Source organism: Phyllobates terribilis, unplaced genomic scaffold (genome assembly GCF_046119375.1).
Source record: "Phyllobates terribilis strain yellow unplaced genomic scaffold, ASM4611937v1 Scaffold_2__4_contigs__length_985480577, whole genome shotgun sequence".
In the NCBI taxonomy this organism is placed as follows: Eukaryota; Metazoa; Chordata; class Amphibia; order Anura; family Dendrobatidae; genus Phyllobates; species Phyllobates terribilis.
In genome coordinates, this window is record NW_027362762.1 from 220704687 (window position 1) to 220817104 (window position 112418).

General features: G+C 44.6%; 4 protein-coding genes across 9 annotated transcripts; 2 read left to right on the top strand and 2 right to left on the bottom strand.

The window, feature by feature from the left end:
• Window positions 1-9292: 9292 nt before the first annotated feature.
• NAA16 (N-alpha-acetyltransferase 16, NatA auxiliary subunit) lies at window positions 9293-50123 on the bottom strand. Its single transcript, XM_073663916.1, has 20 exons — window positions 49929-50123; window positions 42639-42723; window positions 40881-40985; window positions 39664-39821; window positions 39188-39322; window positions 38470-38623; window positions 37199-37318; window positions 36919-37014; window positions 33172-33278; window positions 31501-31573; window positions 30433-30602; window positions 26875-27027; window positions 26313-26441; window positions 25810-26023; window positions 17718-17911; window positions 15608-15716; window positions 12933-13031; window positions 12683-12826; window positions 12341-12438; window positions 9293-10486 (listed from the first exon to the last, which is right to left on the bottom strand). The coding sequence occupies exons 1-20, from the start codon at window positions 49980-49982 to the stop codon at window positions 10286-10288; spliced, it is 2598 nt and encodes an 865-aa protein (XP_073520017.1). The 5' UTR covers window positions 49983-50123; the 3' UTR covers window positions 9293-10285.
• Window positions 50104-83618, top strand: MTRF1 (mitochondrial translation release factor 1). 6 transcript variants are annotated; one of them, XM_073663919.1, is made up of 10 exons: window positions 50104-50402; window positions 66262-66676; window positions 70027-70109; window positions 71606-71687; window positions 72682-72789; window positions 73424-73596; window positions 73686-73803; window positions 75182-75318; window positions 76528-76626; window positions 83353-83618. In XM_073663919.1, the coding sequence occupies exons 2-10, from the start codon at window positions 66277-66279 to the stop codon at window positions 83470-83472; spliced, it is 1320 nt and encodes a 439-aa protein (XP_073520020.1). In that variant the 5' UTR covers window positions 50104-50402; window positions 66262-66276; the 3' UTR covers window positions 83473-83618. The 6 variants fall into 6 exon arrangements, with proteins under 6 accessions (XP_073520020.1, XP_073520023.1, XP_073520019.1 ...); XM_073663918.1 differs by having other exon boundaries at window positions 50105-50402; window positions 66259-66676; XM_073663920.1 differs by having other exon boundaries at window positions 50105-50402; window positions 66259-66676; window positions 71630-71687.
• On the bottom strand, window positions 78898-81670 carry LOC141204188 (uncharacterized). Its single transcript, XM_073663917.1, has 2 exons — window positions 80930-81670; window positions 78898-80718 (listed from the first exon to the last, which is right to left on the bottom strand). Exons 1-2 carry the CDS (start codon window positions 81087-81089, stop codon window positions 79091-79093), a joined length of 1788 nt encoding a protein of 595 aa, XP_073520018.1. The 5' UTR covers window positions 81090-81670; the 3' UTR covers window positions 78898-79090.
• Window positions 83619-98335: 14717 nt separating the features above from the next.
• On the top strand, window positions 98336-101441 carry LOC141204270 (kelch repeat and BTB domain-containing protein 7-like). The gene has a single exon (XM_073663924.1). It carries the CDS (start codon window positions 98426-98428, stop codon window positions 100349-100351), a length of 1926 nt encoding a protein of 641 aa, XP_073520025.1. The 5' UTR covers window positions 98336-98425; the 3' UTR covers window positions 100352-101441.
• Window positions 101442-112418: the final 10977 nt, after the last annotated feature.

Sequence of the window (112418 nt, forward strand, 5' to 3'; positions counted from 1 at the left end):
TAACTTTTTTATTACCATATTCGTTGTATTTTGCTCCTGGCACACATCTTTTTTTCGGCCATCGATTTACCCCCATGCTCTATGGGGGCCTGTAATTAATCTGGGTTATCCGAGATGTATTGGTAAATTACATTCAAAAAAAGTTAAAGGGAGTCTGTGAAATGTTTTTTGCCCCTTCAAAGCACAACCAGCACCTGTTCTTTTACCACAGTCCCCAAATACGTCCTCAGTAGGCCCAATTAAGATGTCATTTTGATATTTGGAGAAACCTATGGAAAATGCAGGAAAATAACAAAAGGAGGCAGTGGTAACACTTGTGAGAGCAAAAGCCTTATGGATATCCCATTATAGGGTAATTGTAATTAGTGGTGAGCGAGAGTGTTCTGTTAACCCTTTCAGCGAGCATGCTCAGGTGCTCACCGAGTATTTGCGGCGTGCTCGAATGTTATGTTTAAGTCACTCCGGGTGCATGATTTGCGACTGTTTGACAGCTTTAATACATGTGAGGAATGCCTAACAAAGAGGCATTCCTCACATGTATTAAAGCTGTCAAACAGTCGCAAATCATGCACACTGAGTGACTTAAACATTCGGGCACCCGAGCATGCTCGTAAATCTCAAGTACCGAGCGTGCTCGCTCATCACTAATTTTAATCTCTTTCTTGTGCAGCACTCCCTATCATCCTAATTACTGTTGGGGTAAACCTTCTCCCATACTTGAGTAACAGTGAATTCAGCATTTTTCTGCTGCTGGCCCAAAATATGCTGCTATATTGGCAGCTTTGTCTCTGCAGTATCAGAAGCACATCCGGCCAGATTTGTGCAGCACTTACAAGCGCAGCAAAAAAAAAGGTTGTAACCACTGCGTACGTTCAGTCACTGCTGATAGAAAGCATTGGTGGCCTATGCCCTTGGCAAATGGGAATAAGCCTTTTTTTTTTGTCTTTTGCATAAATCTGAAAACTTCTCTGATGACAGATATTTGAAACCTATAATGTCCATTAGCCAGATGACGGAGGGGGAGGATTTTATTATATTATTATTATATTTTTTATGACCAGTCAGTCGCCTGTTGCATGTGTAATGTCAACGGTTAACCAAGTACTATGTATATCAAGTTACTTTCCATTATTGTCCACGTTATTAGTATACAGTTATATGAAAAGTTTGGGCACCCCTATTAATCTTAAGCTTAATGTTTTATAAAAATTGGTGTTTTTGCAACAGCTATTTCAGTTTGATATCTATCTATATAATTGTCTTATCCCGTCTGTCTGTCTTTCTGTCTGTCCTGGAAATCCCGGGTCGCTGATTGGTCCGGCCGCGGCCAATCAGCGACGCGGCATTTCAGAAAAACATGGCGGCCATTAGCGGCTCATGTGTGGCATGGAGGTCAGCGGCGATGCAGCCGGGAGATGCAGCCGGCTGCTCGCAGCATAAGTCCCCCGACCGCAGGCTCCGCTGACCTACATGCGGCTATCGTCGGAAGATCAGCGGCTACGGCCGCTTATCTCCCGAGGACAAGTGTGACACCCCTCCCCTCCTCTCCCCCCGTCCCTCCCCCCGCTGGATCAGGACCCCGGCACCCGGCATCATACTTACCCCTCCCCTCCCCTCCCCTCCTCTCCCCTCCCCTCTCCTCCCATCCCTCCCCCCGCTCGATCAGGACCTCGGCACCCGGCGTCATACTTACCCCTCCCCGTGCCTCCGCAGCAGCTCCTGTCTCTTCCGCTGCAGCTCTGTGACGTCTCAGGTCAGAGGGCGCGGTGACGTCTTTACACCGTGCTCTCTCCTGACCGGTCACAGCGCACAGCGTGAAGATGCCGGCTACGCTGGAGTCCAGAGAAGCAGTGAGGTGAGGATTGGATTTTTTTTTTTTTTGTATGGGGCCATAGGGGACCTGCATGAGGCACTATGGGGGGATGGGACATCCTGCATGGGGTATTATATAGGGGGGATGTGACAGCCTGCATGGGGCATTATATGGGGGGAGAGGTGACATCCTGCATGGGCCATTATATGGGGGGAGAGGTGACATCCTACATGGGGCATTATATGGGGGAGAGGTGACATCCTGCATGGGGTATTATATAGGGGGGATGTGACATCCTGCATGGGGTACTATAGTGGGATGTGACTTCCTGCATGGGGCATTATATAGGGGGATGTGACATCCTGCATGGGGTATTATATACGGGGGATGTGACATCCTGCATGGGGTATTATATGCATGGGGTATTATATACGGGGGATGTGACTTCCTGCATGGGGCATTATATAGGGGGGATGTGACATCCTGCATGAGGTATTATATACGGGGGATGTGACATCCTGCATGGGCTATTATATGCATGGGGTATTATATACGGGGGATGTGACTTCCTGCATGGGACATTATAAAGGAGGGTCGGGAGACATATGCTAGAATACCCGATGCATTAGAATCGGGCCACCATCTAGTATGTAATAACTGTTGGACACAGTAATGTTTCTGCCTTGAAATGAGGTTTATTGTACTAACAGAAAATGGGCAATCTGGATTCAAACAAAATTTGACAGGTGCATAAGTATGGGCACCTCACCAGAAAAGTGACATTAATATTTAGTAGATCCTCCTTTTGCAAAAATAACAGCCTCCAGTCGCTTCCTGTAGCTTTTAATGATTTCCTGGATCCTGGATGAAGGTATTTTTGACCATTCCTCTTTACAAAACAATTCCAGTTCAGTTAAGTTTGATGGTCGCCGAGCATGGACAGCCCTCTTCAAATGATCCCACAGATGTTCAATGATATTCAGGTCTGGGGACTGGGATGGCCATTCCAGAACATTGTAATTGTTCCTCTGCACGAATGCCTGAGTAGATTTGGAGTGGTGTTTTGGATCATTGTCTTGCTGAAAGATCCATCCCCTGCGTAACTTCAACTTTGTCACTGACTCTTGAACATTATTGTCAAGAATCTGCTGATACTGAGTGGAATCCATGCATCCCTCAACTTTAACAAGATTCCCGGTGCCGACATTGGCCAAACAGCCCCAAAGCATGATGGAACCTCCACCAAATTTTACTGTGGGTAGCAAGTGTTTTTCTTGGAATGCTGTGTTTTTTTGCCACCATGCATAAAGCCTTTTTCTATGACCAAACCACTCAATCTTGGTTTCATCAGTCCACAGGACCTTCTTCCAAAAAGAAATTGGCTTCTCCAAATGTGCTTTTGCATACCTCAGCCGACTCTGTTTGTGGCGTGCTTGCAGAAACGGCTTCTTTCGCATCACTCTCCCATACAGCTTCTCCTTGTGCAAAGTGCGTTGTATAGTTGACCGGTGCACAGTGACACCATCTGCAGCAAGTTGATGCTGCAGCTCTCTGGAGGTGGTCTGAGGATTGTCCTTGACTGATCTCACCATTCTTCTTCTCTGCCTTTCTGATGTTTTTCTTGGCCTGCCACTTCTGGCCTTAACAAGAACTGTCCCTGTGTTCTTCCATTTCCTTACTATGTTCCTCACAGTGGAAACTGACAGGTTAAATCTCTGAGACAGCTTTTTGTATCCTTCCCCTGAACAACTATGCTGAATAATCTTTGTTTTCAGATTATTTGCCAGTTGTTTTGAGGAGCCCATGATGCCACTCTTCAGAGGAGATTCAAACAGGAGAACAACTTGCAAGTGGCCACTTTAAGTAGTTTTTCTCATGATTGCATATACCTGGCTATGAAGTTCAAAGCTCAATGAGGTTACAAAACCAAAAAAAGTGCTTTAGTAAGTCAGTAAAAAGTAGGTAGGAGTATTTAAAACAAGAAAATGATAAGGGTGCCCATACTTATGCACCTGTCAAATTTTGTTTGAATGCAGATTGCACATTTTCTGTTAGTACAATAAACCTGATTTCAAGGCAGAAACATTACTGTGTCCAACAGTTATTACATATATCAAACTGAAATAGCTGTTGCAAAAACACCAATTTTTATAAAACATTAAGCTTAAGATTAATAGGGGTGCCCAAACTTTTTCATATAACTGTACATGGCCAACCTTATTCACTGCTAAATAAACACATAAAACAGTGAAGACATCACTTTACTGTAAAAGGTATTTTAGCGGGCTCTGGAGCATATGTTGCCGATACCCACCACGGCTTGAAACAACATTCATATCCAACGTGATGACTTGTATTTGGATCCTGAAGAATAAATGGTGTTATTATTTAAAGCATTTTTGGTTCTGCGATACTGTTGACTTGTCCCTGGCAGGAGCCAATATATATTGTTCTTCAGCTCCGTTCGCTACATTTGGCCTCTGCCAGAACTGATAAGAGCTGATACGTGAAGGGGTACAAGGCGTCAGTCCTCCTCAATCTGATATTGATTACCTATTCTTTGCATAGGTCATCAATACTGTAAGGCTGAAAAACCCCTTTAAGGCCTCATGCTCCTGAGCCCATGACATGTACACATTAGTTCTCCACTTGGAAGGTTCTGAAAACTAAGCTCATATTTGTCAATCTAACTTTTTATATTAAAATATGGACATTAAATACACTGCTCAAAAAATAAAGGGAACACTTAAACAACAGAATATAACTCCAAGTAAATCAATCTTCTGTGAAATCAAACTGTCCACTTAGGAAGCAACACTGATTGACAATCAATTTCACATGCTGTTGTGCAAATAGAATAGACAATAGATGGAAATTATTGGCAATTATCAAGACACACTCAATAAAGGAGTGGTTCTGCAGGTGCGGACCACACACCACATCTCAGTACCAGTGCTTTCTGGATGATGTTTTGGTCACTTTTGAATGTTGGTTGTGCTTTCACACTCGTGGTAGCATGAGACGGACTCTACAACCCACAGAAGTTGCTCAGGTAGTTCAGCTCATTCAGGATGGCACATCAATGCGAGCTGTGGCAAGGTTTGCTGTGTCTGTCAACGTAGTGACCAGAGGCTGGAGGCGCTACCAGGAGACAGGCCAGTACACCAGGAGACATGGAGGGGGCCGTAGGAGGGCAACAACCCAGCAGCAGGACCGCTAACTCCGCCTTTGTGCGAGGAGGAACAGGAGGAGCACTGCCAGAGCCCTGCAAAATGACCTCCAGCAGGCCACAAATGTGCATGTGTCTGCACAAACGGTTAGAAACCGACTCCATGAGGGTGGTATGAGGGCCCAACATGCACAGATGGGGGTTGTGCTCACAGCCCAACACCGTGCAGGACGCTTGACATTTGCCACAGACCACCAGGATTGACAAAGTCAACACTGGCGCCGTGCTCTTCACAGATGAAAGCAGGTTCACACTGAGCACATGTGACAGACGTTACAGAGTTTGGAGATGCCATGGAGAGCGATCTGCTGCCTGCAACATCCTACAGCATGACCGGTTGGCAGTGGGTCAGTAATGGTGTGGGGTGGCATTTCTTTGGAGGGCCGAGATGAGATCCTCAGACCCCTTGTGAGACCATATGCTGGTGCGATTGGCCCTGGGTTGCTCCTAATCCAGGACAACGCCAGACCTCATGTGGCTGGAGTGTGTCAGCAGTTCCTGCAAGATGAAGGCATTGAAGCTATGGACTGGCCCTCCTGTTCCCCAGACCTGATTCCGATTGAGCACATCTGGGACACAATGTCTCGCTCCATCCACCAACGTCACATTGCACCACAGACTGTCCAGTTGGCGGATGCTTTAGTCCAGGTCTGGGAGGAGATCCCACAGGAGACCATCTGCAATCTCATCAGGAGCACGCCCAGGCGTTGTAGGGAGGTCATACAGGCATGTGAAGGCCACACACAATACTGTTTTAAGGACATTACATCAAAGTTGGATTAGCCTGTAGTGTGTTTTCCCACTTTAATATTGGGGGTGACTCTAAATCCAGGCCTCCATTGGTTAATAAATTTGATTTCCATTGATGATTTTTGTGTGATTTTGTTGTCAGCACATCCAACTTTGTACAGAAGTATTCAATGAGAATATTTCATTCATTCAGATCTAGGATGTGTTATTTGAGTGTTCCCTTTATTTTTTTGAGCAGTGTATATGAAATCATATCTTTTCAGTGTATTGAGCCATATATCTATCTATCGCTGTGGATGTCAATGGGGAATGACAGCACATCAGCAGCAGCCTTTCATTTTCATCTGTATTTGTGCCTGGGCAACGGCAGAAATCACAATAAAAAAAAATGTTGAAAAAAACCAAACACTGACAAAATGGAGTTCAAAAGGCAGTATGGACACAGGGTGGAGGTAAAGGCAAAGCCTCTGTACTTCATATTTCAGTGCGGAGCGCAGCTCTGGTAAGGAGCCACTTTATCCATTAGAGAGCTGCAGTTTCAGAAATTCTCTGCTATACCGTTTTTAGATAATTCTTCAGTGGAAATTATTCTGTTCACAAGTCTGTAGTGCAGAGGAGATACCGATTCTGCCTCCTGCTTGTAGACACACTCAGATGAATAGGTGAAGCTTATGGTATTCTCTATCCCTATGGCTGGAGTCAAACAGGTTCCAGGTTTTTTTTTGTTTTTGTTTTTTTTACTTGAATGAAGGTATTTTAGAAAATCTTTTTTGCAATAACGGGTAATTAAATATGTATTACCATTTGACTTCTCCAGCATCTACGTATAAGGCTGTGTGCCCACGTAGTGTTTTACAAGCGTTTATGCTGCGGAATTTCCGCAGCAGAAACGCTTGGTAATCCGGCCCCCATGGTCCCCAATGACAAGCTGCAATGTCAATGCCCATGCTGTGGATTTTTCCACAGCGTTTATGCTGTGCTCAAAAATCCGCAACATGTCCATTAATTTTGCGGACACGCAGCGTAATCGCCGCCATTGACTTGCATTGAAACGCATAATATCCGTGTCAGTACATATGGATATTATGCGTTTCTATGTGCGGATGGTACACAAGTCTGGAGGAGAGGAGACTCTCATCCAGAACTGGGTACCATAGAAACTGTAAAAAAAAAAAAAGAATTTAAAATAAAAAATAAAGTTTATACTTACCTTCTGATGTCCTCCCGGTGTTTTGTCTGTTCCGTCCAGTGTCTTGCACTGCTCGCGCTGTTGTGAAGGACCTGCCATGATGTCACTGAGTCATGTGACCCATCACATGGCTCAATGATGTCACCGCAGGTCCTTCACACCACCGTGAGCAGTGCAAGACACTGGACGGAACACAAAAAGTGTCAAGCACTTTTCCAAGTGATGCTAAAATCACTTGGAAAAGGGCTTGATACCCCGCACGCAGAATTGCATGCAAAGATGCTTTACAAACGCTTCTACCTGGCAGGAAAAACACATGTAAAAACCGCATGCGTTTTTCCTGCCACGGAGAAGCGTAAAAAATATCCAGCATTTCTGCATCGTGGGCACATAGCCTAACAGTACACAGCAGATTACAGGATGAGTCTCAGTCAGCTCTCTAACACTTATTTGTGCTGCTCCTGAACTATCGTCTAAGCTAATTTATGACCAAAGTTGAACTTTGATTTGGTCACAAATCATCTTACAACTCATTTAAGGGAGAATCCGTAAAGGCTGCAGACGTTAACTGTTCGACAACCTTGGGAACAGATTTCACTGTTGACTCACTCTGCGGTCTGCTATGTACTGTGATACACAGAGGCTGTAGAGCAAAACAATCCTAAATTATATAACGCTTTTTGCAATAAAATACTTGCATTTAAATAAACAAAAACACCCCAGAATGGTGTCCATGTACTTTAAACATGTAAATTGCTTCTTTGGAGAGGAAGAGGACTAGAACTCTAGCGCCATCTATTGGAAGTAGCAATCCTAAAAGTGAATCTCGACCCTTTAACAAGCCTTGTCATACGGCTTAGGAGAAAAGCAAAATCAGAATCTCAATATGCAGACACAATGTTTCAAGGAATTGCCCCTCGTCAGTGAAAAGTATGAGATCTGATTTGGCTAGGTGAGAGGCTTAAAACTGGGGGACCTAAGGGGTAACATTTCTCCTTGTGGAGAGTGACAAGCCAGGCCTGGCAAGTCAGGGTGAGGAAGCTTATACGCCATGCATGCTCCTCTGGGAAATTAAATATGCAAATTGCCTCTTCCGAGAATATGAGAACTAGAACTCTAGTGCCACCTTATGCTTTGCACTGATGAGGGGCAATACCCCGAAACACAGTGTATTCAAATTGAGATTCTGGTTGGGCTTTTATCCTAAGTCTTGTGACAAGGCTCCATAAAGGATCGCTATTGACTTTTTGGATTGCTCGTTACAATAGGTGGCAGTAGAGTTCTAGTCCTCTTCCTCTCTGAAGAGGCAATTTGCATATTTAATTTCCCAGAGGAGCATGCATGGCATATAAGTCTCCTCATTGTTACATGCCAGGCCTGGCTTGTCACTCTCCACAAGGAGAAACTTTACCCCTTAGATCCTATACTTTAAAATAGCACCTTCCTTCTCCATGAAAAAACATTCACAAAAAAAAAAAAAAAATGAGATGCCTTCAGCGGACAGCGCCTCTAAGGAAGGTTTTGTTTTCCAAGGGAGCAGCGTTGAATGCAAAGTAATGGTGCATATAAATGATCATATATTCTGTAATTTAAGAGTGTGGCTCCAGGCTATATTGAACATTCACTGTCCCAGGACAAGCTGGACGGAAACGTCCACTTTTTAACACTGCTGTTTTCAGGACCAAAATGTTGTGCTGAATAATTTCTAACTACAGGTTTGTAACGTTTGTGCTGTTTCACTGATGCAGAGTTGCAGATAATATGCCAGCCGCCTCCACTATAGGGTGCAGAGCAGATTACTGCACGCTGGTTTATTATTGAGCTCCAGAGGCAAGTCGCTGTACGCCCCCAATCTTCTTCTAGGTGGTGCGGGCAGGTTACATGGCTATACAGGGTACCTGGAGCCATGTATCAGAAAAACTGAGCTCTTATAATACTTAATGGGTTGTCCAGCCGGATAAAAACTTGCATAAATGTGATTAAAATGCTAATTTATAAAAATAATATCTCACGTGTCCTGATTTTACCGCCGGTTCTGCTGTACTTCTTGCATAGAAAAGCAGCCCTCTGTGTCGGCACATGACTAGTGATGTGATTTTCAGGCTCAGATCAATAGCTAAGCCATCCACCTTCTCCGCATCAGCAATGACAGTGCATTAGTTAAGTTCACCACTTAAAGTCAAACAGCCAAATCCTTCCACATTACTAGCTACGTGCCAACTGAAGGGAGGCTGACGGTCCCTTCTTTGTCTGAACGTACTGCGAGGTTCTGCAACACTAGCACTGCAAATAAGGACACGGGGCTCATAACAAAAGTACATTAGTACGTTTTATAAATTAGCATGTAAAACACATAGAAACAATTTTTGGAGACTGAACAATCCTGTAAGACAAATTAACACATAGAGAACTTCACCTATTTACAATAAAATCGGCGTATGATGGAGGGGTTCAGCTTTGCCGGATTATCTGAGAGGAGCTTGGACAAATATGGCTGATAAGAATTTATGATTCTCGGACAGGTGGGCGATACATTCTTGACATTTTACCATCTGTCTTATACAATGGCTCAACTCTTTTACATTTTCAATCCATTCTTAACACAGCAAAAATACGCAATTCTGAAGAAGGAAGGCAGCAGCCAGCACTCCGTGACCACGGCCGACACAACCGATTGAAAACGCATCCGTGAAACTCTTCACAACACACAAGAGGTACAGGAAAATACAGCCACTCCGGTTTGATATTGCTTCCATGGTTCTTTGCCTTGTCATCTGACATGAAACATGTGTGGTTAACATCTATGGTTGGCAAACAGATATACCATCAAGCAGCACAGTATAGCAGTGCTGCCTGTCTGGATCAATGACACATAATGCTTCACTTACAGGAGAAGTCATAGAAATTACAACTGTTTAAAATCAATCCCCCAAAATGTAAAAACCTTCAAGCTAAGAGTACATTTTTTTCTGAACTAGAAGTGCTACATGTGACACAAATATTGTCAGTATTAGTCTAGAGATGCAACATTCTAGGAAAGCAATCTGCCCTGTCATAATGTCCGTATTGCGGAGGAAGAAGCAAAAGAACGACTCCTTCCATGATCCACAGAAAAGGCTGAGAGCTGTACTGCTGTACATGTGAGAGATATTGATCTGATGTCATGTTTTGGCCTTTCTTTGGGAGGCTCAGAGAGAAAGGATGAAAGGCCATGGTCAAAAAGCGAACCACATTCTTATGTGCCATGCATGCCGATGCATGTGAACCCTGAAGATGTGTTTCCTGAAGAAGTCTTGCCATTGTGCTACATTTCGTTGCAGAGCACATCGTGGTTAAGAGCTGTATGGTTTATCTGCACGCTGTTACAGTCCTCTTCATTTGCAGACAGCATAAAGGCTGGGGTAAATGGGAAAAGTCTATGGCAGGCCGCCCGGTACTCCTCATACCTAGTATTACAGCTTCCAAAGCTTCCATCAAGGAGGGCTTCCAAAACCCGTGTCAGGCTCTGTGCGGGAGAGAAGCACAAGATGAAACCACCTGAATTACACATTCACTGCTCACTGACCCAATCAATGGCATTTTATCTTTAACACTAGGCACAAACTCTATAAGGCTGCATTCACACATCTGGTTTTCATATGTGTTCTAGCATAATTTTTCATAGAACACCTGCCCATTATAGTCTATGGGGCAGTTTATATGTTTGAGGTTTTTAGCAAAGACAACATGGAGACATATCTATTTTTGAACCGAGTCACGAATCACACAAATCACCTGTACCAGTCTAAGCGTCCATGAATATCACAGACAGTACAAAGCTTTCATCTATGTGCAATTTTGTTTATACATAGCAATATGAATTTTCCGGTCTGGATGATTACGGTGATACCAAACAATTCTATTATACTAATATTGAACTTTGTAAAAAAATATGGTTGGTGTCGCTGCTGTCCAGAACCCATAACTTTTTTTCATTCTTCCATTGATAAAGCTGTGTGAGATACTTCTCTATCCTGACTCCATTTTGATTTTTGTACGTGTATCTTCTGCTTACCAGAATGGAGTTTGAGTCAGTATGTGTGTGTGAGATAAGGAGTCTTTGGAATGTCTTTGTCTAAAGACTTAAAGAAAAAAGAAACTAGAAAGTGAGAGATTCCTAAAATCCAAAAGCTGGGTATAGACAGAGTTACCTTTAGCCAATGAGATATGTGCCGACATTAGCATACATACATGTAGAGATAAGCTGAGACAATTATATTGTTACCATGTATGACTATTAATAACCTATATAAGTGACCTATTGTGTAATAAAACCCAGATCTGCCCTGATGCTCAAATGTATCAGACGTGGTTCTTCCGTGCACATATTCAAATTTTACAATTTAATTTGGAACAGGCACAATGTCTCAGAACGGCTCACATTATGTGGCGACAATAGCTGTATCAGAACAGGTTTTTTTTTTTGCATGTAAAAACTGTACTAATTTGGGGTATACAAGACATTTCAATTGCTCTGTATTACAATTTTTTTTCCTTGTGACATTTACGTTAGGGGTTAAATAATTTTGTATTTTTATGGATTGGACTTCTACGGACACTGCGATACCAAATATAGGTTTGTTTTTTTTTGGAGGGTTGGGGATTTTTTTTTTTTTTTTTTTTTTCTTTTTCCTTTAATCACTTTATGCTTTAGTCCCCCCTAGCTGATTTGAACCTGCAATCGTTTGTTCATACTCCAGCCCATAGTACAAATAACGATCTCCTATGATGCTCCGTGTATAGCTGGGCTTAACAGGAGCATCAAGATGGCGGCTGCATTTCCACAGTCGTCCAGTTGCCCCCGACGGAGCTTATGTCTGAACCCCCTGCAAAATGGGATTTGGGTGTATGAACCGACAAGGCCATAGACTATTATGGTGCAGACAGAGAAAACGTGTGCTCTGTTATCCATCATTTTCAGGTGTATATGCCTGCTGGAGGCAGACACTCAGATGTTTTAGACTGCGTCTGGGAGTCCGCCTCCAGTAGGCATATGCATCCAAAGTTGATGCATTGCAGAGCGCACGTTCACTCTGTCAGCACCATTCTAGCCCATGGCCCCGTTGGCACATATGCCAGAATTCAGTTTTGGGGGGGGATTCCGGACGCAAGCCCTAACAGTGCCACTGAATGGATGCCTAAACGTAGTGAGACAGCACACTTTAAGAAAATATTCAGTATAACTGGTAATTCATTAAATTAAAATTACTGGTCATGTTGGACTCCAACCAGTGATTGACAGCCTTGCTTGTAAAAGTGCGCAGGCAAAGCTGTCAATCAGTGAAGACTATAAGAAAAGCGGCTGTACTACATGGCTTACCTGTACATTCCTGTCAATCAGAGTATCATCAAGTCTCGTAGCTATGGCAATCGCCTTTTCTTGTCTTGACTTGTCCAAATGATACATCATTTTTGCACCTGTAGGAAAAAATAAAAGCTCATTCCTAGTTTGATCGTTTTTCTAGAATCATGCCCTCTTTGCCCGGTGTGATGAGGAGGTCTGTTTCTGAAACAATACATGTATTCACCAAGGACCTTTTAAGTGTATTTTTACCTCCTATTCAGATCTCCAATAAGAATATGTGGATATCACAGCTGGAGATCAAATCTATTTCATTTCTTTTTGATAACAGAGGGTGAATTCATCAATTCTACATTGTACCTGAAAGCAAATGCTGAATGGAGGTAGGATTGTTTTTGAGAAACTCTTCATTGAAGCTTTCCAGATTCTTGTTGGTAAAGACGATCTTCATTTCATGTAATAGTACTTTAATCACTATGTCAGGCAGATTACTGTGATCTGAAACTGGAGACATGAAAAATAATCAGTATTGTGAAAGCAGTAGGGCCTAAGGAAGAGAATTCCAGAAACTAAGAATAAATATAGCGGAGGCCCGGATTTACAGGATTACCTGATTTTGAGAAGCGAATTAAAGACTCGTGCAACCATGGGTTATTGCCATCAATAGAAAAAGCTCTTTTGACAGACTGCAACATCAAGAGGAATTTTCCTATGGTCAAAGAAATGACAAATGTTACATTAAAAGCAATAGAAATAATAATAATAATAATAATAAAAACAAACTTATTATTACAATATAAATACACAAAAGCACACATAGGATAACCCTTTGAGGACAAAGGGACAGATTTGTCTCACAGTTTTAAACTTAAACCAATAAAATGTTATCAACTTGCAGTCCTTATAAGATTATAAGATTAGGGCTCTGTTCACATCTGGGCTTCACAAGTGTTTCATCAAGCTACAGATGTAACAAGTGGCAAATGACCATTAGTTGGCCGCTACAATACAAAGTTAATAGATTATGTGATTTGCCAAACTTGACAAACACTATACAATTGTATGTTAGCGTGAATCGGACATTAGTTTGGCGCTTGATACATCTATATCTACTAATGTTGAAAGCAAAAATGAATCTGTCAGAAATATTGGAAACTGGAAAGACCATCAAAGAAAACAGGGGCTATCACTGTGTGCTTAGATGTGTTAAACAGATCCATTAACAGAACATGGCTTTTATTCTACAACCCCTGGCAAAAATTATGGAATCACTGGGCTCGGAGGATGTTTATTCAGTTGTTTAATGTTGTTGAAAGAAAGCAGATCACAGACATGGCACAAAACTAGTCATTTCAAATGGCAACTTTAGGGCTTTAAGAAAGACTAAAAGAAATCAAGATAAAAAATGTGGTACTCAGTAAGGGTAATTTTTTTCAGACAAAGCAGAGGGAAAAAATTATGGAATCACTCAATTCAGAGGAAAAAAATATGGAATCATGAAAAATAAACACAAAAGAACACTCCAATTCATCACTAGTATTTTGTTGCACCACCTCTGGCTTTAATAACAGCTTGCAGTCTCTGAGGCATGGAATTAATGAGTGACAAACAGTACTCTTCATCAATCTGGCTCCAACTTTCTCTGATTGCTAGTGCCAGATCAGCTTTGCAGGTTGGAGCTTTGTCATGGACCATTTTCTTCAACTTCCACCAAAGATTTCAATTGGATTGAGATCCGGACTATTTGCAGCCCAGGACATTGACCTTATGTGTCTTCTTTCAAGGAATGTTTTCACAGTTTTTGCTCTATGGCGGGATGCATTATCATCTTGAAAAATGATGTCATCATCCCCAAACATCCTTTCAATTGATGGAATAAGAAAACTGTCCAAAATATCAATGTAAACTTGGGAATTTATTGAAGATGTAATGACAGCCATCTCCCAGTGCCTTTACCTGACATGCAGCCCCATATCATCAATGTGGAAATTTTCATGTTCTCTTCATGCAGTCATCTTTATAAATCTCATTAGAACGGCACCAAACAAAAGTTCCAGCATCATCACCTTGCCCAATGCAGATTCGCGATTCATCACTGAATATGACTTTCATCCAGTCATCCACAGTCCACGATTGGTTTTCCTTAGCCCATTGTAACCTTGTTTTTTTCTGTTTAGGTGTTAATGATGGCTTATGTTTAGCTTTTCTGTATGTAAATCCCATTTCCTTTAGGCAGTTTCTTACAGTTCGGTCACAGACATTGACTCCAGTTTCCTCCCAGTCATTCCTCATTAGTTTTGTTGTGCATTTCCTGTTTTAGAGACATATTGCTTTAAGTTTCCGGTCTTGACTCTTTAATGTCTTCCTTGGTCTACCAGTATGTTTGCCTTTAATAACCTTCCCATGTTGTTTGTATTTGGTCCAGATTTTAGACACAGCTGACTGTGAACAACCAACATCCTTTGTAACATTGCGTGATGATTTACCTTCTTTTAAGAGTTTGATAATCCTCTCCTTTGTTTCAATTGACATCTCTCGTGTTGGAGCCATGATTCATGTCAGTCCGCTTGGTGCAACAGCTCTCCAAGGTGTGATCACTCCTTTTTAGATGCAGACTAACAAGCAGATCTCATTTGATGCAGGTGTTAGTTTTGGAAATGAACATTTACAGGGTGATTCCATAATTTTTTCCTCAGAATTGAGTGATTCCATAATTTTTTCCCTCTGCTTGGTCTGAAAAAAAATTACCCTTACTGAGTACCACATTTTTAATCTTAATTTCTTTTAATGTTTCTTAAAGCCCTAAAGTTGCCATTTGAAATGACTTTAGTTTTGTGCCATGTCTGTGATCTGCTTTTTTTCAACAACATAAAACAACTGAATGAACATCCTCCGAGACGGGTGATTCCATAATTTTTGCCAGGGGTTGTACAAGGAAACCAAAATGGTAATGTGATAGAAAGTCAGAGTAAGTGGACTTCAAGTGCGCTGCTGATTCAGAAACGAATCATAGAACAAATAAATAAAAAGTGTCTTATTTGTCAACGCGTTTCAGAGTCAAATTCGACTCCTTCTTCAGGACAACCACAAGTGAGCAGCTTTCAAACAAATCGACAACCTTAATACCCAGATGAGACCCTATTGCGCTTTTTATCATTTTACAGAATGCTAATGTGAGTAGAGCCCAATTCTAGAAAAAAAGAGAACACTACAACAGCCTGAATCACTTCATCAACCATGATTAAATTGTGTAACTATATAAGACTCTGCTGGTTATTTCTTTACCTTTTCTAAAATAGATCTCAAATGCCAATAAATGTGTTTGGATATTGTTAGATGCAAGAGTTTTCAATGGTGTGAGGAATTTGATCGCTTCTTCTAGTGGGTTTTCCGCCTGTTTTGAAAGACAAAAATAAGTGTGAAATTTACATTTGATACATTGTATCATTGTGATCTCTTCTTAACGTATCCAAGCACATTCTTGTGATCATGAATGCATTGTGACTATTCATTATGACATTTAACTCATTAGTGAGGCTTGCAGCAAGTAAGAAGCATGTCAAGACTACAAAACTCATCATCATATAAAAATGTTTGCTATGAGACCATCTATTCGTCTCTTGTGAGCAGGAACATCTCAATAACATCACTTGGTGCTTCTTGCTCAACAAAGGAAAGCTCCGACTGGGCAGGGTGGCTTCTTGCACCTAAATATTAGCTCAATGAACGAAGTGTCTCTTTTCCAGTAAAAACAAATGCTAAATGTCAATGAAAGTGTGATGCTCATAATCACAACTGCAGAAAGTATCAAAAATTCCCACTTTGTACAATAATAGCATATCCACAGGCTATGCCATACATGTATAGTTTATACCGGACCCATCATATATCTTGAGAAAGGAGCCCATTGGTGGGACCTGTATCTACTATACATGTGTGGCATATACCGTGGCTAATACATGAGACGGGAACACACTTTTAAACAGGTTGAATCCGGACAATGTGTAATATACACGGACCACTCAGTTGCATGGTTGCAATCACGTGCAGACCATTTCCATTTCACTCAATAAGTTAGAAGAGAAAGGATTGAGCATGTTATACTCTCTACATGGTCCAGACATCCAAGTATACTTTGTATTCAGAATTATTAAGACCAGATCAATATTGTCACGCAGTCTCGGCGTTCAGGAGGTCAGGAGCCTATGCTGACCCTACACTGAGGCCCTGCCTAATCCCTCTACCTGGAGGTACTGTTGATGGTACAGAGGTCCAGGCCGCCAGCGTAAACCTACCTCCTGAGAATCCCTGAACCTCAGTAATCTAGTCCTGAGAAGGACCCCGATCACAACAATTGGGGACAGGACCGTATATGCCAAACACAGTACAAGACGAACGAGACAGTACAAGGGGCAAACCAAAAACCACCTTGCATACAAAAAACTTACACCACTACAACGGAGGGAACACCAACGGGTAAGAGGATAAAGAATAAAGCGAGGAAGGGAAAAAACCACACCGAGTACACTTCGCTCCTAACTCCACAATACCACGTATCACTCTGATAGTCTGCATGAAAAGCTTTCACCGACAACTACCCTATCAGAACGGCAGGTATTAGAAGGAGTCCCAATACTGCAGAATTAACTGCAGCTGGGCGAGGCTGGGCCTCATCTAGCACAGAGAGAGAGAATTAACTCCCTCCCTGCCGAAAAACACCAAGCACCAAAAACTCAGCTGCGAGAAGTCAGGCTGTGTAATCGCGACGATCTTCGTGGCGACACACCCGTGACAAATATGTAATGATTTTGTAGGGATATTGGATGCACTTGACCTCAGATGTAACCTAAAATTACAGTGTAAGGGTGCTTTCACATTGCGTTCTGTGTCCCCGTCGGGGTATACGTGCCAAATTCCACACAAAATGGGGTCTGGACTTATGCTCTGTCGGGGGCCATAGACTGCAATGGTGATGGCAGAGCGAATGTGAGCTCTGCCGTGCACTTTTTTCTGAGTGTACGCCCACAGGAGGCGGACACTCAGACACAGCAGCCTACGTTTGAGTGACCGCCTCCTGTGGTTGTACACTCCCGAAAAAAAGTGCACGGCAGAGCTCACATTCGCTCTGCCATCACCATTGCAGTCTATGGCCCCCGACAGAGCATAAGTCCAGACCCCATTTTGTGGGGAATTTGGCAAGTATGCCCCGACAGGGTCACAGAACGCATTGCAAAAACACCCTAAGCCTTCAGATAAGAAAATCCAAATGCAGGTAGCAAAAGTGTCATAAACATAAGTAATACTGGATTTATACTGTATACCTCCCCAAGAAGCCAGAAAAGATGTAAATGTACAGGATAGGATCATAGAACTGTAGGATCAGAGGCCAGCCTACCCTTTCCAGTTTCTCAGGGACTAGCTCTTCTTTAGGCCCGCTGGTATCTTCTTCCTCTTCATCCCTCTTCTTCTTCTGATTCTTTTGCTGGCGTTCTCTCTCAGCGTGTTTCCTCTCTTCTTCCAGTTTGGCTTTCTTCTGAGCTCTCCTTTGCTTACTTAGCACTTTCTTAAGCTCTTTTGCAGATAGGTGTTCTAAATACAAAATCAATTGATGTGCTTATTATTGCTGATGACCCCAAGAACCCATTTCAACATAGCCACACACAGACACAGCTGTTGACAGTCTAAATAAGTCTGCACTGATTCATTTCTTAACATATATCTTTATAGCAATCGGTGCTCCATTCTTCTGATACACTGCTACAAATCCCCTGCATAGCAGAGAACCGGGGGGCTTAGGCTATGTTCCCACCTTGCGTTCTTGCTACTTTTTTGTGGCAAATTATAAGCTGCGTTTTACAGTACCAGCAAACGCTATGAGATTTCAGAAATCTAATGCACATGCATTGTATTTTTTTCCTGACTGAATTGGAAAACTGCTGCGTTTTTGAAAATTGGAGCATGTCGCTTCTTTCAGACTATGTGCCGACGATCAGGTTATAGCAGCGCTTTGGAAGCAGTATATTTTCGCTGCATTCAAAGCGATGTGTCCGATCACACATTGAACAAATGCGGAGTTACCAATTTCTGTTGTCTCCGCAACAGAAACTGACATGCTGAGGCTCGTAAAGCTGTGCCGAGGGTAAGTTTACGCAACGTCAAATAGAAGCACAGTGGGTATGGGATTTCTATAAATCCCATCCACTGTGCTTCTACTGTACAACGCAGCGTTTTGGACGCAGTTCAGGTGAGCTGCGTCCAAATTGCTGCTATTACGGATTATGGGCATATAACCTCAGCATTTTTTTCACTCATAGAAAGCAATGGGTAAGTGCAAAAAAGCAGCACAAATGAAGCAAAATCGCAGGTATCAGGTTTTGCTGCATTTTCGCTGCAGATAATTCAGGAACAACAGGCATTAAACTGTATCAGCATGAAAAACACAGCAAAACCTGTTTTTTAAGCAGCTTCTTTACTGCCAAGAGAGCAGATTTTGCCTGCAGAAAAAAAGCAGCAAAAACGCAACGTGTGAACATAGCCTTACAGTGAATACAGATTCTTAGCTCAATATCAAGACTGCACCCTCTAGTGGTGAAAGCAAGCGGCCAGCCTATTATGTTCTCAATCTGTTTCTATACAGAGGATTAGAAGCTCTGCTTCAGAAAAATGGAGCCGATACCAATATAAGAACAGAATTTTGGACCTAAAATAAGAGGATTTTTGGTTACTCACCGTAAAATCCTTTTCTCGGAGCCTTCATTGGAGGACACAGGAAACCATGGGTGTATGCTGCTGTCACTAGTAGGCTGACACTAGGCAGAAAAAAAGGGCTACCTCCTCCCCAGCAGGCTACACCCACACTGGGAGTGAACTAACCAGCTTGTGAGAAAGCAGTAGGAAAGGAGGTATAAAAGATTACCCTAAGATGAACCAAAAATGGCACAAATAAGGGTGGGTGCTGTGTCCCTCAATCAAGGCTCCAAGAAAAAGGATTTTACAGTGAGTACCAAAAATCCCCTTTTCTCTATCGCTTCATTGAGGGACACAGGAAACCATGGGACGTCCTAAAGCAGTCCCTAGGGCGGGAAGAAACAAGTACTCAAAAGGTAAGTTCGGTCCACTACTGCATGAGGGACCTTCCAATACAGATTGGTGTTGCTGAGGCCGAGTGGCGATACCGTGTAGTACAAGGAGAAGGTGTGGACCGAAGACCAGGAAGGACGAACAGTCCATGGAGCGATAGGAACATTCTGGATAAACTGGAAGTGTCCCCCGTTCAGAGGAGAAACTGTGGAGGAAAAAATAGAACAATGAGTTCAGACCGAAGCACCAGAGTGTCTAATTTAGCGCTCCACCCTGTATGTAAGTCACGGCTAGAACAGATAAGACGGGCTCTAAACCTAAGCGAGTCGGAAAAAGGAGAAGGTCCTGGACTTCCTGCGACCATGAAATGGGGGGCACTAGAAGTTAGCTCCCCGGCCAGGGAACAAGTGTCCCAGAACACTTCCCACTTCCGACAGGCTCAGGGCTCAGGCTAGACGGGAGGATAGCCCCTCCTATACAGGGAAAACTTCGCTCGGAGGGGAAGAATTAAGGACCGATCTGGGGAAGGGCCCGCCTGTTCCATGTGTTACACTGTCCCCCAAATTTACTCAACACGCTTATGTGGAGATGAGAGAAGAAGGCGAAAAAAAAGAGGACAGGAAGATGGTCACCAGAGTCCAACCCTCCAAGGCAAGGATTGAGAACTCTTACCGTGAGAGTAAAGACTATGGCGCCAACGGAGGGAGGATTCCACCCACGGTAGGATTAATCATGATGACATGTCATGCAGAAGTAACGACCGCCCATCTGAAGGGAATGCTCTGTGGAGAACCTTACCTGTCTCTGGAAACGACCCACTGGTTCGTGTTACGCTGGACAGGACCAGCTTGAATAAGGGCCATCATATCCTGATAGGCGGAAGTTCTCTTCGTCGAAACAGAAGGTACGGTAAGAGACATGGCATTAATGAGGTCCTAGTCAGGTAGACGGCAGACTGGTTCAGGTTGTGGAATCAGGTGTTTCATCAAAAGGCGTCTGGAGACCGATAGTCCATCTTGATTCTAGACAAGTTTCAATCCCGAAAGGAAGGAAGAAAAGAAGAGTACCTGCATGCGAAATCCTGAATCCAAAGAGGAGTCTTCCGAGATGAGCTCCGTTACCAACCGTTCTTCCTGCAAATGTTGGGTGCTGCCAACAACTGTCCCTGGAAGTGGAAACTTCTGACTGGACACATGTTAAGCCGGATAGTGCCGGCTTGAGGAAAGGCTTCCATGTCCTGAAAGTCGGAAGTTCTCTTGTCGAAAGAGAAAATTAGGCAAGAGACACAACATTACTGAGGTACCTAACCGGTAGGAGGTAATCAGGTGCTTAGTCTCAAGGCGTCTAGAGACCCTAGGTCTGTTTTGGTCCTTGACATGTGACAGAAGAAAAGGCAAGTACCTGTATGCGGAATAGTCTTCCTAGAGGAGAGCCGCAAACAGCCGATTATAAAACTGATGAAAGGCGTTGACGACAACTGTAGGGAAAAAGAAAACTGGAACAACAACTCAACAACAACTCGTGTATAGGCATCAGACCGGTAGGTCCCACGAAGCCTGGGCGAACCGGGGCGGTCAGGATGAGCAGGACGAGAAGAATCTGTTTTCGTGACGAACTAAGACCTGCTCCCTGGTATGAACAGAGCCTGTAACAGCATCTGGTCTGTAATACCATGTCTGTAATTTGTTGAAGACTTGAAGAGGTCTGCTTCTAAGGAAACAAAAAGGTGAGTGTCGACAAACTGACAAGCTGTGGATAGTGGATCGAATACTACAGGGTTAGCAGCAAACGGATAAAAACACTGTAGCTGCTAATAAAGGGGGGGGAGGTTAGTAGGTCTGAACCGCTAGGGATAATGGACAGAGAGCCCAGATATAGATAAGTAAGTGCCTGGAGCACTACATGGATTTATGCCGTTGAAAAGAGAGACAGCTGTATAGCTGTGGCCATAGATGTTAGTGAGTCTGACCCACTGCAGAGAGTACCCGACAGTTGATGCATAAGAAACCTCTGAAACGGAGATAATGGAGATTGTTGCATGTATGTTCTTAAATATCAGTGGCAAGGTAACACTCTGTTACTGACCTGCCTTAGTCCGAAAGGACTGTTGGCGGTATAGGCAACCACATAGATCTGATGCCATTAGGAAGTGGGCAGGAGTTGGCAGTGGTTTGCCTGGGTAGTCGTGCCATAGGTATGGTCGTGGAGCTGGTGGAACACCAGGTATGTTCCATAAAGGAAGCTCTTCCTGTGGACATGGAGGATGGAGTGATCTGACACACTGCAAGAGTGGCAAAGTATCGAACAGTCAAGGTATGGGCAACTACTCCGTTATAAAAATAATAACTCTGGAGACACCTCGGTTCTGACTTACTATCGCTAGTAGGAACAGTGTGAGGGCACAACCTTGGTGAATTGTGGACCTGTCCGTAGGGAGAGGCATAACACAACTCCTGTGTGTACCATAAACAAGGTAACCTGCTACAGGCAAGGCACCCTGCAGGTACCAGAATGTTAATTGACCAGAAACTGTAGGTTGCAGAAGAATTCGAGAACGATAACTGCTCTGAACACCATTTCCTGAGTATACCTCATTCGCAGGGGCACTCAATCAGATCTCTTCGTGATTGGAGGTGAGAGACACTCTCGAGAAGAGATTGGTCTTTGTGGAAGAGGTTCGTCGTCCTTGACTCAGGCCTGCTTGACAGCTGATACCGGGCTGTTCATCATGTCCTGTGACATGGAGGGGCCGGTTGGAGTCTAGATCGGAATTCGACTCGGGTAGCAGGGTGGAGAGGTCCAACTCTAAAACTATCTCTGGGAAAGAGAAGCGAGACATGGGAGTAGTCCTAGATTATGTAGGAACAAGGGGAGTCCAGACGTAAAGCTGGAGGGCACCCGCTCCCTGGAACTCTGCGCGATCTGCTGTAAAAGCATGCATCTGATACATCTTGGGAAATAATCAGAGCAGCTGAGGCGGATGGTTTGTTTGAGGTCGCAAAGGGACCTCTACCAAAGGTTGGTGAGGTCGGTTACCGGATGCAATAAGGCAGCAACCATTGGAATACCGCTTTCGATCCTGGTGGCGGGGAGCTCCGGAGAGAACTGTGTGCTTGGGGTTGTTGCGGTCGATGCACGGAGATTCCTGCTGACCTATGGATATTGGTACCCTCATACCATAAGTCTTAGCATGGTCTGCCCCACAATCTGTACAGTTTTGGGATTTCCCATGAAATGTCCCACAAACTCTGTGCCATGACGGAGACCGCTGCTGGCGCCGCAACGGAGGCCGCTGCTGGCGCCGTGACGGCGGCCGCTGCTGGCGCGGCGAGGGGGCTGCGGCAGTCACTGAAGGGGACGCGGCTAGCGCCATGATGTAGGCCGTAGCTAGCATTGGATAGGAGGCCGCAGCTGGCGAGGAGATGCGGCAGGGCTAGCGCTGTGACAGGGGTCGCAGTTGGCGCTGATGGAGGCCGCGGCTGGCGCTGTGGCGCGGGCAGCATCTGTAGCTGTGACCCCGGCTGCGGCAGGCGCCAAGATGGAGGCCGCGCGAGTAATGGCGCCGGCGGGAGGAGGGGGCGGAGTCGAAAAGGGCGCACAGAGAGCCCGCGCTGAGGAAATGAAAAAACAGCAGGGATTTGATAGAAAAAAAGGGAGTTAGGAAGAGTCCGTGGCTCTGAGGGGCTAATGGTGCGCTGGGGGGCGTGTGGAATGGAACTAGGCCGAAGCCAGTGCCTAAATTTTGAAAGAGGGCTGGAAATGAGGGAGAACGACCGGGAACAGTATCCAGCTAGCTGTCCTGTGGGGCTCCCACCACCTGAAGAAAGGACTGTAGAAAGGAGGGTACCTGTCTCTGGAGAGGCCCCGACTCCTTCTTCACAGTCCTGAGGACGGCATCAGCAGCCCCCGGTTGAGGGGTGGGGGTCGCTGGAATAGGAACGTCTTTCTTCCCGGACCGGCGGTGCAAAAGAAGGTGTCGACCCTGGATGAGGGGAGGATCACTGACTAGTGATTACCGTCTTCCTCCCGGCCCGCTCCGAGGAGGGGGCTGGGGTGGGGAAAGGCAGGACCATCCGCCACGAGTCACCCCATAACGCTTCAGAAGAGTTAGGGGGAAAAAAGGGTCCTGCCTGTTAGATAAGAGAGTGGACGATGTGGGCGACACCACATTGTTCTCTCTGTCCCAAAAGTTGGGAAATCAGGGTGAACTGTTACACCCTGTTGCCCGAAGTCACAAGCTGTATCTGAAAAAGAAAGGAAAAACATTAATAAAACACAACAAAATGATAGGCTGTGTGCCCACGATGCGTATTTCATGCGTTTTTGGTGCGGAAATTTCCGCAGCGTAAACGCATGATAAACGCATGGTAAGCCTTCTGCCATGGTCCCCTATGCAATTCCGCACTTTCAATGCCCATGCTGCGGATTTTTCCGCAGAGTTTATGCTGCGCTCAAAAATCCGCAGCATGTCCATTAATTTTGCGGAAGCGCTGCGCTTTTGCCGCCATTGACTTGCATTAGAAAGCGCCAATTCCACAAGACTGCATTTGTACTTGCGTTATTGGCGCGTTCTAATGTGCGGATGGTCCCCGAGTGTGGAGAAGATGAGACTCTCCTCCACACCCAGGTACCATAAAAAGCTGTAAAAACAAGAATAAAATAAAAAATAAAGATTATATTCACTTTCCGACGGCCCCCGGTCTCCTTCCCTCTGCTTGCGTGCAAGACTGAAGGACCTGAGGTGACGTCACAGTCATGTGACCGCAGGCCCTTCAGCGCAGTGTCTCGCGATATACCGGCGGCCAGGAACGAACGCGGCAGCACACGCCGGGCCATCGGAGGGTAAGTATAGCTTTATTTTTTTATTTTTAAACATTCACACTATATTAATCCATGCTGGTTGCATGGATTTATATAGTGTGACCTAGTTGTCAAGCACTTTCCAGGTGATGCTAAAATCGCCTGGAAAGCGCTTGTCAATCCGCATGTGAATCCGCATGTATTACACAGGAAAATCGCATGTACAATCCGCATGCGTTTTTTCTGCCAGGGAGATGCAGAAAGGATGCAGAAATTTTCTGCTTCCTTTCTGCATCGTGGGCACATAGCCATAGAGACAGGTCTGAACGAAGACCCATGTCTTGCCTCCTTGGACACTAAGCAAAAACTGGTTAGTTCACTCCCAGTGTGGGTGTAGCCTGCTGGGGAGGAGGTAGCCCTTTTCTTCTGCCTAGTGTCAGCCTCCTGGTGACAGCAGCATACACCCATGGTTTCCTGTGTCCCCCAATGAAGCGATAAAGAAAATAGCGTGTGAACAGTGATGATTCACTTTAAAACAAAGTTTACCTTCTCTTACTACAGCGTTGATTTATCTGTTGTAGTGTATTCTGTCGCAGTACTGTTGTTTTATACAAATTTATACATTAAACTTATTATTATCCACAGATAATCTACCATTCAGGGTAAGTCGTAAGCTGGGTAACAGCCCTTATAGGCACTCTGTTCAGCAAGCATCTGCTACACATGAAATGGCCAAATACAATTTGAGAATACTAAAAGGAAGAGGAATTATATTATATCTTTATTTAAAGAGGACCCGTCACTGGCTTGAGCATGTTAAACTGGTCATATGATGAAATACTGGTTGCCGAGCTGAGTAAAACTAACTTTTGTTTCTTTTTTTTAATTTCTCCTCTGCATTGAAGAGATATTAGCTTGTAAAGTTTAGGTTATAAATTTATATTATAGTTTAACTGGTTGTTACCAAAGATTTGTCTCTGAGGAAGTGTACTTCTTTCCTTTCATGAGGTTGACCAGTTATAAACAGGCAGAGTCATGCAGGTAAAAAAAGAAAGCAGCCTCCTCTCCTCACTGATCTCTGCGGCTACTGTGTAGAGATACACCAGCGCGGAGCTATGCATCATTACAAGCACTTCCAGATCTCAACTCAGTGTGGTCAGCACTCACCCTCCTCCTACACTGACTGCCGTGAGATGAGATGTGGAAAAATTTGTAATGATACATAACTCAGCTCTGCTGTATCTCTACACAGTAGCTGAAGAGATCCAAGAGGAGGGTGTGTTCTTTTCTCCCTTGCATGATGCTGCCTGCTTATGATTTGTCAACCTTATGCAGGAGAAGAAGTACACACCTCTGGTAATGCCAAGTTAAACCATAATATAATTTATACTATAAACTTAACAAGCTAATATCTCTGCAACAAACAGGAGAAATGAAAAAAAAACAAGACTACGTTTTACTCAACTCTGCAGCTGCTATTCCACAATGTGACCAGTTTAACATGCTCAATCTGGTGAAAGGTTCTTTTTAAAGAGGATATGTTTTGCCATTTCACAGGTTGCCAGTAAATATACCCTCTCGGTCACTAATCCAATCACTGCACATACCCGAGTTGACTTCCTGCTCTTTGCTCTCATTCATTAGGGGACTTTCGTGCAGCTTTAGGTAGATTCCTATGGCAGTCTGCGCTGCTTTGAAATAAAAAGCATGCTTTCGCAATACATCTTCCAAACGTAGCAGATCCACATAGGCCCGCAATGTCATTTTTCTCATACAATAAGTGTGGAAGTCAAACTGGTCATCCGTGATTTCAAAAAAATGCTAAAAGAGAAGAACATTTAGTAAAAACAAGGAAATATTGCTTATTAAAGAGATTCTTCCTAATTGTGGATGACCAGTGTTTTCTATACAAGGGACTATAATGACAAAATATTTTGTAACATTTGATTAATTCAGTATCTGATCCCAAAACTCAGACATTCCTTTTCAGCCTCTACTAGACTAGAAGCAGAAGACGATAGATAGCCAATTATGACTCTACAATTATACCAGTCCATAGTTTATTTTAGAGATTCTATAACCTTTCAAATAGTTTTATGTATAAACTTACCCTTTCGATCTCATGGCATTTCTTTAATGCTTCCCCAAACTTTCCTAGTCGCTGGTAAGCAGCGGCACATTCAGTCTGGAACCACATACATTGCATCTCATTCAAATTCTCCATTGCCGGGGTGCCTTCCTGAAAGAAGCAAGTCACAGAAGGGATTGTCTACTTATGGATCACCATACACATGAGATAACATTTGTTAGGCACACAGCTATCTCTCCTGTCTCTACCATACACATGCTCGACTCAGCCAAGCGTTCATATAAGGAGAGAGTGTGGCTCCGAGAGGGGCCATTGGCAGTAGCTTATCTGCCTTAAAAACAAGGATCAGGCAGTGGAATTCTAATTGGCAGTCCTAGCATCTCCTGACTTCATCTGTTCAGGGACATTCGAGAGGCCCCCATACACATGAGATGGTTGGCCGTTCCTGCAGAAAATTGGCATGTCCACTTTTTCATCTAATGCATATGAGGGTGTTTTTTTTTTAAAAGATAGAGGACTGAGATACATATTCTATTCAACCATATTCGCAAAAATAACTTTTTACTGTATGATCAGTGTGTACCCTTGTAAACTTGGAGCACATCTCTTCTGCCTCCTGAATCATATCGGCCCGCAGCATGTACTTTGCACATTTGGAGTTAATAAATCGGTCTGCAGTATCCAGAGACTGAGCTTCATCCATCCACTTGGCAGCTTCTTTAAGGTTTCCTATATGCTGGCGATAGACAAATCATGGTAATTATTTCCCAAGTGTTCTCCAAAGGTACATAAAGTCACAAAGGAATTTCAGAATTAGAATAACTTTAAAATCAGTGACAATGGATCACTGACAGAACTGTAATCTATTGGGCAGCACGGTGGCTCAGTGGTTAGCAGTGCAGCCTTGCAGCGCTGGGGTCCTGGGTTCAAATCCCACCAAGGACAAAATCTGCAAGGAGTTTGTATGTTCTCCCCATGTTTGCGTGGGTTTCCTCCTGGTTCTTTGGTTTCCTCCCACACTCCAAAGACATACTGATAGGGAATGTAGATTGTGAGCCCCAATGGAAACAGTACTTATAAGGTCTGTAAAGCGATGTGGAATTAATGGCGCTGTATAAATGAGTAAAATAAATATTGTAAGACTGGTTTCAAGTAAAGAAAGCGCATTTACTGAATAGACAAAAAGATATAACATTTTCTTATATACTTTATTTTTAATTTTTCACCATTTAAAAGATCTTTGTTGTCAGTGAATGAGAACATTCTCCTTTACATTTGGAAACATTGGGGGAGATTTACCATGCTCCAGAATTCGGATACAGTTTATGCCAAAACCTTTTGTACATGTAAACCTGCCCCAGCGTAACGAACAAGAGCGCAGTCTAAATTGTGGAGAAAACTGCAGTTCAGTGAAGGCGCTTTAGTTATGGTTTTTCATTAGTTTCCCATTTTGCTAAAAACACCATTCTTGGAAGTGCTCCCAGAACCACTCCTATGTGACAAATTAAATTTCACATGTCTCAATGTAGCTTTTTTTAGGCACAAAAACTACAACAGATTGGGAACACTGTAATTTTAAAAAGGTTTTCAAAGACAATATATGTACAAGGGTTTTATAATTCATATTTATTACATCTGGACTTAGGGATTTCAAGATGTGAATTGTCTCACTAAGAGACAGGAAGAAAAGTGGTGCTACTAATCTAAGTTTCCTGACCCTTGTACTCACAAACTGCAGTCTTCAGCTGTTCCTGGTGCCACTCCGGTCCCCTGGTGTCATCTTGGGACCACACACAACTTCTGACTGACCGGACGTCAGAGGTAACGGTCACAAGCTCGCAATGCAAGTCTATGAGAGCCTCATTGTTCTTCTCATAGACTCATATTAAGTTGTGACTGCCAGCTTGCCCAGCAAACACTGGAGCGATCCAGCAGGTCACAATCTGCTGGAGACCAACCGGAGCAGCGATGAGAACATAAGACGACGGCGGCTGGTGAGGATAGTACTAGGCGCAGGGAACTTAAGACTAGTGACACCACTCCAAGTGCTGCAATAAAAAAAAATATGCTGGCGCGGTGCATTAAACACAATATAACTTCTCAATTTAGATAAACTATATGAGTAACCAGGACTAAAACTCCAAAAGTATCAAAAACATGACGGAATAAAGTAAAAACAAAAAAAAGGAGTACATTGTGCCAGTAAATATTTTTTCAATAATATAAAGTAAGAGATATAGTAAAATAGACATAGTAGTAGCACTCTATATGAGATAGCCAGCACATTCCTATTTTACTATATCTCTTACTGTCTTGCAATGTATGCTACTTTGATAATACCTTAATATACTGGATTAGCTCCTATGTAAATCCATGTAATTTATGCAGCACTTTGCTATAATTAATTATACTGGCCATATCTAACAATTTTATATTATTGAGTAAAATATTTACGGGCACAATATACTCTCTTCTTGTTTTGGCTTTTCTTTATGCACTCATGTTTTTGGTGTTATTAGGACTGTATACTTTGTAGTAAATTCTCTTGTGTGAGCAGGACCAGGTCTGTACAGTTTACAGTCCATAGAGGTCAATAAGAATGTGGAACTTTATTTGGGAAGTCACAGTCAGTTCAAAGGCAGCAACTAGATAATTACAAGGGATGGAAGGATGCTCCGATGATGGGAGGATGCAAAAGTTGGGCCTGTTTAGCTTAGAAAAAATAAAGTCATTTAGATGTATAAATATATGTGTGGTAAATACAAAGCACTGGCACATGATTTATTCCTTACAAAGGACCAGGAGACTTTTTTTTACAAGTGGAGGAAAGGCAATTCCAGCAGCTAAGAAGGGAAGGATTCTCTACAGTTAGAGTAGCCAGACTGGTGAATGCCCTAGGGCAGTGATGGCGAACCCTTTACAGACCGAGTGCCCAAACAGCAACCCAAAACCCACTTATTTAAAAATCGCCAAGTGCCAACATGGCAAATTAACCTGAATACTGAGGTTTTAGTTTAGAAAAAACTCATACAGAGAGCAGGCGAAGGGGTTAAGAGATCAGACGAGGGCAGCATAGAGCAGCCACAGAAAGGAGCAGGGATATGAGACGACAGAAATAAAGAATGTGCTCACCCCCATCTTGGTATATGCCCCAATCCTTGTATATATGCCGCCCTCCCCCAATCCTTGTATGTATGCAGCCCCCAAAGTATGTATGTTGCCCCCAATCCTTGTATATATGCTACCCCAATCCCTGCATATATGTTGCCCCAATCCATGTATGTATGCTGCCACCAATCGATGTATATATGCCTGCCTCCCCCAATCCTTGCATATATGCTGCCCCAATCCATGTATATGCTCCCCCCAATCCTTGTATGTATGCTGCCCTACCCCAATCCATGTATGCATGCTGCCCCCAATCCATGCATATACGTCTACCTCCCCCAATCCTTGCATATATGTCTACCTCCCCCAATCCTTGTACATATGCCTGCCTCCCCCAATCCTTGTATATATTCTGCTCCCAATCCATGTATATGCTCCTCCCTCCCTCTTCCCCTCCGCCCCATGCCGGCACTGCTGTTCATCGCATATAGGAAAAAAAACTCCTACTCACCTTCCTTCATCTCCCGCGCCGCATCCTCTCCTGTAGCCGGCAGCTGACTTCAGCGTCCTAGCAACGGGGGCGCATGACGTCACTGCCATGCGCCCAGTCGCGTGTACGCTGACATCAGCTGGTGACCTCTGATTGGCCAGCAGCGTGTATTGCAGCGCAAGAGCCTGGCATTTTGTGCGCTGCAATACACCTTCAGCTAGATGTGTGTCAAGGACCCCACATCTAGCTGAAGTAGGGGCTGGCGTCGGCACTCAGCGGGCTCAGAGTCCTCACCCGCCGAGCCGGTCCAGGTGCGTTAGTGCTGTGGAGATGGAGCGCGTGCCCACCGGGAGGGCTCTGCGTGCCATAGGTTCGCCAGCACTGCCCTAGGGTAAGAGGCAGTAATAGCAAACACTATAACAGCATTTATAAAACGGCTGGATGCTTTTCTCACAAGAAATGGCATTTTGGGTTATAAAGCTAAAGCTGATAAATGATTACAAATGAGAAGAATTACATTAATGACATGCTTCATAACGATACCTTGTAGATTTTAGCTTTCATATAGAAGAGTTCTATTAATGTCGGAGTGCTGGCAATGGCAGCATTGATGTAGTCTAATGCCACAGACCACTGGCCAAGTTTATCAAAGTGCTGTGCTAAGAAATAACGCACCCACAAAAGGGTCGTGGGTGGTTCCCGCTCCTCATTGTCTGCAAGAGTAAAAACAAATGGGATTTTATGCACTTTTTTTCTTTATTAAAGGGGTTTTCAGAAAACACCGGATTCCATCTGCAGTCTGTTTTGAAAAAAACAAAACGTAAAACAAATTGTGCTTTATTCACCCTCCTTGGGTCCAACAACGCTGTTGATGTTAGGTCAGCACTGCTGCTGCGAACAATAACAGACACTGGGAGCCGCAGCAAAAACTCAGTGCTGGAGTAAGGGGGGCGAGTAAGGCGCAGTTTGTTCATTTAAAAAAATAAAAACAAAAAAAAAAAACCTAAAAACAAGAAAACCTCAAAAAAAATAAATAAATAAAGTCTAAAGCAGGGATTATAGAGAACAAAAACAAGGTGGATTTTAAATTCAAGTTAATGGCTACCATCATTTATAGAGTTAAATTAAACAGGTAATGACAAAAGCTCCTTTTTCTGAAAAGTTCGTAAGTAACACCAACCTTATTATAGATTTCCACACAAAATATTAGTTGATTTTAATGCTCTAAAAATCATTTAAAAAAAAAACACAACACCCGGAAACCAGGTTTACAGATTTCAGTTAGCTGGAACTAATGACAATTTATAAAACTAGAGTCCATTTTTATCTGTATGTGTATGATAAAGCCAATCTGCTGTCACGGGTTACAAAGCTCAATGGTCGTGCAAGGGATAAATATACACCGTGTATTAGTGTAGTAGCTTCAATTCCTCAAAAAGGCAAAGAAAAAGAAGCGTTGAAAGTGTCATTACTTACTGTACGTCATTAATGTCACTACAGCACAGGCTGCTTTCTGGGCATTTATTATATACTAAAATTCTCACTTTACATCGATCATCCAGTACATGATTATAATTAAATAACTGGAGCAAAGGGACAGAGAAATCTTACCGTCAGAGTTAAATAGGCCACATGTTTTCAATGAGTTTTCAAAACCAATAACAAGTTCCTCTATTATTAGCACCTGGAAGACAAAACACACGCCCAAGATAACATGTATCAATGTAGGTACTATATAGTACAACAATTCCCAAAAAGTTGGGACACTGTGTAAAATGTAAAGAAAACAAAAACGCAATGATTTGGAAATCTCTTACAGCCATATCTTATTCACCACAGAAGAGAGAACACAGACCAGAAGGTAAAAGTTAGACATTTTTACAATTCTTTGGAAAAAATTAACTCACTTAGAAATTGATGGCAGCTACGCATCTCAAAAAAGTTGGGACAGAGCCATGTCTACCATTGTGTACCATCCCCTCTTCTTTTTACAACAGGCTGTAAATGTCTGGGAAGTGGGGAATGTTGTCTCATTCTTCCCTCATGTTAGATTCTTGCTGCTCCTCCGTCCTGCGTCTTCTCTGCTGGATATTTTGTATTCATAATGTGGCAAATGTTTTCTATTGGTGAAAGGTCTGGATTGAAAAAGTTCAGTTCATTACCCAAATTCTTCTTCTGTGAAGCCATGATGTTGTGATAAATGCAGTATGTTGTTTAGCATGATCTTGCTGAAATATGCAAGGCCTTCTCTGAAATAGACATTGTCTGGATGGGAGCATATGTTGTTCTGAACCCTCCATATGATTGATAGTGCCTTTCAAGATGTTTAAGCTGTACATACCATAGGCACTAATGTAACCCCATACTATCAGAGATGCAGGCTTTTGAACTGTGCATTGATAACAAGCTGGATGGTCCCTCTCCTCTGGAGTCCATAGGGCACGACGCCTTTGGTTTCCATAAGCAATTTCCACAGAACAGTTTTCCATATTGCTTCAGTGTATTTTAAATGAGCTTTGGCGCAGAGAATAAGACAGCGCTTCTGGATTGTATATATTAATGGCGTCCTCTTTGCATGATAGAGCTTTAACATGTATTTGTGAATTGCACGGTGAATTCTGTTCACAATGACTTTTGGAAACATTTGAGCCCATACAGTGATTTGCAGTGGGTTTATCCAAAATCTCTGATTCTTTTGAGGATTTTATGTATTGTAGATGGTGGAATATTCAAAATCTTTGTAATTTTAGGTTGTGGAACATTTTTCTAAAATTGAACCACAAATTTTAGATTCAGTTGTTCAGTTTGACGAGCCTCTGACTATCTCTGCCTCTGAGAGACTCTGCCTTGCTATCATGCTATTTTGATGTACAGTCATGTGACGTTCAATATTGACCCTCCAGCTGTTTTTCATTAGTACCACCTTTACAGCTTTTTGATAACCCTGCCCCAACGTTTTTGAGAAGTGTTGCTGCCATCAATTTCAGAATGAGTAAATCTTTAAAAAAAAAAGAAGAAAAAAAAAAGGAAAAACTGCGTTCTATATTATTTTGTCAATAAAACAGAGCAATAACAGATTTGATTTCAAAATCATTGCATTCTTGTTTTTTTAACATGTTACACAATACCCCAAAGTTTTTGGAATTTGGAATATTTTATATTATATAGCTTTTCCATACATAAAATTTGGCTTGGTACATGCTATACTGTGTCTCTAAAGGATTAGCATACAGTATTTTGACAGAACCATCCTCACTATTGCAGAAATAATCACGCATTTACCTTCTCCGCAGAGGTGTACAGTGATTTCAATGTTGTAAACAATGGCGGGCAGCCCTTGCAAAAGTTCAATCGTAAGAACTTATCCATTCGTCCTCTTAACTTGCTGCCTAGAAAAAGGAAAAGCAATCATAGTCTCATAGTCCACGTGCTCTATGTACACTGTCACTTCATTGCACAGGCCACCGGTGGACTCATACCGGTAGACATGTCAGCTGAAACATTCTCCTTTTTTATTCATAAGCCAGTAAAGGGTGATATGCGTCATGTCCATGGCGAAAGTTTTCTCACAGCTACACATATATTATTTAACCCACACCTCATTGAGCGTGTTCCTATAGTTACACCGTTTAGTCCAGTGAACATCTTTAACAGCGTGACTGCTGTAAGTCCTCAATACACGGACATCTGGCAGAGGAGACACTAAGGCGTGTATGGTCGCAATATCAGATGGATATCAGGCAGTTTTGGTGGGAACTGTCTTACCCAGAGGGTGGAAGTGTCTCTCCACACCCTATGCCTGACAGGTAGGAAGAGAGTAGCTGCATAACCCTCTAAAGGGATTGTCCCATGAGCAAAGTACATTTTAATCAATAAATCTTGGAATAATAACAAGTTGCCGAATTGACTGTGTTTAAAAAAAATGATGTGTTTATAAGATTATGAGATAATCTTATAAATGAATCTCTGCTATGTACTATGTTATTTTTGTGGTCTGACCATGGAAAGCTAGTAAGGGAGTATACAAAGGACATTCCAGCTACTCTCAGTTGCTTCTAAGTGTAAGGGAATACATTTCCCTGCCTGTTTGTTTTATCACAGAAGCGAGTGTTTCTGCAGTGTCACCAGTCCTCTGAGCCCACCATAAATCAAGTCCGTGATAAGAGAGCTCAGTGGCCACTGCAGCTGCTACCTCACTGACTTGATTTATGATGAGCTCAGAGGACTGGCGACACGACAAACACCCGCTCCTGATCACAGCATTCTTTTTTTTAAACACATCCAATTGTGAAACTTATTATTCCAAGATCTATTGACTTACGGTGCTTTCACATTCTGCTTTTCTATATGTACTTGGGTCCCGTCAGGGCTTACATCCAAACTCCCTTGTAAAATGTGAGTCAGACGTATGTGCCGACGGGGCCATAAACTATAATGGTGCCGGCAGAGCGACTGTACGCCTACTGGATATGCCTACTGGAGGAAGACACTCAGACGTAGTAGACTGCGTCTGAGTGTCCACCTCCAGTAGGTGTATACGTTGGAAAATGATGCAAGAAAACAACTTGAACAAGCCCAACGTAGATACAACAATCGCAGGAACTGTGTCCCCCTAAGAAGGCTCAGAGAAAGAGATCTTACAGTAAGTACCCAAAATCCTCTTTTCTCTATCGCTTAATTGAAGGACACATTAGACCATGGAACGTCCTAAAGCAGTCCCAATGGTGGGAGAAAAAAATGGATGAGCGTCCAGAACAGCTGTACGTCCGGGCGACTGCGCTAGCAGAACCTTACTACCTAAGCTCGCATCGGCTACGGCATAGGTACAGACTCAGAGTTTTGAGAATGCATGCACGGAAGACCATGTAGCAGCCTTGCAGAGCAAAGGCCTGATGACGAATGTACCAGGAAACCCCCACTGCACGTGTAGAATGAGCCTTGACCCCAGGTGGGGGCCTTCTATCTTGTACCAGATAAGCTTCGAGGATGGCAGAGCAGATCCAATGTTTGTGGCCTTGGAGGCCGGAACACCTCTGTGGTGAACTCACAAACAAAAAGCCAAGGCGTCTAATAGATGATGTTCTGGAAAGCTAGAGACGTAGAGCTCTGACGAGTTCCAACTTGTTGAGGGACTTTTCCTGAGGGTAAGTTGGAGATAGACACAAGGATGGAAGAACAATGTCCTCGTTAAGATGGAAGGGGGAAACCACCTTCAGGAGAAACGAAGGAACAGGACAGAGCACCACCTTGTCCTGATGGAGGAGAAGCAAGGGAGAAAAGCAGGATAGGACCGCCAGCTCCGAGACACCCCTGATGGAGGTGATTTCCACAAGGAAAGCAACCTTCCAAGAAAGCCAGGAGAGAGAAACATTTCGAATTGGCTCAAAGGGGGAGCTCTGAATAGCATTCAGAACGAGATTGAGGTCCCAGGGGTCCCCAGAGAACTATAGGGAGAAACGGAATGAGCGACTCTTTGTCCTGACTTATTATTAAAGTCTCATTAAATTATAATACCATCAAAAAGTTAATTTATTTCAGTTCTTCAATACAAAAAGTGAAACTCATATTATATAGAGACATTACACACAGAGTGATCTATTTCAAGAGTTTATTTTTGTTAATGTTGATGATTATGGCAATGAAAACACAAAAGTCATTGTCTCAGTAAATTAAAATAATTAACAAAAAACACCAGCAAAGGCTTCCTAAGCATTTAAAAAGGTCCCTTAGTCTGTTTCAGTAGGCTCCACAATCATGGGTAAGACTGCTGACTTGACAGATGTCCAGAAGGCAGTCATTGACACACTCCACAAGGTCCCAGAGTTCCAATTTTCATTTGGAAATCAAGGTCCCAGAGTCTGGAGGAAGAATGGAGAGGCACACAATCCAATCTGCTTGAGGTCTAGTGTGAAGTTTCCACAATCGGTGATGGTTTGGGGAGCCATGTCATCTGCTGGCGTAGGTCCACTGTGTTTTATCAAGACCAAAGTCAGCGCAGCCGTCTACCAGGAAATTTTAGAGCACTTCATGCTTCCCTCTGCCGACAAGCTTTTTGGAGATGAAAATTTCATTCTCCAGCAGGACTTGGCACCTGTCCACACTGCCAAAAGTACCAATACCTGGTTTAAGAACAACAGTATGTATAGCTGTGCTTGAATGGCCAGCAAACTCGTCTGACTTTCACCCCATAAAGAATCTATGGGGTATTGTCAAGAGGAAGATGAGAGACACCAGACCCAACAATGCAGATGAGCTGAAGGCTGCTATCAAAGCAACCTGGGCTTCCATAACACCTCAGTAGTGCCACAGGCTGATCGCCTACATGCCAATTGATGCAAAAGAAGCCCCGACCAAGTATTGAGTGCATTTACTGAACACACATTTCAGTAGGCCAACATTTCAGATTTTAAAAACATTTTTCAAGCTGTTATGAAGTATTCTAATTTACTGAGATAATGACTTGTGTTTTCATTGGCTGTAAGCCATGATCATCAACATTAACAGAAATAAACACTTGAAATAGATCACTCTGTTAGTAAGGACTCTATATAATATACGAGTTTCACTTTTTGTATTGAAGAACTGAAATAAATAAACTTTTTGATGATATTCTAATTTAGTGTGATGCAGCTGTAGGTGCCATCTTGATTTAAAGGGTTAGTCAAAATGCATTCTCAGCAAAACAGTGTCATGATGAATGACCATCAATGGCGCTGCCTATCACGTGCAAAATGGCAAGTAAAAGTGGAGCAAAATCCAGACATTGTTCAATTTTTGTTCTACCATTGTTACTTCATCTACTGTAAGCGATATCTGTATTTTGTATGTAACACCTTCTTATGCACAGCACCATGGAATCAATGGTGCTATATAAATAAATAATAATAGTAATAATAATTTATGCAACTGATTTCTAATGTAAATTTTACCTTCTATGAAATCCAGCAGCCTCTATGTGATAGACCAATGAGGTGATTGTACTATGCATAATATCATAGGCAGACACTATTGCTGGTATTTAGTCTTTACCTGTAATGAAGTTTAAGATCAATCTTCTAGGGGAAACTGCTCTTGGATGCCGCTCACAGAATTCATCATAGATCTCAAGTCGTTCTTCAATGGTAGCTAGGAGGAGAAGATTTTCAGTTTCATTAAACTACATGGGTTTCAGGTCCAGCTTCTGAACCATTTATGACAGCTTGTTTCCCTCCCAAAAGGTGTCCTAGTCTAAGAATTAGAGAACCACTGACTCCTTATAACATGTCGTCGAAATGGGAAGAACAGAAATGATAAGCTGGGAGACATTTACCAGGATGCAAAGCTTTCTCCAGATTTTCATAGTATTTCCAGTTATCAGGATTGCGGTTAATAAGGTCTCTAAATACTTCAGTAGCTTCTTTCCATCGTCCGAGATTTAAGTAAACGTCACCTTCAAAACACAAAAACAAAGAGAGGGGTTCAAAGAATTAGATAATTAGAATATAATAGAAATTGTGCAAACCACTGGAGACCATAACTACTCATGCTTCCTAAAAAATAAAAACCTATCTCACACTGACGTAGATAACTAACTGCACTGACACTGCTGAAGTTTTAGGAGATGCTAAGTACTAAGACTGCAAGTACTGAAGTTAAGAAGGAAAAATCAGAAATGCAAGATGGGTGAATACACCTATATAATAAAAAAAAGTTGTTATGTAGGTGTATACACCTACGGGCACTAATGTCTGCCATCTGGCCAAAAAACAGAATAGAGCAGCATGGCATATAGCTGTGATCTGATCCCTTTTAAGAAAACCTGTCACCAGGTGAAAAGTGGCCAGTTTTTGCTCTTATTTTATTCCTACTTATCCCCTGTGTATTCTGTGTTTTTTTAATTCCCTTTATAGTTCCACAAATATGAGCCTTTTAATTTAGTGCTAACTTTTATGGTCTTTCCAAGGTGGTGTGACTCCGCATTATTACTAAAGACCATGACCCGTAAATTAAAAGGCACCTGCATGTTGTTTGAGATTATCTATAGCGGGATTTAACTCAGCATATATGTGACTCCTCTGGTATGGTACGGAAACACTGGAAATGATGCCATCAATGATAATATTGTCTTCTCCGGCATCATGCCTCGCATCTGATGCATTAGCTGTTGCTCTGAAGTGATCCAGTACGGATCAAAAAATGTATCATGTTGTGGTTTTCTGTCCAGGTATGGACGCCGGACAGGTGTAATAAGTGCACAGTTTTGCCAACGCTTGTGCCCGGCTCAGGTGTATACCAACTGGCGAGATACAACTGATATACGAGAACCGAGCCCGTATATACAGCCTGCGAGCATGGATGCCTGCCACTTGTCTTAACACAAGAGGAACATCATTATGTCAAATGTTGCATTTGAGGCTCTGATGTAGGTTTTAATTAATTGTTTAATAATTATAACATTTCCAACAAACTTGAAATGAATGCGGAGACTAAATTCTACTCTTAAGCCAGGCACAGCAGCACCATGGGACCCCCTACCCTAACAGAATGTATGGAGAGCCCATAAAACATTTGGCCATACATTGTACAGTCACTAGTACTTACCTTTGATTTCTTCCACCTGAAGTTTGTCACAGATTTGTTTCTCATAAGCCTCAATGTGATCCAAGGCCTCTTGGAAAAGATAAGCTTCTCTCATCACCTGGTTCTGGTACAGGATTAATTCACTATATTCATAGTCGATTTTATTTGGGGGTACCTAAAAAAACAATATCCATTACAATAGGATGCTATATACTGACGCTTTAGATCTTCTGTTATGAAGATGTATCACCACCACTAAAGAAACAGCATCAAGGTGTTCATGACACAGACAAAACCAGTTCAAACACTTTTGTGATCACCTGTATGATACAAGGGACAGATTAAAAATAACGAAGAAATAATACTCACCCTCAAAATTATCCTTGCAGGTCCGGCTCTGGTTATCACCCGGACCTGGCAGTGATTAACCAGTGATTGGCTGAGCACACAAGTCCAGCCAGTTTAACTGTTTCAGAAATCACTGATGACCAGCAGGACCGGGTAGTTGCCAGAAATGGACCTGCACAGGAATGAAGAATCCAACAAGGTAAGGTAACAAGCAGAGATCACTGATTCATAATGAGATATCGATGCAGCATCCTATTGGAAGTTTAGCTGCAATAGGTGAACCTAGGGCTGGATTTATTACTCTCCACCATTGAAGCTCTAAAGAAATACCTCACATTGGCTTCCAGACATAAACCACTCCCAGAAGATTTCAATACTAATCTTACGTTACCTGCTGAGTCTTCCTGAACTCCTCAAGCAGTTTTAAGGCCATTTCATAGTCTTGCAGTAAATGGTATGCTATGGCGTAGCCGATCCATGATGCCCTTTGCATCGGACGCAGTTGTAGAAGTTGATATCTGGTTTCCTATTATAAAGAGACCACATTTAGCACAACTATATAGATGATAGTGACTTCGGAAGGCTGGCCTCATTCGGGAAGGAGAAGGGTAGGTTTAGATGAAAAGGGGCTCACTTAATGACCATTTTATTTGAGCTGATGCAAAGAGTGGGGGGACATCAGAAAATTGTTAATATGACTATTTGGTCCCCATACTGTTGTCAGCAGCACATTGCCTGTTTATATGCTGGGGACCCTGATTAACAATGTGATCAATGTTCTATTTATCTGGTTTAGATGATAATCGCCCTGTGTAAAGATCATAAGGCCTTTAGTGCTCCAGAGACTGTGCTCTCTCTCACACTTACCCGATATCCTTCCAAGTCCCTCATCTGTATCTGTAATAATGAAAGGTCCCGCAGTATCTGCAGATTCTCCTTGTCCAGTTTCAGAGCATTCCTATAACACTTAATGGCTTCTTCATACTTCTTATCGGACCTCTGAAGAAGACCATAGACGTGCCAACCTGTCTGATAGTCAGGAAATTCAACATAATCCATGTCCGTGCATTAGTTACCGCCATGAGTGCTCTTAGAACCGATCCCACGAGGAAGGTCATACTGGTTAGTTTCCTACAATCACCCTATAACCTTAATGGTTACCCTCTTAGGTCATAAAAAACAGTAGTATGAAGCATCTGGGTATAGTAATGTGTATATTGTGCCAATGTATAAATAGGCAGTGCCGGTCAAAGGGTTAGATGTCTTTATATATAAGGCAGTCACTAACTGGCTTGTTCCAAACAAATTCAAAATCATTTACTTAAGTTTGTTTTTTTTCAAATTACTCACTAATGAGGAATGCCTACTAATACAGCGGTATACAAGTGTATACCGAATAAATTCTCTGCATCAATGTACATATGCCACAAGTCATGGGGAGCAGAGGCAGCGACTCAATGCCGGACCCGAGAGGATGAATAAAGCACAGATTGTTTTTACAAACAAACTGCGCCTGTAAAGAGGGGTTTCCTGTAACCAGAAATCCCCTTTGAGGTTAATGATATCACATTTGTGATTTGTATATAATTCTATGTAAATTCACAGGCCACGGTCAATAATCGTGTAGCTTCTGATGTTTTATCGCATAGCACTCAGCCCAATGTTATAGTATGGGGCAGTGCAGATCTGCGATTATTTTCTCATGCCGATTAGAACGAGAAAACAATCACAACATGTTATAAGTGACTCTGATATTCGGATCACACTCACCCATACAAGTCTATAGGTCTGTGTGAAACATCGGACTGAACTCGGATATCATCCGAGTGTAGTCCGAATACCGAAGACACCAGCAATAGAGAAGATGGAAAAATTATTTTCTCTGTCTCATCCACACCTGTGCTGAGATTCGCTCATCTGAGAGAATCGGAGCACAGTGCACTGACACTTGGCTCACACTCGGACAGAGTTTGTGCCGCGTGTTGTTTGCATAATCGGCACTGATTCGCTTCCATGAGAGAATAGACGGCTGTGTGAGCGACCCCTAACAAACCAAATGCGTAAAACATTATTCAAAAGGATACAGACGTGACTCTTAACATCGTTGCGTAGACCTTTTCGCACAAACTCATAAGCTTCTTCTTTCTTTCCTAGACAATTCAAAGTCAAGCCCTTCATTGCCAGTGTTTCTGGAGAACAATAAAATGCTAACAGATCAATCACTAAACAGAATAAGCAAGAAAGAGAAAGATGTATGTTATACTTTTTTTAGGCTTTGTTTTCTAGCACGCTTCAATAGGGGTTGTAATAAAATAAAGGAATAAGTGTTACTCAATGCTGGACTTCCAGTGGTGTCCACAGGAACAAGAAATGATAAAATCCCACCCATCAGTCATCTTATTGACAGCAGGTCAGGTGTCTGACGGATAGGACGCTATCAATCCTGTTGTGTCCTGACTGCTGTAGCCAATTATGGGACCCCATTAATTGAGGTTTGTAATTAATGACTGAAAGTGCCGTGAGGAGGCTACAGAGATGCCAGATAGTACTGTACGAGGAGGCTAAGAAGAAGACCGTCCCTAACAGGGGTTGTCCAGTGAAAATAAGTTATCACCTATTCTTAAGATGGGTGAAAACCTATTGATCAATGTAGGTCCAACCAGGGCTGTGGAGTCGGAGTCATGGAGTCGGTGTCCATTTTGGTGGAGTCGGAATAAAATGGGCTGACTCCGAAAATATATAATAAATTGGGTACAGTAGTTCAATGCAGTTTGTGGGGAATACTTTTTCCTAAGAATTTGGGAAAGTTATGAAATGTCCTATAAATGTCTGTCCTATTCCTGATCTAAGGGTCTAGACTTTTAGCTGAGATGAATCTGTGCTGCAATTTATGTGCATGATAAGTAGTGAAGCTCCTCCTCTACAGTTAAGGGGGAATAAAAATAAACACACAGGGAAGGAATGCCTGCAGTCATCTCAGAACTGCTGGAGTGAACAGGAAAGCAGGATTAAGGCAAGTACTTCTTAAAACATATCTAAATTTTCAATAAACTGTGCATAAATCAATAGTCCAGTATATGTTGTCTCGGTATGCTTGAGGTTTTAGTTTGTTTTTCCTCTTAGCTCATAAATATATTTTATGTTCTATCTAAATGGCTTGATTATTGTATCATAATAATGATTAAAAGCCTGATGTTACTATTTTACTACAGTAAATTTATCACTTAAACATGAGCCATGTATGAGGGAGTCGGAGTCGTTGTCAGGGAAATTGAGGAGTCAGAGGTTTGGCTCACCGACTCCACAGCCCTGGGTCCAACTGCTGGAACTCGCAAAGATCAGCAGAACGGAGCACTTTTATCCCTGCTCGACCACTGTTCCATTCATTCTCAATGGGGCGGTTTAGTGCTACGCTAGGTTTTTCCCGAGAACCTTATAAAGAATGAACGAAGGGGTGGTCAGGCATCCGACCTACCTCTCCATTTTGTAACGTGGATAAAAATTCCCCAATATGCCGATCGTTGGGGATCCCAATAGTCAGACCCACACAATCAATAAGTTATCACTAATATCTTGGAAAGGCGGTAATTTATTTCACCGGACAACCGCTTTAACCTTCATCATTGCCAATCATAGGAAGGTCATTATCTGATTTCAGTATGACTGGCTTCTTCTTGTATGAGACTTGCCAGCTTTATGGGGTGGTTTCTTGTATATTCCAAGATAGTAGTCAGGCATCCTTCATTCTTTGCAGTAAGCCAACACAGGACCTCATTCTTGTGATATAATGTAGCAGGATACTTTATAACTTACAAATACATGTCAGGGTATCAGCATCTCACCTCCATGTTCAGCAAAGCGGGGGTTTGAGAGGATCATCTTACAAAATTTCAGCCCATTTTTATATTGTTTTTGTTCATAGCATTTCTAAAAAATAAAATAGAGTGACATGAGTAATGGTAAGAGGAATATTTTGTGTTATTTCATACAGGGCACACAGGTTTTCTAAAATACAAAGTACGGCTATAAATGTCTGACAGATAAGGACATCAATGGACCTCAAGAACTGGACCCTGCTGTGCGTCTCTCACCAGTCATTTGTATATAAATACAGAAAATAGAATTAGTCTTACCGGTAATTCGGTTTCTAAGACCCTCCACTACAGCACCACCTGGAGGTTGCCTCCCCATCCTAATTAGGGACAGGAAACACAAGAGGTTAAATAGCCCCTCCCCTATACTATCCCCAGTGTTTTCAAAGGACCACCCAAGATGAATGCTTCAATAATATTTTATTAACAATAAGGAGTTTTTCTCATAAAATCAAGAAAGGGCGGGAATTATCTGTGCTGTCGTGGAGGGTCTTAGAAACCGAATTACTGGTAAGACTAATTCTATTTTCTCCAATCCCCTCCACGACAGCACCACCTGGAGCAATACCAAAGAATTAATTTTAGGGAGGGACAACCGCCTGAAGGACTTTCCTTCCAAATGCTAGGTCTCTATTTGACATTACATCCAATCTATAATGTTTAGCAAAGGTATGGAAGGATGACTATATAGCCGCCCTGCAAATCTGCTCGACAGATGCGCTAGCCTTTTCAGCCCAGGAGACAGACATAGCTCTGATGGAATGAGCTTTCAAAAATTCTAGAGGAAGTAATTTCGATTTTTGTATGCCTCACAAATTGCTTTTTTAATCCAATTTGCCAGCGTGTTTTGGAGATTTTCTTCCCTTTGTTGGGGTCTCCATATTGCACAAATAGACTGAGTCCTGGAGACAGGATCAGAGCCTGACTTAAGTAGATGATAGTCCTTCTAACATCCAGCGAGTGGAACTCCTCTTCCCTGCTATTTGATGGATTCTGACAAAAGGATGGAAGGATTATAGGCTGAGACATATGGAGTTCAGATGAGACTTTGGGAAGAAATGAAGGCTCCAACTGGAGGATGATTCAGTCTTCCAAAACACGAAAGTAAGGCTCTCTGATGGAAAGTGCTTGAATTTCCCCCACTCTCCTAGCTGTGGTCAGGGTCATCAACAATGCAGCTTTCCATGACAGCTTGTCTATTTGAGATTCAGATATTGGCTTGAAAGGTTGCACCTTTAAGAACCGTATTAAGATCCCAAGGCGGAACATTTCTTTCTCTCGTCGGGTTAATTCGTGATGCAGCCGACATGAATCTCCTAATCCATCTGTTTTGGGCCAAGTCAGTATCAAAAGAGGAGCTTAGGGCCGAGATCTGGACCTTAAGAGTGCTTGGGTCTTAATCTTTTAGACAGACAGTTTTGCAAAAAATCCAGAATCTTAGATATATTCGACTGAAAGGGATCTAGTGTATGAGGGTCATACCACAGCTTGAAGGTCTTCCAGAGCTTTCCATAAATGGAGTTCGTGACCTGCTTCCTGCAGTGTATGGATCACCTCCTCTGAAAAGCCTCTGGCTTTCAGGATGGTGGCTTCAGAAGCCAGGCTGCTAAGGAGAGATTCTGAGGGGTCCGATGGTGGATCGGACCCTGATGCAAAAGATTGTGTATCTGAGGAAGAATCAACGGATCTGCCACCTTCAATCTGTTCAATATTCCGAACCATGCCCTTTTGGGCCACATCGGAGCTCTGAGGATTGTTTTTACCCTTTCGGCCCTGATTTTTTGTAAAGTCCTTGGTAACAACGGAATTGGGGAAAACGTATATGCGAGTCTGACATCCCAAGGATGAGCAAACACGTCTATCCCTGCTGACACGTCTATCCCTGCTGCCGGATCCTTGGGGTCCAGGGAGAAAGGTTTTTACTTTCACGTTCTCGTGGCTTGCGAACAGATCCACTTCTGGAGGATTTCTCCATTTCTGTACAACCATGTGGAATATCTTCCAGTTCAGACTCCATTCCCCCGGATCAATGTCCCTTCTGCTTAATAAATCTGCCTGATAATTGTCGGAGCCCTTCAGGTGCAGAGCCGACAGGGATAGGAGATGAAGCTCTGTACAGCGAAAGATCCTTGCTGAGATTAACTGCAGGTTTCTGTTCCTTGTGCTTCCCTCATGTCTCAGGTGGGCTACCGTTGTCATATTGTCCGAGTATATTCTGACATGCGACCCCTGGAGTAGGGACTCGGCTGCCAGAAGGGTCTGTTCCACCGCTTTCAATTCTCTTAAGTTCGAGGACTGATCAGCAATTTCTTGCGACCAAATTCCCTGAAAGGCCACCTGGGAGACTACGGCTCCCCAGGACGGACATGGCGAATCTTATGGAGATCTTGTTCTGGTTCATTAGTGCACGGACTTTTGACCTCAGCTGAATTTGCTTTTGCCTTGGCAAAAACGGAGCCTGCTGCTGGGAATCTAGAAGAATCCCCAAAAAGGTCTTCTTGGTGGAGGGAAGTAGATCCGACTTGTCGCGATTTATCAGCCATCCCAATGACTCCAGAGTATGAAGAGTCATCTGGAGGTGCTCCTTCAATATTGGGACTGAGGGAGCCATTAATAAAAAATCGTCCAAATATGGAATGATACGGATATCCCGTCTTCTTACAAAGGCCACCACTTTCGCCATGAGATTCGTGAACAAGCGGGGAGCAGAAGAAATCCCGAAGGGAAGCACGTTGCATTGAAAATGATGTATTCTGTGATTTTGACTTACAGCAAATCTGAGGAACTTCCTGGAAGAAGGATGAATTGGCACATGATAGACCTGCAAGAGGCGTACTATTGTAGCCATCACAAAATCTTCCCCAGTCAGTGGAATTGTGGACTTTAAAGACTCCATCTTGAACATTCTGTATTTTACATATTGGTTGAGACGTTTCAGATTGAGAATTATCCTGTAGGCACCTGATGCCTTTTTTTAACAAGAATATTCGAGAATAGTGACCTTCTCCTCGTTCTCTGCCAGGAACTGTTGATATTACTTCTGCATTTTGTAAATGCTGAAGACCTGATATTAGGACTTTCTGCAATCTTGAGGAAGACAAGGTTGTTATATCTACTCTTCTTGGCGGGTAAGCAACGAAGTAGATTTTGACTCCTGTTTGCACTATCTCCAGTATCTTTCTGTCTGCTGATATTAGCCGCCACTGTGGAAGGAAACTTGCAATCCTACCTCCTACTTTCCTGGCGTCATTGTCTGTCTAGTCTTGAGTTTTGAAAAATATTCTTCCCTCTTCCACCTTTGGGGTAAGACCAGCGACCGGATTTTCCTTTGCCTCTATAGTGAAACGATTGCTGTTGCTGAGATGGAAGAAATGGCCTCTTCCTAAAGTTTTTTGGAACTTTTGGCTCTGGCAAAGATTTTTTCTTGTCCGAAGCTTTTTCTAATAGCTCATCCAAGGCCAAACCAAACATATATTCGCCTTTAAAAGGGATGGAACAAAGCTTTGATTTTGACACATTATCTCCGCTCCACATCTTCAGCTATAAAGTCCATCTCGTGGAATTGGATAGTACTGCCGATCTTGCTGCAATTCTAACAGACTCTGCAGTGGCATCCGCTAAGAATCCTGTGGCTTTCTGCAGTAGGGGGAAGAGATGCAAGAAGGTCCTCCCTAGGAGTACCTTTCCAGAGATAATCCTCTAATTGCTGTAACCAGAGGAACATGGATCGTGCTACACAAGTTGAGGCGATATTTGTCCTCAGGGAAGCCGCATGCGTTTCCCATGTCTTCCTCAACAGGATGTCCATCTTCCTCTCCATTGGATCCTTTAGTTGGGAGGAATCTTCAAATGGAAGGGTCGTCTTTTTCGCCACCCTCGCATGTACTTTTGGAATCTCTGACCATGCTTTAGTCATATTCATATAGCGGGAATCTCTCTTTCATTTCTCCAGCAATATTTAATCTTTTTTCCGGAAACTCCCATTCATCCAAGATGAGACTATGGATTTTGCCGTGCACCGGGAACACTTGCTTTTTCTTCGACTTCAAGCCCCCAAACATCCCATCCTGGATTGTACAGGTTTTCTTCTCTTCCTCCACCTGCATAGTGTCCCTCACTTGCAATAACAACTCTTCCATATTTTCTGATGAAAAATAGTACTTTTTGTCCTCCTCACTTCCCTGATCTGCACTCAGGTCACCCTCTTCAAGCTCTTCCATAGAAATATTTTCCTCTGAGTCTGAAGTATCCCTGACTGAATACTTCCTCTTTGTAGCTGGGAGAGGACACTCAGCCCTCGCTTGCTGGAAGGACTGTGAGAAGGAAGCTAGTGAGGACTGCATTTCCTGCCTGACTATTCCCCTAACTTCTTCCATAAGGCACGGCTGTTCCTCTTTAACAATATTCTCCGTACATCTCTGGCAAAGGGGTTTCTTATGGCCTGAGGTAAGCTTTTTTTCTACAAATGGCACATTTGCGTATTGTAGTACTTTCATACACTTTCGGTGCTGGATCCTTGTCTGCCTAAAATTAGAAGGGAAGATGTATTTAAACTTTTCGGATCCTGCTCAAGAGAGTGGGGAATAACCTATCCCAGGAGTACTTACTGGGGCTGGGTTCGCGCCAGGTTCTGCAGATGCAGGCTTTGAGACAACACCTTCCATAGATATAGACATTTTCTGTCCTACCTTATCGGTGTCTTCTCATCTGGGCCTCTTATAGAAGGAACTGAGATCCAGCGCCGACTCCCACCAATCAGGTGGAAGTTTTCCTCCATTTTAGGGAAAAACCGAGGTTTCAAATTTCCCGCCGCGGCCCCATGTGTTCCACTGTGGAAAGCAAACCGGAAGTGACGTCGCCAGCGTACTTCCGGTGCGTCCTGCATACGCGCCGGACACTGCCATGGAGGACGGAGGACAATCCACAGGCTGGGGAGCTACAGGAGGCCCCCAGCCCACCACCCACTCAGCTTTACCCGAAGGCGCAGGAGAGTGGGGAGGTCCCGCTCTGGAGGGAACGGGTGCTAACAGGGGAGGAAGGCCAGAGGCGCTCGATGTTATTAGGGCACTGCTCGCCGGCCACAGCTACCCTAGGAACCTCTTCATCCCACCCATAGGGACAGGAAAACACTTGGGATAGTATAGGGGAGGGGCTATTTAATCTTTGTTTTTCCTGTCCCTAATTAGGATGTGGAGGCAACCTCCAGGTGGTGCTGTCGTGGAGGGGATTGGAGAAAATTTTGGGAACTCCAACAGAAATTAATTGAGAGAGCTGTACGTGTGCGATCATGTCTCCACTAACAGTAGCACTGGATGGGGGCTCCATTATTCAGCTAGACTCGCTCTAGGAGACATTTATTGCAGGTCTTGTGGAATGATCAAGAATTGTCCCTTTGTGTAAATCACATCATACATTGTGAGTGACAACTGATGTCGACCAAACACCCCCAGTTATCTCTCCAGACCAGTAAATCCAACATGTCTGATCTTTGTCTATTATTCGGGGAGTCACAAGCCGCATTTTACAGTACCAGCAAAAGCTATGAGATTTCAGGAATCTCATGCCAACGCTTGTTTGTTTTTTATTGACAATTTGAGAACTGCAGTTTTTTTTTAATCTATAGTGTTAATCCTTTCAGCGTTTTTGCAGCATTTTGTCACCCATAAAAAGCAATGAGAAAGTGCAAAAATGCTGCAAAAAGCGCAGCAAACAGATTTTGTTGTGTTTTAGCAGCATTTTTGCTGTTATTGGTGACTAAAATTGACTTTATTAAACAAATATTGTAGACAAAAGACATAAGAAATCCACAGCAAAAAAAAAACATCAAAACCTGTGTTTTGAAAGCAGCATTTTTTTCTGCTAGAAGAGCAGGTTTTGGGTATCGAAAAAAAAAAATGCTTTATGTAAACACAGCCTGAGACTTCTCAGCAGTTTATGGAGTCCGCAGTCCTATGGGCCAGACAGCCAGAACTCCAGGCTAGTACATTTGCCTTTACGGACATATTGTAGCAGGATATTAAGACAGTAGTGAGATGTGGATGTATCTGGAAGAGAGATCATTGCCTAGACTGGATATATAAGAATCCAAAATACAGCGGTGGGAAGTAGTAGATCTATACAGTAGCAGCTGGTGGATAAAACCATGAATAACACCATTCAAAAAACACAAAGGCATAGAAAAGTGAGGACTGAAACAAAAAATCTAATAGAAAATTGCTAAACTTTTCACTGTACAATGATACATTTTTCACTTTAGAGTTGACTTCAAAAACCCCTAGTGGTCAGCTAATAAACTGCAGGCAGGCAATGGAGTATTACATGCAGATTATTCACATAACCAGGAATCCAAGTAATACCTGAGCAGGCTGGGACGGCCACTCTGGTAGCGGAGCTGTCTATTGTAAGGAGTTGTCTTAATGAGATAGCCCTTTAATGTTTAGTGACACCAGTAAGACAGGCATGAAAAGGTTATACTCTACAAGGATGCTGAGGACTTGTCCTTAGGTGGCGGCTGCATTCATTGAATAGGTGCAGATCTGTGCCATTGTGCTGTTCTGCTCCGCACACTGTTTACATTCAGCCCCATTTAGTGCTAAGACTAGGTCATCAATAACTTAGTAGTGGAAAACCCCACTAGAGTGAAGCGGATCTTACTTACTGCAGTCCTGCCATATAGGTTATTAGTTATGGCAATCTTGTGTGTCCCAGACCATTTAAAGGGCTAGAGACGTGTTGTGTGACATGGAGATTGGGGTGTCACATTGAAACCTGCCTCCTACTGCGACAAAGGCATAAATGTTTCCAGGTTTCTTAGATTCTCTGTTGCAGGTCGCAGGCAACTCACTTACCACAGACTTTGGTACAAGTAGCACGTGACTGCGGCTTGGCCGCTATTTAGCTGTTTTCTTACAACAAAGTCACAGCCCTAAAATAATGGAATGACAGCAAGTCGCAGATAGGGTTTGGTCGTGCAGCCCCCCTCACAAGACATGTACCAGAAGGGCAGAGGTCTGAGCACAGGACCTGACCCAGGCTTTACAGGAGGCGCAGCGCCCTGCGATGCCACCATTCACACACGTGACAGGTAAGGAGCGGTAATGATGGCACATCTGCTGTCATGGTGTGATGGGATCAGTGTCACAGCAGATGACAGGTGTCTGCTCAGGGAGGCTGCACAGGAAGAGCTGCACGCTGGGACATGTGGTGGCAACCTACAGGGCATTAGAGTGGCAGCTCTGCGGGGCAGGGGTGGGCTCTCACCAGGATCCTCTTAAAGACGTTGTTCTCTTTGGGGGGAAGGGTGACAACCGGCATGATGGCTCCGAGCTCCGCCCGCCCCTCTCGGGGGTCTCCAGAAAGAATCCCCCTCAGTCCGAGGCCGCACTACAAGTCGACTAAAATGCGCATGCGCCCTCCGCGACTAGCGATGATTCCGGGCGCACACAGGTGACGTATTCCGTTCGCTCTCCCTCACCACGTGGTGTAGTCGGGCTGTAACATGACATTTGTCTTAGTTCCGTGCTGTTAGCGGAGCGTCTGTGTGCGCCTATACATAAGCAGCTCTGGTCCGGTCATACAGTGAGGTGTATTAATCTGCGCGTTGGCCATTGACACTTCTCGGCTTCCATAGTGAGAGGAGGCTTCCTTCGCTGTGTATTCTGGGAGTTGTAGTCTTTTGTTCCGTGACCTCAGGACTTGCCGGTGGCCAGTTGGTGATGTGATGCAGCAGCACAGGTGAGCAGGACACATGCTGTGCGGAGGTATCAGGCCTCGGTGTGCGGCGCCCCCCTACATACAAGCCCAGAGCTGCTGCCGGCAATGGCGCAGCACTGACACCTCAGCCCTTTTGCATTGTATTAGTTCAGCCCCTTGTCACATGGTGACTTTTTGACAAGGTTTTTTCCCTTTCTTTTTTTCTTTTTTAAACTCTTCCTCAGAGTCACGTTCCATGACAGCACACCTTGAGAGAGGGATCCGCCTCACCAAGGACAGGAAACCGTCTGAAATAAAAGGGCAGTACCTCTCCCTCCCTTCAGTTGGTTTACTGGCCTTGATGGGAACCTGTTTGAAAGAAGATGTCCATACTTACCTGGGCCTGCTCCGGTGTGGAAGAGCGGGCGCCAGCCTGTGCACCGGGTTCCAGAAGCGCCGTCCACGGTTCCCTGGAGCCATGTCCGAGCGTGCGCAGGCGGTGAGGAGGGCTCCGGCTCCCCGCAGACCGCTGCGCTGTCCTCTCCCTGCCGCAGGCTCCTGGCTGGCCGCATGCCGGGAGCGGCGTCTTCCGGGTCTGACGCGCCCTGACGTCACGGCGCACGCTGGGAGAGGCGTGACCGATGACGTCGAGGGGGCGGCACCCAGATCCATCATGGCGGCGCCCTGTAAGCGCTTGCCGGCCGGCTTTTGAAACCTCGGCCGGCGGGCGTAAGGAGGGGGGAGGACACCTGAACTGGAGGAGGTTCCGGATGTGGCCTATTTTAGGTGGGGGGGGGGGGTTGTCATGGTAAAACGCTGCCTATACTCTTGTTTGTGGTATGGCAGACCAGGACAGCCAGGAGCAGCAGCAGCTGACCCCTCCATCTCAACAACGCCAGCGGAAGAGCAGTCGGACGCCTCTCACACGGACAGCCGCTCCAGTAACCGTAGCGGCAGCAGGAGAAGTAAGGTGTCGGATGCTTCAGGGCCATCCAGAAGGGATTCATCTTGTATCCCGCCACAGCCTCCAAATACGGTACCTTTTTGTGATTTCAGGGGTGAGTGATCTTCGTGAATGTCACTTAATAGTAATGGAAAGTTATGTGCTTCATTCCTTAGGAACGGAAGAAGAGTAGCGCCAAACAGAAGCACAGGGTTTGCGCCTTATGCCAAGTCCCCCTTTCCATAGATTGGCAGAAACAGCTTTGTGCTAGCTGTATTAACCAAATCATAGCGGAGAGCACCCCAGATTTTGCTTCTAATTTTGAGGTCCGTAATCCATACAGAGGTTCAAGATTCCCTAAAAGGCTTACTTAAGGGGAAAAAGAGATCCCATAAGGATATCTTCTCTGACTATGATTCATCCTCCCAGTCGGAGGATCCATGCCTCAGTGATTCATCATCCTCCTCTTCATCAGACAGTGGTAGGCCCTGTTTCCCTATTGAGGGTACGGACAAGTTGGTCAGAGCTGTCAGATCAACCATGGGGTTGAGGGAGGAGAAGGCAGTCAGGTCCCTGGAAGACATTATGTTCGCAGGCCTTGAGGGAAAAAAAAAAAGATGCTCCTTTCCAGTAAATCCTAAAATTCAGACCCTTATAGACCAGGAATGGAAGAAGCCTGAGAAATCGGGAGTGTTGCCCTCATCCTCTAAAAGAAGGTACACTTTCGAGGATAGTGTCTCTGGGTCCTGGGATAAAATTCCTAAAGTTGACGGGTCTGTTGCCCGATTATCCCAAAAAATTGTCCCTACCCCTGGAAGATTTGGGCAGTCTAAAGGATGCTCTAGATAAGAAGGCAGACTCCTTCCTGCGTCACACCTGGGAAGCGGCAGCTGGGGGCCTGAAACAAGCGGTAGCAGGCACTTGTGTCAATAGGTCACTCATGGTGTGGCTTCAACAATTAGAAGACCAGCTCAAGGATAAAAAGATATCCAAAGATAAAATCCTCTCCAATCTACCTTTACTACAGGCAGTGTCTGCTTTCCTTGCTGACTCCTCAGCGGGTTCGGTTAAACTCGCTGCCAGGTCTGCTAACTTATCTAACGCTGCCAGACGAGCCCTGTGGCTCATGGGTTGCCCTGGAGACCTGCAGTCTAAACATAAACTATGTTCCCTTCCTTGTGATGGTAAACTCTTGTTTGGCCAAAAACTGGATGAGCTTTTGGAGAAGGCTGGCGACAGCAAGAGAGGTTTCCCAGGGTTCACGGGGGGACACAAAAAGGTACTACTTTCGGAGGAAAAGATTTAACCAGGATCGCCCTCCGGGAGAAAGGAACAGATGGGAGCCCAGATCTAAAAAAGACTCTGGTTACATGTTTGGGGGGCCATCCTCCAGTACTAAAAAGTCTTCCCAATGACGCAGGGCTAGAGGTCGGGGGAAGGCTTTCCCATTTTATCCCAGCTTGGGAAGCCATTACTTCAAATCCCTGGGTGTTGAGTATCTTAAAGAATGGCCTAAAGATACACTTCAGTCAAATCCCTCACCGAACCTTCATGATCACCCCCAGGAGGAAGTCCAGGGAGGAGCAGGTAGCCCTAGAGTTGGAGGTGCTAGATTTAGTCAACAAGCAGTTCCGGATTCACAAAGGGGAAGGGGATTTTATTCCCCCCTATTTGTAATTGAAAAAAAACAAATGGGTCCTTAAGGACCATTATCAATCTCAAAAGTCTAAATCAGCTGATAGAGAACCTGACTTTCAAGATGGAATCGGTGATCTCTGCAGTAAAACTCCTACACCACAATTGTTTCATGGCAGTAATCGACCTAAAAGAATCCTATTATCACGTCCCAATCCATCCAGACTACCAGAAGTACCTAAGGGTAGCCCTATTCATCCAAGGGGAATTGAGGCATTTCCAATTTACTGCCCTACCCTTTGGACTCTCGATAGCACCGAGAGTATTTACAAAGGTTATAGCGGAGGTGACAGTTTTTCTCTGAATCAAGAAACGTGGTGATTGTTCCCTACTTGGACTACTTTCTGGTAATAGGGAAATCAGAAGACCACTGTTCCTCTCAACTTTTAGAGGTCAGGACAGCCTTACATCAGCTAGGATGGTTGATAAATATTCAAAAATCAAAACTATCCCCCTCAAGGACTCAGATCTTTCTGGGCTTCACCCTAAATTCCCAACTCCATGCCTGCTTCCTCCCAAAGGACAAGGTTTGCAAAATAATCAGGTTGGTCTCAAGGGCCATAGAGTCTCCAGTGATGTCCCTGAGAGGAGCAGTGTCCCTACTGGGCTCCATGACGTCCTGTCTCCCAGCAGTCAAATGGGCCCAAGGTCATATGAGGCTTCATCAGTGGGAGGTCCTGTCAGCGCAAAAATCCTTCAACGGACATTTAGAAAGAGGACTATCTCTTTTCCTAGAGACTGTAGACTCCCTCTCATGGTGGACAAACAGGGAGAATCTGACTCAGGCTTGCAGTGGTCCAGACCAGTCGACCATACAATTACAACAGATGCAAGTGGCTCCGGCTGGGGGGGTCATCTAGCAGTTCTCTCGGTTCAGGGGCTCTGGCTACGTCACAAAATAGGAACATCATCGAACCTAAAAGAGCTTTTGGCAGTGGAGAAATCCCTGATAGGCTTCCTTCCCCACATACAGGGTCGCCATGTCCAGATCAGGTCCGACAATCGGACGACAGTGGCTTATATAAATCACCAGGGTGGCTCTTTACATCCGGGGGCTGGAAAATTCAAGGACAGATTTTCTCAGTCGCCACACTCTAAGACAGGGAGAGTGGGCTCTAAACCCGATAGTCTTCCTGCTGATTATCCAATAATGGGGGTCACCGGACATAGATTTGTTCGCCACCAGGGCGAACAGGAAGGTGGAGAGATTCTGTTCACTAGATCCGACAGAAAATCCCTATGCTGTAGATGCTCTCCAGATACCCTGGAAGTTCAGGAGGGCCTATGCTTTTCCACCGATAGTAATGATCAGGGCAGTTGTGAGGAAAATTCGGGAGGAGGGGGCAAGGATAATTCTGGTAGCCCCCTTTTGGCCAAAAAGACCCTGTTTCTCCCTACTTCGTCTAATGTCGGTCTCGGATCCCTGGGTTCTGCCGGACAGGCAGGATCTTCTCATCCAGGGGCCGATGTTCCATGCACAAGTCAAAGGTTTCCATCTGGCGGCTTGGAATTTGAGAGGATCTTACTGAGGAATAGGGGGTTTTCACCGGGCCTAGTTTCCACCCTATTGGGTAGTAGGAAGCCCATAACAACTAAGATTTATAGCAGAATCTGGGGCAAATTCCTGGATTTTATAGACTCCCTGTTGTCTGATAAACCTCCAATTAAAGAGGTCCTAGAGTTTTTACAGAAGGGACATGACCTAGCTACGGGAACACTTAAAGTTCAGGTGTCCGCCCTAGGGGTGCTCTATAATTGCAACCTGGCAGGGAACGGGTGGGTCTCTAGATTCATTAAATCCTGTTCCAGAGCTAAGCCAGTTCGGGCTCTCAGAGTTCCTCCCTGGGACCTAAATTTGATTTTAAACGCACTCTCTGGCGACCCATTTGAACCCCTGCAGGTTATCTCTCCAAAGTTCCTCACCCTCAAAACCATTCTTCTAGTGGCCCTAACATCAGCCCGTAGGGCGAGTGACCTGCAGGCCCTTTCTGTCGATTCCCCCATACACCCAAATTCATGATGACCGGATCGTCCTACGTACAGATCCAGCATACCTCCTGAAAGTAGTTTCCAGAGTCCACTGTAATCAAGAGATTGTGCTTCCCTCATTCTGCAGTAACCCAAAAAAACCCGGGGAGGTTAGATTCCACAATCTAGATGTTAAAAGGGCTTTATTACAGTACATAGACATGACTAGTCAGTGGTGGAAGGACCACTCATGGTTTCTGGCCTTTCAGGGGAGTAGGAAAGGTCACGGGGTGTCAAAGGGAACTATTTCCAGGTGGCTTAGGGAGGCCATATGTCTAGCTTACATATCTACAGGTGTTCCGGCACCGGATGCTATTAAAGCTCATTCCACCAGAGCTGTAGCGACCTCCTGGGCAGAGAGAGCAGACGTCTCAATTGACCAGATACAGTACAGACCAAAAGTTTGGACACACCTTCTCATTTAAAGATTTTTCTGTATTTTCATGACTTTGAAAATTGTACATTCACACTGAAGGCATCAAAACTATGAATTAACACATGTGGAATTATATACTTAACAAAAAAGTGTGAAACAACTGAAAATATGTCTTATATTCTAGATTCTTCAAAGCAGCCACCTTTTACTTTGATGACTGCTTTGCACACTCTTGGCATTCTCTTGATGAGCTTCAAGAGGTAGTCACCAGAAATGGTCTTCCAACAATCTTGAAGGAGTTCCCAGAGATGCTTAACACTTGTTGGCTCTTTTGCCTTCACTCTGCGGTCCAGCTCACCCCAAACCATCTCGATTGGATTCAGGTCTGGTGACTGTGGAGTCCAGGTCATCTGGCGTAGCACCCTATCACTCTCCTTCTTGGTAAAATAGCCCTTACATAGCCTGGAGGTGTGTTTGCGGTCATTGTCCTGTTGAAAAATAAATGATGGTCCAACTAAACGCAAACCGGATGGAGTAGCATGCCGCTGAAAGATGCTGTGGTAGCCATGCTGGTTCAGTATGACTTCAATTTTGAATAAATCCCCAACAGTGTCACCAGCAAAGCACCCCCACACCATCACACCTCCTCCTCCATGCTTCACGGTGGGAACCAGGCATGTAGAGTCCATCCGTTCACCTTTTCTGCATCGCACAAAGACACAGTGGTTGGAACCAAAGATCTCAAATTTGGACTCATCAGACCAAAACACAGATTTTGACTGGTCTAATGTCCATTCCTTGTGTTCTTTAGCCCAAACAAGTCTCTTCTGCTTGTTGCCTGTCCTTAGCAGTGGTTTCCTAGCAGTTATTTTACTATGAAGGCCGGCTGCACAAAGTCTCCTCTTAACAGTTGTTGAAGAGATGTGTCTGCTGCTAGAACTCTGTGTGGCATTGATCTGGTCTCTAATCTGAGCTGCTGTTAACCTGCGATTTCTGAGGCTGGTGACTCGGATAAACTTATCCTCAGAAGCAGAGGTGACTCTTGGTCTTCCTTTCCTGGGACGGTCCTCATGTGAGCCAGTTTCTTTGTAGTGCTTGATGGTTTTTGCAACTGCACTTGGGGACATTTTCAAAGTTTGCCCAATTTTTCGGACTGACTGAGCTTCATTTCTTAAAGTAATGATGGCCACTCGTTTTTCTTTACTTTAGCTGCTTTTTTCTTGCCATAATACAAATTCTAACAGTCTATTCAGTAGGACTATCAACTGTGTTTCCACCAGACTTCAGCACAACACAACTGATGGTCCCAACCCCATTCATAAGGCAAGAAATCCCACTTATTAAACCTGACAGGGCACACCTGTGAAGTGACAACCATTTCCAGTGACTACCTCTTGAAGGTCATCAAGAGAATGCCAAGAGTGTGCAAAGCAGTCATCAAAGCAAAAGGTGGCTACTTTGAAGAACCTAGAATATAAGACATATTTTCAGTTGTTTCACATGTTTTTGTTAAGTATATAATTCCACATGTGTTAATTCATAGTTTTGATGCCCTCAGTGTGAATGAACAATTTTCAAAGTCATGAAAATACAGAAAAATCTTTAAATGAGAAGATGTGTCCAAACTTTTGATCTGTACTGTATGTAAAGCTGTTACTTGGTATGCACCATTCACCTTCTACAAGCACTATAGGCTGGATCTATCCTCTTCCGACCTCACCTTTGGGAGAAGGGTACTTCAGGCAGTGGTCCCTCCCTAAGGTGCTCTTATTCTCCAAAATTCTCTCAAGGTGTGCTGCAATGGGTGAGGGGAAAACACCAAGGTTACTTACCGGTAGCCGGTTTTTCCTGAACCCATGACAGCACCCCTAGTCCCCCCCCCGTCTCTTTCTCACACCCTGGTGAGCACTTTACGTTTATATTTAGGTGTTGGTTATGTGTCTAACCTTTTCTGGAGGTCCTCTCAATGCTCTGTAATCCACTGAAGCGAGGGAGAGGTACCGCCCTTTTATTTCAGACTGTTCTTGTCCTTGGTGGGGCGGATCCCTCTCTCAAGGTGTGCTGTCATGGGTTCAGGAAAAAAATGGCTACCAGTAAGTAACCTTGGTGTTTTTGCAGGATGCGTTGTAGTTTAGAATGTTACGGGTCCGGGTGGTGGAACCTCTGTGCTTCGGTGCAAGGAGGGACCAGAGGGGTGTGACTAAGTGCCTACTCAGCCTGAACAAGGTTGCATGGCGGCTCAATCGACTACGTGAACCAGGGAGGGACCGAGCAGGTGGACCAGGTGCCACTCTAGCCGGTGACTCCCACAGGTCAGATGGGAGGAACTGACCGGTACAGCGGATGAGCACGGCAGGAAGGCAGACGAATGGTCCGGGTAGATAAGCAGGGTGGTTCGGCAGATAGTCAGATGGGTGCTCCGGGTAGGCAGGCTGGCGGGCACGACAGGTTACAGGCAGGTGCTTCCAGGTAGGCTGGCTGGTGGGCACAACAGGTAACTGGCAGGTGCTTCCAGGTAAGCAGGCTGGCGGACTGGACTGTAGACAGGCAGTGGGACATGAGGGCTGGAGCAAGTGTTAGCACATGGAACAACAACCTTGCACAGGCACCTCCATTTTGGAGGAGGTGCCTTATATAGGGGCAGTCCTCCGGCCATTGGCCGGGCACTCTATAGGACGGCGCACCTGGCCCCCTTAAGAGGGAGGGAGCACGCGCGCCCTAAGCACAGAGCCCAGCCTCCACGCGGTGCGCGCCACAGCAGCAGGGGAGCGAGAGGACACCGGACCTGGACCGCGGCGGTGAGGGGAATGGCGTCTCTGCCCGGCAGGAGGCAGAGACGCCAATGCTACAGTACCCCTTCCTTTGCGCCCCCTCTCCTTAAGGCCCGGAAGATTTTTTTTCAGAAGATGAGGGGCATGAATGTTCTCTCTGGGTTCCCAAGACCTCTCCTCAGGGCCAAACCCCTTCCAATCCACAAGAAACAAAGTCTTTCCTCTTACCCTCTTGGTGGCCAAAATGTTTTCTACCTCAAAGACGTCCTCAGCAGAGACTGGAGCTGGAGCGGTACCTGGATCGTCAGAGAAAAAACAGGTTTGAGGAGGGATACATGAAAGGAGTTGGAAATCTGTAAGGTGACCGGGAGTTTCAGCTTGTAAGCCACGGAATTGATTTGGTTAAGAACCTCGAACGGACCGATGAACCACGGACCCAACTTATAGGAAGGTATCTTGAGACTAACATATTTGGAGGAAAGCCAGACCTTGTCTCCCGGACGGAACTGAGGCGGATCCAGACGTCTCTTATCAGCATGTTTCTTCATCCGCTCGGAGGACTGAAGAAGTGCAGATCTAGTGTCTTCCCAAATAGCTGAAAATTCGCTGACCAGAGACTCCGCGGCAGGATTATCCACAGAAGAGGAGACAGGAAACTGACCGTAGACCACAAAGAACGGGGATTTAGAAGAAGACTCGCTCTCATGGTTATGATAGGAGAACTCGGCCCAGGGCAGGAGCTCAACCCAATCGTTATGGAGAGCGTTGACAAAGTGCCGAAGAAAGCTGGCAAGGAGTTGGTTGATACGTTCCACTTGACCATTGGACTGAGGATGATAAGCAGAGGAGAAATCCAAGGAAACATCCAGCAGCTTACACGTAGCTCTCCAGAAGCGCGAAGTGAACTGAACCCCACGATCAGACACAATGTGGAGGGGCTGTGGAGACGAAAAATGTGATGGATGAAGTCCTTAGCCAGCACCGATGCTGACGGGAGACCAGGCAGAGGGATGAAGTGGGTCATTTTAGAAAAGCGGTCAGCGACCACCCAAATGATAGTACAACCGGCAGAAACAGGGAGATCCGTAATGAAGTCCATTGCAATGTGTTGCCACGGAGCATAAGGTATGGGAAGAGGAAGAAGACGGTCGGATGTAAGGTGCCTGGGAGCCTTGTTACGGGCACAGGAGGAACAAGCCGCGACGAAGTCCGCAACATCCTTGCGTAGAGAAGGCCACCAGTAATGTCGGGCGATGAGCAGAAAGGTCTTCCTCTGGCCAGCATGACCGGCTAGTTTGGATGAATGGCCCCAGAGTAGAACCTTCTTACGATCCGGAATCGCTACAAAGGTCTTACCGGGTGGAAGATGAGACATGTCAAACGGAGCCACAGTCATTACTTTGGAGGGGTCGATGATATGTAGAGGCTCCTCCTCTTGGTCGGAAGACAGGAATGAGCGGGAAAGAGCGTCAGCTTTAATGTTCTTGTCCACCGGGCGGTAATGCAGAGTGAAGCAGAATCGGGCAAAGAATAGAGATCTGATGCGGATTTAATCTTTGGGCGTTCTGCAAATAAGCCAGGTTTTTGTGGTCAGTGTAGATGACCACCTGGTGCAGAGCCCCCTCCAGCAAGTAGCGCCACTCCAGCGCTAATTTGAAGGCCAGCAGCTCACGATCTCATATGGAGTAGTTGCGCTCGGACGAGAAGAGTTTGGAGAAGAAGCCGCAGGTAACCATTCTCCTGGACAAGGAATTCTGGGTGAGCACCGCTCCTGCTCCGGAGGAGGAAGCATCAACCTCCAGGAAGAACTGCCTGTTGCAATCCGGACGGTGTAGCACAGGAGCAGAGGAGAAGGCTTGTTTTAGGGAGACGAAGGCCTCCTCCGCTTCGGAGGTCCATTCCCTGGGATTTGCTCCTTTATGGGTGAGCGCGGAGATGGGAGCAGTCCGGGAGGAGAAATGAGGAATGAAGAGGTGGTAGTAATTTGCGAAGCCCAGGAATCGCCTTCAACCCCTCCGGTCGGGGCCACTTTAAGACGGCAGCGACCTTCTCAGGATCCATCCGCAGACCAGTCTCAGAGATAATATAGCCCAGGAACGGTAAAGAGGTCTGCTCAAAGAGGCATTTCTCGAACTTAGCGTATAGGCGATTCTGCCGGAGCCTTAGCAAAACCTGACGAACATCCCTCCGGTGTGAGGGTAGATCCGGAGAGACCAAGATATCGTCCAGGTACACCACCATGAAAGAACACAATAGATCACGGAAGATGTCGTTAACCAGCTCCTGGAAGATGGCTGGAGCATTACACAGACCAAGGGGCATTACACGGTATTCGTAGTGACCGTCCTGGGTGTTGAATGCCGTCTTCCACTCATCTCCCTGGCGGATCCGGACCAAATTGTACGCCCCACGAAGATCGAGCTTGGTGAAGATCTTCACGCCTTTGAGGCGGTCGAACAGCTCCGAGATGAGGCAGGGGGTACTTATTTTTGATGGTAATCTGGTTAAGACCCCTGTAATCGATACAGGACGTAAAGAGCCGTCTTTCTTCTTGACGAAGAAGAATCCTGCTCCAGCTGGAGAGGTGGATTTCTGGATAAATCCCTTAGCAAGATTCTCCTCTATATACTCAGACATGGCCCGGGTCTCAGCCAGCGACAAGGGGTAGATACGCCCGCGGGGAGGAGAAGCACCAGGTACCAGATCAATGGGGCAATCATACGGCCTATGAGGTGGTAGTGTCTCAGCTTCCTTCTTGTCGAAGACGTCCGCATAGGACCAGTAGGGTGCCGGCAGACCAGGTAGATTAGCCGGAGTAGACTGGGGTCAAGCAGGACGAACCGGAACCAGACAAGACTCATGGCATTCCTGACCCCAACGGAGCACTTCACCAGATCTCCAATTCAGGATGGGCTCATGTCTTTGTAACCAGGGTAGACCAAGCAAGAGGGGGTGAGAGAGACTGGACAGCACATGAAAGGAGATCTTCTCCGAGTTCATCATTCCCACCTGAAAGGTTACAGGCTCTGTGACGAGCAAGATGGTCTCCGGAAGAAGCCTCCCATCCATAGAGGCAACCGCCAACGGTTCAGCCAGAGGTACAGTAGGAATCTGATACCGCTCCACAACAGCCTGTTGAATGAGATTCCCAGCGGTTCCGGAATCCAGATGGGCAATCTCGAAGAAGCGGATCCCACCACTGGAAATAGAAACAGATAGAGACTAGCAGGACTGTGGAGTCGGTAAGCCACAGTTCCGACTCCTGGATTTTATCAGGTTCCGACTCAGACTCCTTCATAAATGGCCAATTCTTAACAATAAATTTACTGTTGTAAAATATTAACATCGTGCTTATTCCGTTTCTCACCATCATATAAGTAATCAGACCACTTAGAGCAAAAACTATATTTATTAGAATATAGCAAATAACTTTTATAAACTTTTCTAAACTCTTGTAAGTAAATATGCAATAAACACTGTTATGCAGTTAAGAAGAAATCTATAAATTTGTCCTCAGAAAAAGTATTGCCTCTGTCAGATCCTCCTTCATGGATGCCCTCAAATCTGATGTAATTATTTTGAGAGCAGAGAACAACCTCTCTACACTAACTTGGGTTGGTGGCAAAGCAGTAACCACTTGGGCAACATCTCTGACAATGTCAGGATACAGAGGAATCGCTTGTTGCACTGTTATTTTTGATGAACGGTCAAATTTCTCAATTTCTTTTAGTGCACATGAAAAATTCTGCTGAAATGTACTGGCTGTGTTCTTTGATGGGGATGACTCTTCTTCTATGCGGGAACGCTTTGCACGGTCCTTGTGATCCAAATATTTTTCTAAATTAAATTCTTCATCAGTTGATGATGAGGGTGAAGATGTGGCAGGACGACCAAATTCTTCTTGTTCCTCCTGACTGTTCTGCAACCCTTTCATCCTTACTGCTATTTCAAACAGAGCTTCTTTTCCTTTAGTTAGCTGTTGATCATCTAGAAGAATCCGATGCATTGGGTCTACATAAACAGCTGCCAAAAGAATGTTATTTTGTAATAGTAGCTCCTCTCTCATTGATGTAGCAATGCCACTTGCAATTAACCCTCCTCTTTGGGACAGACGAAACATCAGGTTCTTCCACTCCTTTAAGAAAATACCCGGAGTTAAGTCCTCTGCTTGTAATTTTTTAGTCACTGTAAATGGGTGCTCTAGCAATTTTTCCAGCTCAGTCACCTGATTCCACTGACTTTCATTTAGCGTCAGTTGAGGGTTAGCCATGTCTACAAGAAAGGTTTTCAGTTCAACCAAGCGCTGAATCATTAAATAAGTACTGCCCCATCGTGTGGCTTGATCAATAATTGCCCCTTTTCCAGCACGTCTCTTCAAAATTGAGTCAACTTTAGGGGTTCTGGCAACAGTAGCCAATTTTCTCACCTTTTAATCAGTGCAGCAGCATGTCCTTCTTGCAGACTGTCTCTTATAGCCAGCTGTAGCGTATGCACAACACAGTGCATGTGATGAATGAAAGAACGTATTGACACAGTTTCAACAAGATCATCTAAACTATCATGTTGCTGTTCATCTGAAGCAACTTCAGTTTGCTCCTCAGTTACAATACTGTGTTCCTCTATTTCAAACATTTGTGTCTGTGGACCCAGAATGTTCTTCTAGCTGCTGGTCACCATCATTACTCTCATTCATTAGCTTAATAGTACTTATCATATTTGAAGCATTGTCAGTTACGACAGAAAGAACTTGCTCTTTTTTAAGTTCATAGTCTTGCAGAACCTTTTCCACCAAGACCTGGAGAAACTCACTGGTGTGATGAGCTTTGGTGTCTTTTACTGCCAATGTCTTGGTAACTATTTCATTTTTGTCACAAACAAATCGGACATTGATGGCCAAATAGTTCACTCTGTGACGTGTGCAGGCATCCATTTTAAGAAACAGAAAGCGTCACTTGAGAGTTTTTTTAAGTTCTTCCTTTTGTTTAAAAGCTTCTTCGATTACTAATTTTCTAATACTCTCTCTCTCCAGAGAAACACCAAGCTTGCGGGCCATTTCCCCATTCAGACACATAAAAGCTGGTCGTGAAAATAATGGAATAGGCACACTATCCTTTACAACAAGCTCTATGATCTGTTTTTTAAATGTTTTACTGTCATTGTCACAGTAACTTTGTCACTGACAAAATATCTTGCAACTGATGGCTGCAAAGTACTCTGCTCCTTTGTTTGGCTGGAAGAGCTGGGCACTGGTTCATTGGTTTGGATGCAGTCTTTCTCAACCACTGCTTTCAGTACTTCTGGATGAAAGCGCTGTAAATGTCTCTTTAGATTAGAAGCTCTGGTAGGAGCAATTTTATCTTTGCCTGAATATGCACTGATCTTGGCTTCACAGCATTTGTTTTCGTCTGGATCATTTGTCATACACTGACAGACATAATGTTTTCCATCTTGAGTGATGGTGAAATGTTCAAATACAGCTGATTTAATGTGACGCTTCTTTGACATTCTCAGGTTTTTAATTCTGCATTCACAATCCAAATGGCAATTGTTTTTCCTAAAAACAATTGTACAAAATTATTGCCAGGTCATACAACTGATATAGTGGTCAGTAATACTGTTATGCCTCATGTACTCACAGTTAACTGATGCAAAGTTTGTTGAAAGGATAATACTTCTTACAGTCTTCCTCTTCTGAGTAGCCGCTGTGAGATGCTTGGAAGACGCACACCTAGTAAACATCTAGTCTAGAGGAGGAGCTTTACTACTAAGAATTTGCAACACATTTTCACTTTCAGTTTCATGCATTGTAAGTAGCGTGGTTGGGGCAGCATGAGGTTAACCAAGTGTAAGATTAGATAAGGGCAGTGGAGAACAGTGACACACAAGAAGTAAGAAATGTCTCTATCTCCAGCAGAACTGCTTATCACTGTTGTTCATAGTTTGATAGAACATATATATTTGAGTAACATTTATAAAATTCATATGAAAGTTCAATTCTGAAATATTAATACATTTTTTTTTAAAGCTGGAGTCGGAGTTGGTACATTTCTACTGACTCCGACCAAAACTAACTCTGACTCCACGACTCTGACTCCACAGCCCTGGAGACAAGGACCGAGAGGATTTACTCTTGCCTAGGACAACCTCTCCGAGCGGTCCTAGACACTGGAATTTCCCAGCTTTACCGGGCAGGAACGGATCTGATGCTCTTTACTGCCACAGTAGAAGCAACTCCCCTCGGCTCGGCGCGTCTCCTGGCGAGACTTGACCATCTTGGTTTGGTCAGTTTGCATGGGCTCAGGCGAACATGTCCGGAGAATTGCTGGTTGAGAGGCAGGCTTTTGAAATACAGGAGTGAGACGCGGAAATCTTCTCTCCCGGGTAGGGTCATTGGCACGTTCCAGAAAACTGATGTCAATCCGGGTAGCTAATGACACCGGTCATCCAGGGTGGAAGGGATGTCACGACCGGCTAGCTCATCCTTGATCTGACCGGAAAGACCCTCTCAGAAGGTGGACACCAGGGCCTCGTTGTTCCAGGCAAGCTCAGATGCGAGATGGCATACTGGCCCACGGAGAGACTCCCTTGACGGAGAAGTGAGGCAGTAGAAGATTTTCGTCCGGGCTCATCGAAGACCTTCCGGAAGGCAGCGAGGAAAGCCAGAAGATCGGATACCAGGGGATCCCCTCTTTCCCACATAGGGTTTAACCATGCCAATGCCTCCTCGGTGAGGTGAGACATGATGAACGCCACCTTGGCCTGGTCGGAGGGGAACTGATGTGCCAGGAGTTCAGAGTGCAGCATTTAGGAAGCCCCGACATAAGACGGGGTCACCACCAAAACGTGGAGGCGCAGAGAGCCGGGTGCCATAGCGCCAGCAGGTTGAGGTGCCGCTCGGCTACAGACGGACACATACAGGGTGGACAGCGTGTCCAGGCGAGAGTTGACAGACCGCAGATTGGACAGGATAGTCTCCTGTTGGGATCTCTGACGTGAGACCTCCTGGTACAGGTCAGAGAGTGAAGGAACCTGGGGGCCACCGGGTTCCATAACCTGTGCAAACTGTTACGGGTCCGGGTGGTGGAACCTCTGTGCTTCGGTGCAAGGAGGGACCAGAGAGGCGTGACTAAGTGCCTTCTCGGCCTGAACAAGGTCGCACGGCGGCTCAATCGACTTTTTGAACCAGGGAGGGACCGAGCAGGTGGACCAGATGCCACTCTGGGACCGACCTTGTGTGAGAGCAGGTGACTCCCACAGGTCAGTTGGGAGGAACTGACCGGTACAGCGGATGAGCACGGCAGGAAGGCAGACGAATGGTCCGGGTAGATAAGTAGGCTGGTTCGGCAGATAGCCAGACGGGTGCTCCGGGTAGGCAGGCTGGCGGGCACAACAGGTAACTGCCAGGTGCTTCCAGGTATGCAGGTTGGCGGGCAGGACTGTAGACACAGACTGGCGGACTGGACTGTAGACAGGCAGTGGGACCTGAGGGCTGGAGCAAGTGTTAGCACATGGAACAACAACCTTGCACAGGCACCTCCATTTTGGAGGAGGTGCCTTATATAGGGGCAGTCCTCCGACCATTGGCCGGGGACTCTATAGGACGGCGCGCGCGGCCCCTTTAAGAGGGAGGGAGCGCGCGCGCCTTAAGCACAGAGCCCGGGATGCTGCGAGCGGTGCGCGCCACAGCAGCAGCAGGCGATTGTTTGGACGCCAGACCTGGACCGCGGGGGTGAGGGGAATGGCGTCTCTGCCCGGCAGGAGGCAGAGGCGCCGATGCTACATAGAATGACACTACCTATTTTATTTTTATTTATTGGAATCTGAAAAATAACTAAATTCTGCAATTTTTTAGAGGTTTTGTTTATCAGGACTCTCGTTGTCCGGTAACAATGACCTGGCCGTGGGATTCTTTAAGGGGCCTCTCAGTTTTAGAAAACCCTGTTCCCTGGGTGTATATGGGAATGTGGCCGGTTTCCTGTTATACAGAAATGTGCCTGATTTTATTGTTCAATTAAAACCTTTCTTGATGCAAAAAAAAAAAAAGGTAACTTTTTTTTTTTTGTTTGTTTTGTCTGACCTGTACAGTAGCCACAAAATGCCAGAATGAAGCGTCTCTCCATCATTGCCTTCTGGAGGGGCTGTGTGTCTGGTCTCCATCCATGGACCCCTAATCCTGTATTGTCAGGACGGTGTAAGCTGCTTTCTGTAAGATCACGCTCCAGCACAAATCCGTCTCCATTTTTAAACCTTTACGGACTTCAGTGGAGCCGATCCTGTTCTCAAGGCTTCGGTGCACTATGGAAAAACACGACATTACAAAATTACCTGCAGACATTGGCCGCAGAACACGGGGAGCTAAGTCAGACATTAAATCATACCTTAAAGGAAGAGGAGCGCAAGACTTTAATACAGCGGCATACTGAGCTGTCCTCGATCAGTGTCCTCCTTCACAAAATACAGGAAGCAGAAAGTGAAGTCAGAGAATTGGAAGCCTTTTCTGCTGGTAAGTTTACATAGACATAAATAGGGTGCAGCATCCATTTATCTTTGTCTTGTATTCTATATAGCACATGGTAAATTTAGTTTCGCTAGGATTTCAGCATTGGGGTAGTACTGGGCCTTTCGTTATAACGTATCAGTACACAGATGTTGTGGAGGTTCATCTACATAAGACAGACACATGGCTCCTAACCGTCCCGGTTTCCACAGGACTGTCCCTTTTTGAGGGCTCAGTCCCGTGTCCCGTCATGGCTCAGCTGTTCTCCCGGCTGTGGAGGGTGGTGGGGCAGGTTGCGGCGGTGGAGCTGCGGGCACAGGTAGTAGCCGGCAGCTGCAGCTACCATGTGTGCCGGCTGCAAAAGAAAATGAATATTCACTCCTCTCCACGCCCATGGGAGTGGAGAGAAGTGAATATTCATTCTCCTTAATAGCGCACACCGGCGGATTGCTGCCGCCGGCTTCCTGCTGTGGCTCTGCTATCTTGTGTGCCCGCTATTAGAGAGAATCTTCTCCACTCCCATGGAGAAGAGTGAATATTCGTTCTCTTTAGTAGCGGGCACAGAGGATCGCGGAGCTGCAGCAGGAGCGCGACCGCTGCTGTGTGCGCTATTAAGGAGAACTATTCACTCCTCTCCACGCCCATAGTCCCGGCATGGAGAGGAGTGAATATCCCTGCAGCTCACCTCGGCATCTGAGGGTTCATGGCAGTGACGTCATGCGCTTATCAGATGCTGGCATGAGCTGCTAGCAGACAGGACGCAGCGCTAGAGCAGAGGGGAGGAAGGAAGGTCAGTAGAATTGTTTATTTTTTTCATGTGTGCAGTGATGGGGGGGCCATGCATTCCAGGATTGGAGGGGCTGTGCATACCGGGACTAGGTATGAGGGGGCTGTGCATACCAGGACTGGGTCTGAGGGGGCCGTCTGCTGAATGCCCCTCATTACCAGCGCTCCTCTGACAACTCCTCCTGCCAGGGGAGAAAGAAATGGTAAATGGGTGTGGACTGGTGTGTTCATTTTCACATTTTGTGACAGCCCAGAGCTCGCCACAGCCTCGCACTGCCGAACACCCCCTCCTCCCAGCCCGGGACTCACAGCATCACCCCACTCCTGCCGCTGCTGCCAGCTTTCTGCAGCCGCGACTCTGCCTCCTGGGACACTGCTCCACCGCAGCCACGCCCCAGTAAGCTACATTTGGATTAGAAGACGCAGCCCCATTTCCGAAATTCGAAAAATACGCCATATAGCAAACACCTCCTGACTGATTCCCTTTAATGAGATAACCTCTTTAAGTACTATTAAAAGGACCGACTATCCTTCCACAAAGTATTATGCTTCATACCTGGCAGCCGTCCTGCTGTCTGTCTTTGTAGGGCAGGGGTGTCACGCTCATTTTCACGGAGGGCCCCATCAGCATTATGGTTGCCTTCAAAGGGCTGCTTGTAAGTGTAAGGGCTCATTCCGACATCCTTGAAATATTGTCTGAGTATGGACTGCAGTGCACAGATTGGCCACGGGTCTCCCAAGTGTTATAGGTTCATATATTTCTATGAGGCTGTCACGCTTGGGAGACCCACAGCCAGTCTGTGAATTGTGGTCTCTGCTCAGGCTGTGTTGCATAATTGTCTACATGAGCGCTAAGAATGTATAAGTGTAACTGCTCTTTACCATATTGTTAAATAATTGACACCATATCACACACCATCCACATCCATTCATCATGTTCTGAAAATATCAACAAACCCTAAACAAAATGTAAGCACAACCATTCAAATGTATGGGTAAATGTAAAAGCTAGATTTCTTGGCAGAAAACCTTTTATTATATTTTTAACTGTTTTTTTTTCACTGATGCCTCGTTTTTAGATGGAGCTTTTATGAACATATTCTGCCTTTTAATGCTTGGACATTTTGTTGTTTTTCATGGAGGATAAATTTAGCATACTTGGTTCCGTGTTTGGTGTCAAAATGCTGACGTATATTGTGCTCCTTTACCACCGACACTGCTTCATAACACTAAAGACATACAGGCTTTTCTTCTTGAAGCACAAACATGTATTCACTTTCCCATCTTTCATTACATTGTCTTCCATCTGCGTCAATTTTTCACTTATTGGACATGTTGGTATTATTTGAGTATAGCAGTCAGCAGTGTCCTTGGGTAGTAAGGCTAAAGCCCCCGTCTCACGTAGCGAGATCGCTGGCGAGATCGCTGCTGTGTCACGGTTTTGGTGACGCAACAGCGACCTCACCAGCGATGTCGCTATGTGTGACACTTTGCAGCGATCAGGCCCCTGCTGTGAGGTCGCTGATCGCTGCAAAGTGTCCTGGACCATTTTTTGGTCGTTGCCCTCCCGCTGGTCAGCACACATCGCTATGTGTGACCAGCGGGAGCAGCGATCAGGCTGGTAACCATGATAAACATCGGGTTACTAGGGGCACACGCGCACTTAGTAACCCGCTGTTTATCATGGTTACGAGCCTGCTAAAGTGAGCGGTAACCTCCCGGTCACCGTAGCAGAGTGGTAACCATAATAAACAACGGGTTACTAGGTGCGTGTGTGCCCCTAGTAACCCGATGTTTACCATAGTTACCAGCCTGCTCCTGCTTCAGCAGGCTGGTAACCAGGAGCAGGACATCGTGGAAAGATTCTTTCCACGATGTCGCTGCTCCCCTGATCGTTGGTGAGCCTGCCTGTTTGACAGCTCACCAGCGACCACATAGCGACGCAGCAACGATCCCTGACAGGTCGTATCGTTGTCGGGATCGTTGCAGCGTCGCTAAGTGTGATGGGGCATTAAGAGTGCTGTGCCAGACCTCAGAGTCCAAGGTAGACTGCTCCATAAATGCGTTCACCATTTGTACAGGCTGACTGTGTCCACGGCGTGCCCTGTTCACTCACAAAGATGGCACCTACTTCCTCCCCCTCTATTGGCTGCATTTGCTCAGCTCCCTGTGCCGGCTCTGCCCCCCCCTGCTCAGCACTGTCTGTATCCACATAGAATTCAGCCAGTACTTAGTAGACGTGGTGGCGCCAGCACAGGGGGCGGCTGCCATCTTAGATTTTGATCTCCGGCGCACACTTCAACACTGCTCCGACCAGCTCTCCACTTTCCCCGCACAGACAGCTGGTCAGAGCAGTGATGAAGTGCGTTCTGACCTCGGACACCACATAGAATGACTTGGTGGGCCAGATTCGGTCCGCAGGCCTTGAGTTTCACACCTATGCTAGGGGAAGTGTCTGTCTCCCAAAGAGGAAGCAATTATATAATCTTCTTGGTGTCAGTGTCTTGGTGCAGTTAGCTTTTCTTAATTATTCCTACATCTCAATACAACAATATCCTTTTTTGTTACAGACCTAAACTCCAGGGAGGAGGAAGAATTACTGCAGGAAGAAAAGGATTCCATGATCCGAAACGTTAATAATTTGCAGGAAGAGGTTCGGAAAAGTCTTAACTAATTTCTGAACAACTATTGAAGGAGTTTTCCAGGACGTAAGGGGGGGGGGGGTATTTTATCAATGCTTTTAGCTTATAAAACCAATCAAATTGCCAGTTAGCAGACATAAACTCATGCTGAAATGTATTTTTTATGCTAGAGATAGAATTACTGAGATAACAACGAACTTTAAGTCTCATACAGTTAAGCATACAATCAGTAATTGTGCTATCCTTGTGATCAAAAACTTACAGTTTGAACCAGAAGTTTACATACAGTATATAAAAAGACACATATGCATGTTTTTCTCAATATCTGACATGAAATCAGAATGAACCTTTCCTGTTTTAGGTCAATTAGGATTACCATCATTTTTAATATTTGCCAAATGCCAGAATAATGAGAGAGAGAGAATGTTTTAAGGCTTTTTTATTTTTATGTCCTCTACTGGGAGAGGGGAATAAACTGTAGCCAAAATCACCTGACAGCAGCTTATCTGCTTGCAGAAGAGAAGGGTCGCACATTAGATGGTCGGCCGATCCTTCCGATATTGGTGGGTTTGGCACAATACAGCTCAATGTATAGTAGCTGAGTGCTGTACTTGGCCTTCTCATGTATGACCATGAATCCAATCAAACAAGGGGCACGGGACCATCATGATTTTAGTCCACACCATACAGTCTCGGATACAATTTATGTGGGTTGCGGAAAGGGCTGAATGGACGATTTTTCTACTTTATGCCACCATGCTGGGATATTTTTGCAGCCTTCTATCGGACAACAAAGCCTTGTAATGTTTGATTTTTTTTTTTCATTTTTTTTTATTTCAGTTAGCAACTATATGTACCCTTAATTTTAAGTGCCGAAAGAAACGCAAGTAATTTTTTACATATATATTCAATCTAGACCTAAAGAAGCACTCCTCCCATCAAAGTTTTTATCCTATTAAAATATTGTAATCATCATATTATATAGCACTGTGTACTTACAATTGCTCATTTTCCCTTTCTACCCATTTCTTCTCTTTTCTCTGCTCTATGTAGAAACAAGAAGTCTCTTGTCCCTGCATTTATCATTCCCCTTCAACTCCCGTCAGGGACTTTTGCAGTGACTCATGACTCGTATAGGGAAAATTTGACCTCCCATTTCTACATAGAGCTTAGAAGGATTCAGCTAGTCAGTTTTTAATCACGTGATGTCATAGACCTGATATAAAACCAGAAGAATTAGCTGTGTAGAACGGCAAAATGAGCAATTGTAAGTACACAGTGCTATATAATATGATTGTAATACATTAAGATAAAAACTTTGATGGGAGGAGTGCTTCTTTAAATAACTAATATCTAGCATGTATTAATGGGAGAAGCCTGTGTACATAAGAAAATTCAGTGAGCAAGCTGTAAACTGCATTTCAGGTTAATCATTAACATATAAAAATGTTATTTTCTTGACAAATCTGTTAAAAAAAAAAAAAAAAAAGTTTTTTTTCCTTTTTAGTTGCTACATTTTCTTGTACCTCAGGAAAAATACGACATGAATGATGCTGTTTTAGAGGTGGTGTCTGGAAGAACTACCGGAGGTCAGCCCCATTATTTTATTTAAAGGGATGCAACATGTTCACTGTAGCAAGTTATACAGTATGTCCATAGTTATAGAAACCTAATCAGTCTTTAAAAACAAGCAAAAAAAATCACACAACTTCTATAAATGTGTGCATTTATTCTTTACTCTCCACTCACAGACCCCATTTCTGCTTAATTCATCCCTTCTTTTATAGCTTTTATTTTGATTTTGGCTAACAATAGCCAGATGATTGTGAAGGTGGAAATAATAGCAAAAAGAGAAGGAAAGTTTCTCAGCGCTTAAAGGGGTTGTCCAGGGTTTTGATATTGATGGACTCTCGTCAGAATAGGTAACCAATATTGGGTCGATCCGGCATCCTCAATCAGCTGTGAGTTGGACTTCAATAGGAGCTGATCTGCAGTACCCAAAAACGGCCACTACGCAGTGTACTATATGCTATTCCAGCTCATACACAGGACCTGAATACCTGCGAACAGCTGATCCTGGGAGTTCTGGATGTCGGATTCTCGCCAGTCTCACATTGACTTATGCAGAGGTGAGGCTATCAATAACAAAGTCCTTGACTACCCCTTTAAGTATGAAAATCTACAGTATTTAGCTTGTCACACCCATATAATTGGTGATTTCATTTATTCATTGATGATAAAGAAGTTTAGGAATCATTACCTTTGAATCTTAAGGTCCGCATTAAAATTTGACTAAAGTTGGGAGAACCCATTGATATCGGCAAGATCAGCAGACAGTCTAATGTGTATGGGGGCCTCCTGACTTTGACAAATGATGTCAAGGAAGAGAAGGATCTGGATGTTGGAATTTCAATGTCCTATCCTTTTCTTCTCCAGGAGATAAGTCTCTATCGGAGAGAACCCGAGAACGCTCGGACAAGTGTTCCTGTGTATGTCAGAGTCAGGAGAGATCATAGACCACTATCTAATGTGCATGGGGGCCTCTACACAATATTCCACTTATAAACGTACGTTTCTTTTCAGGTGATATTTGTCAACAATTTACTGCTGAAGTGTTTGACATGTACAGAAATTATGCTCATTACAAGGCGTGGTCATTTGAGATTCTGAACTATACAACAAATGACAATGGTAATGTATTTGTTGTGTTATTTTGTACTTTTTATGACTAGGTGGTTGTCCATCTAATCTTTAGAAAATGGTGGAGTCGCATATGTCGTTTTTTGAAAACCTATGAAACAACGACTGATTCTTCCTCTCCTGTCTTTTGCTTAAAATATAAACTGCATCAAAAAGTTAGAATGGATCAGACTGGGCGATCACTGATCGCTTCAGTACAGTAATCCTGGATGCATATCACTACATAGTAGTGACTTGGCATTCTGGCTTATAGGGAAATCACCTTTTGTTCTTTGTACTTTTTGGACATCTGAAAAATAAAAAGGGTTTATCTAAAGCTGGACATACACTTGAAATAACATCCAAGTGTGCACGTTTGTGTAGGGAGAGAAACTACTACCAAATCCTTAGTCCCTTGATATCTCGTGATAGCTGGAGTTTGGAGGCACCATATACAGTAAGTTTACAGCCCATCTCTATGAAATATGTAAGCTGGGTCAGTTTTTATCCCCCCATATGTCCTCCAGTATTAGAGCTCATCTGTATACTCGGACTGATTATGTCTTATTGTGTAGATGCTAATGATTGTAATATATGTTTTGGGGGTTTTATGTTTCTTTCCTAATACATACTATCCACATTGCAGGCGGGTTACACCATGCGGCTGCTCGCATTATAGGTGAGGGTGCATACAAGCGCTTAAAATATGAAGGTGGGATTCATAGGGTTCAGCGGATTCCTGAAGTGGGCTTGTCCTCCAGGATGCAGAGGATTCACACGGGAACCATGAGTGTAATCGTTCTTCCACAGCCTGATGAGGTAATACAAGTGGCAGGACTAGTCTTTCTTTTTTTATATGATAATCCTACAGTTAAAGTAGTTTTTAATACATTTTTTTTTCTTTGCAGGTAGATATTAAAATTGACCCCAAAGAATTGAGAATCGATACTTTCAGAGCCAAAGGGGCTGGAGGACAGCATGTCAACACCACGGACAGCGCAGTGAGGGTCGTTCATATTCCTACAGGTGCAGCCATCTGATCTAACCCATGAAAGTCGGTGCAGACCCTGCTCCTAGAGGCGCAGCCAATTTATTTATTTAGCATTTTCACTTTTCCCTCCTTTTCTTCCAATAACTTTTTTTTTTTAAATATCCGTCATAGTCGTATTAGGACTTATTTGGGGGATGAGTTGTAGTTTTGAAAGATGCCATTCACTTTATAATATAATGTCCTGTGAAATGGTGAAAAAACCCCGCAATGCTGCCATTGTTCTCTTGGGTTTTGTTTTTATGGCGTTCATTGGGTTGTAAAAATGATCTCCTTACACGATTCTCCAGGTCAGTACAATTATGGTGATATCAAACTTGTATATTAACTTTTTTCAATTTTATATGCTCAAAGATCGGACTTGTACAAAATATGCTTATTATTTTGACCTAGAGGAGAGTAGGGGATTTAAATTTAAGGTTTTGTTTTTTTGGGGGTTTTTTTACATTACACTTTATTATTTAGTCCACGTGCAGGTATTGAACTTATCATCTTTTCATTGCTTGTACATTATACTGCAGTACTTCAGTATTGCATTATATAGTACAAATCTTCTATGGTCTTCTATGAAACCCAGCCTGTGACTTGACTTCACAGATATACTAAGATGGTTGGCGAAGGTTACTAGCTGCCATAGCAGCCCATCAGCACCCTGTGATCGTAGGGATACTGATGGGCATCTAAATAAATGTGACTTAAATGCCTTTTTTGTCTTTGATTGACAGTACTATTTTAGGGGTCCACAGCAGCAAAAGTAGCTGGCTCTGACTGCTGCTGTTAGAGGCAGGTGCCAGCTGTATAACACACACCGCAACCCGCACCATGATTTATTTTATTTATTATGCTTACTTATATAGCGCCATCTTATTTCACAGCACATTGCTTGAAGGATATATACGTCATGGAGTGTTAAGGGTTTCCAAAATTTTTTTGTGGTTTTATGGCAGGGTATTGTGTGCATTTTTCATAGTATATATGTACAGTACAGAATTATAATCACACATGTAAGTCATTGTTAGTTTCCTAACTGTAAGTGAAATCTGTATTTTGTATGCAACACCTTCTCATATACAGCACCATGGAATCATTGGTGCTATATAAATAATAATACTCCTAACATGACAGCCAGTGCTGTAAACACTGTAAGCCAGTGATTGGCTGCAGCAGGCATCTAAATGTACAGCATGTCATCACTTAGGGACTACCTGAGCAATGGTGCTGTGGTATCGGGGAATTTAACAAGTTTTTAATATTGTTTCTTTTTTGCGTTTTCTAACATGTTTGCAGTTACTGTAATTTTTAACGTTTCGGGCATCGCCTTCGAGCCATTCACAGCTATTGTACTTTGTATTCTAGGAATAACAGTGGAGTGCCAGCAAGAGCGCTCTCAAATTCAGAACAAAGATAGAGCCATGAAGATGCTGCGAGCGAAATTACATGAAAATAATGTAAAGGACGAAGTGTCCCAGAGACAAAGTTCCAGGAAATTGCAGGTATGGAGCTAGTCACAGTTAGGGGGTGACATATCCACCAGACTTTGCCTACTGCCCTAGAATTTTTCAACCCTCCCGACTTGACATCACATGTGCTGGTGTATGGAGCAGGCTAAATACTACAGGTGACAGATGTGTTAATTCGCCCATCACCACCCCATATGACAGTCAGTGTGCCAATGGTATTGTCATAGCACCTGGGAGTCTACTTAAGGCCACCATGTTTGTACTTCTTTGAAGCATTGTCTGAGGTTGACCTTCATAGATCTTTAATTTGACAATAGACTAAAGAATTGCACTGTACAGTTAAAGCGATCATAGGTTCAAATCATCTAGGGAGAATAAAAAGTTGTAAAAAGAAACTTACAAAAATCAGTAAAAGAGATAACGATTAATATCATCTTCCGTTTCTTTCTAAAAATTTAAAAAAAAAAAGTTCAGAAAAGCAAATCTAATGAATAGAATAAAAAGCAATCAAGAAGTCTGCATTGTGCCTGTTCATGTTATCCCTTTATGAATAATTTAACAACTAGGCGTTACCCTCTCAGTCCAATTGAGTTGTCAGTTTAGTCACACATTTCCATGGAATAACTGCACAACACAGCATTTTAAGAAATACGCTCCACAATGCAAATGAGAACAGAGCTTTACTTGTGATTAAACAGTACAGTAAGTGGTATTTGCTCTTACAGAATGCGGCACTACTGCAGATCATAATATTCCATACATACCCCAAATCTCCCCCAATGTGTATGTTCACATGTTCTGTGTTTGCTGTGGAAACCATCTGCGGCAACTCAACAAGTATCAGCGGATCCACATATCATGTGGATACCAAACCCTACTGCCACTTCTAGCACTATTTGCATTCCAGTATTGATTTTCCACCCAGACACCCTTCTATAAAAGCCGTAGTAATTCCGGTACATGTGGACAAGGTATGTTCAGGTGCTGCAGATTTTCTATGTGGATACTGCACTGAAAATCTCCAACAAATTACATTGCAATACAAATGAATGGGACTTTAGAAAGCTCAGACATAATTGTGAAAATGTGCATATATTTCAGATTCACCATGAGTTTTACCTTCTAAAATTTTAAATCTAGCTATCTTTGAACATGCCATTTTCATACCTTGCACAAGAACAAGTTGAGCATTTACAGACAGTCGTGACAATTTCTAATGTTACCACCTTACGTCCTGTGCAGGTTGGAGCAAGAGATCAGTCTGACCGGATTCGCACTTACAACTTTACTCAGGACAGACTAACAGACCACCGGATATCATATGAGATTCGTAACTTAAGGGTATATACTATATTTTTTTTTCTGCTGCTTGAGAATGTACATGATTATGTTGTTGTGTATAGTAATCTATTCTTTATTATGAGTGGTAACAGGTGTCCCCTACAAACAAGACCTACCAAAATTGACAATTGAGGCTTACCATAAACATATATGTATACATTACATATCCGAAAAAAATTTGAACTACCCTGATCCGTTCACCAGATTGGTCCACCATGGCAGCCAAACGAGGGCAGTGTTCACTACAATCCTCTGCCCTACATCCTGTGCACTTCTGCCGCTTACTATGTCCTCAAGAAGTCAGTGTGTTTCTCTGAAGTCATGAGAGCCTAACCGAGGCGTCCAGGATACCAGCAGAGGATTGCCTACTCCGAAGCAAACAATGCCCTGGTCTGATTGCCATGGTTGACAGAACTTTGATGCCGGACGAGGGTAGGTAAATGTTTTTTTTTTGCTTTTCTGATATAGGCCACACAGGCTGCTTATAGTAGCATGAGCAACATGCAGATTTGCGTTGTCTTGTTGAAAAATCGCTCCTAGGACACTTTGGATAAAATGGTTCCATGATTAATCCTTTCTGTAATGCAACTGAAACTGAGTATCGCATACCAAGCTTTAAGTGCCAAACAGTGTCACGAGAAGGCATTTGCAAGACATTGGGCTACGAGCCAGACATGCAGATACAGGTGTTTCATTGGCCTTACTAAACGTTATTTTAGGCTCTCGGCACACAAAGACGGCAATGTAGGCTGGTATGGAGGCCTATCCTCTTCAGCAATGAGTCCTGCTTTTGTCTTGGATGCAGTGATAGCTGGAGATTGGTCTGGAGACCACGTGGTCAATGTCATGAAGAAGTTTTCACAAGGGAACGTCATCTGGTCCTTCTGTGATTATGGTGTAGAGTAGAATAATATACGGCACTTGGACCTCACCTGTTTTCATTCCAGGTACACTAATGACTCTGCATTAGATTTTTTTTTTTTAAACTCGTTTTATTGAAGAATAACACAATTAACATAACATCAAATAAGCATATCTTAAGACCAGCCATAATAGTTCCAGACATATCAAAAACCATAGTCTTACAGGAGAAATCACAATGTATTTTGTATTTTTTCAATGTAACAAAAACATAAATATATTACTATAATCTTCTTGACTCAATGACCAAAACAGAAAAAAAGTAGAAATAGAATTAATGTTTATAAAATTGTCAATATATCTACCATATTTTAACTAAAGCCCCCGTCTCACATAGCGAGATCGCTGCTGTGTCACGGTTTTGGTGACGCAACAGCGACCTCACCAGCGATGTCGCTATGTGTGACACTTTGCAGCGATCAGGCCCCTGCTGTGAGGTCGCTGATCGCTGCAAAGTGTCCTGGACCTTTTTTTGGTCGTTGCCCTCCCGCTGGTCAGCACACATCGCTGTGTGTGACCAGCGGGAGCAGCGATCAGGCTGGTAACCATGATAAACATCGGGTTACTAGGGGCGCACGCGCACTTAGTAACCCGCTGTTTATCATGGTTACGAGCCTGCTAAAGTGAGCGGTAACCTCCCGCTCACCTAGCAGAGTGGTAACCATGATAAACAGTGGGTTACTAGGTGCGCGTGTGCCCCTAGTAACCCGATGTTTATCATGGTTACCAGCCTGCTCCTGCTTCAGCAGGCTGGTAACCGGAGCAGGACATCGTGGAAATATTCTTTCCACGATGTCGCTGCTCCCCTGATTGTTGGTGAGCCTGCCAGTTTGACAGCTCACCAGCGACCACATAGCGACGCAGCAACGATCCCTGACAGGTCGTATCGTTGTCGGGATCGTTGCAGCGTCGCTAAGTGTGACGGGGCCTTAAATCTTTTATGGAGGCACTAATGGTTTGGGGACGATCCCCCATGTCTGTGCAGCACTGACCCACAGACCCCATATCTTGTCATACTTACAGGACAATTTCTGTTCTTTTAAATAAAGTGCTCAAAAGATAATATTGTGTTTGTAACAGGGTGGATTTGATTTAAATCGAACTGATTTAAATCACGATTTAAATCACGATTTAAATCAGTCAGTAAGGCTTGATTTAAATCAGTGATTTAAATCAAAGTTTCTACCTAAACTAGTTCTTGCTACTTTACTTTAACATGCAAGTAGATGAAGATTTTTAGAATCACTTTTTATATTACTTTTTTCTCCCCAGTTTAATGGGTTAATCATTCATATTTGGACACCACTGTTCTGTTGTACTTAGGAAGGAGAAAAATAATCCTGACCTTAATAACAATTTAAATAGATTTATTCAACTGAAACAATAACAACATTACAGCATAAGTTATTTGCTTAAACAAACATCCATGTTTGTTAACTAATTTGGCTAAACAAAATATATATATATTTTAAGAAACTTAGACTGTCAGCCCAGCCGACACATGAAAAACTTAAATACTACTGTCCCTGCTGTCCTCTGTAGCTCACTCGTCGTCATCTTCATCATCATCTTCTTCTTTGTTCCTATTCATAATCTGGAAAAGAAAAACAAGCTTTCCTGCTTTATTGGGTCCCAACCGATTTCTCAATTTAGAATGAATGAGTCCAAAGGAAGAGAATATTCTTTCAATGCCTGCAGAAGAAGCTACTGCTGTTAAAAGTGAAATCATTACTTGAACAGTCTCTAAATCCAAGCGCTTAAGTGACTTCCAACAGTTTACTGCTGTGACCTTCCTTAAAATATCTTCAGCAAACATATATTTCTTGAATGGTTCCCCCTTAGCTCTGAAGTTTATTATAGTTGGCATTAAAGATGGATGATTGCTGGATACCCATGTCATAGCTAACTCCTCTTCCTCAGCACTTAGGTTTTGACCCTGATATTGGATATTGACAATATTTGCCAAAAAATGAGCTGGAGTCAGTGCTTGTCCCATTCGTTTGTTTACGGCTTGTAATTTAATTCTGTCCATGTGTAGTTCTGTTTTTAAGTGTTCACTCAGTTCCTTCCAAATTTCAACAGCATCCGCAATAAAACAGCTATTTTTCTGTATTTTGTTTAAAGCTTGAGAGATGGGTTTCAGGAAGCTCAGCATATGTTCAACATTTCTCTTAAGCCCAATGTTGAGGATTTTGGCCGTGACAGTGCCATCTATTTTATCTCGATTTTCTTCACAAAGTGTCATCAGAATAGGCCAGTTTTTGATATACTGCTCAAAACAGTCCACCACAGAGTTCCATCTAACATCTTGGAGCGTTAGCTTGGTTCCACCCATCCTTTTCAGAGCTGCTGCAGCAAAATGATTATTACGGAAGTATTTAGCAATTTCAACAACATTAGCCTTTATTTCTGGAACACTTAAGTCTTTGGCTAAGAGGTGCAGCAAATGAGCACTGCAACCATATGTTATTAGCAGCTTTGTATTCCCTCCCTGCTCTTCTAAATTTCTTCTCATCTTGGATACGTTTGCAGCATTGTCAGTGACCAAACTGCGTACTAGACATTTGAATTTTTGTTCACATGTTGTTATAGCTTTTACTGCCACTTCTTGTAAGTATTCTGCTGTGTGTGCATTTCCTGACGTATCCGTTGTTTGTGCAAGGAAGACTTTACCTTCTTCTGTTATACAAGCGCATACAATAGGATCATTGTGGACATTACTCCACCCATCAATACTTAGGTTAACAATTTTACCCTCCAGAGCTGTTGCACATTGCTCCATTTCTCTGTCATACACTTGATCCAGCAGTTTCCCTGCAACATGAGCTCTGCTGGGTGGACTGTATCCTGGTCTCAGTGACTGAACCATATTTATGAAATGTGGGTTCTCAGTCAGACGGAAAGAAGAGTTCGTTGCATAAATAAACTGGGCAATTTTTTCATCAATCAACTCTTTTTCTAATCTGCTAGTTCTTATCACAAACCTATCTATGGTGGTTCCAGGAGGTAAAGGTTTTTTCTTCCTTTTGGGTGATGGTGATATGTGGCTGTGGGTGTCTGATGATGATGCTGCTGCTAATGAAGCACTATCCTGGATGGATAACGCTGAAACTGTAGAACAGGATGATGGTGATCTTGGAGGTGGATAGTTTCCAGAATCCATGAATTCCCCTAAACAAAAAAAGTCAATGCTGTTATTTTATTGTTTATACAATTTCTGCTTATTGTACACAACACATCACTGCCCCTGCCCCAAAAGGAATATTTGTTTTTCTTCATAACTGTACCAAATGACAGTAACATGCAGTAATAATAAGAAATATAATTTTTCTCACACAAGACAGTTCAGTCTTTAGAAATAGGATTCAATAAAAATGTTTACCAACAGATCCTGCCTGTTCAGAAGTGTTTCTTTGGTCATCTTCATCACCGCACTTCTCATGATGTTGCCTCATTCGCGCCACCAGGCCTTGCATCTCTTTGTTGCATCGTTTGCATTTTTGCACGCATGCCTGCCTTACCGATAGGCGAAGGAGCTTCATTAAAATATTCCCAAACTGGGTCTCTTTTACGGCCTGCTACCATTATAAGGAAAGAATGTAATAAACCTCAGATCGTACACACAAACAGATCCAGACTTGTCTGTCTGTGGCTATGCTGCAGTATTGTGCTCAAAGTTTCACTTTTATTTTCTTGTCTGCTTGCCCTTCCTCCTCCTCACACTTAGATTCACATTCTTCTTGTGTTGTGCAGATCTATTCCACCCCAAACAATCAGAAACATATTGTCTAACTTCTTGGACTTGGCACTGAAGGGGTTGATTCTGTATTCATAGGTTTGTAGAACAATAGGATTAAGGTCTTTTTCTCAACTCTGTTCATGTTGTAACATTTTTGCCGTGAAGAAGAGGCTGGGACCTCTGCGGAGTCAAATTCAGTTTTGAGAACTGCGTAAGTAAAGCGAGCGTCTGTGATAATATAGGAGAGAAACTGCCCACTAATCCTACAGAAACCTCTGGAAGAGCATGGCATTGTGAATGTTACACATATACAGCCTTTATTCTACTGAGTTAAACAACTCAGCTTTATCTCATGATGGAAGAACCTTTGGATGGTAAAATATTTTCATCAAAAAGCAGTTTATTGAAAAAAATCCGATTTAAATAAAAAAAATCAGATTTAAATTAAAAAAATCCGATTTTTTTAAAAAAAAACATTGATTTTTATCCACCCTGGTTTGTGAGTTTAATCCACATTGCGCAGCTCGGAGAGACTCTGCATTAGATTTATCTGGTTCTAGAATGAGTAGTAATGCTATTTCTCAACAATGTCCCAGGAGCTACATTTCAACACAATAATGCCAGGTCACACGTTGCTCTTTCTACTGTGAGCAAACTTGTCTCCCATCGAGCACATCTGGGACATCATTGGACTGCAATTTCATAGGGAGCGGCCAGCAGTGGATATTACTGATTTGCATGCCCACGTAGCAGAACATTTTGCAAACAACCATTATTAACCTCATTAACTATTTCTGCTTATGGTCTTCATACTCCAATAGTGAATATATAGATGGTTGTATTTCTCATTCAGGGTTTACTCGCTCAAACAGGTGAGTTTTATCAAGTGTCGAGTGTGTTTGAAAAATGGGTCAAGGTAGCAAATATTGGGCAGAATGGGCTAAATTTATAAAAACTGCACATGTGGTGTAATAAATTTGGCACAAATATCAAGACTGACCGTCACTTCCAAACAGAAAACTGGTGTGTACAGGTGCACACTAAGAATAGCCATCTCCATATATAACTAACAAAGTAGCACTCTGTAGTGCTATAGCATGTAAACAAGAAATATATGAAATTTTAATTGCATTCCTGCTCCAGAAAATAAAAAAAATGAAGATACTTGACACATAATTTGGCAAGTTCATGCATGCCCAGCAACCACAGCAAGGTGATCTTCATTGCTGGGGACCTATCTAATGTGAATACTCACCTAGGCTAAAGCCTACATTTATGGGTAGGTAGGATCCTGCTGTAATTAAAACCACTATGGGCTAATGGGTAGAGTGCTCAAACATCGAGCCTACAGTGGCATGTAAAAGTTTGTGCACCCCTGGTCAAAATTACTGTTTTGGGGGGAAAATGGGGGTGTGTCTTTTAATCCGACTATATCTTACCGGCTGCGATTGAGCGGGGTCCCTGGGCTGCTGCTGCTGCAGGAAGCTTCTGGACGTGGCAGTAGTGGGGCGATGCTGCAGGTCCCAAGCTGTTAGGAGGAGGACCATGTGGGGGCTCCGCCGACATTTTGTGAAAGCTTGGAGTCCCCGCACTTTCCCTGATTTTCAATGCGGTGGACTCCGGGAAAATGGCTGCGGGTGGTGCGGTGGTGTTTTTACTTCAAAATGAGAAATGTGTGAAATCCAAGGAATCCAGAATAGTAGCGCTCACCATTAGGGATGAGTGGACCCGTAGAAGTTCGGGTTCTGGTACTCGAACCCCATTGAAATCTCTCACTCTCTCTCTTTTGAAATAGTTTTTTTATGGATGGTGAGTGCCACTGTTCTGGATTGTTTGTAATAAATGTTATGACTCTTAGCTATGTCTCTGTTTTTCTAAACCATTTACATTAGGCTAAAAAGCACATATAATAATATTTGGTATGATATACTGCCAGTAAAGATCCCAACGTACACATACTTGTGGATGGATGGTATTAATATACTTGTTTGATCTGAGTAATTTGTCTTCATTTTACAGACTTTCTTAGGTCTCGTATGTCATGTGTATTCTGTTTATTATTCCAGGAATTCCTAAATGGAGAAGAACTATTGGATGATCTAATGGATAAAATACACAATGCTGCTGATGCTGAGGCTTTACTTGAGGTCATAAAAATACAATCTTCAAGGGTGCCCGATGTTTGACCAATGATTGCTTAGTAGGAGGCATCTAAAACTAAAATCAAGTCACAAGATCGCCCTTTTTTGCTTTAGGAAAAGTGAATTTCCACTTGCGTAATTATTGTATCCTGTGCTGTACACTATTAAAATGCTGTATTTTTTTATTTAAATATCTCATCTTGTCATAATTTATAGCCATGCTCCCCTAAATCTTCAGCTAAATACATGGAGAGTTCCTATCTCAATAATGAAATTCTAGTAGTCTTTAGATTCCAACATCTAGTCGGCCATGTGCTCATTCGCTAAATGGGCCAGCCGCCATCTCTTGACAGATCCGTAAACATGTTTGTTCTTTTACAGGGGAGTAATTAGTGAGACTCCATCATGATGATCCTTCTGCTCCCTTAGGAGCAGTCACTAGGGACTTCTCAGAGGCCCCACACACATTGGCCCCGATTCATTATTTGCGGTTATTAAGTCACTTTTGTCTTGTGGCATTAGTTGCCGTTTCTGGAATCAAATTTATTAATTTGGTGCAAAGTCAAAAATGGGCTTTTGACACCAAAAGTCGCAAAAAATTGAACCAAAATGTTGTCATACTCCAAAAATACACCAGGGGAGGAGTGAAGTGAAATTGCACCAAATTTTGCATTTTTTTTTTTTTTTTAAGCTGCAATTGATGAACCAGGCAAAAACATCTGGAACTGCTGCTCTCCGCCCACAAAGCGGAAAAAAACAGGACAGCACATATAAAATAGACTTAAAAAAAAAACGTCTAGAATAATGTATTGGGTGCAAACAAAAAAGGCACAAAACGCGACAAAAAAATAGGTGCAAAGTCAATGATAAATTGGGGTCATTATATTATCAGCCAATCCCCGCAAGATGTGCAGGATTCAGCAGCTTTGACTGGTGTGTGCAGCCAGCATTAAGCATCTCTCAAGACTCCCCTTACTGAGAACACATTTACATTGGTAACAGATCTGTGTAACAGGGGTTGTCCACTATTCAGACTGCCCTTTATCAATACCTATGTTTCCCCCTTGTAAAATAATAAGTTACACTCCCTTCCGGTGCCAGTGCCGTTCCATGGTGTCAGCACTGGCTCTTCCGGGGATAATGTCACGTGATCCCTGCTGCCAATCAGTGCTGGTTTCAGCCTTTCCACCTTCGGATATATCGCATGCATGCCTAGAAAGCGAGAGAGCAGCAGATAACACTTTGTCTAGATGTGTGTGATACGTCCGAAGGTGAGGAGAGTGAAGCCAGCACTGATTGGCCAAAGGGGTCATGTGAAATAATGTCACTGGAGGTGAGTATAGGAGTTATTATTTTAAAAAGGGGGGGGGGGGCGAGATTGAGTAGGAGTTGTCTGAGTAGTGGACCACTTCCTTTAATTCCATTTTTTGTTGTTGAAAAATGTTGGTCATTTACTCTTCCATTTTCTTTACTTTCTCTTAGCATTCAAGTTTATGCATTTTTTCCAATATGTGACATGTCCCATACATGTACCATTTATAACCCATAAAAGTCAATGGGCTGGATTGAAAAACACATATTCCATGATTGCAGAGTTCTCATGATGGCTGGCCCGCTATAAACTGGGAACGGTTAGATGTGCTAATACTTGGTAAAACAGCGTCCTGTTTACATCACTAATGGTATAGCCGTATTAGCTTTCTGGAACAGCATGACATTAGATGTCACTTAGATGACTCGCTTGTTCCAGTCACTGGACAGTTGCAACCAATTTCTGGCTTCAGTGACCCTGTGAAATAGGGATAGTTTAGTAGTCTCTTCTAGAGCCAGTGGCGACCATGGGAACTGCCTGCGCTGGATCCACAGCAGTGACAGCAAGTGAGCATTTTATTTTTAAATATATTTTTTTAACATTAGATAACCCCTTTAGGATTTCTGACAGAGGCAGAGGTTAGGTGGGGAGGATCTCCTTATGAATACTACTGACATATCAATGTACCCTAATATGCCATACTATACCGCAAAGAAAAAAGTATACTGACATGAATCAGTCCAATACATGGCAAAAGGACACTAAGGCCCTGCATTAGGGTATGTCCATACAAGTGTGTTTTCGGTCCGTGTGCACAAAGAATTGCACAAGCCACCATTAGTGCACATGAGCAATTTTCTACATGAACTTCATCATGTGCTTGTCTTGCCTGAATTATGGACCAGAATAGTGCATGTAAATGGGCAACTCCTGCACCCATCCACTCTGCAAACATGCAGCAGGAGCTGTACATGGAGGCAGTGATGTCCACAACTTGCAAATGTGACTGGTTCATAAAGTTCAGCTCTAGTCTGAACCTGGCTGTATGAAAAGTTTTACAGCTTTCATTATTTCCTATATTTTCTCAGAAATTCTAACTTAAAGGGTTGCTACCAAGTTGCCATCTCAATGTAAAAGACAATTAAGTGTGATTATTTTGTATATGCTCAGCAACTGTGCACTAGCTGACTCCAAGTCTCCTTTGCTACCAGTTCTGCTTCCCTATTTTCTTAGTAACATGGGCCTTTTACAAAGCATATATGGGTGGTCCTGCAGCAAGGAGCATGTGATATAGTAAAGACTACACTTCCCATGAGCACCCTGTGAGTACAGTACAGGCTGGATATTACCGTGTGCGCTGCTGAACCTGTGCACACAAATAACATACACAAAAGTTCGGTACCATTTTGTCACTGCAGCTATACATTATACATGTAAACTATTGAAGACTCAACCATAAGCCACAATGTCATGCACCACATCTACAGTCATGGCCAAAAGTTTTGAGAATGACACCAAAATTATATTTTCACATGATCTGCTGGCCTCTGGTTTTTATTAGTGTTTGTCTGATGTTTATATCACATACAGAAATATAATTGCAATCATATTATGAGTACCAATAGGTTATATTGACAGTTAGAATGAGTTAATACAGCAAGTCAATATTTGCAGTGTTGCCCCTTCTTCTTCAAGACCTCTGTAATTCTCCCTGACATGCTCTCAATCAACTTTTGGACCAAATCCTGACTGATAGCAGTCCATTCTTGCATAATCAATGCTTGCATTTTGCCAGAATTTGTTGGTTTTTGTTTGTCCACCCGTCTCTTGATGATTGACCACAAGTTCTCAATGGGATTAAGATCTGGGGAGTTTCCAGGCCATGGACCCAAAATCTCTATGTTTTGTTCCATGAGCCATTTAGTTATCACCTTTGCTTTATGGCAAGGTGCTCCATCATGCTGGAAAAGGCATTGTTGGGCACCAAACTGCTCTTGGACAGTTGGGAGAAGTTGCTCTTGGAGGACATTCTGGTACCATTTTTTATTCATGGCTGTGTTTTTAGGCAAGACTGTGAGTGAGTCGATTCCCTTGGCTGAGAAGCAACCCCAAACTTGAATGGTTTCAGGATGCTTTACAGTTGGCATGAGACAAGACTGGTGGTAGCGCTCACCTCTTCTTCTCCGAATAAGCTGTTTTCCAGATGTCCCAAACAATCGAAAAGGGGATTCATCAGAGAAAATGACTTTGCCCCAGTCCTCAGCAGTCCACTCCCTGTACCTTTTGCAGAATATCAGTCGGTCCCTGATGTTTTTTCTGGAGAGAAGTGGCTTCTTTGCTGCCCTCCTTGAAACCAGCCCTTGCTCAAAGAGTCTCTGCCTCACAGTGCGTGCAGAAGCACTCACACCAGCCTGCTGCCATTCCTGAGCAAGCTCGGCACTGCTGGTAGTCCGATCCCACAGCTGAAACAGTTTTAAGATACGGTCCTGCCGCTTGCTGGTCTTTCTTGGGCGCCCTGGAGCCTTTTTGACAACAATGGAAGCTCTCTCCTTGAAGTTCTTGATGATGCGATAGATTGTTGACTGAGGTGCAATCTTTGTAGCTTCGATACTCTTCCCTGTTAGGCCATTTTTGTGCAGTGCAATGATGGCTGCACGTGTTTCTTTAGAGATAACCATGGTTAACTGAAGAGAAACAATGATACCAAGAACCAGCCTCCTTTTAAAATGTCCAGTGAAGTCATTCTTACTTAATCATGACTGATTGATCGCCAGCCCTGTCCTCATCAACACCCACACCTGTGTTAATGGATCAATCACTAAAACGATGTTAGCTGCTCCTTTTAAGGCAGGACTGCAATGATGTTGAAATGTGTTTTGGGAGTTAAAGTTCATTTTCTGGGCAAATATTGACTTTGCAAGTACAGTAATTGCTGTTAAGCTGATCACTCTTTGACATTCAGGAGTATATGCAAATTGCCATTACAAAAATGAAGCGGTAAACTTTGGAAAAATTACTATTTGTCTCATTCTCAATACTTTTGGCCATGACTGTATATAAATAAAAATGTAAATGTTCGTTTGTTCAAAATCTTAAATCTCCGAAAGTTCTTCACCGATTGCTTTGAAATTTTGACACAACATTGCATTCAAATACACGCATGTTTTTATATACCTACTATGTTTTTATATACCAGCTGTTGGCCGTAAAAGCAACAGCGAGAGGTGGTGTTACGAGCTCAGTCCCAGGCTGACGCTCCCCAGCATCCCCCCCCCCCCCCCTCTCCTTAGTGACATGTCATTCATAAACCCTTCTCCCTCTCCTTCATTTGCCCGAGCCGCTGCCTGTGCTCTGCTCCTTTCGTGTCCCCTGTGGGGAAGGGGAATAACGAGACCGTCTGTTCGAGGCGGAAAGACGCTGCTGCTAATCACCACCACCGCCTGAGGACGCCTCTGCTCTCTGGCACCTCTGCTGCGGCTTTTTCTCCGGCAGGTGAGTCTTATTTCCAACTGCGCAACGACCAGTGGGGGAGGGAAGGAAAGAGGGAGGCTGCACAGAGAGGCACAGGCCACGGCCTCCGCTCTGGGCGCTGAGCTGGGCCTGAGCCTCAGAGCAGTGGGCGGATAGTGAGCGAGTGCAAATCCCACTGCACCACCAGCGGGAGCGGTGCTGTGATCTGGCCGGTACTGGCCTGGGACATGTCAAGCGGATCACCCCCTCCTCCTCTGCCGTCGCCTGCCTTCATCTCTGCGCCCCCTCCTGTCCCATTCCCTCTGTACTAGGGAATTGCATAACTAACAATCCCTGATATGACCGGCTCCATTGTGACACCTGACATATAGATTATATAAATAAAAATTAACGTTGCATTCGAATACACGCATGTTTTTTATATACCAGCTGTTGGACGTAAAAGCAACATACGCTATACCCATATGTTGGACATAAAAGCAACACACGCTATACCCAAAGCTCAGGGCCAATCTTTAGAATTGTGCGGTTTAAATCTAGACACGGATTGCTTCTCACATGGACAATTATATGTTGCATGTTCTAGAGTTGGCAAACCAGATAATCTATATATATATATATACATATATACACAGACAATGGAGCAACAAAAAATATTGTATACCCATAAGCATTGTGAAATTAAATATTTTAGAAAAGTGCGCTCTCTTTTCTTTCTTTTCAATTTAACCAGACTGAGCCACAGCAACGCATGGCCGGGTACAGCTAGTTATAAATATATTTACGAGATGTTAGTGTAGCTGGAATGCAAACTAGAGGTCTGGCTCCGGTACATTACACCACCCCACACCATAATCGCAGAAGGACCGCTATGACATTCCTTCATGAAGACCTCTTCAGGGCATTGAACACATGGTCTCCAGACCAATCTCGAGCTATCATTGTGTCCAAGACAAAAGCAGGACTAATCCCTGAAGGAGATAGCCCTCCATTCCAGCCTTGATCTGCACCATGATGGCCATTATGAGCCTGAGGCCTTCACGAGAGAACATAAACCGCTCCTACTCCCAGGATTACGGTGTGGGGTGGTATAATGTTCAGTAGATGGACCCTCTAGTCTTCATTCCAGGTACACTAACAGCACAGTGTTACATTGATTTGGTCGTAGAACCAGTGGTACAGCAATTTCTCCAAGATGTCCTAGGAACATTTTTTCAACATGGCAACGCCAGGCCACATGTTGCTCTTGATATTGTGAGCAGCCTGTGTGGCTAAATGAGCTACCATGGCCTGCAGCATCTCCGGACTTGTCTCCCATCAAGCACATCTGGGACATCATTGGTCAGCAACTGCACAGGGAGCTGCCAGCAGCGGATCTTGATGATTTCCAGTCAGCGCAGGACATTCCTCAGACAACCATTAATAGCTTCACTGATAAAATGTAATGTGGAAGTGTTGGGATTTCGGCTCTTGGTGCTTATACTTCGTTCTGAATAAACGGAGATGGTTTGAAAATGTTGTTTCCATTTTTGTCTATCCATCCTGTGATTTCCATAATTACACAGCTTGTCCTGCTTTCTGGTGTAATCTCAATGTTAGGAGTGCAGAGCAGAAAAGGAGATTTTTGTGTACTCACCGTAAAATCCCTTTCTCTTAGCCTCTTATTGGGGGACACAGGACCATGGGTTATGCTGCTTGTCCACTAGGAGGCGACACTATGCTTATCTGAAAGACAAAGCATTGCTCCTCCTCTGCAGTATACACCCCCGGGAGGCGATAGCCTACACCAGTTTTGTGCAAAAGCAGTAGGAGAAGTTAACATACATAATATAATTATGCCTATAACAAAGGCAACAATGTTGGAACTCAAAGGAAAACCAATATGAGAACTCAACTTAAACGGCCCAAAGGGGCAACAGGGTGGGTGCTGTGTCCCCCAATAAGAGGCTAAGAGAAAGGGATTTTACGGTGAGCACACAAAAATCTCCTTTACTCTGTCGCCTCATTGGGGGACACAGGACCATGGGACGTCCCAAAGCAGTCCCTGGGTGGGAAGCAATGGACGAAATCGTGCGGACGGTTCTCTAGAATTGGGATACCGCCGCCTGTAGCACGCGTCTGCCCAGGCTTGCATCTGCTGAGGACTGGGTATTAACACTGTAGTGCTTGGTAAATGTGTGCAGGCTGGTCCAAGTGGCCGCCTTGCACACTTGCTGAGCCGAGGCCTGATGGCGAATGGCCCAGGAGGCCCCTACCGCACGTGTAGAATGGGCCTTGATACCTGCCGGAAGGGGAAAATTTTTGACGCGGTAAACCTCTTGTATGGTGGACTTGATCCACCTGGCGAGGGTAGCCTTAGAAGCTGGTAGACCCTTGCGACCCCCTTCCAGAAGGAGAAAAAGCGAATCTGATTTTCTGAAGGGGGCAGTCCTAGACACATAGATACGCAGTGCCTAACGAGGTCAAGCGTATGCAAAGCCTTTTCCACTCTATGAACCGGAGCCGGACAGAGGGATGGTAAGGAAATCTCTTCGTTGAGATGGAAGCTTGAGACAACCTTTGGGAGAAAGGAAGGAACTGTACGAAGGACTACTTTATCCTGAAAAAAATTTAGGAACGGTTGTCTGCATGAGAGTGCCGTGAGTTCAGACACTCTTCGTAGTGACGTGATCGCTACAAGGAAAACCACCTTCTGAGATAGAAGGCGGAGTGGAATTTCTTTGAGAGGTTCAAAGGGGGCTTCCTGTAGTGTTGTGAGTACCAGGTTAAGGTCCCACATTTCTAATGGTCGTTTGTAGGGTGGAATCAGTCGTGAAACACCCAGCTGAAAAGTTCTGACTTGCGGCCGGTGGGCAATGCTCTTCTGAAACAGAACCGATAGCGCTGACACCTGACTTTTAAGGGAGGCCTGGGATAGTCTGGCTTCCAGTCCTGACTGGAGAAAACCGAGTACCCTAGGTAATGAATAGGGTAGTGGAGCCTGGTGGTGAGATTCGCACCAGGTAAAGAAGGCCTTCCAAGTACGGTAGTAGATCTTGGCAGAGTTTGGTTTTCTCGCTCTGATCATGGTTGAAGAGACTTCTGGCGAAAAACCTGCTTGTGTTAACACCCAGGTTTCAATGGCCACGCCGTCAAACTGAGTGCCTGTAAGTTCTGGTGGTAAAACGGACCTTGTGACAGAAGATCCGGGCGATCGGGAAGACGCCAGGGAACATCTGCGATGAGGCGTACTATGTCGGCGTACCATGCACATCTGGGCCAGTCTGGAGCGATTAGGATGGTTGGTACACGTTCCTGTTTGATCTTTCTCAGCACTCTGGGAATCAGAGGGAGAGGCGGAAAAACATACAAGAGTTGGAAATGAGTCCAATCCTGAACCAGGGCGTCCGCCGCCAGAGCTCGGTGATCTCGTGATCTGGCCATGAAGTTGGGGACCTTGGCATTGAAGTGAGATGCCATTAGATCCACATCCGGAGTGCCCCAACGGTGGCAGATTTGCTGGAAGACTTCGGGATGGAGAGCCCATTCTCCCGAGTGTATTTCTTGTCGGCTGAGGAAGTCTGCCTGGAATGTGAACTGCCGATATGACAGAGTTTGCTTTTTCTGCCCAGTGGAGAATGTGTGAGACTTCTCGCATTGCTCGAGCGCTGCGAGTCCCCCCTTGGTGATTGAAATATGCCACGGCTGTGGCATTGTCTGACTGGACTCTGACGTGGGAGGCCGCCAGGAGATGCTGGAATGCTCTCAGGGCCAGGAGGATGGCTCGAATCTCCAGGATGTTGATGGGCAAGGTTGCTTCCGCTGTAGACCATTTGCCCTGTGCTCTGTGGTATAGGTATACTGCACCCCCACCCGTCAGACTTGCGTCGGTGGTCAGTATCCTCCATTGAGCCGCGAGAAAGGATTTTCCTGTCGTTAGAGAGGACCAGATGAGCCACCAGTGGAGAGATTTCTTGGCTGACGAGTTCAGTTGGAATGACCTGTCGAGGGAAGGATTTTTGTCCCAAGACTGGAGAATGTTCAATTGGAGAGGTCTGAGGTGAAGCTGGGCAAATTGAACTGCTTCTATTGACGCCACCATTCTGCCAAGGACTCACATCGCGAATCGGAGAGATAGGGAGGATCTGTTGAGAAGGGTGTGAACTCCTGAGCGTAAAGGATGCACTTTGTCTCTGGGGAGAAATATCAGGCCTCTGGAAGTATTGAATCTCATCCCTAGGAATGTCAAGGATTGGGTTGGTGTTGGAGACGACTTTTGTAAGTTGACTAACCAACCTAGGCGGTTCAGAGTGTCGATCGTGATTGAGACACTGAGCTCGCAGTCCTTGAAGTTGGGAGCCTTGACGAGAAGATCGTCTAGGTAAGGGATGACCACTATACCTCTGGAGTGTAGGACCTGCATGGTGGTTGCCATGACTTTGTTGAACACTCTGGGAGCCATTGCGAGACCGAACGGGAGAGCCACGAATTGATAGTGGTCCTGATTGATTGCGAATCTGAGGAATGTCTGATGAGCAGGCGCAATCGGTATGTGCAAGTACGCATCTTGGATGTCTATGGAGGCGAGAAATTCTCCTTCTTCCATGGATGCTATGATGGAGCGAAGTGACTCCATTCAAAAATGACGTACTCTTACATACTTGTTGAGATGTTTGAGATCTAGGACAGGCCTTGCTTCGCCTCCTTTCTTGGGAACTACAAAAGATTGGAGTAGAACCCGTGAAAGCGCTCTGCTGTTGGAACAGGTATTATGACTTGCGCTTGGAGTAGCGAGGAGACCGCCTTGTGAAAAGCTTGTGCTTTTTCTTGCAGTTTGGGGGGAGCAGAGGTGACGAATCTGTATGGTGGAATGGAGGTGAATTCTATCTTGTATCCTGAGGATACTAGCTCTCTGACCCATCTGTCTTTTGTAATAGGCAGCCAGTGTTGGTAAAATAGTGAAAGGCGGCCGCCTACTGGGGGGGGGATTTGTTTAGGGTCGGAGAGTCAAGATGAGGAGAAATTCTTTGATTTCCCTCTGTGAGAGCTTGGTTGGCCTTTCTTTGACCGCCAGGAGTTGTCCGACTTTTGAGTCGACCTGGAGTCTTCCTTGTGTGTGAAGCGGTTGTTGTTCTGTGCTGGGCGGGAGACGGACCAGCCGGAAGAGTTCCGAAAGGACCGGAACCTAGATTGGTTACGTTTAGTAAAGGAGCGTTTGGGTTTCAATTGGGGAAGAGAAGTACTCTTACCCCCTGTGGCGTTGGATATCATTGTATCCAATTTTTCGCCGAACAGTCTACCTCTGAAGTATGAGAGCTGTGTGAGCGATTTTTTTGAAGTTGCATCGGCTTTCCATTCACGTAACCAGAGTATGCGTCTAATGGTGACGGCATGCAATAGTGCTACCGCTGCACATCTTGTTGAATCAAGGATCGCCCGCATTAGGAAATCTGCCACAACTGCTATTTGAACTGCTTTTTGAGACAATTCAGGAGCAGAAGCTTGAAGGCTATTTTGTATATCATTAGCCCAAGCTATTATGGCTCTAGATGCCCACACCGAAGCAAACTGGGGAGCTAGGGAAGCTCCTATGATTTCGTAATTTGAGCGTGCCAAACTTTCCACCTGCCGATCTGCTGTATCCCTGAGGGTTGAGCTGTCTGGCAGAGAAAGAAGCGTCTGTGCTGCCAACCTGGATTCTGGAGGGTCCACTGCTGGGGTATCTGTCCATTCCTTGAAAGTTTCCGGAGGAAAGGGATACCTGGCTCCCATTAGCTTGAGTGTGGCGAGCTTTTTGTCAGGATGTAGAAACTGATTGGTCAGACTAGATTTGAATTCTGAATGATCTGGGAAGAACTTAGGCGGTTTTGGTGGTCCCTCAAATGAAATTGATTCATTAGGTACATCCGGGGTCGGGTCAGAAACGTTTAGAACTCGATGAATGGAAGAGATTATGTCCTCTAATAGTGCGGCATTATTAATTGGAGAAGACGATTCGTCGGCCTCCTTATCTGAGCTGGAGTCACAAATGCCTTCAGACTCCTGTGTATCACTGATATGTCTGGTAGGCGAGTCAGGCTGGGGTATTTCTCTTGAGTGGATATATTCCCTGTCCCTGGTAGGGGACTGTCTAGAAGATCTGGGACTACGGTCTCCATCCCTGGATCTAGAGGACCGTGCACTGTGTGATGACGCAGGGGAGCGTAATCTGTGGGTACGCTTGCGTCCTGACTCTGATCTGGAGGAGACTGGTTCAGAGTGTGGATGTGTCATAGAAGAGATATGACCTTGCATAGCTTGAAGAAGTTTGTCGGCCATGTTATCCATGGACTGAGACATAGATTGTGACAATTGAGTGACCCATTCTGGCATGGCAGCGGTGGTAGGGGCTGCTTGGGACTCTGGCACAGTAGCCTGCATGCAATCCTTACAATGCGGATACGTACTACCGCTGGGGAGAGCGATGCTACAGACTGTACAGAAAGCGTAAAAGCTGTCCTGCCTGGTTTTCTTAGACTTTGAGCCCGGCATATTGCACCTGGATGTGGTTATGCAGGGGGGCTGTCTGTGCAGAGGAGGATGTAGCATATGCAGTTTCACAGCTGAGAGTCTCAGGCTGTGCACTTACCCCACCTCTAGTGTGCCCTGTGCGCGCACAAATCCCCTGGTCCTGTGCCTCCCCGGAGCGCTGGCTGGCCTGTGTCCAGGGTGCAGCAAGATGGCCACCGTCAGAGTGAGGAGAAGGGGGGGGCGGAGCGCTGAAAGGGCGCGTATATCCATGGAAATGCGCGCCCTGCAGCTCCGCTCCACCCTCTGTATGACGCTTGGCAGTGTCAAACATGTCACCGGGGGGCGTAGGGTGGGCGGCGGCTTCGGCTAGGCCAAAGCTGCGGCCTAAATTTAAGATAATGCCCGGAAAGGGCTCCAGGAGAGGGCGGGGGGGGGAAGGGGGGAGGTCGGAAAAGCACCAGACCCCCCCGGATCCATAGGTAATATGGCGGTGGGGATCTCTATAGAAGGGGTAGACTCTGAGGAGCCCCCTTTTTTGTGTCACTGGCGCAGGGTCTTTGTGAGACTGCACCGCTTTGGCCATAAATACCTGCACCGTCCCCGGCTGTACAGGAGCCTCCAGTGAAAACTGTGGTTCCTGTATGTGCTGCTGAGAGATGGCCGCTTGCTGGGAGGGTCCGCAGCTGCTGCTCACCGAAGCCTACCTGAGGTTGTCTCAACCTAATACCCCCCGAGGGGGGATTAGGGAGGGTGCCGCTGTCACCTTCAGGGGCTTTATCCACCCTCAACCTCTGAGCAAATCATGGAGAAATGGAAAAGGAGGGGGTTCTCAACCTCGTACCAGACCCTACGGGCCGGCAAGGGAGCAGTATGGTGGCAGCGCCATCTCCACTTCAACCGTGCCCCACAGACGGGGGCAAAGGAAGGAGCCATACCGGGGGTCTCTGAAGAGACCCTCTTTTCTTCATCTGTGATCCTGTGCTTGAAGCGAGGAACGAGTGAAAATAAAACGGTGTGCCTCCTACTGACACTAAGCTAAAACTGGTGTAGGCTATCGCCTCCCGGGGGTGTATACTGCAGAGGAGGAGCAATGCTTTGTCTTTCAGATAAGCATAGTGTCGCCTCCTAGTGGACAAGCAGCATAACCCATGGTCCTGTGTCCCCCAATGAGGCGACAGAGTAATAGGCTGCGTGCCCACTATGCGTTTTTCAAACGTTTTGCCGCGGAATTTCTGCAGCGAAAACGCTTAAAAAACGTTTGGTAATACGTGCCCCATAGTCCCCAATGATAATCCGCATGTGCTATGCACATGCTGCGGAAATTTCCGCTGTGGATGATCATTGCGGAAAAATCCACAGCATGTCCATTAATTTTGTGGACACGCAGCGTAATTGCCGCTATTGACTTGCATTGAAACGCTTAATATCCGTGTCAGCACATTTGCACACACGGATATTAAGCGATTCAATGGGCGGATGATACCCGGGTCTGGAGAAGAGGAGACTCTCATCCAGACTCGGGTACCATATAACCTGTTAAAAAAAGAATTTAAAATAAAAAATAAAGATTATACTTACCTTCTGATGTCCCCCTGCCTCCTCAGCGATGCGTCCGGTCTCTGGTACAGCTTGCGGTGGTGTGAGGACCTGCCATGACGTCATTTAGTCATGTGACAGGTCACGTGACTGGCGACGTCGGCGGTCGCATGACCTGTTACATGACTCAATAACGTCATCGCAGGTCCTTTCACACCACCGCGAGGGGAGACCGGACGCCATCAGAAGGTAAGTATAATCTTTCTTTTTTATTTTCTACCATTCTTAATCTTTTTTTTTTTTAACTATTACTTGATAACACTATATAAATCCATGCCGGTTGCATGCATTTATATAGTGTGACCAAGTTGTCAAGCACTTTCCAAGTGATGCTAAAATCGCTTAGAAAAGCGCTTGTCAACCCGCATGTGGAAATGCAAAAACACTTGAGAGACGCTTCTACCTGGCGGGAAAAACACATGTAAAATCCGCATGCGTTTTTTCCTGCCAGGGAGAAGCGGAAAAAATATGCAACATTTCTGCATCGTGGGCACATAGCCCCACACACTGAGTCCGTCCTCACTCAGCCCTCACACACTGAGTCCGTCCTCACTCAGCCCTCACACAGAGTCCGTCCTCACTGAGCCCTCACACACTGAGTCCGTCCTCACTGAGCCCTCACACACTGAGTCCGTCCTCACTGAGCCCTCACACACTGAGTCCGTCCTCACTCAGTCCTCACACACTGAGTCCGTCCTCACTGAGCCCGTCCTCACTGAGCCCTCACACACTGAGTCAGTGCTCACACACTGAGTCCGTCCTCACTCAGCCCTCACACACTGAGTCCGTCCTCACACACTGAGTCCGTCCTCACTCAGCCCTCACACACTGAGTCCGTCCTCACACACTGAGTCCGTCCTCACTCAGCCCTCACACACTGAGTCCGTCCTCACACACTGAGTCCGTCCTCACTGAGCCCTCACACACTGAGTCCGTCCTCACTGAGCCCTCACACACTGAGTCCGTCCTCACTGAGCCCTCACACACTGAGTCCGTCCTCACTCAGTCCTCACACACTGAGTCCGTCCTCACTCAGTCCTCACACACTGAGTCCGTCCTCACTGAGCCCTCACACACTGAGTCCGTCCTCACTCAGTCCTCACACACTGAGTCCGTCCTCACTGAGCCCGTCCTCACTGAGCCCTCACACACTGAGTCAGTGCTCACACACTGAGTCCGTCCTCACTCAGCCCTCACACACTGAGTCCGTCCTCACACACTGAGTCCGTCCTCACTCAGCCCTCACACACTGAGTCCGTCCTCACACACTGAGTCCGTCCTCACTGAGCCCTCACACACTGAGTCAGCCCTCACACACTGAGTCCGTCCTCACACACCGAGTCCGTCCTCACACAGCCCTCACACACCGAGTCCGTCCTCACTCAGCCCTCACACACCGAGTCCGTCCTCACTCAGCCCTCACACACCGAGTCCGTCCTCACTCAGCCCTCACACACTGAGTCCGTCCTCACTCTGCCCTCACACACTGAGTCCGTCCTCACTCAGCCCTCACACACTGAGTCCGTCCTCACTCTGCCCTCCCACACTGAGTCCGTCCACACTGAGACCGTCCTCACTCAGCCCTCACACACTGAGTCCGTCCTCACTCAGCCCTTACACACTGAGTCCGTCCTCACACACTGAGTCCGTCCTCACTCAGCCCTTACACACTGAGTCCGTCCTCACACACTGAGTCCGTCCTCACACACTGAGTCCGTCCTCACTCAGCCCTTACACACTGAGTCCGTCCTCACACACTGAGTCCGTCCTCACACACTGAGACCGTCCTCACTCTGCCCTCCCACACTGAGTCTGTCCACACTGAGACCGTCCTCACTGAGCCCTCACACACTGAGACCGTCCTCACTCTGCCCTCACACACTGAGTCCGGCACAGTGCAGCGCTCCCGTCCCGCCTGTCCTGCGCCAGACGCACACCACGTGATCACTCCCTTCGAATGACTCAGGTGATCGACTCTCTCCCATAGAGGACGCTGTTGGAGGTCACGTGACTCATTAAAAGGCTCCTCCCTAGAAGGTCGGAAGTGGGTGCGCTTGGTCAGCTCTTGGCTTCCGGGAAGCGGAACTAGTACGCGCGGCAAGGCGGTTAACTGTAGTGACGCGTCCCGTCATGTCTGGTTACGGGGTGTCCAGCTTTTTCTCAGGGCCGGAGCTGCTGGAGGACCCGGCTCACGCCTCGGCCTTACTGGCTCAACTAAAGTCATTTTACGACGCGAGCCTCCTGTGTGACGTCACCATCCGCGTCCTGGGTGGGAGCCCTGAGGAGCCGGGCGGCGCGCAGGACCCGGACAACAGCCGCAGCTTCCAGTGTAACCGCAACGTGCTGTCCGCCGCCTGCCCCTACTTCCGGAGCATGTTCACCGGCGGCCTGTACGAGAGCAAGCAGCAGCAGGTGACGCTGCACGACATGAGCCCGGAGTCCATGGCCCTCATCATCGAGTACTGCTACACGGGGAAGGTGACGGTGACCGAGGCCAATGTGCAGCGCCTGTATGCGGCCGCCGACATGCTGCAGCTGGAGTATGTGCGCCAGGCCTGCGCAGGGTACCTGGCCAGGAGGCTGGACCTGCACAACTGCGCCGCCATCCTGCGCTTTGCCGACACGTTTGACCACTGCGAGCTGCGGAGCCGCGCTCTGGCCTTCATGGCGCGCCACTTTGAGCAGTTTGTGGCCAGTGAGGAGTTCGGTGAGATGAGCCTGGCCCAGCTGAGGATGGTGCTGAGCATGGACAACCTGGATGTGGGCAGCGAGCGGACGGTGTGCGGGGCCGCTCTGCGCTGGCTGGAGGCCAACCACAAGGACAGGGCGGACATGTGCCAGGAGGTGCTGAGCTGTGTGCGCTGGCAGCACCTCACCGACAAGGACCAGGCGTATGTGGAGAGCCTCCGTGCCAGGCCGTGGGTGCGCAGGCATTGCTTACCGTACCTGGACGCTGTGCTGCAGGACAAGGATGGCAAATCTAGTGTCGCCGTACAGGAGACGAGCCCCATGCGCAGGATTGGCATGCTTGCCAAGGAAATGGTCATCTTCTTTGGTCACCGCAAAGAGCCGTTCTTGTGCTATGACCCTTACTCTGGGGACATCTACACAATGCCGTCCCCTCTCAGTAACCTCGCCCACGGCAAGGCGGTGACCTCTTCAGCCGTATGTGTCTCTCCAGAGAATGACTTGTATTTGGCTACCCAACCTCTGAAACAACTATGGGTGTATAGCCCGGTGCAAAACAGTTGGCAGCTCCTAGCCGAAAGGCTGTTGTGTCGTGAGGGCATGGATGTAGCTTACCTGAACGGCTATGTGTACATTGTAGGTGGCCATGACCCTTCTTCTGGTGCCAAGATCAAAGACGTGGAGTGCTATAGTGTGCAGAGGAATCAGTGGACATTGGTGGCCCCGTTGCCCCACTCCTTGTACTCCTTTGAGTTGGTCACAGTAAATGACCGGCTCTATGCCATCAGTAATAAGAGGATGCTGTGTTATGACCCATCCTGCAACCAGTGGCTCAACTGTGCCTCTATGAAGCGCTGTGACTTCCATGAAGCCTGTGTGTACAACGACGAAATCTACTGTATATGCGACATTCCTATAGTGAAAGTCTACAATCCTGCCAGGGGAGAGTGGCGGCGGATCAGTCCAATACCATCTGAGGTCAATACGAACAACTACCAGATTGTGCTATATGGCTCCAAACTCCTCCTCATCTCCTGCACCATTGTACAGTGGAAGAAGAACCGCGTGACTGTTCACGAGTACGATGTGACTAATGACCGCTGGCTTAATATCGGCACCATGTTGGGCCTGCTGCATTATGACTGTGGATTCATGTGCCTGTCTGCCCGAGTCTACCCATCGTGCTTGGAGTCGGGGCAGAGCTATATCACAGAGGAGGATGATGTACGGAGTGAGTCCAGTACGGACTGGATGGATGGATTTAGTGAGCTGGACTCTGAATCGGACAGTCTAAGCTCATTTTCAGAGGATGAATGGCCAAGGGTATCTGCGGCAATACCACGGATATATCTAGAAGGCTCTTTCTAACCTACAGAAACGTTATTTGTATTTCCCTTTGAGCCAAACCATCTGCCTCTAAAACTGATACGCTGCACTACTTGAAACCTAGTCTCCTGGAGCGTCGCCTGTTCAGCCACTTGCCACAAATCTAGCCCCAAGCTGTTTCCTTCTGTACATAGTCTCACTTTGTGTAGAGAACTACCTTAGTGTTTCTTTAGGGTAGGAATTGGTGTTTTTGTAGTAGCGACCATTGTATTGGTCAGGCAATGAAAGCTTTTTTTTTTTTTTCTATTTTTTTGGGGCACATGAAAACAATGTTTTGTATTTTCAGATTTTATTTTTTTTCTGATGTTGCTTATAAGGATGAACGACTTTCAGTTTGTTTTTAGGTATACCGATTTGTTCCTTACTTGGCAAATGGGACATGGCATTTTACATGAGTCAAAAGGGTTTAATTTAAAATTAAAATACTGGAAAAGTTTGGGTTGTGTTCTGTGAAAAGTTGTTGTGTGATCACAGATTGAAAGATTTTGGATGTATGGGCATAATGTTACACATATGTCTGTATACAGCAGGTTCCATAGACTTGTGTACACAGCTCTTGTAAGGATCCCCCTTTAAACAAGACTGGCTTGTCCTCCTGAGTCTGGAACAACATGCAGGTTTCTTGTAACAAGCTTATGCAATCAGTTGTACAATTTGCCAGTGTGATGGCGTATGTTTGTACGATTTACATGCAACTTTTGTTTTCTCCTTGTATTGGTCATACAACAGTTGCATGTATACAGTTTACTCCTACGGACTGCAAAAGTGGCATTACAGAGCCTGTGTCGTTCCAGTTGTCTATCCTGACATGTCTAATTTAGTAAATAGTTCTATTCATGAAATAACAGTTCAGAATCATCTTTTCAAACAGCTGTCTCGAAAATGAGACCACTGGGTGTAGCTGTGAAGGGTTTTTAGAAGGAATAATAGAGGAATGAGTAGTGCAAGAATTGGTTTAATAAAACACACAGGTCAGGATTGGTGAGAGATCCCTGAAAAGGCGGCATCGGAAATCCTTTCTCTATTCATAAAATCTTAAAGGGACTCTGTCAGCACCAAATGATTGATCAAGCGCTTGGTGCATCAGGCTGTGGCCAAATATTTAAATACACTTTCCCACCTGCTTGTTTTCCATCTTTCTCCACACCCCCTTCTTTGACAGCTCTGGCTACATAAGCATCAGATAAGGGTGGAGATAGATGGAAACCAAGCAGGTGGGAAGGTGCATATAAATGATTGGCCGCGCTATGATGCACCGAGCGCCTGTACTTCGTTTAAACAGTCATTCCATGCTGACAGTCACTTTTAAGTCCCGTAAGACAGAAACCTTCTAGTAGAATTGTTTGACACGTCAGACAATTTTCATAACCACAGGATTTGCTATAAATGTCTGATAGCTGCTGGTCCCACCTCTGGACCCCAGCCCTGTCTTTTGCTGCTGTAGACTGAGAGTTGGGCATGTACGTCTTTCTGCATTTACTTCTATAGGCATTCCGAATGTAGCTGAGCAAGTGAATGGCTTCCTCTACATTAGCAACTGCACATGGCAGTAGACCTTGTTTTTAAGGTGGATGTTGTCCCACTTCTGGGTCTGAACCTGTTATACATTTATTGCAGATCCATCTTATGGCTATGACAAATGTCTGAAGTTGACCTAACACTCTGGTTATAGAGGAAATTGAGTATGTGCCAAATTGCGCTCCCCGGATTCAATGTCTTATCACATGTAAAATTCCCTTATTAGTGACACAAACGCCTGATAGCGCAGAGTCTTAGAAGGTGGAACGCTGGATGGAGGCAGGAGATCAGAATTATCCTCTTTTGTTAGGCTGACTGTATTTGAGGTTGGAAAGTTATTGTTGGGTCATACGTCCTCCTAGATTCGACTGTTAAATATACTTCAGATTTATTTCCCCCTGATCCTCAGTTAAAGGAAATTTACTGTCAAAACGTATTGGTTATTTTAGGAATCCTCTATGCAGCACAACCATTTATTGTGCGTTTTCGCGGCGAAATCGCCATGTGCGGATGTTATGCGGTTCAATGCGCGGATGGTACCCGGGTCTGGAGAAGAGGAGACTCCTACAACCCCCATGGTACCTTCAAGTTAAAAAAAAAGAATTATAAAGTAAAAAAAAAAAAAAAAATTCGGTCTGCCCCCAGTGGCGTCCTCTCTCCTCGGCAGCCCGCGGTGTTCTGCCAGGATCTGCCGTGACGTAATTTAGTCAGCTGATGGTCACGCGACCGCTGACGTCAGTGGTCAGGTGATGGTTGCATGACCATCAGCTGACTAAATGATGTCACCACAGGTCCTGGCAAAACACTGCGGGCCACCGAGGAGAGAGGACTTCGCCGGGAGCCGCCGGAAAGGTACGTATGAATATTTTTTTTATTTATTTTTTTTTACTCTAGGTGCAGTATTTTAAGCAGAAATCTCGCTGGTTGCATGGATTTATTTTGTGTGACCACTTTGTCAAACCCTTTTCCAAGTGATGCTCAAAATCTCTAGGAAAAAACGCTTGCCTAAATGCATGAAAAAACGCTTAAAAAACGCTTCTCCCTGGCAGAAAAAACGCATGTAAAATCAGATTTTACATGTGTTTTTTCTGCCAGGGAGAGGAAAAAACGCTCAGGAAATTTCTGCTTAAAATCTGCATCGTGGGCACATACCCTAAGTGAAATTCAGGATAGGAGATTGGTGGTTACCCCATTAAAAATACATTTTCATCTAGATGTTTTAAGGTTTTATTTTAAAAGGGTTTTTCCCCACACACATCAATGTATGTCCTTTAACTACCCTTAATCAATATAATTATTTGCATGTTTCAGAAACTGATAACTAATGCATATCTATGTTCGTGGTTTTTATTTTGCCAGACACAGACATGGCTGTGTAAAAACTTTTATGGATTGTGGCAAGTTTTTAGTCAGTTGTACTGGCCAGCGTGCAAGGGCCCGGCCGGTGGGAGAGTATGGCTGCAGACTATTTGGAGAATACTATGTATGCTTGTGCAGTTCTTATAGAAGACGAGTATGTGATTTCTGCAGACTATCGGTGTGACAAGCCTGGATATATTCATGAGTAATGGTGTGAATATTAACAATAACCTGCACAAAAGGAATAATGGATACAGACAGAGGAGGTCCTATGCTAGCACAGTATAAGGGCCCTTTGCAGTCAAATTGATCGTAATAATGCACAATTTCACATGCTTTGGAGGTGGATGTGGCCCCCTTACCTCTTGCCTCCCCAGTGTGGCTGCCCAGGTTGCACCAATGGTATGGCCGCCCCTGGGCACAACACTAAATAAATCCCTAGGCTGTTGTGTAATCTGCAGACCTTAGCAGTTAGATGATTGAAGGTCATTTAATGGTCCGTTTTAAACAGGCCAATAAGAATTATGTGCACAGAATGATTGTTCCTACGATTGTTCTGCGTGCTTACAATATCGTAATTGGCAGCACTTTGTCCAGATTACACAGGATGATATGCTGACGATAATTTTAATGTCCTCAGGAAGGATCCTAGTGCCCAACAAAAGGGCATTTTTGTTTAACAGATTGTAGGTATGGTCATACAAGCCCATAATCTGTGAATGAAGTTTCTAAAGAATGCCCATTCCCAATTATCATCTCCTCTAAATGGGCCTATAGTTCCCGGAAGATGACTGATGTCTTGTGTAAGCCTGGAGGATACGTTGGATCCTGAAAACTGCACATAAATCGTGTTCTAAAAACATTGTAATTAAAAAATAGCTCCTCCTATTGCAGTACCACACATGACTTTTGATGCTATTTCACTCCTATGGGGAACTGCTGATATCTGATATATAAGAATATGAGAATGTTCGGATGGATACAGGTGCCTTTACAGCTAGATGCGATGGTGTTGTGGGTTGTGCGGCCTATGGGTGTGATTATATTGGGTGGGGGGTGCTATGGTTGTGACTTACACTCTGTGAGTGGGAGCTATTGGATGTGAATATGTGAGTATACTGAGGAGTGAATGTGAAGACTAGATTGTGGCACAATGTATATTGGCGGCATCTCTGAATGTGCAAGTTATTGTATGTGGAGGAGAGCTGTTTTTATAGATCTGTGATTGTACTGAGGCTGTGGTCTCTCTAGATGGATTTATAAAATTTACGTTGAGTGACGAGGAGAGTGAGTAGGGGGTAGCATTATAGTAGCTACTTTGACAATAAAGGGGTATGTAAGATTAAAAAAGACCAGAAAGCAGGGGAAGCTTTATAATAACTTGTACTAACCTGGTAAGTCCCCAAGCGCAGCTGTGTTGGTTGTCATGTAGTTATAACATTCAGACTACCCTCATGTAACCACTGCAGCATCTACTGTCCTACTGTGATAGTATGGTCAGTAACTCGCTGCCGATGTCATCTGATGGTAGTGAGAATATCATCACTGCAGGACAGCGAAGACCAGTATTTTTTAAGTGAGCGTATTTTAATATATACTCTACTTTCTGGACATTTTTTTATTAAAAAAAAACCTTAAAGTTAAGAAACTATTAATATACTAGTACGACAAACCTTTCTTAAAGGGCTGTCCACTATTATTTATTATGCTTATTATATAGCACAATCACTGTCCCCATTGGGGCTCACAATCTAGATTCCCTATCAGTATGTCTTTGGAGTGTTGGAGGAAACCGGAGAACCTGGAGGAAACCCACGCAAACACGGGGAGAACATACAAACTCCTTGCAGATGTTGTTGTTCGTGGTGGGATTTGAACCCAGGACTCCAGCGCTGCAAAGAAACAGTGTTAACCACTGAGTCACCGTGCTGCTATTCAAATAAATCTCCTTTGTAAAATAAAGACAGCTCACACTGGCGCTATTCCAGCTATGTCGATGGCAGGTCTCCCATGCTCACATGACATTGTTATGCTACATGAGTGCTGCAGTCAATCAGTGGCCACTAATGGGCTGCTGTCTCACACTTCCTTCAGAGATCCAGGATTGATCTGAAGGAAGTCTGAGCGAAGCCGCCTAATAGTGGCTGTTGACTGGTTGTAATGCTCACGTGATATAATGTGACGTGAGACCTGGCTTCACTTGAGCAATGTGCTGTATCTGTTATTTTACACTGGAGAATACTGTAAGGTGGTTGTCCGAGTAGTGGACAACCACTTTAAGTGCAGTAGCACTCCATGTGGTTTACTCCTCTTTGGTCAGACCTCATCTGGAATACTGTGTACAGTTTTGGGCACCACATTTTAAAAAAGACATAGACAAACTGGAGCAAGTTCAGAGAAGAGCGACCAGAATGGTGACTGGTCTGCAAACCATGTCCTATGAGGAACGGTTGCAGGATTTGGGAATGTTTAGCTTGCAAAAAAGAAGACTGAGAGGAGACTTAATAGCTGTCTACAAATATGTCAAGGGCTGTCACATTGTAGAAGGATCATCTTTATTCTCATTTGCACAAGGAAAGACTAGAAGCAATGGGATGAAACTAAATGGGAGGAGACACAGATTAGATATTAGAAAAAACTTTTTGACAGTGAGGGTGATTAATGAGTGGAACAGGCTGCCACAAGAGGTGGTGAGTTCCCCTTCAATGGACGTCTTCAAACAGAGGCTGGACAGACATCTGTTTGAGATGATTTAGTGAATCCTGCTTTGAGCAGGGGGTTGGACCAGATGACCCAGGAGGTCCCTTCCAACTCTACATTCTATGATTCTATGTAAAATGAAAACACCAGTATGTGCACCAGATGTCTGAGGGATGTGTAAGAGCTGAAGCCCATCAGTGACTGCTGATAGGCTGTGACACGCACAGGTCATGCGAGCAACGGAGCACGCACACATTACATCTGCCCCAATCCAGCAGATGACTATGTGGGGCAAAAGCTTCAATTGATAATTCAGCCACAAAAATTAACAGGCCAAAATCTAGACAAAGAAAAAAAGGTGAAAATGCAATAATGAATCAGGTTTATAGTGTTTTTATTTTACATGGAGCCCTGTTGCATTAAAGAGTAGTTAAAGTAGCGGAATTACTTCCTAATTACTTGTAATATAAAGTGTTGATCATATTACATCAAATTTCTATTCCTTCATAACTTGTACATGGGTGGAGGCTTGACTGTTGTGCCCCCCCACCACATTAAGTACCAAAAATAGGGGTCTGATATGCCCCATCAGAATAGAGCAGTGGCCTTGCATGCGTGCCACCACACTATTCGTTCTGTATGGGACTGTCACTGATGGAGATGTCCATGTACAGCACTTGACCATCTCCAACAGTCTCATGGAGAATGAGTAGAGCAGTGGTGCACATACAAAGCCTCCACTCCAACAGGGAATTATCACCTGTCATCTGGCTTGGGGATAATTTAACATATTGGAAATAACCCTTTAAATTGCCTGACCCTTCTCTGCCCGAACAGATGATGGTGGGAGACTCTCTGGGCCTCTTTGAAGTTATATGTTTGATAACATGAACACTACTGTTTGTATCTCATCTGGACAACATATGCCCTAAAGTTTGGATATCTGCTACAGTAATTCATGTTCCCTACAAACAATGAAATGACCCTTGATCATAGAAACTTTAATTAAAGACTTAATTCCATTACTACTAAGCGAGGGGTTGAATAAAGGGACACATGGCAGGAAAGTGACACGTACATGTAAAATCAAATGTTCTCTTCTCTTGTTAACGTGATTCACTAATATATCAGTGGCGTAGAATAAAGAGTCGAGGTGCACATTAAACATATTTACGACTGAGTTGGTTAATTTTCTTTAGACCTTCTTTGTTGTTAATTGTTTTATGCACAGTGATGAGGAAGGGGAAGGCTGAAGGAAGCTCCACCCTGCTGCTCAGCTTCTGATGGCCCCAGTGCAGGCAGCGCAGCCGGTCCGCCAGGTCCTTCCGGCCCGCGCGTTCCAAGGCATCCTGGAGAATCTTCGTCTTGTTCAATTCATTCCATGCTTTCTCATACCTGCAGTCACAGATGTACACACTGAGTCTTGGAAAGGCCTGAGATGCACAGACTAGTTAACAAATGTAATGTCATTTCTAACACAGTATATTGTTTTGGTTAACTATAATTAATCACAGTTCCGTGTTGTAAAATATATAGATGCTGAATTCGAGCAATAGTTTTGGTCTTCCTCAGGATTAGGTATAATTTCTTAGCCTTCTTTCAGATGAATTAATCATCTGTATTCACCACCTATGGACGTACAGCTGCATTGGTCACCTATTGGCCTTCCTGCTGCATTTTTCTTACTGGTAAAAGTATTATACGAGCCATCAGATTAGCACCTCACCATTATTGTGACTGTACACAATGTACAAAACTGGGATGGGACAAAGCCTCAGGGATGGGACTCGGCCGCTTCTCACTAGCTTGCTTGATCTGGTTGTTAAAATGACAGCTGATTCAGTGTACCGGTAGCACATAAGATTCTGACCTGGGTCCCTGCTTCCTGCATTCAACTTTATTTGTGTCTTAGATGCAAATACAATTGAGTATATGAGCGTGTCGGTGATGCAGGAGCACTCATCAGCTTCCTGCCACGAAGTGCAGCAGCATGATATTGCACAGACGGCATTGTAAGCACTCCATATTGGAGCTGAAGATTCAAGGAACTTTTACTGTAATTGGGAGGGGGGGGGGAATAATATGAGGACACAATAGTGAGAGGGCAGCGTGAAGAGGAACAATGTGAGTACAGTATGAAGAGGGGACAAGATATGGAAAGTGGACAGGGAGAAAGAGCAAAGTGAAGGGGGACATTGAACATGGGACGATAGGGACAGCGTGAGGAGAAATGGAAGAGAGGAGTGAGGTGCGGAGACCTTAGTTCACGAGGCAGGAGCCATGTGGGGGGGGTACAACATATAGTTCATAAGTGAGGATGGTGTGGCAGTTATAGTTCATAAGGGGGGACAGTGTGGAGACTAGATGTCATAAATGGAAAGTGTTGCGGTTGTACTTGAAAAGAGGTAACCGTGTGAAGGAAATATTTTAGAGAGAAGTTAGGCAGGTATAGTTCAGAAGAGGAGACAGTATGGAGACAATATTTTACAGAAAAGGACAATGTTATGATTATAGTTCGTAACGATGGTTTGGCAGTTGTAGTTCATAAGGGGGGCGGACGGTGTGGAGGCAATGTACCATAAGAGGGACGGTGTGGGAGTCATAATTTGTTCAGGGGGCACAGTAAGCATCAATTATTTATTCAAGGGCACAGCATGGGCAGATATTTGTATTTAAGGGGCAGTACAATGACTGCTATTTTAAGGGCACTGTGCAAGGATGGTGCTGCACAAGGCTGGAAAAGAAGGAAGTCAGCAGAGACGAGATTTGTATGTGAAAAGTCATCATGGCGTCTGAACAAGATGAAGGAGAGAGAGATGAGAATATCTCCAATCGAAGAAAATGTCACCTGCAACATACCTGGATGTAAATGTTTTTGTGATACTGACTCCATCTTATCAGCATTAGGCCACGGCCCCACTATCAGTATTTGGTCAGTATTTTTTCTCAGGAGTGGGAGCCAAAGCCAGGAGTGGGTGATAAATGCAAAATTGGTGACTTGTTTCTATTATACCTTTTCTCTGATTGTTCCTCACCTGTTTTTGGCTCCCACGCCTGAGAAAAAATACTGACCGAATACTGATAGTGGGGCCGTGTCCTTATGGTTACTTTCTGGCCATCAGTCTGACGATAGCTGGTAACAACAAATCTCCTTACAATTGTTAACTTGTTTTCACCAGACAACACTTATATCAGCTATCCACAGGGCAGGTTATAATTTATTGATCGATGGGGGTCCAACCACTTGGACCTGCAGCAATAGGCAGAATTGAGCTTTTTTTTATCCTCCTCATGGCACTTTTTTCCCCATTAGAATGGAGGTGCAATGCGGATACCCAACTGATGCTCCATTCATTCTCTATGGTGCTGCGAGAAAATCCGAGCAAAGTTTTCAGCACCCCTTTAAGGACATACTGGCAGTTGGTGTTTCATGCAAATCAAATGTATATGGCGTGGCCTGACCTGACATTGAAATTGAACACTGTACTAAGCTTCATGCTGTATTCAAGTACTAATGTTGGTTCTGGTGCTGTGTTCATATAGAGAGAACAGTTTTTGAGCTATATTCATGTACTGATATTGACTCTGATTCAGCGCTGGGGTAGCAATCTATAACTTCAGGTCAGGTGTCGTTCTTCATGGCTGTTAGCAAAGTAGTGTGCCATTTGACAAGTTAAAGGGAATCTGTCAGCAGTTTTTTACTTTAACTGAGAGCCGCATGATGACAGGTTGATTACAGGGATGAATCACTTACTGGACTGCTTGGTGCAGTTTTGCAGAATACTTTTTTGTTCAGTTGTAGATGTAGCAGCGACCAGATCATTACACTGTGTATAACCGCTCCCACAACCCTGACTGGCAGCTTTCTGCGTACACTGTGCATTGTGTGTAAACTGGCAATCAGTGGTGGGGGCACGGTTACACAGATTAGCTGGTGTGGCATGCAGCTGAGGCCTATTCTTGTAGTGATAATCTCCTGCTGATAAAACACCGATGGTACTGAAATACAGCACACAGCATAATAAGTGACACATCCCTGTAATCAGGCTCTCTTGCCCTATATCATGCTGCACTCAGATTAAATAGCTGAAACCTGATGACAGAGTCCCTTTAAGGATTGCCACATCTATATTTTTGTTAAGAACATTAAACCTATGTATTAGTGGGGGGGGGGCACAAAGAGGAGAGTCCTACCTCAGTGTATTGTGTAATGTGTGTAGATTCTGAAATACTTGTAGATCACATACTACATTATCAATGCTTAAAGAGATATTACTGTGTGTTATTTTTGGTGTTATATAGAACTGCAGGAAAATGTGCCCTTAGTTTCGGTTAACAATTACTTTTAATTTAATGGGTGATGTAGGGGCATAGTTTCCCTCATGCAAAAAGTGAACTTGTTAAAAAAATGTGAATCCCACCTCTGAGCAAAGCTCTGTACACGGTGTAGTGGGGGTTCTCAGGTGTTGCAGCTTAGCTACAGTTGAAGTGAACTTGGAGCTGAGCTGCAACACCTGAGAACCCCACTACACCATGTACAGAGCTATGCTGTTCTGTGAACTGTGTGCATCCAACTATAGCAAACAGTTGATCGGTAGGGATGGCAAGTGGCAGATGTTCATCAGTATATAATTCCTGGACAACCACTTTAGGTTTCTCAATGCGTACCAGCTCAGGACACTTGCCAAAGGTAGACATACATGTGAGGTTGTACAGAACCTTATGAGGAGGAGATGGAAGATTGATCACAAAGGTCACTGGCGTTGTACATGATACGATAAATTCACAATGAACTCTTATGTAAATAATTAAAGAACCATTAAGGAAATGTAGGGTGTAACATTCCTTTAACCCAGAGCCGGGCAAACTGCGGCCAGCAGATCATATCCAGCCCCTCTGGCTGTTCCAGTCCGACCCGCGGACCGAGACAGCCGAAGGGCTGAAACGGTGGCCCACGGGCCGCACCATGCCATCCTCAACCGCCTGTCCACTGTCAACATCTGTATCCTCGGGATGCAGACAGTGGTGAAGACATTGGTGGAGAAGTAGCCATCAAAAGTTTTGTATGAGCCCAGACACGGCTGAGTTTCAATAGAGCTCCGTGATGGCAGACATGGGGGTCTTTAACAGACTCCCGGCTGTCCTAGCAACCTATTAAAGGCCTGCTAGCATGTGCAGGGGGGCAGCCGATGGGCGCTTAGCATGACACGCCCCTATGCAGGCACATTGTTAAAGGCGTTGTCCAGTCTTTTGCTAAAAGTTTGCAGTCACTCTCTGTGACTGCAGACTTCTGAATCCTCACAGTGCGTATCACTTACTTCACCACTTACCTATTACCTACATCCATTCTTCCGGCCACATAAAGACTAGACATATGCGGCCTCACTCAATACAAGTCTAGTTGGAATGTGGCCAGAAGTATAGAAATCACATATTTGTGGTCGCATGACAGCCCATTCACAGTCAACACTGGAGAATCCTCACAGCATGTGATGAGGATTCAGAAGTCTGCAGTCACAAAGAGTAACTGCAGACATTGAGCAAAAGACTGGACAACCCCTACAAGTGAGTTATCTGCCAGATAAAGTGCAGGCTCAGCCTGTAAGCCAACTCCATACATCCGCTCCTGACTTGTACCTTACATGCACGGCAAATGTCGGAAAGGGGTGCATCTCTGACATGCATAGTTTTTAGGCATGTACGCCTACCAGAGGCGGAGACTCAGACTTAGTCTACTATGTCTGGGTGTCGGTCTCCAGTAGGTGAAAATGATGCACGGCAGAGCGCAGGATCGCTCTGTTCGCACCATTATAGTCTATGGGCCCATTGGCATATATGTCCGAATACCGTTTTGCAGGGGTTTCGGACCTATTCCTCTGATGGGGCCACTGAATGGGTGACTAAACGCAATGTGAAAGCACCCTAAGGCTGTGTGCCCACGTAGCATTTTTCAAGCATATATGCTGCGGAATTTCCGCAGCGTAAACGCTTGAAAAACGCATGTATATCCGCACCCCATGGTCCCCAATGGGATTCCGCAAGTTCTATGCACATGCTGCGGATTTTTCCGCAGCGTTTATGCCGCGTTCAAAAATCCGCAGCATGTCATTTAATTTTGCGTTTCCGCAAGCGGAATTGCCTTTGTCCAATGCATAAAAAACGCAAGGCAATTCCGCATGTGGAAAACGCGTGATAAACGCGCAAAAAATGCGCGATAAACGCGTGCGGAATTCCGCATTCGTTTTTCCGGGAGAGGACTTGCATTTATGCAGCAGAAATTTTCTGCTTCATAAATGCAACGTGGGCACATAGCCTAAGTCTTGCAGCCGGCAGGGAGGAAACTGTCCCATGTTAAGTGATGTATGCAATTGATCCCTAGCAAGGCTTAGGCTAAGTGCCCCCGATGCAGAAATGCTGCATATTTCTTCCGCTTGTCCCTGGCAGGAAAAACGCAAGCGGATTTTACATGCGT

Bases quoted from the DNA above. Each gene is read 5' to 3' on its own strand.
- LOC141204188 (XM_073663917.1), bottom strand. From the start codon at position 81,089: ATGAAGCTCCTTCGCCTATCGGTAAGGCAGGCATGCGTGCAAAAATGC. The intron at 80,719-80,929 runs GTAAACATTTTT...TTTTTTGTTTAG, and splicing joins TGAACAGGCAGGATCTGTTG to GGGAATTCATGGATTCTGGA.
- NAA16 (XM_073663916.1), bottom strand. From the start codon at position 49,982: ATGCCGGTTGTCACCCTTCCCCCCAAAGAGAACAACGTCTTTAAGAGG. The intron at 26,442-26,874 runs GTACACACTGAT...TGCTTCTTTCAG, and splicing joins TGTGCTCCAAGTTTACAAGG to GAAGGCACCCCGGCAATGGA. The intron at 15,717-17,717 runs GTAGGCTGGCCT...CTTTCAAAACAG, and splicing joins TCCCTGAGAAACTGGAAAGG to GCGGAAAACCCACTAGAAGA.
- LOC141204270 (XM_073663924.1), top strand. From the start codon at position 98,426: ATGTCTGGTTACGGGGTGTCCAGCTTTTTCTCAGGGCCGGAGCTGCTG.
- MTRF1 (XM_073663919.1), top strand. From the start codon at position 66,277: ATGAAGCGTCTCTCCATCATTGCCTTCTGGAGGGGCTGTGTGTCTGGT. The intron at 73,597-73,685 runs GTAATACAAGTG...TTTTCTTTGCAG, and splicing joins TTCTTCCACAGCCTGATGAG to GTAGATATTAAAATTGACCC. The intron at 75,319-76,527 runs GTATGGAGCTAG...CGTCCTGTGCAG, and splicing joins AAAGTTCCAGGAAATTGCAG to GTTGGAGCAAGAGATCAGTC.